This window comes from Trachurus trachurus, assembly GCF_905171665.1.
Source record: "Trachurus trachurus genome assembly, chromosome: 21".
Taxonomy (NCBI): domain Eukaryota; kingdom Metazoa; phylum Chordata; class Actinopteri; order Carangiformes; family Carangidae; genus Trachurus; species Trachurus trachurus.
Window position 1 is genome coordinate 24,390,456 of NC_139899.1, and position 144,179 is coordinate 24,534,634.

The 144,179-nt window shown below is 40.8% G+C and overlaps 5 protein-coding genes across 14 annotated transcripts; 3 read left to right on the plus strand and 2 right to left on the minus strand.

The window, feature by feature from the left end:
- The first annotated feature begins 4,392 nt into the window (after window positions 1-4,392).
- On the plus strand, window positions 4,393-66,011 carry neb (nebulin). Of its 10 annotated transcripts, XM_083996763.1 has the most exons (133): window positions 4,398-4,490; window positions 5,268-5,369; window positions 5,741-5,843; window positions 8,948-8,992; window positions 9,774-9,881; window positions 10,027-10,134; window positions 10,374-10,478; window positions 10,571-10,675; window positions 10,815-10,919; window positions 11,969-12,073; window positions 12,635-12,739; window positions 12,837-12,944; window positions 13,436-13,552; window positions 13,877-13,978; window positions 14,078-14,185; window positions 14,292-14,396; window positions 14,495-14,593; window positions 15,845-15,949; window positions 16,035-16,142; window positions 16,268-16,381; window positions 16,523-16,720; window positions 16,819-16,926; window positions 17,021-17,119; window positions 17,221-17,325; window positions 17,494-17,601; window positions 17,715-18,026; window positions 18,172-18,378; window positions 18,486-18,590; window positions 18,692-18,799; window positions 18,895-19,206; window positions 19,345-19,551; window positions 19,651-19,755; window positions 19,882-19,989; window positions 20,107-20,418; window positions 20,565-20,771; window positions 20,874-20,978; window positions 21,065-21,172; window positions 21,290-21,601; window positions 21,771-21,977; window positions 22,078-22,182; window positions 22,269-22,376; window positions 22,481-22,792; window positions 22,919-23,125; window positions 23,218-23,322; window positions 23,494-23,601; window positions 23,724-24,035; window positions 24,391-24,594; window positions 24,706-24,810; window positions 24,909-25,016; window positions 25,107-25,418; window positions 25,521-25,724; window positions 25,836-25,940; window positions 26,373-26,480; window positions 26,573-26,884; window positions 26,980-27,183; window positions 27,295-27,399; window positions 27,498-27,605; window positions 27,696-28,007; window positions 28,102-28,305; window positions 28,396-28,500; window positions 28,732-28,839; window positions 28,933-29,244; window positions 29,348-29,551; window positions 29,665-29,769; window positions 29,867-29,974; window positions 30,062-30,373; window positions 30,738-30,941; window positions 31,123-31,227; window positions 31,328-31,435; window positions 31,555-31,866; window positions 32,884-33,087; window positions 33,231-33,335; window positions 33,439-33,546; window positions 33,657-33,968; window positions 34,106-34,210; window positions 34,378-34,476; window positions 34,581-34,682; window positions 34,789-34,896; window positions 34,989-35,300; window positions 35,419-35,523; window positions 35,619-35,723; window positions 35,816-35,920; window positions 36,030-36,137; window positions 36,274-36,384; window positions 36,575-36,772; window positions 36,970-37,074; window positions 37,198-37,302; window positions 37,409-37,513; window positions 37,611-37,718; window positions 37,823-37,936; window positions 38,167-38,364; window positions 38,519-38,623; window positions 38,739-38,843; window positions 38,961-39,068; window positions 39,334-39,441; window positions 39,533-39,640; window positions 39,733-39,837; window positions 39,940-40,044; window positions 40,152-40,250; window positions 40,363-40,467; window positions 40,585-40,689; window positions 40,788-40,892; window positions 40,999-41,103; window positions 41,365-41,469; window positions 41,567-41,671; window positions 41,773-41,877; window positions 41,990-42,094; window positions 42,458-42,559; window positions 44,392-44,493; window positions 44,588-44,695; window positions 44,791-44,895; window positions 44,999-45,103; window positions 45,208-45,312; window positions 45,433-45,537; window positions 45,645-45,755; window positions 45,878-45,988; window positions 46,101-46,202; window positions 46,902-47,006; window positions 49,053-49,166; window positions 49,721-49,825; window positions 50,477-50,581; window positions 51,499-51,603; window positions 53,234-53,344; window positions 54,114-54,227; window positions 54,336-54,440; window positions 55,105-55,209; window positions 60,875-60,967; window positions 61,500-61,607; window positions 62,769-62,955; window positions 63,079-63,171; window positions 63,698-63,838; window positions 63,939-64,042; window positions 65,105-66,011. In XM_083996763.1, exons 3-133 carry the CDS (start codon window positions 5,769-5,771, stop codon window positions 65,276-65,278), a joined length of 18,321 nt encoding a protein of 6,106 aa, XP_083852889.1. In that variant the 5' UTR covers window positions 4,398-4,490; window positions 5,268-5,369; window positions 5,741-5,768; the 3' UTR covers window positions 65,279-66,011. The 10 variants fall into 10 exon arrangements, with proteins under 10 accessions (XP_083852887.1, XP_083852890.1, XP_083852892.1 ...); XM_083996761.1 differs by lacking the exon at window positions 5,268-5,369 and having other exon boundaries at window positions 4,393-4,490; XM_083996764.1 differs by lacking the exons at window positions 5,268-5,369; window positions 60,875-60,967 and having other exon boundaries at window positions 4,393-4,490.
- Window positions 66,012-68,381: 2,370 nt separating this feature from the next.
- tbc1d8 (TBC1 domain family member 8) lies at window positions 68,382-95,455 on the minus strand. The gene is made up of 20 exons (XM_083996174.1): window positions 95,105-95,455; window positions 87,137-87,247; window positions 86,840-86,958; window positions 86,177-86,405; window positions 85,779-86,019; window positions 81,769-81,976; window positions 79,599-79,790; window positions 77,708-77,857; window positions 77,204-77,354; window positions 75,917-76,131; window positions 74,744-74,861; window positions 73,771-74,056; window positions 72,810-72,954; window positions 72,354-72,452; window positions 71,695-71,763; window positions 71,295-71,565; window positions 70,546-70,611; window positions 70,338-70,424; window positions 70,115-70,224; window positions 68,382-69,023 (listed from the first exon to the last, which is right to left on the minus strand). Exons 1-20 carry the CDS (start codon window positions 95,229-95,231, stop codon window positions 68,568-68,570), a joined length of 3,450 nt encoding a protein of 1,149 aa, XP_083852300.1. The 5' UTR covers window positions 95,232-95,455; the 3' UTR covers window positions 68,382-68,567.
- Window positions 95,456-99,881: 4,426 nt separating this feature from the next.
- pdcl3 (phosducin-like 3) lies at window positions 99,882-104,121 on the plus strand. Its single transcript, XM_083997463.1, has 6 exons — window positions 99,882-100,132; window positions 100,730-100,847; window positions 101,366-101,456; window positions 101,603-101,746; window positions 102,436-102,644; window positions 103,399-104,121. The coding sequence occupies exons 1-6, from the start codon at window positions 100,127-100,129 to the stop codon at window positions 103,545-103,547; spliced, it is 717 nt and encodes a 238-aa protein (XP_083853589.1). The 5' UTR covers window positions 99,882-100,126; the 3' UTR covers window positions 103,548-104,121.
- On the minus strand, window positions 103,732-109,163 carry nms (neuromedin S; the record flags this gene model as incomplete). Its single annotated transcript, XM_083996008.1, has 7 exons — window positions 108,930-109,163; window positions 107,307-107,353; window positions 106,837-106,893; window positions 105,856-105,882; window positions 105,711-105,764; window positions 105,062-105,133; window positions 103,732-103,875 (listed from the first exon to the last, which is right to left on the minus strand). Exons 1-7 carry the CDS (start codon window positions 109,000-109,002, stop codon window positions 103,732-103,734), a joined length of 474 nt encoding a protein of 157 aa, XP_083852134.1. The 5' UTR covers window positions 109,003-109,163.
- A 21,011-nt stretch (window positions 109,164-130,174) lies between these two features.
- On the plus strand, window positions 130,175-143,753 carry lonrf2 (LON peptidase N-terminal domain and ring finger 2). The gene is made up of 12 exons (XM_083997374.1): window positions 130,175-132,001; window positions 136,388-136,506; window positions 137,012-137,134; window positions 137,278-137,433; window positions 137,747-137,972; window positions 138,385-138,484; window positions 138,625-138,739; window positions 139,038-139,159; window positions 139,270-139,456; window positions 139,573-139,707; window positions 140,040-140,189; window positions 141,130-143,753. The coding sequence occupies exons 1-12, from the start codon at window positions 131,257-131,259 to the stop codon at window positions 141,286-141,288; spliced, it is 2,337 nt and encodes a 778-aa protein (XP_083853500.1). The 5' UTR covers window positions 130,175-131,256; the 3' UTR covers window positions 141,289-143,753.
- The last annotated feature ends 426 nt before the right edge of the window (window positions 143,754-144,179 follow it).

Consider the following 144,179-nt stretch of genomic DNA (forward strand, 5'->3'; position numbering starts at 1 on the left):
GTTGTTGCAAAGTCAGTAACATGCCCTGCTGCCACTACCTTTTTAGTTTTATCATGTCATCAACTCTAAAACCACAATTGAACTTGGGCATATATCTACATGCTGCTGTTTTTTGATTATTCTTTTCTTGCTTTCTTCTTTTTTTTTAACAATTTGATTTGTTTAAGAGCTCATCCATGAACAGCTTTAAATTTGCATATGTTTAATTTTATCGTGGAAACTACTATTTGTCAAATTGGCAGTATTTCTAAAGAGCTTGATATCATTTTTGATGCCTTTTATCACAGAGGAGAAGTCAGATACATGGTGCATTAAAGCATAAATCAGTATGTTTTAAATTCACCAACTCTGCAGCTGTTTTTCCACTCTCTCGGTGACGCCTTGAAGGTACAGTACGTCTTCAAATTTAGCCAAAATATTGACAGGGACACTGGGACAAACACATTATATTTTGGGTGTCAAAGATCAAGGTCACTGTTCACACAGCGATTATGACCAAATCTCAAACACATTCTGGATGAACGAGGGTGTAACCTGGAACCGGTTTGAGTTTCAGAGGCAGAGAGCCATCACAATTACTCTGTGTTTAATTCTTGAATTGACTTATTGTTTTAAAGAGTTCATTCACCTGGTGAAACTCATCGACAAGAGGTGGAGACATAAACAGCAGCGTTTGATATTTTATTCAAATCTGACATCACCGTCACCGTCATCCCAACTGAACAGACTCCACCTGCTAATGACATCACAAGAGCTGCCTGAAAGTTTCCAGTAAGTAAGTAGACATTGTGCCAGTTTTATGGTGATTACTGTTCCACCCAGGTGTGTCCATCGTGTCATTATATTCAAGCCCACACAAAAGTAAACTACGTCTAATGATGTTACCTACTGTAGTGAAACGTCATCACACTGGAGATGATGTGATTTCCTCAGTCGTGTGTAATTGTTTTCTATTTTCAGTTAGATTAAAGAGTTCTAGCAGGTAAGTCAAACGTATATCATGAAGTATTTAACACTACACCACAGAGCAGACAGGGGACTTAGGTGTCTGCAGTTTATTTTTAAGTTACTGTGTCAATGATGTTGTCACACACTATAATCACCTCAAAGATGTGATTGGGAAGCTGAGCCTTTTGTTTGTTTACTGTTTGTACAGGTCTAATTCATGCAATGGAGTATTATATGCAATAGTACAAACAATTTAACATATCAGAACAATTTAACATATCCGTTCAAATCCTGAAATTAGGTCCTAAATCATTGTGTTGTGTTGATTCGACCTCTTGTTTACCAGCTGTCTCTATCTGAGACATTACTTGTCATAGAGCTTGAAAGGTCAAAGCAGTTGTGGGTCCTACTGGAAATCTACCTATCCTGTTATTCCAAAGGCATGCAGTGACGGATGAATTGGTTTCAATTTAGGTCTCTGACCTCACCAGAATTGATTGTTTTGGTGTTGGTGGGCTAAAATTGACAGTTGGCAGTGTTGATGTTGTGGTTGTCTTTCCTGCAGCTGTTGTGCCCTGGTCTCACTCGTCATCTGTCATTTTTTCCAGTGACTAAGCATCAGGTCGCCCCCCCCACCTCCCTGCATGTCCTTGGCATTGCAAAGTTGTTCTTTTGACTGCTAGGATCATTAAAAGTCTGTGGTGCTACCCCTCAGTGTGATCCTGAAATGCAATTCAGAAAATGTTTCCATAGCCTGAAAAAGCTGTTTCACCTCTTTTGTTTAACATAAGCTCAGCAAACTTTTATTTAATCTGCAGGACTGGTGCACCCAGTGGTGTCTAACTATGTAAATATCTCCAAGGTTTCGAGATATCCTCCACTACAACAGAGGGAAAAAATATCAGCTGCACTGAAGGAAACTTATGTAAAGTCTCAGTCTCTTTGTATTTTTCAGGTTAATTAATGGGATAATTCAACATTTTGGAAAATTGGCCCATTGCCATAATCCCTATAGTTTTAGGAGTAGGTTTGTTACCTTTAATTGTCAGTGCAAGCTATTTTTAGAACGGCGGAGCAGAGCCACGAGCTGCTCAGAGCTACGCTACGGAGGCTCATGGGATTTCTTGGTTTCCCTCATCAAACTCATCAAATACACAATCCAACAACTCCAAAACTTTCTTGTGGACAAGTTGTGACCTGCACATTCACCACGCTATGAGATAATAACAGAATGTTACGAGACAAGAGTTGTGACGAACCTACTCCTAAAACTATAGGGATTATTGCAATGGGCCAATTTGCCAAAATGTTGAACTATCCCTTTAACAAATAACCTGAAGTTGATGTCTTTAAAGGTGTACAGAAAAGAAAATTGAAGTTGAGCCCACTTTGGGTCATAAAATTAATGTGATAACTCATCTTTCAGACGTTGTAGGCCAAACTTTGTGCAAAATTCTATTTTTGAGTAAATCCGGGATGAAAGTGTGTATTTTTTTTCCCGCATTGGATAATGCAGGCGCACGGATTATACGTCAGCCTGCACACGATTCACCAGCCACTGATATTGGATCCGTCATCCGTCATTCAAACGTCTGAGACACACACACACACACGGAGCTCGGTCTCGCCCCAAGCTTTGAATATCCCGCCCTCTCGATAACGACCAATCAAATTCGTTTTCCTTACTCGGGTAAACTCGTGTTGCAGCTCGTGACAACTCGGCGCGACAAACAGGACAAACGGCCATTTCTGTACACCTTTAAACAGGGATAGTTGCAATGAAAATAGTTGATTTGAGGTCTAGATAATCCATCCTAAATTGAACATTGTTGGAAGAACTGTTTAACTTTTTATTTTCAATGCTGCTGCCAAAAACAAGACATCATTACCTCAACTAGTGACTCCATAAATCTCCAACAGGGAAAACTCAAAACTTGTAAACATGTTATTATGATATAAGCCTATAATGTAAGCCTTAATGTCAGTGAACGATAAAGGCCAACATCAAGGACTAAGACTGGGTCTTTTATGCTTCTGTCCTAGGAGAGTGTGACATTGCATTTTTAGTAAGTTGCTTTCATGAAGGGAAGAAAATACAATGTTTTTTTATTCAATCATACTTTGCAATTTAGGCCAAATCACCATTTAATACGTGACCCCTTCTTCAGTTTTGCAGATGAATTGTGAACAGAAAAGCAGGGATGTTGCTAATGAGGACCAAGCAGCAAGTCATCACAGCAGAGGGGCCATTACCACTTTCCAGAGGGAGAGAGAGACAGCGAGAGACATTCAGCTGCTGCTGTCCATCTTGGTCCCTGGGTAGCACCCTGCTTCTGGCACAAAGAGTGAGAGTAAAGATATGACATACCAGAGAGAGACACACACAATTTAAAGGGAGGAAATGTACATATGTCCTCTCTCTGTCACTGTGCATTCAGGTTTAGATGTGTGATGCCCTCGCCTTCATAATGTTTAGTCACATGAGCTGAATTCTGCATGTTATCTGGAAATAAGTGAGTGATGTATTTTTAAATCCCTATATTTTTTATGCACTCAGGTCATGTGAAACCTGAGTAGCGGTCTGGTGTACCACTTTGACTATTTGCTGGCTTTTTGTACCCAGGTTGCAGCCACTTGTCCTATGAGAGGTTAAATTAAATTCCTCCTGTCTATTTTATAACATGAGGTGAGTATATATAGGGCTGCGTCTGGAGCTGACCTGCCGGTGGAGGCCATATTGTTAAATTTAATTGACCGACTTCACAAACGTGTGCACATACAGTAGTGTACATTACCGCTTCTGCCCTCAGTGGTAAATATATCTAATATCCTCCATCTTTATTCCAAACAAATGCCAAGCACTCCACCCACCCACCGACCCAGAGTGACTCTTCATTTACAGGCTTTATAGCACTGGTGATTTATCAGACTTCATTTCTTCACACTGGAAACATTTAGTTTTGTGTTTGTGGTTCATATTGACTTGGCCGTGTGCATGCATCTCCCAGGTCTACGGTTTGATGTTGACCTGATTCTATGACAGGACTTGGCCAGCCCGGGGTCAGCTAACAGATGACCTCAACAGATCTGACACCCGCAGCGCTGCCAGAAGCTTCTCCTCCCAACCACAAACTCATACTCTTGACCCTGGTCACACCTATTTATGAACCCTTTACTGGGAGAGTAGCATTTGTTAACATCGCAGCCAGCGTATACCCATCAACACGGGGTGGTTCTGTTGGGGTTTACTTTTGTTTTCCCTAAGACACCCCCCCCACCACCACCACCATCACGCGTGCCCCACTGCCTTCCTCATAACTGTACCGCTGATGCATTCGCCCCAACAGGTGCTCTTTTCTGAAAGGATCACTTAGGTATATTTAGATTTTGAAACCTGAGAGCGCCGCCCTGTGATTGGCTGTGGCGACCACATGATAACCTGGGTAGAAACCGCAGCTGTGTGCTGTTGCCCAGCGTTTCTCTGGAGGGAAGCTGGGGAGGCTTTGGCGGCTTGGGAGACTCTTTAACTTTTAAAATTACTGGTAAGCAAAGAAACGGAGAAAGAAAGAAAAAAAAGCACAACTATCCATATTTTCTACTCCCTCCCTGCATGGCTTTACTTCTGCTTGGACATCCCATCGTTGCCATGCCAATTCTTTGCTGCCATCTGGATCCAGGAAGACTAAAGCTAATTGAGGAATAAGGACTGTGGAGGCTTTGCTGCACCTTGACGGGAGTAACCAAACCAAATTCAGAGCTGCAAGACTCAAGCAAGATCAGACCGGGCCTACCTTTGGATGTTTCTGAAATTACAGCTACTGCTACAGTCTGGCCCGTCTGTCTTCTTTGCTCGGCACCTACCTGGCTATTTTGTCCTTCTACCTCAACCGCTCTACCTTTTTCTCTACTTTCCTTGACAGAGAAAATTAACATTTTAATTCAAAGAGAGGGCAATCAAGTGCTAAAAAAGGGTAGTTAGTATGCCATCCTATATTTAACCTGCACCCTCAGAAGGCATTGCATCTCCGTCTGCTAAACAGAGTCAACCAATCAGGCTGTGGCATTAGCTTACATGTCAAATAGCTGAAGCACAGTTGGGCAGCTGTCGCCAACCTTCAGCCAGGAGGCACAGTTCTTTGAGCTGTGTTGTGGCAAGTGAAGGAGGAGGGGTCGCTGTCTCACATTCAAAGGCAGAGAGGCCTGTTATAATGCACTCAGTGTCTCACCTTCCTAATCTGCCCTTCTCCCTGTGTGATTATTGATTTACACTTGTGGCACAGTCTGTGAGGTGTTTCACACATTTTTATCACTTTGTTTAGGACTGGGGGCAAATCACAAAGTCGGACTAGCAGTTTGAGACCCTAGTGGATGGCAAGTGAGGCCTTCTTACTGTCAGGAAATACTGCAGGAATCTTTCGCTGGTATGGCATGCACATTGATTTGAACATCAGTTTGTTGCTTTTGTATTCTTTTATAGCATGTGTGTGCTTGTTTATTATAATTTCTCCTTTTGAATGAGGTAAACGGGTTCAGCGGGGGGTTGGCTCTAAGCATCCTAAAATATCTCCAGTGCAGTCGTCCTTTGGCGTCTCTCCGCAGCATATGCTGTTTGAATGAAACTGTCATTTGGTGCCACTAACCTAACGCAGACAGACATTGAGGATAAATTTGCTCCGCTGTCGGATTGTACGCTTCCCCTTTAGATTTAATTTTCATTTTATGAGGCCAAAATGTTGTTGATTCAGAGTTTAAAGTGAACACATCAAAATGTCATCTGTGTGTTTTTCTGTAGGTTTTAGTTGCTCTAAAACCGTCCCAAAATGACGACAGTTGTGGAGGAGTATGTGGAATATGAGGAGGAGGAGGAGGAAGAGGTGGAGGAGACTGTGCAAGAGGTAAGTAGACATGTTCTCGCTGTGTTTTGGTACATTAGTCGTAAAACACACAACTGCTTTTTTTGTACTCTCATTACTATATATTGATATATATATTTATGATTTCAATTGAGTCAGAAGATTGAAGTAATCCACTGGGTCTGCAGGTCCAGTGGCAGGCCCTATGAATAGTTAAGTCAGTGATGATCCAGTCAGCAGTTCATGGAACCAGTCGCCCCTGTCTGCTGGTGGATCCTGTTTCAGGCAGATACCTCCTAAAGGGTTTTAAGTCCTGGATTTCCCTTAACAGCCAACTATAAATCAAAACTATTTCAAATTGAGGGGAGAATATTTTTTACCAGAGTCCTTTACAAAAAAAAAGAAAAGAAAAGAAAAGTGTAGGTAGTTTTACCTGAGCTTTATATACTTTATAGAGGACCACAACATTATAAATGGACTCCAGTGATGTAATCATTACACAACAGATTACTGCAGATTCATTTACAGCATTAGTGTAGCTGTAATTCTGCAGCAGGTCTTTTACTATCTCCTACATATCTAACCCGTTATTGAATACGGTGTTGTAATGCTTCTCAAATCATGACGTTACCCACCCTGTGAAGCAAAGGTAGTGCAGGATAGGATTACATACAATTTGGGCCTGTGCCAGTTTCTAGAAATGACCATTTTGTCTTTTTCTGCAAGTGCCCTGTTAAAAAATTCTTCTTCACATTTCACTTAAAACATATAATTTTGGATTCATCATCAATCCCCAGTAATATTTGTCTCCAGGTTATGTGGTGACATCTCATACCTGCTTGTATTTTAGGATGTTTTTGTGTGTTACATGTGTTGTGTTGTGTTGTGTTGTTGAAGGTCTCCCTGTCAGTGTCCAATGGAAGAGTGAAAGCAGAAGGCTAACCGCTTAATCCCATATTTCCTTGTGAAATAGGATTAAAGCTTGCCTTGTATTTGTTCCTACTTAATATTCGTTGATATCTCATAGGGGAGTCTGAATGATATTACAAATCTATCAGCTGTTATCATTTAACTCCCATATAACATATCAGCTTTATCAAATGGATTTACCATCTTTACATGCAAAGATGTAAATCGTTTGGGAGGCGGGACAAACAGATAGCTGCCAACTCAATACACTCTGATTTCACGAGCACTTTCATCTACACTGTGGAGAAATATGACATTGTTCTGAGTAAAAAAAGTAAGATGGCTTCTTATTTAGTCTACAGAATGGGGAGAAACATAGAGCTGCAGGTCAGATATGAAAACATGGATATGCCGAAGGACACATAATGACACACAAGACTTCTAGAAAGACCTAACACATAATGAGTAATAGTTTTATCTAACAGTGATCTACATCATGACATGAGTCATTATATACATTAGTATTTTCCTCATATCGTCTTAAAAATGACTTAACTCCTGCGGTCAATAAGGGGAGGAGTGTAGAGTTCTCTGTCTGGCATTCAGACAAATTTAGAAGTGGACATCTATGGCACATTGGCAGAGAGATGAAGTACAGGGAGAAGTAAAGAGAGAGAAAGTCAGAGAGAGAGAGGAGCAAGTGAGACGAGTCGCTGCTGTAAATTACACTCTGAGTGTGTGCTAACGTCACAGTTAGAAATTTGCTTAGGAGAGGAGATTGCATGGAAAAACCGCCTGGCGGGTGTAAGATACAGGTTGTTTTTGAATTGCTTTGTAGCGACATATAACAGGCTATAGAGTATCTCATCCACACACCTATGGTTCTCTCCTGTCTGATAGATCCAGATATCGAAGCCTCTTACAAATGTTGATACAAAAAATGATTGAGATGTTCTTTCTCTCAGCTCTGGTTGTTGCTAGATTCAAGGAATCATTAATTTAGCTTTCAAAGCCCCCCTAGCTCTTAATATTCAACCTTGTGTGACTGTAAATATTTCACTTCCCAAGCAGAGGGAAGTGCAGCTCAGGCAGGTTGCAAGTTAGACGTGCTATTCATGGAACAGTATGCAATGTGTGGGAATACTGTCACTTACTGTAGCTTGAGGTACTTGGCTTGAAAATAACCTTAGTACCCATAAATGGACGGTTTATCCCATATCCACAAGTGGTACTTATTTCAAGTGGAATATAAATATGCATAAACATTTGGTTTTAAATGTCCAGATATTTCTCAGCCAGCTTCAGCGCAATCGAAATGAATGGGATTTCATTTGTAGTGCTCAAAAGCGTTCAAGAATATCATTGGAAGTAGTAAACAAGGATGAAGAACTACTACTACCATGGTTTATCCATTGATAAGCAATCAAGATTTTATCAGACTAGTTCCTAAGAAAAAAAATCGATTGTAGAGTATTTAAATTAACAACATTTATTAGCTCTTTTCACCTCCACTGTGATATAGTTAAGGCAGAAAACCCAAACTATCAGCATTGGCCAGGTGTTGGAAATATATTTTAGTAATTTGGGTGAAGAGGCCCTTTAAAAACCAAGAGAGCTGTTGTTGGCATTGACAAGATAAAGCTGTGTAAACAGTTTGTGTATTGCCGTGTGCTGTAGCAACTGATAACGGGGACAATGACAAATCAGAATAGAATTATTGTCATGTGAGCGCCGGGTGTTTATAGACTTGGTGAGGGGATCAAAGATTTAGAGCGCGGTCAGGCTCACATAACACAGGAGATATTAATGCTCCTCTTTTCCTCTGCAGAACACAGGCTTAATTAAACCGCTGTCACAATTACTTAACAGAAAACTCATCTCTGAGGGTTTGATCTTTCTGTTAGTGACACTATTTGAGCAGAGAGTGAATCAGTTTATTACAGGTTAGAAGAAAAGTCCCTGATGGCGATGATCTCTGCTTTTATTGCAGTCGCTGCTGTTTGAGGGCGTTTGACATGACGCCGATTAATGTGATGCAAGCGTAGAGCGATTTCCCACTTATATGTTGTTATACCAGAAGTGTCAGCCACAGTAATTAAAAAAAAACAAAAAAACACCAGAGCTGTGGAAAAATCACCCTCAATCCAACAGAAGTTACTGTGCTGTTTCTCCCATCACTTTGTCCTGGCAGTTTTGAAACCACAGAGTTTGTCCTATATTTGTAATATGTTGAGCAGATAAGAACGGCGACTGTCACTGAGCACACGACTCAGTCCTTTCAGGTAAAGCACCTCCTCCCAAGAGACAACAGCTCAAACTGTGCGGGATATACCCTCCCTTGTGTTGACAATGGTGCATCCCCCTCCTTGTCTGCATGCCTGTATGGATAATCTACTGTCTGGTCATTTCATTGGAGGACATACAGTAGTGTCTTTTATCTCTAAGGCTTCAAAAATATAAATTATGCTACAAATTGTATATTCTTTTAAATCTGCATGACCATTTTCAGCATTTACAATTTCAAAAGCCAGTCTTGTCTCTGAACTATTTACTTAATTGTGGCTTCACTGCCCAGCAGATGAAATACTGCGCCCCTCAGCTTGACATTGCATGCAGCACAATGCACTCATATATACATTGTATATACTGTACATTCAGCTTTTTTCGTTTTGCTTTGTCTCTTTGTCTTGACCCTTCATCTGACAGTATCTCGGTACATAATAAAGACATTATTCTAACTCAGCTTCCATGTAGAATACATTCACTCCATATCCCTTTAAATGCTGACTTGAATCACACAAGTTATTGAAGGTGAGTGAAAAGTGTTAGAGGTTTACTACTCACACAGGCCTGAGATCAGTTTGGTGTCAAGTTTTCTTATCACCTGGATAAGATTAGATCTTTATTTAATCAAAACATTTGCATCACAGTTACAACACACCTCAAGTAATCAGTGTCTTTGGCGACTGCCTTGTTGCACATGGATGTAGTTTCACTTCTTCAAGCAGTATGTTTAGTGTAAAGTGAAGTGGGTGATTAATTGTACCATGCCCCCCCCTCCAGTCTGGATTGCCCACCAGGAAAGTCAGGAAGAAGGTCAAGGTGGATACTTCTAAGTTCATGACTCCGTACCTGGCTCACAGCCAGAAGATGCTGGACCAGTTCAGTCATGTAAGTAACACCATTTGGTTGCAGAAATAAAGGTTTTTTGTTTGTTTTTTAAATCATGGAAATCCCTTTTTACTGGAATATACTCATCATATATAATATTTTAAGTGTTGGTGTAGATTTGTTCATTTCAATATTTGCTCTGCAGAACAAGTATCGTCATGCTTATGACATGTCCAGAGGCCAGCCTCCTGCCATCACCACTGAGAGCCCTGAGATGATCCGCATCAGGAAGGCTCAGGAGCAGCTCAGTGAGGTACGAGGCCTGTGGTGAAACCGTATCTAGAAATTAAGGATGAATGTTTGAAGCTTAATAGTAATTCATTTGTAATATTACTGAATAAAACAGACCTATAGGCAGAATAATGCTAACTGTGATGGTACGAGTGTGGAGCGGAGGTGCTGAACTAATTCATTTTTGGGCAAAATAAAGGTAAAGAAGAAAAATAAAAAGATAACATATTAAGTAATCACATGTATCATCATCATCATCAGGTTAAATACCGCATGGAGGGAAACAAGGCCAGGACTGGAAGTATGTACGATGGTGAGGCCAGAGAGATCGCCCACGTCAAGCATGTGTCTGAACTGATCAGCAAGGTGAGTTATCTCAACTCGTATCGATTTACAAAAGGCTATAAAATGTGAACGTGTGACTGTTTAACACCAGTGTTGTTGGTATTCCCCTCCAGGTCCTGTACAGACAGAAGTGGGATGAGACTAAGGACAGGTACCTGCTGCCTCCTGATGCTCCTGAGCTGGTTCTGGCTGTGAAGAACGCTGCTAACTACAGCAAAGTAAGCATGGAGGCGTTCAAGCAGAGAAAGAGTTTAATGTCTGAAAACAGTGATTTTTGCTGATGTTAAAATAACATCTATCTCATGTACAATAAAAATATTATGAGTAACAGTCAACTCAACTTTACACCGTGTCCAGAAACTCTACACGGAGGCGTGGGACGAAGAGAAGACCATGTGCTACCCCTACAGCGACAGCCCCGAGCTGCGCAGGGTGGCCAAGGCTCAGGAGGTCCTCAGTGACGTAAGTGGAGTACATCTTTTTTTTTTTTTTAAATGTATGATTCAAATTTTATTGAGTTTTGAATTTTTTACAACACCAAACTGAAAACCAGCAGAAAATAAGGCAAAATTAAGATACACAATCTTATTTTGACAATAAAACATAAAGTAAAAACAATAAAATAAGTACATTAGCAGTCCACGACAGGTAAAATTAGTCCATGGTCAATATGTTAAGCAACAACACTACTGCATGTCTATTCATTGTCCCATGTGAAATCCACTGTCCACAGGTACAGTAGTCTTCCAGTAAACAGATCCCTGTATTGCACCCAGTCCACCTCCACCTTTATTTCCATACCAACCCTCCAAGAACAGCCCATAATGATCAGTGTATTCAGAGTTCACCATCATTTTTAAGAAAAAAAAAACCCTCAGTGTAAATCTACATTTGTCACATCATATCACTGATCACAGATCAATATTGCATCAATGAGCAGGATTGCAATATTGGAAGTAAAAAACACTGGTTATACCTGAACACAGACGTTCTCATCTGGTTATCTACATACAGTATACTGACATAAAATAAGATATACACATATTTACAAAATAAAATGTATAGGATCTGACCCCGATTGCTACTGTTTCTTTAAGTGTACTAATAAACAACACTGTTGATTATCATGTAGTTAATTCTGTAGAAATGAGTTTAGCTGTGTCTTTGTGCTCTTATTTCACCTGAGCTCTTCATGCCTTACACTGACTTTGCAGTTTGCCATTCAGCATCAATCAATTTCTTTCATTTTTCAGGGTCTATTTGTTTGTGCTGAGTCAAATGTATCATATGAAGCCTTTTCCATTCACAGTGCAGGCTATTAAAATGACCATTTGTGCCCCCACCCCCCCTTTCCTTTTTGACCACAACTGTTTTGAACCTTTTTCTGCTGATAAAGGGGAAGTCACCAGTCGATGTTGATACAATCTGTGCACTGAGGTCAGCTATTGATGTTGAGGAATTAACCACCTCAGTAAATTTCACCTCCTCCTCCTGCCCGTCTGCCTCCACAGATTATCTACAAGAAGGGACACCATGAGCGCAAGGCCAAGTACACCTCCTTGGCCGATCCTCCTGAGATGGAGCTGGCTAGGAAAGTGGACAAGCAGCGCAGCGATGTAAGCAACACCGCTTTAAACCGGCTCTTTATGTCAACAAATTACTTAGACAATTGAACAAAGCAGTGCTTCCTGAAAACTATATTCAGTGTAAGATGTAAAATGAAAGTGTAAGGCAAGTGTTTATACATTTTCAGAGCCCTATTCTCTATTAAAATTAACAGGGATTAGCAGGAATCCACTGTTTCACATTAACGCCTCATCACTGTGCTAATTAGGAACATGATTATCAGTTGAAATGACATTTTAGAGGCACAAATCTGCCCTCTTCACAGTGTGCTAACATGGAAACAGTGACCTCAGACACCAACCGGCACTAAGTCACTGTTTGGGGCAACTGGCCACCTGCTCTCTGATATTACTGACCATGCTAAGCTGGGAGGGAGAGGCTAACAATAGGTCTGAATTACAGGGATTCCAGTCATTCCCAAAGTGGTTTTATCAAACATGTGAAGAGATATAGTGTGTTGTTATTATCCGTATATCCTCCATACATTACTCTACAGCAAAATCCTCTTCGAAATCAGTCGTCTAATGTTGATTATTGTTCGTTCTCCACAGCTTAAGTACAAGGAAGATTACAATAAGAATGTGAGGGGTCAGTGGTGTGAGACGCCCTACTTCGACGTGGCCACGGCCAGGGTGGCGATGGACAACCTCAGCAATGTAAGAGCTGGAAAAACAGGAAACAGGACTTTTCAAAATAGTATTATTTTGGTGTAATTTTACTGTTTCTTAACTGTGAGTCTCGTCTTCTTCACAGAGAAAATACACGCAACATCATGAGGATACGAAAGACCAAATTTATTTCATGCAAACCACCACGCCGGTTTACGACGCAAACAAAAAGGCTCGCATTGCTGCTAGTGAGGTGAGTTCACACACGCACACACACACACACACACACACACACACACACACACACACACACACACACACACACATACACACACACACATACACATTAAGGTATCAGGAGTATTTTTATGTGTACTATCTCATGTGGAAGACACGACAGAGAGTTGACCCCAGTCCCAGAGCGGAGTGTGAGTCAACGCAGTGAATCCACTCTGACGCGTTCTGTTTCGTGCCCACACATGCACTGCGTGATTGAGAGGTCTACGTCTGCTTCACAGTCACTGCACGAATTCAGTGGCGTCGTTTCACCTGTTTCCAATCACAACATATCAAACTGTGCGAAGAATCAGTCCACCCACACTTTCACACACACACACACACACACACACACAATACAAACCTACATAATTCTGGGAAAACGTTATCAGTGTATCAACCGTGTGGTTACACTTTGTTCTCTCTTCTTACTGACACCGGTCTCCACATGTTTGTTTGTTTCTTTAGGTCCAATACAAGAAGGAATATGAGAAGTCGAAGGCGCAGTGTGACTACAACACGCTTCCTGCCACCGAGAATCCTCTCCTCAGGCAACTCCGATACGCTGGCACCATCCTCAGTGATGTAGGTGTCTGGAAAGGAGAAAGGAGTTATTATTTGTTTCTGTTCTGTTTTTTTTAATTTAAATAATAGATGATATTTTAGGGAAACAAATGTATATACAGTATAACAATGTGTCATCAATGGTTTGCATGTCTGATAGATAGATAGTTCCTCCATGAATGTGACTGTAAGTCCTCACATAAAGCCCCTCAATATTAATTGTTGTATGAGTGGGATAGCTGATGCCAAAAAGGATTTAATGTGTTGATTAGTTTAGCTGTTGATGCATTGTTGAGTGTTTTCTTATTTGAGTTATTGACTATTTGTTTCTTATGTCCTTTGCAGAAAGTATATAAGGCCAACTATGAGAAATCCAGGGGTTCCAGCATCAACTACTGTGACACGCCCAAGTTTCAGATGGATTCAGTACTTAAACAGTTCTCTGATGTAAGACTACTCTATGAGATGCAAGGTTTCCTTTTTTACACACATCAATTATACAGTTTTTTTTTTAATTTAACACATTTTGATTTCCCCTTTTTTTAGGCACGTTACAAAGAAAAGTATGACAATGAGGTGAAGGGCCACTACGTTGGCAGCTATGAAGATGTTTATATGCTTCACTGCCAGAAAGTCGAGGAAATGAAGAGCGAGGTAAATCTCCACATGTTCATTTCCATTTCTGAAAAGTATAATCCCCTCAGCAAGAACTGATTAAATCCTTTGTTGAACCTACTGTATCGTCACAATTATCTTGCAGCAAGCATACAAAGCCGACTATGAAGACATCAAAACGAGATGCTTCTACCCCCAAACAATCACGCCTGAATATGAAGTTTCGAAGAAACTTCAACAATGTAACGACGTGAGTAGCCTTTTTGCAATAGTAATAATAATGTATAATCATATGTCTAACCTAAATATGAGCAATGCTGTAATCATTTTTACTGTTATGGTTTACAGAAAGTTTACCGGCAACCTCCAGACAAAGTGAAGTTTACACAAGTGGTGGATTCGCCAGTTCAGGTTCAAGCCGCCATCAACGCCAAACAGCTAAGTGACGTAAGTATCACTCATGGACCAAAAGCAAGGACAAACACTAAAGGCAAATGCATATCCGTTATCGGAGTAAACTTATGGAATAGCCTTGATAATTAATTAAAAACATGTACAACTAGTACCCAATATAAAAGGATCTTTAAAATCAATGTATTGAATAAATATATAACATTAGGATAAAGTAAGCTAATTATTATTACTGAAACAATGGTTCTGCTTGTTTTGTTTTGTTTTGACATTACTTACCGTCTTCGGTTTGTAATCTTCTCACAATTTTGTTTCGTTTGTGCAATCTTTCCTTCCTGTAAATATGTAAATAGGGTAGGCATTAGAGGGATAGTTTAACATTTTGGCAAATTGGCCCATTGCCATAATCCCTATAGTTTTAGGAGTAGGCTCGTTATTGTTTTGGAGTTGTTGGATTGTGTATTTGATGAGTTTGATGAGGGAAACCAAGAAATCCCATTATCCTCTGTAGCGTAGCTCTGAGCAGCTCACGGCTCTGCTCAGCTGTTCTAAAAATAGCTTGCACCAACAATTAAAGGTAACAAACCTACTCCTAAAACTATAGGGATTATGGCAATGGGCCAATTTGCCAAAATGTTGAACTATCCCTTTAATAAGCTTTGCTCAGCCTACGCCTTTTCGCCCATATTGAACATGGAAAACTGATTTATGTGTGTATATGTTTTATGTTTTGTTGAATGGACGAATAAATTACTACTACTATAACTACTAAAAGAAAAAAATAAGTTGGGTATATCTCAGAAACTTGCATTGGATTAATGATAATATGATTAATATTCTATCATTTGAATTCCTATAGATAAGTCTTTGGTTCATATACATTAGTAAGTGAACATAATCCATATTGTCCATTTATTGACTGGAATCGCTTCAATCATCAGCTAATGGTCCGGATCAAATTTCTCCTGGATATGCAGATCACCTTAAAATGTGCCCAATCATCCACGTAGCCCAGCTGTCTTTCTGTGGGCACCATGGAAACTGGAGAACCATCTCTCTGTAGTATAAATAGCAACAAGCATTCATTTGGCCCAGAATAAACCCTGTGATCAGAGAAGGGGCTGGGGGAGGCAGGGAAGGGGACAGTGAAGTCTCAGTTAGAGCCCAGCTGGTACATCACTGCCCTCCAGTGACAGAAAATCAAAAAGCAATCTTAACAACTTACTTGAAATATGCAATAATGTTTAGATAAAACTCAATCTTATATCACTTTGCTCCTTTTTGCAGTTGAACTACAAGGCCAAGTACGAGGAAATAAAGTTCAAGAATACTCTGCCCCCAGACTATCCCTTCTTCATCCAGTCCAGAGTTAACGCTTTCAACCTCAGTGATGTAAGTAATACTCCACTCTTTAATTACATGAATTGAATTTGCATATATTATCAATTTCCTGAATGGCACAATTTTCTCCTCACAGAACTGTTACAAGTACGATTGGGAGAAAGATAAAGACAAGAAGTTTGAGGTCAAGGGCGACGCCATCTCGATCCTTGCTGCCCGTGCCCACACAAACATCGCCAGTGATGTAAGTATGCTACGATACTACTAGCCATTGTTGGATTCAGTATTACTTGTGTGTTTCAGTTACTTGTCGTGCTCAGTATTTTTTCATTAATCTGATTATTTTAACCTTTTTTTTTCTCGGTGCAGGTCAAATATAAAAAGGAGTATGAAAAGAACAAGGGACAAATGGTCGGAGCCCTCAGCATCAACGACGACCCCAAGATCATGCACTCTGTTCATGTGGCCAAAATCCAGAGTAGTGTAAGTCATTAACTTCCCTCTGAAGAACATAACTCTTTTTTTGTTTGTTTCATATGAAAAAATATAAATACATCTAATAATAAAGCCAGTAGTACAGGCAGATGAATCACCCTTCACTTTATTTATCTATTATCTCCACAGCGTGAATATAAGAAGGACTATGAAAAGATTAAGACCAAGTACCACACCCCACTGGATATGTTGTCAGTCACCACCGCCAAGAAGTCCCAGGCGATCGCCAGCATGGCTGGTTATAGGAACATCAGCAACAAATTCTTCCTGCCCTACGACAGCGTGCTGCTGGACCTGGCCAAGAAAGCCAACATCATCCAGAGTGATGTAAGTACAGACACAGACTTAACAACAAGTCTTATGGATGACAGTTTTGTTCTAACACCCTGTATTTATTATTCCTGGTTTGTTTTTCTGCGACACAGAACGAGTACAAGTCGGACTACAACAACTTAACCAAAGGTACACCATGGGTCCCCTATGGCTCCATTGAAGTGGAAAAGGCAAAGAAAGCAGGAGAGATCCTTAGTGAGGTGTGTGCGTCAGTCTCGTGACATTTTCAAAGTGAATCTTTGATGGCTGGAAGACTGTGTCACATGATGATGTTGATTTACCTGTTTCTTATAGAGAAAATATAGACAACACCCAGACACAGTTCCCTTCACATCGATCGACGACCATCCCGTCATGCTGCAGGCCAAAGTCAACCAGCTTCAGAGGAGTGATGTGAGTCCTCAGTGTTAGCGTTAAATTTGCTTTATTATAAGACAGTTTGTATTGTTACAGTGCAAGTGACCTCTGCCCTTACTGTCTTCTTTTCATTGCAGCTGTTCTACAAGAGAGGTCTCGAGGAGGTTCTTCAGAAGTACTCTCTGCCTCATGATGCCCCCGAGTTCCTCCAGGCCAGGTGCAATTCTTACAACGTCAGCGAGGTGATGCATCCTAATTCTAATAAGAGTTCACATTAAGTCATAAAATATAAATATTTTAATGGCACACTTTTTAATTTCACTCCTGAATCTGAGTTTGGCTCCCATGCCAAACTTACTGTATTCATATCCTTTCTTGTTGATAATAATATTTGTGATCTGTCATTCCAGAAAAACTACAAGCTCGCCTGGCAGGAGTTGATTGCTAAAGGTTATGACTTGCAGCCCGATGCCATCTCTGTGAAAGCTGCCAAGCAAGGCAGACATATTGCTAGTGATGTAAGTTTTCTGACATGATTTAAACCTGCCCTATATCAATACAACTTGTTGCATCATAAACTACTAATTGATTTGAACCAATAATTAGAAACGCCACATGCCCTGTGTTCTAGGTCCAGTACAAAAAGGCTTACGAGAAGGACAAGGGCCACCATGTTGGCTTCCGCAGCCTCCAGGACGACCCACTGCTGGTTCACTACATGCAGGTGGCTAAGCTGCAGAGTGACAAGAACTACAAGAAGGACTACCACATGGCCAAGCTGAAGTATCACACCCCAGTGGACATGATGAGTCTGGCTCATGCTAAGCACGCCTCTGCTGTCCAGACCTACGCTGGTTACAAGAAGATCCCTCACAACTACTTCCTTCTGCCTGACAACTTGCACCTGCAGCTGTGTCGCAACATGAACACCAACGCAAGTGACGTGAGTGACAGAGGAAGTTTTATCAGAGATTAAGCTTTATAAGAGAGATGTCTTTAATTTACTTGCAGCACTAACTACAATTCCAGTGATGTAAAATTCATTTTTCTTTAAGGAACCCTAACCCCTTTACTCTTTTACTTCACAGTTTAACTATAAACAAGATTATGAGAACTCGGTTAAGGGAAGTGGGTGGATTCCCATTGGTTCCCTGGACGTGGAAAGAGCCAAGACAGCAGCTGCAGCTCTGGATGAGTCAAAGTACCGCCAGCACCCTGACACCATCAAATTCACTAGTGTTACTGACTCCATGAACATGGAGCTGGCCAAGGCCAATGCCAAGATCATGAATATGGTGAGTAGGAAACACAGTAATATGGATATTGTGAATTTCATTGTTTTAGTCAAGTTGCTTCCTTCTCAGAATAGACATAAACTAGAGTCTTCCATGTGATTTTGCAGAAAGAGTACAAGGCCAGTGGAGAGAAGTTCGTGCACACTTACCATCTCCCTCCTGATGTCCCTGAACTGATGCAAGCCAGATACAATGCTGTCAACATCAGCCAGGTGAATTGGAGATTTCTCTAATATTTTACAGTCTTTCAACCTATATAGACATTAATTTTATTCTATATCTGTGACATAACACTGATGATTTCTTTATTTAGAATTACTACACCTACGCTCATCGTCAAGATATTCTCAAAGGACATCATGTGAAGGAAGATGCTATTTCCATTGTTGCAGCCAAGTCTTCCAGAGACATTGCCAGTAATGTAAGTTGTGCATTAGCTATTAATAATACTATTCAAATGTTACTGTATTTAGTACTGTTATTCATAATACAACCTGTTTTTTTTAACCTATACAGTACAGGTACAAGCTGGCTTACGAGAAGGCCAAGGGCCGCCATGTTGGCTTCCGCAGCCTCCAGGACGACCCCCTGCTGGTTCACTACATGCAGGTGGCTAAGCTGCAGAGTGACAAGAACTACAAGAAGGACTACCACAAGTCCAAGCTGAAGTATCACACCCCAGTGGACATGATGAGCATGACCCACGCCAAGCACGCCTCTGCTGTCCAGACCTACGCTGGATACAGAAAGATCCCTCACAACTACTTCCTCCTGCCTGACAACTTGCACCTGCAGCTGTGTCGCAACATGATGGAGATTCAGAGTGATGTATGTTTTGCCTTTTTTCACCTATGTTTGTTTTAACGTCAATATACTCGCCGCTCATATAACTGAATGGACTACATGCACAATAGCAAAGCAATATGCACTGTGATGACTGTAAACTGTTTCTTTCTATCCCCACAGAACCACTACAAATCTGATTATGACGCTTGCGTCAAAGGTTCAGGGTGGGTGCCCATTGGTTCTATTGATGTTGAGTTGGCCAAAACTGCTAAAGCTGCACTGGATGAGACAAACTACCGCCAACATCCCAGCACCCTCAAATTCACAAGCAAGAGTGACTCCATGAACATGGCTTTGGCTCTGGCCAACTCCAAGACGCTGGACCACGTATGAGTCTTCTAATTATAACATGTTGATGTGTTAATGGATGTCAGATTCTCTCACAAGGATGTTTACAAAATCCACTGTTGTTTTTCTCTCCTCTAGGCTGCATACAAAGCATCTGGTGAGAAGTTCGTGCACACCTACAATCTGCCCGCTGACTGCCCAGAGTTCCTCCAGGCTAAGTTCAATGCTCAGACCCTTAGCGAGGTTCGTTCATCGCTCACCAGATTAAATCAAAATCAACATTAGACAATGTTTAGTCAGCAAAATTGCAAACAAAAATAAATCCACTGTCCACATCTGTGTCTGTAACAATCAACTGTTTATCCACAGAGTCACTACAAACAAAAGTGGCTGGAAGATATCGCCAAGGGATACGACATGAAGCCTGATGCTATTTCTGTCCTGCATGCCAAGCACGGCAGACATATTGCCAGCGATGTAAGTAAATCAGAAATCTATTAAACATGCTGATTAATGCTTTTTTTCCACGCAACTTAAACAGTTATTGTTTTATTATCTTGACATATAACAAATTCATTTTTCTTTTTCTTTCAGGTCCAGTACAAAAAGGCTTACGAGAAGGACAAGGGCCACCATGTTGGCTTCCGCAGCATCCAGGACGACCCCCTGCTGGTCCACTACATGCAGGTGGCTAAGCTGCAGAGTGACAAGAACTACAAGAAGGACTACCACAAGGCCAAGCTGAAGTATCACACCCCAGTGGACATGATGAGCGTCGTCCAGGCTAAGCACGCCTCTACTGTCCAGACCTACACTGGTTATAGAAAGATCCCTCACAACTACTTCCTCCTGCCTGACAACTTGCACCTGCAGCAGTGTCGCAACATGAACACCATCGCAAGTGACGTGAGTGACAGAGGTTTTGTCATTAGAGAATCGTGTCTTTTGTAACCACACTGAATATTCATCGTGTGCATCATTTACACCTTTGCACAGAAGGTAAAGGTTAAAAAAAACATCACTCACCATCTTACGTTGTCTCATTGTTTCAGTGTGATTACAAGTCAGAGTACAACAACTGTGTCAGAGGACTGGGATGGGTTCCTATGGGCTCAATCGGAGTGGAGACCGCTAAACTTGGTGGTGACATTCTGAGTGAACACAAGTACCGCACTCATCCATCCAACTTCAAGTACAGCAAGCTGATGGACTCCATGGACCTGACCCTGGCTACTGCCAACAACAAGATCATGAACAAGGTGCAACATTTTTAAACAAAAAGTAGTGATCACAAAATTTGAATGATACATTAATCTTATAGACGCCATAATGAATTCCTTTTTGATGTGTTTTATCTACAGCAAGCCTACACTTCAGCCTGGGACAAGGACAAGCTGACAGTCCACATCATGCCAGATGCTCCTGAGATTCTGCTGGCCAAGGCTAACGCCATCAACATGAGCAATGTGAGGCATTTAATTATATTACAAAACTTAATTTTTCAATTGTGTAACTTCATTTAATTTAAATGAATCTGTTTGCTTTTCCACAGAAACTTTACAAAGCCGGTTTGGTGGAGATGGCCAACAAGGGCCACCACCTCAAAGGTGACGCCATCCCCATTTTGGCTGCCAAGTCTGGTACCACTATTGCCAGTGATGTAAGTTGTAAAACATCCTCCTATATTGAATGAATATTGAACATATAGCTGCTACAGTTCATATTATCAACCAGTCCAGTCTATGGGAGTGACAATGTATGTCTTTGTATGCCACAGTACAAGTACAAGCTGGCTTTCGAGAAGGCCAAGGGCCACCATGTTGGCTTCCGCAGCCTCCAGGACGACCCCCTGCTGGTCCACTACATGCAGGTGGCTAAGCTGCAGAGTGACAAGAACTACAAGAAGGACTACCACAAGGCCAAGCTGAAGTACCACACCCCAGTGGACATGATGAGCGTCGTCCAGGCTAAGCACGCCTCTACTGTCCAGACCTACGCTGGTTATAGAAAGATCCCTCACAACTACTTCCTCCTGCCTGACAACTTGCACCTGCAGCAGTGTCGCAACATGAACACCATCGCAAGTGACGTGAGTGACAGTGGAAGTTTTATTAAAGGAATTGTGTCTATTGGGCCAGAACTATCACTGAGATGTAGAATATGCATCATATGCTGCATTTATATTTTCAGTTTAAGGGGGAAAAAAAGTTAACTCATCTTACCTTTAGAACTAATATGTTTTTTTTTCATTGTTTCAGTGTAATTACAAGTCTGATTGGAACAACTATGTCAAAGGACTGGGATGGATTCCTATGGGCTCAATCGGAGTGGAGACCGCTAAACTTGGTGGTGACATTCTGAGTGAACACAAGTACCGCACTCATCCATCCAACTTCAAGTACAGCAAGCTGATGGACTCCATGGACCTGACCCTGGCTACTGCCAACAACAAGATCATGAACAAGGTGCAACATTTTTAAACAAAAAGTGGTCACACAATTTGAATAATAAATTTATCTCATAGACGTCATATTTAATTAATTTTTTGATGTGTTTTATCTACAGCAAGCCTACACTTCAGCCTGGGACAAGGACAAGCTGACAGTCCACATCATGCCAGATGCTCCTGAAATTGTGCTGGCCAAGGCTAACGCCATCAACATGAGCAATGTGAGGCATTTAATTATATTACAAAACTTAATTTTTCAATTGTGTAACTTCATTTAATTTATATGAATCTGTTTGCTTTTCCACAGAAACTTTACAAAGCCGGTTTGGTGGAGATGGCCAACAAGGGCCACCACGTCAAAGCTGACGCCATCTCCATTTTGGCTGCCAAGTCTGGTACCACTATTGCCAGTGATGTAAGTTACTGTATTGACTGAATATTGACCATATAGCTGCTGTAAGTAATATTTTAAAACAGTGCAGTTCCCGTGAGTAAGAATGTATGCCTTTGCTCCCACAGTACAAGTACAAGCTGGCTTACCAGAAGGCCAAGGGCCACCATGTTGGCTTCCGCAGCATCCAGGACGACCCCCTGCTGGTCCACTACATGCAGGTGGCTAAGCTGCAGAGTGACAAGAACTACAAGAAGGACTACCACAAGGCCAAGCTGAAGTACCACACCCCAGTGGACATGATGAGCGTCGTCCAGGCTAAGCACGCCTCTGCTGTCCAGACCTACGCTGGTTACAAGCAGGTCACCTCCCGCTACACCGTGCTGCCTGACGCCATGAACCTGGAACTGGCTCGTCACATGCAGATCATTGCCAGTGATGTATGTAGAACCAAACCAAAATCAAAAAGTTACTTACATTAATGTTGTTATTACTTCATGTACAGTTAAGTGTGCTACATTGTGAAGGAACAATGTCATTGTTAATATCCCCCCTTTCCCCCTCAGAACCAGTACAAGAGTGATTATAACAACTACGTGAGGGGAACAGGATGGGTACCTATCGGGTCTGTTGATGTGGAGCTAGCAAAGACAGCCGGCCAGGCCTTAAGCGAGCCACGATACCGTCAACATCCCAGCAAATTCAACTTCACCAAGGACATGCACTCCATGGATCTGACTCTGGCCACTGCCAACAACCACATAATGGATAAGGTACTTTGTCAGACTGAACATGAAATGAACAGAAATGGTTTTTTTTTTTTAATTATTTATGTTTGTAAACCAAGTGCATTTTGTTCTTCTAGCAAGCCTACTTTAAAGCCTGGGAGAACGACAAGACTTCGATCCACATCATGCCCGATGCAATGGAAATTGTTTTGGCGAGAGACAACAAGAGTAGATACAGTGAGGTACGGTGTAAATCCTTCATTTTCTTCATAATTTGGTTATTTATTATTACTTTTACTTAGTAATCTTGCAGGATGAATTTTGGGATTGATGAGACAGATGCTATAAACAGAAAAGTTACTGTGTTCATATATTTGTTTTAAAGTGGACATGCTTTTCCTTTTCCTATTCAGAAACGGTACAGACTGGACAATGAGCTGGCCAAGAAGAAGGGCCACCATGTTCGTGCTGATGCCATTGCAATCCAGGCTGCCAAGGCCTGCACTGCTATTGCCAGTGATGTAAGTGTCTGTGTGATATTTCTATACTGTACGAACATCTGTACATGTAATTTCACAACTTTTCCCCCTCGCCAAAATTTTTGGTCGATTAAAATTAAATCTCTCGCACTTGTTTCTTCCAGTACAAGTACAAGACAGGATACCGCAAGCAGGTCGGCCACCACATCGGTGCCCGCTGCATCCAGGACGACCCTCTGCTCATGCTGGCCCTGAACTCAGCCAAGATCGCCAGTGATGCTCTGTACAAGAAGGACTTCAACAAGTCCAAGACCAAGTTCCACCTGCCTGTGGACATGATCTCCTTTGAACTGGCCAAGAAGAACCAGATCCAGGTCAACCACGCCAACTACATCACCCGTCTGCACAACTGGACCTGTCTGCCCGACTCCAACGATGTCGTCCTGGCCAGACATGCCTACAACCTGCAGAGTGATGTGAGTATAGATCCTTGTTATTATTACTATTATTATTATTATTATTAGTTTATTTAGGGGACATTGTGCAATGACATTAATCATTTACAGAAAATGAAAAGATGGTTGCACCAGATTTAGCTCACAGCTAATTTCCATCTGCAGTCCCAACATGTAACATATAACAAACAGACAAGAAACGCAGACCACAAACTACTATACAAGAGTGATACACAAATAGACAGTAGACAGCACATAGACAATACAAAAAACAACAGTTTCCACATCTAAAAAGACCAGATCATGTTTCTAAATGTTTTAGTATTACACTTATTGGTAAATGCTCACTGTAATAAACCTTCTTTGTTTTGTCCAGGCTGTGTACAAGGAGGAATTGAAGGTGTTGCAGGGAATTGGATGGGTGCCTATAGGTTCACTGGATGTTGAGAAGGCGAAGAAAGCCGGTGAGATCCTGAGTGAGGCAAAGTATCGTCAGCACCCAAGCAACTTCAAATTTACCAACACCTGTGAAGACATGCCCCTGGTGCTGGCTAAGGCCAATAACCAGATTATGAACAAGGTATGAGCAGGACATTTGTCCCACATCACTATTGATTCAATCATGAATATACACCAATGGCACCTCGGTCTGAGTGTTTAATGTTTGTATGGAAACGTGTTTCCTTTACAGCAAGCTTACACTCAAGCCTGGGACAAGGACAAGACTACAATCCACGTGATGCCTGATGCTATGGATGTTGTTCTAGCCAAGGCAAACAGTGGCAACTACAGCGAGGTACGTGAAAAATTGAAATGTTGCAGTGGTTCGGTTCAGCAACTCTTGTGGAACGCTTACACACTTAACGTCTATGGGATGTTTGTGTTTGTTTACAGAAAAAGTACAAACAGGCTTATGTAGATGACAAGAAGAAGGGCTACGACCTGCGCAACGATGCCATTTCCATCCTCGCAGCCAGGGCCACCAGGGACATTGCCAGTGATGTAAGCATCGGTGATATTTTGTGATGAAATTGAAAAGTTAAGCAATGACAGTTAATTCATTAAATTTTCTCACATATTTTTCTCTTCCAGCACAAGTACAAGACAGGATACCGCAAGCAGGTCGGCCACCACATCGGTGCCCGCTGCATCCAGGACGACCCTCTGCTCATGCTGGCCCTGAACTCAGCCAGGATCGCCAGTGATGCTCTGTACAAGAAGGACTTCAACAAGTCCAAGACCAAGTTCCACCTGCCTGTGGACATGATCTCCTTTGAACTGGCCAAGAAGAACCAGATCCAGGTCAACCACGCCAACTACATCACCCGTCTGCACAACTGGACCTGTCTGCCCGACTCCAACGATGTCGTCCTGGCCAGACATGCCTACAACCTGCAGAGTGATGTATGAATTTTTAAATTTCATATTCTAGAAATGTATCATGTTTACAAATACAAGTATTTAGAACATCTTTAAACCACACAAAACCTGCTTTGTTTTGTCCAGGCTGTGTACAAGGAGGAATTGAAGGTGTTGCAGGGAATTGGATGGGTGCCTATAGGTTCACTGGATGTTGAGAAGGCGAAGAAAGCCGGTGAGATCCTGAGTGAGGCAAAGTATCGTCAGCACCCAAGCAACTTCAAATTTACCAACACCTGTGAAGACATGCCCCTGGTGCTGGCTAAGGCCAATAACCAGATTATGAACAAGGTATGAGCAGGACATTTGTCCCACATCACTATTGATTCAATCATGAATATACACCAATGGCACCTCGGTCTGAGTGTTTAATGTTTGTATGGAAACGTGTTTCCTTTACAGCAAGCTTACACTCAAGCCTGGGACAAGGACAAGACTACAATCCACGTGATGCCTGATGCTATGGATGTTGTTCTAGCCAAGGCAAACAGTGGCAACTACAGCGAGGTACGTGAACAATTCAAAAGGTATAGTGGTTCAGCAACTCTTGTTTATGGATTACTTTCAATTCAGGCTGTGAGATAAAATATGATTGAAATCTTTTTTTTTTCCTTAATTCATTGCTACTGATGAATATATATCAAGGTATGTGAAATCACATATTAGATAATTAATTAGATGCTCAGTGAAGTTGACTGTGTTGCACCATCTGGCACCACAACAGAATGAGCTCAGATCATGTAGAAAAACTATATTTTCAATTAAAAGTCACTTTAAATCATTCACTTTTAATTGCATAATTTCTAGGTTATCAAATCATCATTAAAATGTCCCATTTAAAATTAAAAAAAAGCTCTGATTCTTAATCATCATCTCGTCCCACTCACAATAGAAAGTGAATATGTGTAACATTTCATGGATGTTTGTGTTTGTTTACAGAAAAAGTACAAACAGGCTCATGAAGATGACAAGAAGAAGGGCTACGACCTGCGCAACGATGCCATTTCTATCCTCGCAGCCAGGGCCACCAGGGACATTGCCAGTGATGTAAGTTGTTGGATATCACTCATGACAAACAGTCATGTATTTACTAATATACACAAAACCACTGAATATTTTACTCCTCTTTTTTCTTCCAGTACAAGTACAAGACAGGATACCGCAAGCAGGTCGGCCACCACATCGGTGCCCGCTGCATCCAGGACGACCCTCTGCTCATGCTGGCCCTGAACTCAGCCAGGATCGCCAGTGATGCTCTGTACAAGAAGGACTTCAACAAGTCCAAGACCAAGTTCCACCTGCCTGTGGACATGATTGCCTTTGAACTGGCCAAGAAGAACCAGATCCAGGTCAACCACGCCAACTACATCACCCGTCTGCACAACTGGACCTGTCTGCCCGACTCCAACGACGTCGTCCTGGCCAGACATGCCTACAACCTGCAGAGTGATGTGAGTATAGATCCTTGTTATCATGTTTCTAAATGTTTTAGTTTTACACTTCTTGGTAAATGCTCACTGTAATAAACCTTCTTTGTTTTGTCCAGGCTGTGTACAAGGAGGAATTGAAGGTGTTGCAGGGAATTGGATGGGTGCCTATAGGTTCACTGGATGTTGAGAAGGCGAAGAAAGCCGGTGAGATCCTGAGTGAGGCAAAGTATCGTCAGCACCCAAGCAACTTCAAATTTACCAACACCTGTGAAGACATGCCCCTGGTGCTGGCTAAGGCCAATAACCAGATTATGAACAAGGTATGAGCAGGATATTTGTCTGTCATCACTATTGACTCAATCATGAATATACACCAATGGCACCTCGGTCTGAGTGTTTAATGTTTGTATGGAAACGTGTTTCCTTTACAGCAAGCTTACACTCAAGCCTGGGACAAGGACAAGACTACAATCCACGTGATGCCTGATGCTATGGATGTTGTTCTAGCCAAGGCAAACAGTGGCAACTACAGCGAGGTACGTGAAAAATTGAAATGTTGCAGTGGTTCGGTTCAGCAACTCTTGTGGAACGCTTACACACTTAACGTCTATGGGATGTTTGTGTTTGTTTACAGAAAAAGTACAAACAGGCTTATGTAGATGACAAGAAGAAGGGCTACGACCTGCGCAAAGATGCCATTTCCATCCTCGCAGCCAGGGCCACCAGGGACATTGCCAGTGATGTAAGCATCGGTGATATTTTGTAATGAAATCGAAAAGTTAAGCAATGACAGTTAATTCATTACATTTTCTCACATATTTTTCTCTTCCAGTACAAGTACAAGACAGGATACCGCAAGCAGGTCGGCCACCACATCGGTGCCCGCTGCGTACAGGACGACCCTCTGCTCATGCTGGCCCTGAACTCAGCCAAGATCGCCAGTGATGCTCTGTACAAGAAGGACTTCAACAAGTCCAAGACCAAGTTCCACCTGCCTGTGGACATGATCTCCTTTGAACTGGCCAAGAAGAACCAGATCCAGGTCAACCACGCCAACTACATCACCCGTCTGCACAACTGGACCTGTCTGCCCGACTCCTCTGATGTCCGCCAGGCCAGACATGCTTACGACTTGCAGAGTGATGTGAGTGCAACCATCCCCGTATACTTTTTTTTTTTATCATATCAAAAAATGGTGTCATGGGTTAAATTAAATTCTGTGCTACTACACCTCGCAGGCCGTCTACAAAGCTGACCTGAAGTGGCTCCAGGGCACGGGCTGGGTCCCCATCGGCTCAATTGACGTGGAAAAAGCAAAGAAGTGTGGCGAAATCTTGAGCGAAAAGAAGTACCGCCAGCCCCCCAGCACTGTTCCCTTCACCTCCCCCATAGACGCCATGAACATCGCACTTGCAAAGCAAAACGCCTTGACCATGAACAAGGTAGAGTTTTATCATTATCTTGATGTGCACTGGAGATCTCTTTAGTCAACAGTCTAATTAAAACCAGGGTTGTTTGTTGTTTCTTTGCAGAGTCTCTACACTGAGGCATGGGAGAAGGACAAGACCAAGGTGCATATCATGCCTGACATTCCTGAGATCATCCTCTCGCAGCAAAATGCTATCAACATGAGCAGGGTGAGTTACGTATTGTTACGTATTGCACAAGGCAGAAATGTGAATATTGAGTGTTTTTGTTTCTTTACCCTGGATATGTATTTGTCAAGACTGGTTCTTGTCTCTGTGAAATTCTTTTAATTGTTAAACCCTCTTTTATGCAGCTGAGTTCATTTCTATATTATATACATTTTATATCTCTCCTCCTAAACATATTGTATATGTAATCACCATTGTATCTCCTCTTTGCAGAAAAAATACAGACAAGGTTATGAGGACACCATCAATAAAGGCTACCATCTCCCTGGAGATGCAATCTCTGTAAAGGCTGCAAAGGGAGGCAGGGAAATCATCAGTGATGTGAGTCACTTATACTGAATATATGCACAGTGTCTCTTTATATATTTTTAGTGGTACAGTAACATGCAACTTTTTTCTGCTGATTTCTTCCAGTACAAGTACAAGACAGGATACCGTAAGCAGGTCGGCCACCACATCGGTGCCCGCTGCGTACAGGACGACCCTCTGATCATGCTGGCCCTGAACTCAGCCAAGATCGCCAGTGACGCTCTGTACAAGAAGGACTTCAACAAGTCCAAGACCAAGTTCCACCTGCCTGTGGACATGCTGAATATTGAGCTGGCCAAGAAATGCCAGATCCAGGTCAACGACTTCAACTACAGAACTCACCTGCACAACTGGACCTGCCTGCCCGACTCCAACGATGTGGTCCAGGCCAGGAAAGCCTATGATCTCCAGAGTGATGTACTAAGCACTTTTGGTTTATCTTCTCCATATATCAACCCGCCATGTCGACTGTGCTCGTGTGTTTTGATGTCGCACTGATGATGTGCTTTCTTCCCACCAGGCCGTGTACAAAGCTGACCTGGATGAGGTTAAAGGTGTGGGATGGATCCCTATTGGCTCACTGGATGTGTTGAAGGCCAAGCACGCCTCAAAAATCCTCAGCGATCGTCTCTACAAGCAGAAAATAGACACAATGAAATATACAACTGATATGGAATCCATGCCCATGGTCTTGGCCAAAGCTAATGCTAATATCATGAACAGGGTAAAATAAATAAGTATATCTATCAAATCCCTCTTGTGCAAATTTTGCACACCCACAATTGGCCTGTCTTTATGTGATGGTCTCAATTTGTCTCCTGTTGTTTCCCATTACAGAAAGACTACACTGCTGCGTGGGAGACTGACAAGACTAAGACTCACGTCACCTCAGACCTGCCTGAACTGCTGCTCTCCAAAGCTAATGCATATAACATGAGCAGGGTATGTTTCATCTGTCTTTACTTGCTCTAGTTTTCTATATTCCAGTCAGTGAATATCACAGTTTTTTTTAACACATCTGTTTTCATTTCTTACTCAGAAACTGTACAGGGAAGGTGTTGAGGAGATCTTCAGAAAGGGCTATGACATCAAGGCTGATGCTGTCTCTATTAAAGCTGCCAAACATGGAAGAGAAATCATCAGTGACGTATGTGACATATAAGTGAATTCTTTCCTCTTGTATTTTGTGGTGGTTGTGTTTATCCCCGTATAACTATCACTTTGCTTTGTGCAGTACAAGTACAAGACAGGATACCGTAAGCAGGTCGGCCATCACATCGGTGCCCGCTGCGTACAGGACGACCCTCTGATCATGCTGGCGCTGAACTCAGCCAGGATCGCCAGCGATGCTCTGTACAAGAAGGACTTCAACAAGTCCAAGACCAAGTTCCACCTGCCTGTGGACATGCTGAATATTGAGCTGGCCAAGAAATGCCAGATCCAGGTCAACGACTTCAACTACAGAACTCACCTGCACAACTGGACCTGCCTGCCCGACTCCAACGACGTCGTCCAGGCCAGGAAAGCATACGACCTGCAGAGCGATGTGAGTGATGACAGTGTTTGTAGTAATCTGTCTGCTAAAAGCTGCATTTACATATGAAGAGTTCATTTGCAAAAGCAGATAACTCCGTTTTAAAAAAAAATATTTGAAAGTTTTAGTTATTATTTACACCTCAAACCAAAGTTGAGTGGCTTGGACCAAGGAGATGAGATGTACAAAAACAGATGTAACTCAACAAAATAAAGCTTTATTGAAAACAACACTATGTTAAGAATAATTCAAAAGCATCAGCTAATTTTTTTCAAAATGGCACTTATCTGCTTTTGCAAATGAACTCTTCATATGTACATGTATATATATACTGTATACATTTTTTTGAACTTATCATGTTTGCTCCTACTTGTAGGCTGTGTACAAGGCTGATATGGAGTGGATCAAGGGCACGGGTTGGGTGCCAATTGGGTCGGTCGATGTGGAGAAGGCCAAGAAAGCAGGAGAGATCCTGAGCGAACACAAATACCGTCAGCATCCCAGCAACTTCAAGTTCACTGCCCAAACATGTGACATGCCTTATGCCCTTGCTCAGGCCAATAACCACATCATGGATAAGGTAAAGATAATTCATCTTATTGAATTGAATTTCAGTCAAAGTTACTATTTTTATCCTGAATATTTTGAAACATTACAAAATATTTAAGATTTTTAAGAGTTTTTTCTGTTTAACAAAAGTAATGTTTTATGACTCAAATGAAGTCACATCTCACTAAACCCTGGTTATGTGTATTTTACAGAAAGCATATCTCGCTGCCTGGGAGAAAGATAAGACCAACATCCATATCAATCCTGACACTCCAGAGATCCTCCTGGCCCACCAGAATAAACTCAACACCAGTCTGGTAATACAAAGCCTTTCCACATAGTTATTTAGCACATTAGTGATTGTTAACTGTGTTCATCACGCCAGACAAACTGACTGTGTCACTCCTGTTTCAACAGAAACATTATCGTGAAGGCTTCATGGACACCATCAACAAAGGCTACTACCTTCCCAAAGACGCCATTTCTGTGATAGCAGCCAAACATGGAAGACATATCATCAGTGATGTAAGTCCACACCCCTAGTTGTTATTTCACAAGCTGCTTTTTTTCTATTTTATTTTTCATCCTACAGCAATACTTTGTATCAAGAAAGTGACAAAATTATTTCTGTCTCAAAATTTCAGTACAAATACAAGGCCGGTTACCGCAAGCAGTGTGGCCACCACATCGGTGCCCTCAGCGTCCAGGACGACCCACTGCTCGTGCTGGCCGCTAACGCAGCCAGGATCTCCAGTGACAACATCTACAAGAAGGACTTCAACAAGTCCAAGACCAAGTTCCACCTTCCCGTAGACATGCTGACACTTGAGCTGGCCAAGAAATGCCAGATCCAGGTCAACGACTTCAACTACAGAACTCACCTGCACAACTGGACCTGTCTGCCCGACTCCACCGACGTCGTCCAGGCCAGGAAAGCATACGACCTGCAGAGCGATGTGAGTACCTGTAAAGTTTAGGATGTATGTGGAGAGAAGGATTGATATGAGTTTTTTTTTTTTTGCTTTTTATACAAAAAGGTATTGTTAATCTACTGGAAATTACATTAGGTTTCTTGCCAAGAGTTTTTAGATAGATAGATAGATAGATAGATAGATAGATAGATAGATAGATAGATAGATAGATAGATAGATAGATAGATAGATAGATAGATAGATAGATAGATAGATAGATAGATAGATAGATAGATAGATAGATAGATAGATAGATAGATAGATAGATAGATAGATAGATAGATAGATAGATAGATAGATTGAGTCCAGGATTGGTCAACAGCATTAAGACAGAATTTTGTGTGTCATTCAGTCGACAGATGAATTTATACATCAATTTCCGCAACAGAGCATGAAAAGTATTTACACGCACTTGACAGAATAACTCACTCGCACTGCACCACCCCTTTTTTAAAGTGGGTTTATATTAGTAATGGTTCAACAATGTTTTCAAGCTGTCAGTTTTAAACTTATTTGAGCAGACTCAAGCTTTTCAATTCCTTCATACTATTCTTCACCAATTCAAGTAATTGCCACCCATTTCATACACCCTCTGTCTTCCATCTTCTCCTTTTACTCTTCAGATATTGTTTCATCTACATTAGTAATGGTTCAAAAATGTTTTCAAGCTGTCAGTTTTAAATATATTTGAGTAGACTTCAGCTTTTCAATTTCTTCATACTAATCTTCAACAATTCATGTTATTTCCAACCATTTCATACAGCCTCCTTCTTACTTTTACTCAGTTATTTTACCTACTTCAGATATTGTTTCATCTTGTCAAGATTTCTTCAGCAGTTTCTTAACTTAATTCAGCGTATTTCCTTCAGGAAATGCATTCTCTAGTCTAATATTCATCTCCAAAATTTTAGACAGATTTGTACTGTATGTAATCCCTCACAAATGCTGAACCCAACGAGGACGATAACATCAACCACCATTTTTTGATGCATCTTTCTTTAGGCCGTGTACAAAGCTGACATGGAGTGGCTGAGGGGATGCGGCTGGTCACCTCAGGACTGTGTGGACGTCCTCAAAGTCAGACACGCCCAGAAAATTATCAATGAAAGGCTCTACCGCCAGCCTCCAAGCACTGTCAAGTTCACCAGCGTGGCTGATCTGCCAGAAATTGTCTTGTCCAAGCAAAACGCTGACAACATCAGTGATGTGAGTATTAATGACATTTATTAACCTGGCATGCTAAATGCTTTCTTGGGTGAATTTGAAACAAAATACTTTGTACGTGTTTGAATGAATGTGTCAACAATACACAAGTTAATCTTTTTTTTTTTTTTTTTTCTTCCCGGCAGAGGAAATACAGGGAAGTCTGGGATAAAGATAAGGTCTCTATTCACATTCCACATGACGCCCCCAACTTCGAACTGTCCAAGGCCAACGCTGTCAACATCAGCAACGTATGTTTGTAATAAAGATTTACATAAACTTCTTGTTTATTCTTCTGTCAATATGTGATGTAAATGTGCTCACAGTTTTTTGATGATACTCTGTTCTCTCCAGAAACTGTACACAAAGGCGTGGGATGACCAGAAGGCCAAAGGCTACCACATCAAGGAGGATGCCATCTCTGTGCTGAAGGCTCGAGCTTCCAGAGATATCGTCAGTGATGTAAGGAAAGAAAAAAAAAACAGTGGATAAAGTTTTACTACAGTTTGGAAAGTGGACCAACCCATTTATATACAGGGTTTTTATTTAACCATTAAATTCCTCTCTTTTAGTACAAATACCATGATGGATACCGTAAGCAGGTCGGCCACCACATCGGTGCCCGCTGCGTACAAGACGACCCTCTGATCATGCTGGCTATGAACTCAGCCAAGATCGCCAGTGACAATCTGTACAAGAAGGACTTCAACAAGTCCAAGACCAAGTTCCACCTGCCTGTGGACATGCTGAATATTGAGCTGGCCAAGAAATGCCAGACCCAGGTCAACGACTTCAACTACAGAACTCACCTGCACCAGTGGACTTGTCTGCCCGACTCCAACGACGTGGTCCAGGCCAGAAAGGCCTATGATCTCCAGAGTGACGTAGGTTTACGGTCGTGCATGTGAATCGTCTTAATTTACACACAATATTGTACATGAGAGTTTCTCACATTGGGATTGTTGTCTGTCTGTATAAATCACCTGGAAAAAACATGAACAAATCTGCTTTGTTTCCTCAGGCGGTGTACAAAGCTGACATGGAGTGGCTTCGTGGATGTGGTTGGATGCCACATGAGTGTGTGGATGTCATGAAGGTGAAGCACGCTCAGAAGGTCCTGGCTGAGGTAAGTCTGCCCACTTATTACTTTCATTTTGACTATGTCAGTAGATGTAAACTCACAGATATATGTACATACACTTGTAGAATTGAACCAGAAATGTATATGCACACACATATCTCCAGTAATGTTGATTAAATATTTTGTGTGTTTTGCTTCCTGCTATCATACAGAGAGGGTACCGCCTCAAGTTGGATGAACAGAAATTCACAGTTCCAGCTGACAGAGTCGACATGCTCTGTGCCAAGCATGCTGCTGATGTCCTGAATGAGGTGAGGAGGAATCTCTCTGCTCCTCAGATCCTGACTGGATATGTTCAAAGTCAAACCAACTTTTTCTTCACTAAACTTTACTAAACATTTCTCACTCTTTTTAGGCTAAGTATCGTGAGGCCTGGCACCAGGAGAAGACCAAATACTCACTGGCAGATACCCCAGGTCTTGTCACAGCCAGAGAGGTGGCTAAGAACGTCCACCCGGTAAGATGGCTCCTCATGTGATGTATTGTCTGCATATTTCAATTCAGCATTGTCCTGTTCCTTATTATTATTATAAACATATAATTTATATTTCCATCTCTTGTAGAAACTGTACACCAAAGCATGGGATGCAGTCAAAGCTACAGGATACTTCATGCCAGGAGATGCTGTGCCAATCAAGCAGTGCATCCACACAAGTAAAGTGCAAAGTCATGTGAGTAGCTAATACGAGCATTTAATAAAATATTTTATACTTAAACAAGGAGGACAATGAAATGAAGACAATGATTTATGTCTGCTCTGCAGCACAAGTACCTCGAAGGATACCGCAAGCAGGTGGGTCACCACATCGGTGCCCTCAGCGTCCAGGACGACCCTCTGCTCATGCTGGCCCTGAACTCAGCCAAGATCGCTAGTGATGCTCTGTACAAGAAGGACTTCAACAAGTCCAAGACCAAGTTCCACCTGCCTGTGGACATGATTGCCTTTGAACTGGCCAAGAAATGCCAGATCCAGGTCAATGACGACCGCTACAGAACTCGCCTGCACCAGTGGACTTGTATGCCTGACTCCAACGATGTCATCCAGGCCCGCAAAGCATACGATCTCCAGAGTGACGTGAGTGCTCTTGAGAATTACACCAAGCCAGGATTTGTTTTATCATATTCACAGAATTAATTGACAGGGGGTTCTCCTCCTTTAACCCACTACAATGCTTCTTTGTTTGCGTCTGCAGAACATGTACAAGGCCGACCTGGAATGGATTCGAGGCTGCGGCTGGGTTGCAGCCGAATCCGTGGACCACGTCAAAGTCAGAAAGGCTCAGAAGATTATCAACGAGGTACTTTAACAATGTTATTGTCTGTCTTTTTACTGTCTTATTTAGCCATTTTTGCTGTTAGCTCATTGTGTCGACGCTCTAATTTTACTTTACAGAGGCTCTACAAGAAGGATGCCCAAGACGCCTTCGGGAAATTCACCCTGATTGTGGACCGCCCTGAGATCCTCTTGGCAAAGCAAAATGCTGCCAACCTCAGTGATGTATGTAAAAAAAACACGAATTGCTCAATTTCTAGATGCACATGTGAAAAATAAATACAAACAATTATCAAATCTTTTTCTTCCTACCATAGCTGAAGTACAAAGAAACATTCAATGCAGAGAAGGGTCACTACATCGGTTCAGAGGACACTCCTCAAATGGCCCACAGCAGAGAGGTGTCGAAGAACGTCAGCGAGGTAATTTTATAATGAAGCATATTCAATATTTTCATCAATCTGTAGACTGTGTATCACATATTTTCTCTGCCTTTCTTTTTTAACACATGTCTATTTTCTATTATTTCAGAAACTCTACAAACTGGACTGGGACGAAACTAAGGCTACAGGCTACCAGCTCGACCATGAATACATCCCACTCATCGTGGGCAAGAAGGGCAGGGACATCGCTAGTGATGTAAATCTCTCTTACTTTTTTTCTTTTTTGAAATAGTAGTTAGTGTTGATGATGAAGCAAAAGCAGAGGGAAATGATGTTGTCTTTGCAAATAAAATTCAACTCAGACTTTTTGCCTTTATTATGCTTCCTTCTAGGCCAAGTACAAGGACGCCCATGAGAAGGCCAAAGGTCACCACATGGCTGGTACCCTGGTTGATTTCCCTGACGTCATGCGCTGTGGAGATCAGGAGAAGAACAAGGGACTGGTAAGACACTGTGAACACCATGCATGTTAGCAACATGCACAAGATACGTAGGACGCAAGATGTATGGTTTATAAATCTTCTTTATGTAGCACTATTTGCTTTTATTGCAGAGAGAATCCAATTTACATCATTCACATAAGATTTATTTTTGGTGAATATGTCTTCAATGGGAATTTCCATATCTTTACAGAGGCTCTACACCAAGGACTACCACCAGACCAAGACCAAGACCCACCTCCCACCTGACGTCATCGCTAACCAGGTGGCTAAGCGTTGTCAGGATATGCTGAGCGACGTCCTCTACCGCACCTACCTGCACCAGTGGACCTGCCACCCTGACCAGGAGGATGCCATCCGTGCCCGCAAGACCAATGAGATTCTCAGCGATGTAGGTTTTCACAAATTCTGCACACTTGTATTTGATTGATCTCCCTGTGGCATTTTATGTTTTGCAAAACGACTGTAATAGCATTCATTTTGAAGATTTTCTAATCAACGGTAGTGGTGGTTTTGCTAGAATAATCTGTATGCAAGCAAAATACTATAATATAATAAGATGTTTTCTCTGATTTTCACATTTAATAGGTGTACTACAAGGAGGACCTGAACTGGATGAGGGGTATTGGCTGCTATGCCTGGGACACACCAGAGATTATTCGTGCCAAGAAGTCCTACGAGCTGCAGAGCGAGGTGAGTGGCAACATGAAAGATCAAAGGAAATATTTAAAGCATTATTCACAATTTGTGGTTTAATATCCTCTTAACTTGTGGAGCTGTGATAGTTTATCCATATAATGTCTTATTTCCTTACAGCTTAAATACAGAGACGAGGCCAAGAAAGAATTCAACAATTACTCCATTGTGACGGACACCCCAGTTTATGTGACTGCTGTTCTGGGCCACACCTGGGCCAGTGAGGTGAGTAAACTGGGAAAAAAAATACAAATATAGTATATACATAAAATGCAAATATTTTGTTTAAGCTTTCAAATGAGTGCATTAATAAAACAATTGTCATCAACAGCTCAACTACAGGGAGGCTTATCATAAGGAGAAGCACCTGTACACCACTGTTCTGGATACCTACGACTATGCCAGATGCCACAACTTCAAATACTTCTTCAGCAACGTATGTGAAGATAAAACAAACGTGTTCACATTCAGTGACGAGATTTAAGATACCAGCTCTGTACACATGTTGATAATGCTCTGGTTTCTGTCAACAGAAAAACTACACTTCTGCCTGGGATAAGATCAAAGCCAAGGGCTACCAGATCCCTCATGACTCAAACGCTCTGCAACACGCTAAGCAGCAGAAGGTCGTCCTCAGCAACGTGAGTTAAAAACTGAGAGTTCCCTTCATTTCTGGATTTTCTCCACGTATACGAGTTGGACTGTCGACCATTAAGAGACAATTTGAATGATCTTCTTCCTGTAGGTGAAATACAAGGAGGATTATGAGAAGTTCAAATCCCTCTACAGTCTGCCCAAGTCTCTGGAGGATGATCCTCAAACCGCTCGCTGCGTCAAGGCTGGAAAGTTGGTCCTGGACGTAAGTTCAATTTGCGCTGTCATTTTATCTGTATTATAATAAACTAGGAGCTAAAACGTAACATCCAGCTGTGTGGATTTTTACGTATTTTCATTTTTTTGTTAGTTATCCATCTTTTTACAGTGCAGTTATAAAATACAAAACTAGAAAATAGGCTGACTTTATGTCCTACTTTACATGGATGGTATGGCATATCAACTAAAAGAAAATTATTGTATCTGTCTTTACAGCGCCTGTACAGAGGGGACTATGAGAAGAACAAGGCCAAGAACCATATCCCACCAGACATGCTGGAGATCATGTCCAACCGCAACACCCAGTCCATGGTCAGCGGAATCCACTACCGCAAGTATCTGCACCAGTGGATCTGCCTGCCTGACATGCAGGTGTACGTCCAGGCTCGCAAAGTCAACGAGCAACTCAGTGACGTGAGTAACTTCCCTCTGTCTTTTTTATTATTATTATTATTATTATTATTATTATTTTTACGTAACATCTTATGTAAAAAAAAAACCCAGATGCAACAGAAAACTATCTGCTAAAAGTTACTTAAGTTTATGTTTCATTGTGTGCTCTCCACAGATCTTCTACAAGGATGATCTCAACTGGCTGAGGGGAATCGGCTGCTATGCCTGGGACACACCCGAGATCCTGCGTGTCAAGCACGCCGGTGACCTTCAGAGCGAGGTTAGTTAGTTGTTACGTTTTTTTATACTTCTTGCATCTTTGGTAAACAGTCTTTGTGATCTTAACTTCCTGTTTGGTAAAAGTTTAATGCTAATTTATGCCACTTTTACTCCAGAACAAGTACAGAGCCAAGGGTATCGAGTCCTTCAAGGAATACTCAGTGGTGACGGACACTCCAGTGTATGAGACGGCCAAGCAGAACGCCCAGAACCTGAGCGATGTGAGTGACTTAAACATTTCATATCAAAGCTAACAATCTATGACAATCCAATTATAATATATATATATATATATTCATGAAACTAACATTTCATATTTTTCTCCTCTCTTTTTCCAGCTGAATTACCGCTACGATTACAACGTCAACGTGAAGGGCACGAACACTGCTCCTGCTGTTACCATCGACACAGAGAGAGCACGTATGGGTAACTACATCCAGAGTGACGTAAGTTAATTTTCCTTCACATTCAGTTGTGAATTACTTTCTCATACAGACAGCCTGTATATTGTATTGTTAAATTTCACAATGCACACTATTCTTTATGCTGTAGTGAGCAGTAACATCTGATTTTGGACACGTTTGTGTATATAATTCTTGCAGCTATTAAGAAGTTTTTAATGTTTATCCTCTGCTTTTTCAGTATGATTGTTTCTGCATATTGTTTATACACATACACTTTGTTTAAGCTGTGTCTATTTGCTTCTTTTAGAACTATTACAAAGAGGCCAACAAGAGCCTCATGCCGACTGGTTACTCCCTGCCGCACGACACTCCTCTCATCAAGCAGGTTAAGGCCAACAGCATCGTCGCCAGCAACGTAAGTGTTTCACCGTCCTGAATCAGTGCAGCCCTGTTGGCTATGCAGCTTGATTTTAATGAATCACACACTTTTGGTTTTATTTGTGTAGGTGAAGTACAAGGAGGCCTATGAGATGACGAAGGCCAAGGCATACACTCTTCATCCAGAGGGCGTCAACTTTGTCACCAGTAGAAAAGCCAACAAGATGATCAATGAGGTAAGATGACATGCTGATAAGAGTCATTGATGAGATTTACTTTACTCTCATTTGATGAAACAAGCTCATATGTCGTACTCTCTCTTCCTTAGCGTCTGTATCGTCAGCTGTACCACAAGCAAAAGGACAAGATCCACACAACCTACGACACCCCCGATATCAGACAAGTCAAGATGAACCAGGAGCACCTCAGCGACGTACGGAGCCGCCCCTCACGATGTTAAAGGAGCTTGATGGAGTTGAATCGTACATTGTGCATTTACATTTATGCCACATTCTTGTTTCCTCTCTCACCCTAGTTGTGCTACAAAGAGAAATTCTACAACAGCAGAGGCCAGCTGATCTCTCTGCCTATTACACCCGAGCTGCTGCACTGCTACCACGTCAACGAAATCACCAGCGAGGTACGGCGCAAAAAGAGAGAGACACATGCTTTCACAAAGTTAACTTCAAGACCTTTGAAAAATAAAAAAAAATAAAATGTAAAAATAAAATCATTTTGTGTTTTTAGCTGAAATACAAAGAGGATCTGATGTGGCTGAGGGGCGTTGGCTGCTTCTTGTATGACACCCCAGAGATGGTCCATGTCCGCAACATCACCAAACAAAGGGTAGGTATTTCCTTTATATTTTCATTTCCAGTGCATATTCAGCTTTGGTCCAGGACAATCATAATAATTTCTATTGTCTGTTTTTTTATTTTATTTCTCCTCTTGTTAAAAGGCGACATATCCAGTGGAAGCCAAGAAGAACCTGGCCAACTACTCTGTGGTCCTGGACACCCCCGAGTACAAGCGTGTGACTGAGCTCAAGACCCACATGAGCAACGTGAGACGTTTTCCCACCCTAACACATTTAATCACGTTTTTGTAAAAAATATATATTGTTTGTTTTCTGTTAGAAAATAATGACTGATGATAACTTTTTCTTCTCCTCTCCATTCAGCTGATCTACAAAGCCCACAGCAAGGAGGAGATGTCCAAGGTCACCAGCACTCTGGACTCTTTGGACATCAAGAGAGTCAAATGGGCCCAGCAGCTGACTAACAAGGCAAGTTCACATTAAATTAACAACTACATTATAGTATTTAAATAGATTTCTGTTCTTAATCGGATAATCTAATAATGTTTTTGTCTGTTTCTCTACAGTACATGTACACTGATCTGGCTGCTAAGGAGAGAGCTCATTTCACTCCAGAAATTGATACTCCAAACATGGGCCATGCTAGAATAATGAAAGTGGTCTACAGCGATGTAAGTCTTTATCTAACTCATATCTCCTTTATTTATTTTTGTTTATAGAGTTTATATTCTATGTAGCATTTGAACCATGCGTCACATCAATGATTTCTTCCCTCAGAAAAAGTACAAGGATCAGTATGAGAAGATGAAGCACAGATACACCGCCATCGCTGACACACCTATCCTGGTCCGTTCCAAGAAAGCCTACCTGCAGTCTAGTGATGTGAGTATGCTCTTTCAATCACCTTTTAATACTAACTATGATATTATCACCAGTGCAACAAACCCAAGAAGGACATGTTTCATTTTTGATTAATTTTAGTTTAGACTATAAACCAATGATCATTCCACAACATAATAATCTGTACAAATGAGTGCAAAATGTGGATTTTTCACCTCCAGATTACAATGATTGATTAAGAATTGATGCTACAGTATAAACACCACTAAACATTGACATGAAATGTATTCTTGATATTTTCAGCTGCGCTACAAAGAGACCTTTGAGCTCTCCAAGGGCCACTACCACACGGTCAAGGACGCTCTGGACATCGTCTGCCACCGCAGAGTCACTGACGATATCAGCGAGGTCAGCAAGTAGAAATCAGATGGTTGATTATTTATTATAAATGCATGCAAAGTTTAAGATCATTTTGGTTTGAACCCTTTCTCTCTCTCTAAATTAGGTTAAATACAGGGAGAAGTACATCAACTCTCTGGGTACATGGAAGTCCATCCCCGACCGCCCTGAGTTCTTCTTCAGCAAGATTGCCAATGACCAAATCAGCAACGTGAGCACTGTTGATTTGTAATCCAAAATTATGCACACACACACACACGCAAATGTTTGTATGCATTTATTTAATTCGAATCCTTTTATGTCTCTTTATAGATCAAGTACAAGGAGGACCTGGATTGGCTGAAGGGCATCGGCTGCTACGTATGGGACACACCTGAGCTGGTGCAGGCTGAGAAGAACAAAACTCTGTACAGTGAGGTGAAGGGTCGATTTAGTTCACAATTTTAACATCTGTACAAATTACGATAAACAGCTTGTAAACGGTGTTTCTGTAAGTTCCCTAATAGCGGTTTCTATTTCCTGATAACAGAGACTGTACAAAGCGTCCTTCGAGAAGAACAGAGGCAACTTCAAGTACACCTGTGACACTCCGTTCTTCGAGGCCGTCAAGAACGCCTCCGTCCTCATTAACAATGTGAGTCTTTTCATTCTTCAACGACGAGCAGGAGATTAAATATTTATTTTTTTATAACAATCTTTACAGTTACTTTGTAAAAATCTTCATTGTTGATCACATTTCTCTGTCTCTGTGCATCTCTGTCGGACTCTCAGCTTAAAGGTAAAAGAGCGTGAATTCATAGCACTATTTGATAATTGCCTATAATGTTTATAACCTGCTCTTGTCATGTGTATAAGTATAATATCAGGTGTTTAAAATGTCAATATCAACATGTTTTAACCCTCCTTTGTTCCCCGGAGACGACTCGTCATCACACGACATTGTTGTACTGTATATTGTGGGTATTTGTCCTTAACCGCCTTCTGACGTTCTGAGCAGAGGGCCTACAGAGCTAACTATGAGAAGAGCAGGAGTAAGTTCACCATTACTACAGATGATCCTAGATACCAGCTGGCCAGGGCGAACAGGAAGATGAGCCAGGTAAACGCCCACGGTCGTGTCGCAAAGCCGGCCTGCAACCTCCGATCCGCTCCTCCAGACCTCTGACACTGGTGCATGAGGTCGTCGACAGCCCCGCCGTGGGGTCGTCCTCGCATGGCTATGACAGCTCGTCCAAACACGATCAGTTTCTCTATCTCTATCTCTCTCTTTCTCTTCCTCTCTGTCTGTCTCAGTCACTACTCGTTCTCTCTCTTTCTCTTCTTCCCATCGCAGGTTATTGCAAACAACAACAGTGCCGCTCAAATAGCAGCTGGAAGGTTATTTTGAGTGAGCAGGAGTCTCCTCCATCTGTGCCGTCAGAGAGACAGCTCCATTATAGATGACTTGGATGAATTAAAATCTTGAATATGTTCAAACCAGTGAACAAATGAAACTGATTCCTGTCACTCAGAGGGCACAGATGAGGACAAACAGCTCCTTTGTCACACTCGGATCTCCGGAGAGCTTCTCCAGTCTTCCCAGTGTCACTTCTGTCTCTCACCTGTCCTCAACTGTTGCATGTTGTGTGTATGTGTATGTATATGTGTGGACAGGTAAAATATAAAGCCAGAGCAAAGGATCTACTAAGGGGGGGCTGCAATGAGCTACTCCGCCCTGACATCCTCACAGCCCTTTACCAGTCCAGTGTGGGCAGTAAGGTAAACAGCCACAGAGCGGTGAACCATGGTAACGCTGATCTCTGTCCACAAACAGGCAGAAAACAAAACACTGTGTAGTTTTTTTTTTTTTTTTAAACTCACAGTCTTTTATTTGTTCCTGCTCACTGTTTCTGGACAGGGCCTTCCCTCCATTCGTCTCATCCTAACTTCAAACGTGGTTTTAACTTCCACATGTTTCATCCTTTTCTTTCATCCTCTAATCCCTCCATTACCTAATTACTCCCCTTCATGCCCCATTGATTATCTACTCTAATTTTTGAACCTTGGTTGCCCAACATTTGGCAGACATAGTGTATCTAGAGTCAGAAATACAGCAAAATACAGAATTACAGCCTCTGCAGAGCGAGATAAGATATTTTATAATATATATATCCATTAGACTCCAGTTATACAGGTTGAAATGTATTAATACTAAGTGTAGATTTTAGATTTTAATTTCCTTCCTATGATTTTCTTTCTGTAAATAAGTGGCTCCAATTCATCCCCATGATGTTTTGTTTATGGTATTATTAATCTGCCGCTGCCTCTCTTGAGGTAACAGCGTCTTTATTGAAGCCACAGCCTCAGATTCAGATTCAGACTCAGTGAGTAATAAGCACACGATGGACTGCTGGTCACCATGAACTACGTGGGCACTGCGGACTTTCATGACTGAACTGTGGTAACAAACGTGTCCTTGTCCTCATTTTCATCTGGAAAATGGTTCCTTGTGTGTGTGTGTGTGTGTGTGTGCATGTTTCATGAAGCATGTTTTAACAAACATACACATTGCACCCTTTCACTCATATAGATATACATATAGATTATGTAGTATTCACACTGTGATTAATGGCTTTTGTAGAATAGTAAATGGAAAACAAAATAATTATTTTTGGACCTTAGCTTATGTAACAACAGAAAGTAAATGTTTAATATGTTCATCTTAATTGACTCTAAGCAGAACAGTTGTGTTCTGGCTTTTCAGCATCTTCTATCACAAATTCATTCATTCCTTTCTCTAGGATAGATTTTATCTTTAGCCTCATAAGTTAGAAAGAAAACTAGCTATCAAAAGACACATTAGAAAAAACAAAATGATCACAACAGCAGATTGATCAGGAGTGATACTGACTGTTGGTCTGTTTCCACGTCGTCGTCGTCATCCTCCATCAGTGGAAGTACAGGGAGCAGTATGAACGTGCCAAGGACAAGTTCACCTCCATTCTGGAGACTCCAGAGTACGAGGCCCACAAACGCAGCAAGAAGATCAGTGATGTAAGTTTTTTTTATGTTTTGTTCATGTCAGCAGATTGGTTTGCAGGTTTGTTTTGAATTTGCCCTGACGATGTGGTGTTGATTACTCCCTTAGATCATCTACAGGATGGAGTACAACAAGACCAAGGCTAAGGGATACACCTTGCCTTATGACACGCCATACCAGCAGCACATGAAGAAGGTCAAGGATATCACCAGCACTGTAAGTCCTGCTCAGACTCAGACCGGCTGCACCAAAACATGAAATACATCTGTATGTTGGATGTTTTATGATGGGGTGTCTCATGCATCTTGCAGCTGAAGTACAAAGAGGTGTACGAGAAGAGCAAGGCTCAGATCAACATCGATCCCGAGGCCCGTGACATCCGCGCTGCCAAGGAGGCCTACAAGAACATCAGCAACGTAAGTGTCCTTACATTTCTATTGCTATTACGACTATTGGTTATAGTAAAACTCATATTACCAGTATATATAATAATACATGGTTTCCTCTTTTTGTTTCTAGCTTGACTACAAGAAAAAGTACGAAGCCACTAAGAACAAGTGGATCTGGACGACAGACAGACCTGACTTCCTCAACCATGCCAAGAACGCTTTGCAGCAGAGTGATGTGAGTCACTGCTTCCTACTCGTGTATTTAGTGTAGATATTTCATTTTAACAACATGCAACAGTGTTTTTAAATTTTTTTCTCCCATCGTCTCACCTACAACAGGTTGAGTACAAATACGACAAAGAGATGATGAAGGGCTGCGTGATTCCCGTCGTTGATGACAAGTTGACCGTCCTGTGCATGAAAAACGCTGAAATGGCCAGTGATGTGAGTTGAAATTACCAAAGGGCAAAGAGAAAGTAACTCCAAATCCCAAATGATGCTGCTTCAGAGTGTGTTAATTAACTATTTGTGAATGTTTTCGTTTCATTCATCATCGCCCTCCAGGTGAAATACAAACTGAAGTACGAGCAGAACAAGGGCCACTACGTGCCCGTCATGGACACTCCTCAGATCCTCCATGCCAAGGCCGTGCGCGTCCTGGCATCAGAGGTAAAGTCTATTCAGTAGGAATGAACCCGTTGAGAAATTATTTTCAGGTTTATGTTAAACTGAAAGAGACAATATGTGCTCTATAAATTCTTTATTCTCCTCATCAGAGCAAATACAAGGAGGCCAGTAAGAAGGAGATGCAGTCTGGCTCTTTCACCACTCTCTCCCAGACCCGTGACACCGCCCACAGCAAGGAGGTCAACAAGCTCGTCAGCGGGGTAAAACTTCACACTTCGTATCTACTTCACAAAATCTGCTCAGTCATTTCATATTCCTGAAATACATTTTTTCATTATTTTTTTATGCTGTCGGCCTTAAACCTTCTGTCCTGTCTTCACAGAAACTGTACAAAGCGAAGTTCGAGAAGGAGAAGGGCAAGTCGAAGTACAACAACATGATCGTTCCACCTGATGTTCAGCACGCCATCGACGTGGCCAAGGCTCAGAGCAGCGTGAGTCACCTCACACAGTTCACAGCACATAAGAGATACTGTAGCATAAAAAAGATATTAAGGATGCAAACATCTAGTCGTACTTAACTGTTTTTCTTTTTCAATGCCTCAGATTGCGTACAAGAAGGACGCCAAGGCCAGCCTGCACTACACCACCGTGGCCGACCGTCCTGACATAAGGAAGGCCGCTCAGGCTTCCAAACTCATCAGCAATGTAACTACTTTTCACTTCTTCATACAGTACACATGGTTTACACAGGTCTGATTCTCAGTTACCATAAATATATCTGCTGTATGCACATGGATGAGTCCGTGGTTGACAAGTTCTTAGACATTTATGACAGATATGGTGAAGATTGAGCTAAATGTTTAAAAATTGATCAAATGATAAACCACTTGAGATGCATCATCTCGTTTTCAAGGGGGTCCTCGCACACAAAAATAACATTTAGCAAACTATTTAAAAAAGCAGCAAGATCAAAATATTTAAATACAAAAGTAATAGTAACTAATTAGACAATCTAACATAATGTCCTGAGAAATGTCCTTAAAAATCTATCTTATAACTATTATCAGAATTTGTCTATTTTTATTTATACATTTATTTATTTATTTTTTCTTCCTTTTTGATTTATTTTTATAGTTTTGATGTTTTACTTATTTAGCGAGGGGAAGAGGGGAAGAGGGGAAGGGAGGGAGAAAAAGTTTGCTCTGTTTCTTGCATGTAAGAATGTCTTGTTTGATTTCCTGTAACTTGCAAACAAAAACTAATAAACACATGCTTAAAAATTTGACAAAATGAAATGAAAAATAAATAAATACTGAGCTCTACTTGTAAGCTACAAAAATAAAAAATAAAAAAACACTTGTTGCATGGTCTCACTGATTCTTGTTCTTGTCTCGTCTCCATCAGATCGGCTACCGTGATAAAGCCCGTGAGGAGGCCAGCCGCGGAGGCTCTCTGGCCCACCGTCCTGACATCGCTCTGGCCACCGAGGTGTCCAAGCTGACCAGCGAGGTACACAGAACCGGATCAGCCGTGTGTCTCAGCAGCACACTGTCCCTCCGAGTCTCTACAGTCGTCGTCTCTTAGATCACGTTTTCCTGTACTTATTTCACATAACATGGACAGGTGGAAACGGCCGGCAGAGATCAGCTGCCTGAGTGTCGTTGTCAGATTCAGCTTCAACAATCTAATATGTTGCTGTTTTTAGATGCTTAGCAGCAGTCGTGTAGGGCTAACGGTACAACTAGCAGCTCCTCCATAGTGCTTCCTGCATTATAATCCCTGTCTTAATCTGCCACCGTGGCTCCATGAAAGTACATTTACATGTTTTAACTGCTCATATCACTGTACGTACATGTGCCATCCTCATCCTTACACCTCTCCTCCCTCACTGCTCCACTCCTTCCTTTACCTTTCAACGCTTCACTCTCCTCCTTACTCCTCGTCTCTCTCCTCCTCTCCACTCTTCTTCCATGATTTCCAAGCTTGTGTGTTCTCATCCCTCCATCTCACTGCGCTTTGTAGGTGGAGGCCAAGCCCTCCCTCCACGGAGCTGCTTCCTATGATACCCCCATGATGCGCCACATTAAGAAAATGAGTGCCGTGACTAGTGATGTAAGGAGGTTCACGCCCTGAGACTGAAGGGCTGCTACTGTCTGTCTGTCTGTCTCCTCTGTTCCCGTCGACTGACAGATTAGTTGAATTCTGATTTTACTACAGGATTGACTGAGCCTGTGATGCAAACCATAAGGACGTTTGATGAAACGATTTGACTCAGCTTGTCATATTTTTGACTGTGCACCCTCTGCTTTCTGTTTCCCTAACAAGCTTGTGTTCATTGCTAAGCATAGACAAGCACTGTATCGCTGCAGTAGTAGCATTTGTGCTAACCCTGCATCCTAACACTCAGACATTTTCCTACTTTTCTCCCATTTCACCTGTCTGATCTGAACACTGGCAGACAGTGTTAGATTTCTGAGATGTTGGTACAAGTGTATGAATGTGTTAAAGGTGCAGGTGAATCTATTGTTACCACTTAGATTAGCATGTTCTTGTCTCAGAAAGTGTTAAAGGATAAAACTCTGTCTCACTTTCTCTTTAAAGATGGTTGATCTGCAGATTGACTGAAACACAACCACAATCATACTGCTGTACCTGTCTTCCATATATAGTTTACTATATATGAAGTCCATGTTGTCTTTTATGTGGATCATAAAATGCTGTATTAGACTCTGTTCAGACTTAGCACCAAAATGCATCGTGGGTTGTCAGATCAGTTAAAACATAATTAATATGTGTAAAAAAAAACACATTTAGATTAGCTCAGACACTTGTCAGTATTAAATATCATCATGTTAGTCTTATCATAATTGATAGACGAAGGTAGTCAACTTTAATCACTGTTGATGCATGATGAGATTCACTAAGATGCATTTTAATGTCAAGTGTGAACTAAAGTCCACTTTAGCTGAATCCATGCACAAACTGGTTCTGTCCAAATGCACAACATGAGGTCTGACCAGCATCTGAGGGTGTCTCCACAGCTGACGCCTTTGGTTTTGACTGAGAAGAACCAGCACACGTTTGCTTTATTAAATCTGCAGCCTGAACCAAAGCAGCTGAAAAAGGGAAAAAAGTGCAAATGTTTGAGTGAACTTCCTCTGAAGCCTGGAACCAATTTGCAGATGTGAACATGCCCTTTGAGACTAGATTGATGCATGGTAAAATTCATTTTATTGCGAAGATGCACAGTTTGTTATTTTTATTGTATAACAAGGGATACAAACTAATGTTGATAAAAACACAGCACACAGTTTGTACAAAGCTTTTACATAATAATATATAATATATAATAATAATATGAATAATAATAACTGTCTACCTGTACAGAGTTACTCATCCCTTTTTATACACTATAAAAACAGCATTATGTTGTTGTTTCAATGTTTCCCACTGTGATGGAGTCATGTAAACCTTCCACTGGTTTTGCCCCCACCTCCCTCCTCCAGAGGTTACCACCTGCACTAACTCCTACATGTGTCTCCTCCCCCCTGTTAGTTGAAGTACAAGGAGAAGTTTGACAAGGAGATGAAGGGAAAGAGGCCAAAGTATGACCTGAAGGAGAGTAAGATTTACAAGACGATGAAGGAAGCCAATGACCTGGCTAGTGAGGTAGGTGCATCGTTTCATATAACATGATTATGTCAAGTGCCTTTATTAATGGCTTAGTTTTTGCATTGTTTTTTGTTCATTTGTCTGTTCTATGTACTTTTTAAGTTATTTATGTATAAAACAAGTCTAAAAAAAAAATAGAATAATCCACAACCACAACAATAATGTAAGTAAGTTTTATTTGTATAGCACTTTGCACAGATAAAATCACAAAGTGCAAAGTGGCTAAATAAAGCAAAAATAAATAATGCATAAATACAACACATTAAAAATATAATAGCATACCAAAGAAATAAAATAACATATCCGAGGCAACCAATCATCTAAAAGCTGTAGTGAGAATATACAATATTTTCATATCATACCATCTTATTAATAATCTCAGTAAAGTTTGTCCTTCCTTTTGGTTTGGTTTTACTTTTTGACCATGTTTATTTGTTTGCAATTGTGGATTTGTATCAATTATTCTTTGTGAAATAATAAAAAATAAAAAAATAAATAATCTCAGTAAAAAACATAATCTGCTGGTAAATTTGTAATCGCACCGTCTGCAGGTGAAGTACAAGGGCGACCTGAAGAAGATCCACAAGCCTGTGACTGACATGGCCGAGTCTCTGTCCATGCAGCACAGCCTGAGCACCAGCAAACTGTCCAGTCAAGTAAGACCCCCATCAGCCCACCATCAGTAACCCCTCTCACTCACTCTCTCACTCTCTCACTCTCTCACCCATGGAGGCTGCTGGGAGTCAGTTTCAGTTTCAGTGTTTCCTCTGCGGTTTCACTGAAATCTGTCTGACCTCAGAGTTTCCCTCACCTCTACTGTACTCGACCTCCATACCGCAGTAACAACACACACTCTGATTTATTCACTAAAAGCTCCATCATCAAAAACAAACAGCCATTATTTCCCCATCTGGTAGTGACCCTTACCCACCCCTCTCTCACCCTTGACCCTCCCATGCTATCACCTTCTACTGTATAACCTCTACTTTCCCACTTTTTCCACTTTTTTCCTCCTGTAGTTCCCACAACACCTCTCCTAGACACTAACACAAACATGTGTGCTGCTTCCCACTGAGTTTTACATCATTTTTCACACACTTTTTAACGTCCATTTTTAATTTTCCCCCTCTCATCGTTTTCTGACGATGTCTTTTTTTTGCTGAGAGCTTTTAAAAGTCACTGTTTTTTGTTTCTCTCATTAAATATATTATGAAACTGATGGGAGTAAACTCCAGACAGACGGTCTGTTTCTCTGGTTTGCTGTACTGAGCTCTCTTATTTGACTGGGAATCCCCCCCCCCCTGTAGTACTGCTACAAGAAGAAATTTGAGGAGAGTAAGGGTCACTACCATATGATTGCTGACACACCAGAGCAGCTCCATCACAAGGAGGCCTCTGAGCTTCAGAGCAACGTAAGTGGTTCAGACGCCGGGTGGGGTTCACAAACACTGCACCCTCCCCCAAAACACTGCTGTGGGGCTGAATTGTTATCTGCTAAACAAATGTGTTTCTCATATCTTTATTTCTCACACATTGGGATGTTTTTTTTTCATTGTTTTGTTGATCATTTAAATTGATGGCAATGTAACACTACAGTAGGTGGTTAATTAGCTTTAATAACTGTGGTAAAGTGCATCAAATGTTAACATTTATGTTAAATATTTTACACACTCGCCTCCAAATGCAATTTACAGACAGAATATTTGTGTAGAAATGTCATTTCACTTCATATTTTACTTTATTATACTGTATTATACTACCTTTTCTAGTTGATGGTTTAGTATTTTAGGTTTTTCATGTATTTTTCTGACACTCCAGGCAGCCACAGGTTTTCATTGTTGCCCATATAATATAACATTTAATTACCGTATTTTCCGCACTATAAGGCGCACTTAAAAGCCTTTAATTTTCTCAAAAAACATCAGTGCGCCTTATAATACGGAGCGCCTTATATATGGATCAATTGGTTAATTGGTTGATTCATACTCAGCTCCATCTAGCGGATGCATAACGTAACCCCAGTTTGACTGCAGTATCTTCTATTCTATGCGCCTTATAATCCGGTGCGCCCTATATATGAAAACAGTTCTAAAATAGGCCATTCATTGAAGGTGCGTCTTATAATCCGGTGCGCCTTATAGTGCGGAAAATACGGTATTAAACCACTGAAAAATGGCTGAGCTGTGTAATCCATCACAGTGAACTTCAATTTGCACGTTAGATATATTTTTAATTTGGTTACGTAGCAGACTGAAATTAGTTTAAAAAAAAAAATCCATTATAATAATGTACCTGCAGTTGACATTACATTTCTGTGGGGCTGCTCCAGGTGAAATACAAGGAGAAGTACGAGAGGGAGAAGGGCAAGCCCATGCTGGACTTTGAGACTCCCACATATGTGACTGCGAAGGAGGCCCAGCACATGCAGAGCCAGGTAAACACCAGATGCCACACACACACCCACACACACACACACACACACTGACCAAAAGACCCTCTCTCCTCAGTGCCTGTTTATGTATTAACCTGTATTGTATTGTACTGCCTCTTGGTTATATATTGATACGCTTCAGCTTGTTGGATGTCAAGCTATTGTTTATATTAGACCTACAGAATGTTTTTGGAGTTTGTAAAAAAAAAAACATTTTACAGTGCCTTTAGTGCCAGTTTATTGTGTTTCGGTGCTTATTACAGAATCTAATGACATGTTTTTATGGGGTTTTTTTTTACAATTTACATCATGGTAAATTGTCATTTCCCTTCACTACTTTCTACTTCCAATTAAGAAACTGGAAGCAGGCAGTGTAAAATGTGTTAAAATTAAACTCACACAATGCCTTGTTTATTGTTCCCTAATGCTTTTTATGATATAAGTGCAGATATTTTCCTCTGCCTCTCATTGGTCTCAGCCTGGATTATAGATGTTTTCACTGTGTTAATTTACAATCATTTGATACATCCAGTGTTAAACTCCAGACTCCAAACACGAGAGATGTTTTTTTATAACATGTACACACAAACACTCACATTAGATACTGCAGCTACAGAAACTGTGTGTCAGTTATGAACAGTGGTTCGCGTGAACCGGGATTGAGGTAACTGCATTATGAACCAGCACTGCTTGCATGTGGTTATCTGAGCTTCTGTCTGTCCCCTTGTCTTGTCTTTGCGGCCAATAGAAAGACTATAAAAAGGACTATGAGGAACACATGAGGGGCAAGAACCTCTCAGGCTTGGAGGTCACCCCTGCCATGTTACATGTCAGACACGCCACCAAAATAGCCAGTGAGGTAACGAAAAAGGATCATTTATCCCTGACAGTTTCACCCTCTTTACCTCTTTACCCATGCTTTGTAATCGTACTAAGACCACATCACAACCATGGTCCCTCTTTCTTCACACTACCTCTTTTTAAAAAATAAATACATTTAACAGTTTCCTTCCTTTATACAGGTTCATCCATGTAGTTTAGTTTTAATTATTTTGCATGATTCACAATACACATTATACTATTAATCATGCAACTTTCATCCATCCTCCTTGTCTCTCTATCCACTGTGTGACTTGTAGTATGTAGGTAGTTAGTATTGTTTCTACCTGTACGTACTGACACGTTGGGTTCCTAATTTCACTTTAAACCCTTCTTAATCTAGGAACAGCTTTATTTTGAAAGGTCTGCATGTTTGCATGTGGCGATTGAGTGATGCAGTTGTTGATGTTTTTAAGGTGAAATTCTGAATTTGTATTGTTTTTTTGTTTTTTATGCTCTGTCTGATAAAATGTCATTCAACTTGTCTTTTATCAGGATTTACTGCCAAAGTCACCAACGTCTCCTCCTCTCTGAATGAAAGCAACCATCTTAACTTTTTTAGAATAGGAATAGAAATAGACCTTAATTCTTTAGTTTAGTTTAGTTTTTGTTTTTCGGGGCGGAGACTTGGTGACTTTGAGCTCAAAAGGCGAGCCGCAGAGCTTGCCTACTGTACCGTCTTACATGTCCGCCTTGGCCTGGCCTGCCTGTGTGCCCTTGTCTGCAGTCTCTCTGTTCTTCTTCCGTCCTGTAGAAAGAATACAGAAGGGATCTAGAAGAGGGAGTGAAGGGTAAAGGGCTTACTGTACTGGAGGAAACTCCGGAGCTTTTGAGAGCAAAGAATGCCACTCAAATCCTGTGTGAGGTACGACTGACTTGAGAGGTGATGGCGTGAGGCGGCATCACGCTCTCGTCTGAGTGACTTCCCACAATCCCGCTCGTGGTGCGGTGCCTCACCTGCTGAATCCCATCCCCTCTTTAACTAAGCTTCATCATCGCACTAAAAAAAAAGGGCGACTGCTGGGTGTGACTCCTGCTCTTGTCCCTGCTTCATGACAACACTAATTCTCCCATGATTTTCTCCTCTACTTTTTTTGCGTCTAATATTATTTCAAAAGCCACAAATACACTCAGAGCATGTCTTACTTTACTTTATTTTTTTAATTGAATACTGGATTTTAATTAATTTAGTGTTTTCTGACTTTTTCTTGCTTGTGTAGACTCTACTGACTGAAGTTTTACAGAAACATTTTAGCACATTATTTTTCTAAAGATAAGTGTTTTGGGTCTCTTTTTTTTCATTTCATTTTTTGATAAATGAACTGAAATGATTAAAAAAGTAAGAGAAAACAGGCTTGATAATAACTAATTATGCCTTAACAGACTATCCTTGACTACTGCTGTTTTTATTTTTCAGTTTTGAATGGAGCCTCACACACACTCCTGCTCTCTCCAATTACCACTTTTGTTCCTAATTTCCTCTAACTTTCTTTGTTCACCATTCCCCCAGGCCACGTGGTGTTTCTACCCCCCCTTTCCGTATGAATGAGTGGAAGTCTTTACATTAAAAAAATCCTGTCTGCTTTTATATTTTTACTTTTATATTAACAGTTTATGACCTGTAACTTTTACAGAGAGAGTACAAGAAGTCACTGGAGCAGGAGATTAAGGGCAAGGGAATGTTGGCTTTGGCTACGGACACCCCCGACTTCATGAGGGCCAGGAACGCTACTGACATCCTCAGTCAGGTCTGGATCATAACAACTCATTATGTTGTTTTTGCATAAACACCACACAATCCCACAGAGGTTACGATCATGATTTGTGTGCACACTGACATTTTCTTTGCTCTACAGACTAAGTACAAGCAGACCGCTGAGATGGACAGGGCCAGCTACACCACCGTCATCGACACCCCGGACATCATCCACGCTCAGCAGATGAAGAACATTGTTAGCCAGGTAATGACGAGATTTCAACTCAACTGGGGCGGAAATAGCAAATTCTTTATTAGGAGTAACCCCTTGAGATATGCTATCTCGTTTTAGAGGGGACCCTACATATATAACAATGTACAAAACAGTCAAAAATAGACAAGACCATAGACAAAAAAGCAAAACAAAGCTGCTATTCGTCTCTTAAATTCTTTATAATGATTTTATTCCTTTTATCATGTACATCTGATTGGTCAACATGTGCAACCTATCTATTTATTCACTCTATGTGTACTGTGTTTTTGTGCTGCGCCAGTATGCAAGCTGCTGAAACCAATTGCCCCTGGTGGGATTAATAAAGTTGTCAAGTCAAGTCACAATTTATTTATAAAGCACATTTAAAACAACCTCAGTTGACCAAAGTGCTGTACAATTGCAAAAGCACAACACAGTTAATCACAAACACTACACAACACAAAACACAAACACAAAGTTGTCTGAGTCTGAAAACAGAAACAGTAAATAGACAAATCAATCAGACAAAACAAAGTTATACAAAGTCATAATTTCCATGCTAGTGTCAATGGATCAGCAGCAAACAAGCAGAACTATGGACAAAGAAAGAAAGAAAGAAATGTCTCTGTCTCATCTTCTGTCTGTTTTAACAGCTGATTGTATTTGTGTCCAACAGAAAAAGTACAGGGAGGAGGCCGAGAAGACCATGTCTCACTACGTGCCGGTCCTGGACACTCCGGAGATGCAGAGAGTCCGTGAGAATCAGAAGAACTTCAGCACCGTAAGTGATGAACGTTAACGAATGACAACAAAGCGACTTTGACCTTTGTCGTAGTCAGAAGTCAGAGGTTTTTGTTTCGGTGTCTGGTGGCTCTGTGTACTGTACGTCTCCGTGTCTGCTGTAAAGTATTATCTTCAATACTTTCAACTTCTGCACTGTCAGTATTTTGTCTTTAAGTGTTTGAGTAAGAATAGCTTTCATGCTAATCCGTAGCTAAGATAAACTTGAGTTAATAGGAAGAAGACATTTCTCTTCTGTGTCATTGTGAAACATTTTAACTGCACTTTTTGTTTTTCTCTCTGTAGCATCAATACCAGATTGACCATAAAAACATAAAGGGCAAAGTGTCTACTGTAAAGGACACTCCTGAAATGCTCCGTGTTAAAGAGAATACAAAGAATTTCAGCTCGGTATCTACTCCACAATATTTTTATGTTAACATTTTTGTTAACATTTTCTAATAACACCTTTTTTTCTTTCTTTCTTTTTACATTTTTACTAGATTTTTTTTTTATTTATTTAGACTTTATTTCCCCCATCTTTAACAAACCCTGACATGCAGCCCTTATTTCTTTGGAACAAACAGATTTTATTTAACTGTGTCAAACATGCTGCATTTTAATTCAAGCAACACTAACCCCTGACAGTTTGTTCTATAGCTGTTAGTGCAGAGCTTGTGTGTTGGAAAATAGTTTGCTCACTGTATCATGTTGTTGTGTACATTGTCCAGAGATCTGTGTTTTTTATGTTTGTCTCATTTAATGTGTTTTTATTGGCAAAAAAAAAATGCTCACCTGGTCCCACACAGGTAAACAGGTGTAGTTTGTAATCCTGCAGCTAGTCGACATCATCCAAAAGTTAGACTCAGTTTAACCATTGGTTGCTGCTTTCGTCCCTGGTCCATGTAAAGATTCAGTACAAAGAGGATTTGGGAAGAGGAACCGATTTACCCGAGACCCCTGAGATGGAGCGAGTTAAACGCAACCAGCAGAACATAAGCACGGTACTCCACAGAGTGACCCTGCCCCCCCCCTCATCTCCTCCCTCCATACTCCCCTCCATAGAAAACAGAAAATAATATAACCAGAGCTGCCTTCACATGTAATCTCCCCCCATCCAAAGGCCTCATGCTTTTGTTAACTTGTATAAACATGTATCTTAATTTCTTTAAAGGGATAGTGTAGTTCAACATTTTGGCAAATCGGCCCATTGCCATAATCTCTCATAGCAGTAGGTTCGTTACCTTTAATTGTCGGTGCAAGCTATTTTTAGAATGATGGAGCAGAGCCACGAGCTGCTCAGAGCTACGCTATGGAGGCTCATGGGATTTCTTGGTTTCCCTCGTCAAACTCATCAAATACACAATCCAACAACTCCAAAACGCTCTGGTGGACAAGTTGTGACCTGCACATTCACCACGCTATGAGATAACAACAGAATGCTATGAGACAAAGTTGTTTTAGAGGCAAATGCAGAGACTGCTTGCTGAAAAACTGCCCCTGACGGGAACGTGCATCAGCGGTTTTGCATGAATTAGCCATTAGCCTCCGTAGTGTAGCTCTGACAAGCTCGCGGCTCTGTTCCGCCGTTCTAAAAATAGCTTGCACCGACAATTAAAGGTAACAAACCTACTCCTAAAACTATAGAGACTATGGCAATGGGCCAATTTGCCAAAATGTTGAACTATCCCTTTAAGATCATAGCCTCGTTTTCACGTCACACTAAATGTCCAAAAGTATGTGGACATCACTGACCACCCCGACGTGATTAACTCAATGAATTATTGTCAATTTTTTAAAACAAACCATGTGTATTTCACACCTTTAAGTGTGATTGCTGTTCTTATGAATGAGTGGACATACGTACGTGTGTGTGCTGTACATACCGTGTCCTCTCTGTGTGTACTCTCTGTCTGACTCTGTGCCTGTGTTAACTTATATACGATGGGCAGAAACAGTACAAGGACTCTGTGGGTCAAGGCACAGCCATACCTGACCTCCCTGAGATGAAGCGGGTCCGAGAAACCCAGAAGAATATCAGCTCGGTAGAGGAACAAACAGACCTGCAGTGACCCCCCCTCCCCCCTTTTATAATCATTCCTCAAAATGACCTCTACCATTTTATTTTTCCACTCTAGAAAACTTCACCTTCTCTGTCTTTTTTTATTACCAGTTTTCTCTCCTCCATCTTAACTGAGCTTCATAAATCATTCCTTGATGACTTTGTATTTGGGAGATTGATTCATCCGTAGGGTTTTCCTCCTTCATGATAATTCATTTCATCTAAACCCAGAAGTGATAAAAAATATATATATATTTCTCCTCATCCATTTTGAAAACAGATGTTGTCCTGTATATTTCACATCTGTGCTTATTCCCAACATATTGAACTACCACTGAAATAGATGAAAATCAGTTTGAGTGATAACTTTTTATTGTCAGTTGTTGTAAACCATGTTTTGTTGTGAATGAGTGGACGTGTCTGTGCTGTGTTGTGTTGTCCTCTCTGTCTGACTCTGTGTCTGTCTTAACTTATATACGATGGGCAGATACAGTACAAGGACTCTATGGGTCAAGGCACAGCCATATCTGACCTCCCTGAGATGAAGCGGGTCCGAGAAACCCAGAAGAATATCAGCTCGGTAGAGGAACAAACAAACCTGCAGTGATCCCTTCTTCCCCCCTTTTATAATCATTCCTTTAAAATTACCTCTGACCTCTACCATTAGTTTTTGATTTTAAATCTAGAAAACTTCACCTTTTGTGGTTTTTATTACCAGTTTCTCTCCTCCATCTTAACTGAGCTTCATAAATCATTCCTTGATGACTTGATATTGAGAGTTTGGGTCATCTGTAGGATTTTCCTCCTTCATTATAATTCATTTCATCTAAACTCAGAAGAAGTAATAAACTAAATTAGGTGTCATTCATTTTGAAAACAGATGCTGTGTGTTTCCACATCTGTACTGATTCCCACTGAAATAGATGAAAATCAGTTTGTGTGATAACTTTTTTATTGTCAGCAGTTTTATTTTCAAAACATGTTTTGTTGTGAATGGATCAACGTATCTGTGCTGTGCTGTGTTGTGTTGTCCTCTCTGTGTGTCCCTGTCTGACTCTGTGTCTGTGTTAACTTATACGATGGGCAGGTACAGTACAAGGACTCTGTGGGTCAAGGCACAGCCATACCCGACCTCCCTGAGATGAAGCGGGTCCGAGAAACCCAGAAGAATATCAGCTTGGTAGAGGAACAAACAGACCTGCAGTGATCCTCATTTTATCCCCTTTAAAATCCATTCCTCTGTACGACCTCTGACCCCTCCCACTTATCTTAAAGTCCACCAAACTTCCTACCTCTCATGTTTTTATTACAGATTATTTTGTCCCTCCCTCATCCTAACTGAGTTTCATAAATCATTCCTTGATGACTTGATGTTGGGAGTTTGAGGATTTTTCTCCGTCATGATAATAAATTTCATCTAAACCCAGAAGTAATAAACTAAATGACGCCATCCATTTTTGAAAATGCAGAACTTCTCTTATTCCCAATGTATCCAGCTACATTATCTTTAAAATATATCAAAATGTATGTGAATAATATGTTTTTTATTGTCCCTTGTTGCAAGGCTTTTGCTGTTGTTATTATGAATGGACGGATGTCTATGTTTGTACATACCGTGTCCTCTCTGTGTGTCCTCTCTGTCTGACTCTGTGCCTGTGTTAACTTATACGATGGGCAGGTACAGTACAAGGACTCTGTGGGTCAAGGCACAGCCATACCTGACCTCCCTGAGATGAAGCGGGTCCGAGAAACCCAGAAGAATATCAGCTCGGTAGAGGAACAAACAGACCTGCAGTGACCCCCTCCCCCCGCCTCATAAACATAATCATTCCTTTAAAATGACCTCTGACCTCTCCCACCTGTCTAAAAGTCCATCAACTTTTACCTCTCATGTTTTGAAGCAGTTTTTTCCTCCTCCATCTTAACTCAGCTCCATAAATCACTCTTTTTTTCTGGTTGATGATGATTTTGACTTCACATTTCCACAAAAAACACAAATTTCCCCCATTTTTTTCTCCAGTATTAGTCTGCATTTCCCCCACTTTCTCACTCCTCTCACTCCCAAACTAATCTGTCTTTGAATGTGTTACCAACGTATTTGACATATTTTTTTATCCTATCTCATTCAAAGCTTCAATACAAAGAAGGAGTGGGACAAGGCACGTCAGTATCAGAGACCCCAGAGATGGAGAGAGTTAAACGCAATCAGCAAAATATCAGCACGGTATCCACAGACAGAGTGACCCTGCTGCTGTAGCCTCCTGTCCTGTACATTCATTCATCCATTCATTCATCTCTTCATCTCTCTCAAACATACCGTACCATGAATAACACTTCATCACCAGTCACTTTTTTCTGTAGATGTGTAGAAGTGTTAGTGTAACACCGACGAGTGCTGTGGGGTCAGCTAAACTCCACCATGTCTCTAACATAACCTGCTTATTCATTTCTCAGGGAAAAAAAATCCATGTTTTACGTCTGATGTGTTGTGTATTTTATTTATTTATTTATTTTAATTTAATTTTTTTGTGCTGTGCTGTGTCTCGTCGTGTCCTACAATTGTCACCAATTTACCTACTCTTTGATTTTTTTTTCCTCCCCTCCTCCCTCCACTTTATCTGCATGAAACCCAAACTTTCTGTTGGGTTAGATAAAGTACAAGGACTCTTTAGGTCGAGCCACAGCTATACCGGACCTGCCCGAGGTGCAGCGGGTCAAACAAACCCAGAAGCACATCAGCTCGGTAGTGGAACGAAACCAAAAAAAAAAACCCACGTGTGCTCCCTAACTGTTGTTGAGAGTGGACAGTAGTAGTGCCCCCATCAATAATTAATGCCCCTCCATTAGCCTGTTTGCAACCTCCCCCTCCCTCCTGCCATCATCTCACGCTCCCATCACCTCCTGCTCATCCATCTCCATCTCCATCTCCATCCGAGCCACAGACTGCTGTTCCTTGAGCTCCAGCCCTGCCATCATCTCCACTTTGAGCCTTAATTTCCATCCATCCATCCATCCATACATTTCTTTTTTTCCCCCCTCCCGTTTTTCTTTTTATTCCTTCAAATCATCTTTAATCCTCAACCATCCACCACCCCTCGAGTCGAGTGAAACCCCTCTTCCTTTGGCCTGTGAATACAGTATTTTCTAACCCCACCCCCCCTTGCAGCCCAGCTTTCTTCACATAAAGCTCCTGCGTTGCTGCTGCTAAGTTAATTTTTTTTTACACTTCACAGCAAATGAAAAGCTAAAATCTCCCGCTGAAGCATTAAAGAAGTGTGTTTTACTGTATCTCAGCGTTTGTGTCTCTACAACAGAGAAAATCCTGGCGGTTTCGACAGGAGCTACCAGGATGAATCACTCTATAGGACCAATTTCTCAGACTCTTCTGTTAATATACTCCAAAAACAAAACAAAAAAAACAATATGGAAGCTGAAAACTGAAAACACCCTCTCTGAAATCAATGAATCTTGAAAATGTCTCTGTTTCATCTCTCTAAGGGAGAGGATTGAATCCAAGTCTATGAAAGCAGTCCTATAGGTGTGTGGTCTGTGTTTGGTTCGGTGTCTGACTGGCCCGTTGGGGCGCTGTGCTTCTGTCCTGTAGGTGTTGTATAAAGACAGTTCAGCCAAGGGAACTCCTGTGGTGTTTACTCCAGAGATGGAGCGTGTGAAAAGGAACCAAGAAAACATTAGCTCGGTACCACTGCAAGAACATGTTCTGCCTTAGAAATGTTCTCCTTGAACCCCACGTTAACCCCTCGTCTAACTGACTTGTCCCCCTGGCTCTAGTTAATCATATTAATTCTCCCCCACTAGGCTCTCTCTTCTCTTTTTACATGTGCTTAATAGCACCAGTTGCGGTGTGTCTGTGCACATCATCACCGCTAACCTCTCCTGTGTTGTTGTTGAAACTACTCCACTCCATCTTGTCCCTCCCTGTCGTCCTCCCACTGAAGACTGGGACGCATTCTTGTTTCTTTTAATACGTCAACCTCTTAATAATAAAAACTCTCCCTGCTAATTCATCCGTCTCAATTCCCAGTAATGTCCCCCCCAGCAGCTGTATATGTGTGTGTCTCCTCTTACCATTCACTCTCTCTTTCTGCCACACCCTTTGTGCTGTGGATGCTAATGGCTACTGTCTGATGGATTCAGGTGTGAAACGTTTCAGGCGCTGACTCTGTGTCTTCTTCTGCTCCTCCACTGTCGTGTCCTCGCTGTCCAACCAGGTGCTGTACTCTGACAGCTTCCGCAAGCAGGTGCAGGGCAAGGCCGCCTTCGTCCTGGACACGCCTGAGATGAGGCGCGTAAAGGAGACCCAGCGCATCATTTCTGGGGTACGATTTTGTGTTTGATCAAATTGGTTAATATTCATCTTAAGTTTTTTCCTCAACTTTATGTAGTTTACTTCCCCAACAGTTTTCTACTTAAAGGGTAAGACTGGTGGGTAACACTTTGTAATAAGGACACACTATTAAGCATTAGTTAAGCATTAATAAATACTGAATTCTTCATTTATAACGCATGAATACTCATTATTTAGTTTATAAATACAGTTAGTACTTATCAATGAGGAGTAAAACATTTTTAACTGTGTTTATAAACTACATACTAATGAGTATTCATGTGTTATAAATGATGAATTCAGTATTTAATGTGTGTACTTATTATAAAGTGTTACAGACTGGTGTTGTTTTATAGTTTTCTGCTTTTAAATCACATCATGAAGTGTTTTTTATGAAAGTTTTTAATTCAGTTTTAATTTGAGTTTTAAAAAGTGCATGTTTACTGTCTCTACTTTTTCTTTTCTTTTTTTTACCATTTCAAATCTTTTTGAAGTAGTAGAAAGATGCTGTATAAATGGAGATTATTATCATCATTATCAACTTTTACTAGTTCATGAAGTCTCCAACCGGCCAGTAGATTTCAGCCCTAAACCATTTCTTCTTCAGAAGACAAAATAAAATGTGAATTAAAAAAAAACAGTAAGACAGTAAGACAGTGAGTGAATAGTGCACTTGTTAGGGGACTATTTCCAGCAAAGACACACACACACACACACACACACACACACACAGACAGAGCATGTAATAGTGTCCTGTTAGTATCTACAGCAGCAGGACTGAGTCACTGGGACTCATTATCTGTTTCAACAATGGAGCTCAGAGAGAGGAGCTGTATGAGACTTTGTCGACTTGTTATTTGGCTCAATTCATTTTAGGTCTGGCTGAATGAATGAGAACTGTTGACAAGAGGAGAAATACACAATGTCACCAGTGTGCTGCATCCTAAAAATATATACAACTATGTGACTTGTGTATTTTTTGGTCTTAAATGCCTGTCAGCTGTAATAATTTGGTAAATTAATTTAATAACTGAGAGGACAGCATCGATCTGGATTGTGAAGTGAATTTAAAAAAGGGATGACAGTCTTTTTTTAAATTACAAATATACACAAATATATGCATGTATTTATGACTGTGATCCATGACCTTCAGGTGAGATACCATGAGGACTTTGAGAAGAGCAAGGGCAGCTTCACTCCCACCACCTCCGACCCTGTGACGGAGCGCGTGAAGAAGAACACCCAGGACTTCAGCGACATCAACTACCGTGGCATCCAGAGGCGCGTGGTGGAGATGGAGAGGAGACGCGCCATCGAGCACGACCAGGAGACCATCACCGGTACAGCTGCAAACTTAAACACAACCATTCAATCAGTCGTCAGTGGGAAACTAAAGCTGCACAACTGTCAGGAGGCTGAGCTCAGTTATTTGACTGTTTTACTTCTTGTATCTGTGCCTTCAGATCTGCGTGTGTGGCGCACAAACCCCGGCTCTGTGTTTGACTACGACCCCGCTGAGGACAACATCCAGTCCAGGAGTCTGCACATGATGTCAGGTGAGATGAGAAACAAATCCAACAAATCATTGAATCCAACTGAAAACTGAAATCGAGGTGGAGACTGTGCTCAGTATGTTTTACAGCAACTTGCTTGTGACACTTCGATTACATGTGTCCAAGCATTTGACTGTCACTGTATCAATAAATATGAATACATTAATAATAATATGACCTAGATTTATAATAATAATAATAATAATAATAATTCTTTATTTATATAGCACTTTTTGCAGCACGTAGTCACAAAGTGCTTCACAAAACATAAAAAAACACAGCATACAGATAGAGAACGGAGAAAGAGACAGAATTAGGCATTAATTAGGTATCATACAGTTCAAAAGCCTGTCGAAACAGGTGAGTTTTTTGAAAACTTGTGCGCCTTGAAAACTTCGACCAATGCAGAGAGTTAAATTTAACAGATCTATTCCAGTCACAACTAGAATGATCTTAGTGTCACTTCAGATAGTTTGACTGTATATTACATGTCGTCATTTCTGTCGTAACTCTGACGTTGTTCTCACAGTGCAAGCTCAGCGCCGCAGCAAGGAGCACTCCCGCTCCACCAGCGCTCTGAGCGGCATGGCCGATGAGAAGTCTGATCAGTCCCAGGACGCCGATCACCACATGTCCCTCTACAGCAACGGCTTCATGACCTCCTCTATTGGTAATGACTCAGAGTCACGACTGCAGCAAACTACAGAAAACACAGTGTTCAGATCAAATATGTGGTTTATACGTAGCATCTCTCTCTTTTCCACCTGCAGGCTACCAGCATGCTAAGACTGTGGAGCTGCAGCAGAGGTCATCCTCAGTGGCCACCCAGCAGACCACCGTGTCCTCCATCCCCTCTCACCCCTCTACCACTGGAGTTAGTAGCACATCACATCACATCACACACACACACACACACACACACACACACACACACACACACACCAGTAGGGAAAGATCAGAGGAACGTAACAAGTGGCGTCCTGTGGTTCAACCTCTCATCCTGCTGAAGGGTTGAACAAGTGAACAAGGATCCAGCCGGTGATGCATCACTGCAGCCAGAGAGGACAGTGACATAGTGACACAGTGCTGTTCAGCCTGATGCCAAGTCGTTCTAAAGGGATAGTTCAACATTTTGGCAAATTGGCCCATTGCCATAATCCCTATAGTCATAGCAGTAGGTCCGTTACCTTTAATTGTCAGTGCAAGCTATTTTTAGAACGGTGGAGCAGAGCCGTGAGCTGCTCAGAGCTATGCTATGGAGGCGTTGTGACCTGCACATTCACCACGCTATGAGGTAATAACAGAAAGTTACGAGACAGAGTTGTATTCGAGGCAAATGCAGAGACTGCTTGCTGAAAAACTGCTACCGACGGGAACGCGCATCAGCGGTTTTGCATGAATTTACCTCTAAAACAACTCCGTCTGGTAACGTTCTGTTATTATCTCATAGCGTGGTGAATGTGCAGGTCACAACTTGTCCACAAGAGCGTTTTGGAGTTGTTGGATTGTGTATTTGATGAGTTTGATGAGGGAAACCAAGAAATCCCATTAGCTTCTGTAGCGTAGCTCTGAGCAGCTCACGGCTCTGCTCCGATGTTCTAAAACCGACAATTAAAGGTAACGGACCTACTGCTAAATAGGGATTGTGGCAATGGGCCAATTTGCCAAAATGTTGAACTATCCCTTTAAAGTTAAATCTACATAAGTGCATTTGTTTGGACGGTTTCCAGCAGTGCATTAGTAGAGCACTGGTGGAACAGTGTGCTCATAGTAATGAGTGCAGAAGCGGGGCAGATCATTAATGGAGCGTAGGAATAACAAATATGTTGGATACAGCCCAAAATATTTGTTGGCAGGGTCAATTAATTTCTGCTTTTATAACAGATTAGTCCTTAAAACACACCGACTCTGACTGATCTGTCTTTGCTCTCTGCAGAAAACCGTGCGTGCCATGTATGACTACGGCGCGGCCGACAACGACGAGGTGTCCTTCAAGGATGGCGACGTCATCGTCAACGTGCAGGCCATCGACGAGGGCTGGATGTACGGCACCGTGCAGCGTACCGGCAAGACCGGCATGCTGCCAGCCAACTACGTTGAAGCAATTTAAAGACAAAGCCCGCCCAACGTCCCTCCGGAGTGGGCGAGACGCATCCACAGGGCAAACCGTTTGGTCCTACTTTGATCACAACTATGGCTTCGTGCAATTGTGTAGCTTTTTGGTTTCTTGTAGCTCCGTAACTGTATTTGATTTTGTGTTGTAATGCTCGTTGGTAAGTCTGTTATCATTCATATGCTGCTGCCCCCGTTTCCTGTGGATGTGATATAAGCATCGTGACACGACAACTATAAATATTTCTGATTATACATACTATGCCTACTATTTTACTATTTTAGATTGTTTAACTGTTCCGAGACGCCGTCTTGGAAGAAGCAAGAGTCACTGACCTACATCCTGGCCCATTATGTTGTAAATTACACTAATATTTAATATATATAAAACATTGTTTGTCCAAGTTGTACCGAGAAAGTATGTTCACATAAAGACAAAGGGCTCAAGTAGTTCCTGTTGTGCCTTTAATGGAAGTTCTATGGAGAAAGAGAGAGAAAGTTAACGATATAACAATGAAACTTACAAGGAGTCAGTTAACAACTACCTCCTCCACGATTAAACCACTCCTGAAGAGTTGAATGAGACAAGCCTCAGTCTTCCCTCCTATACACTGAAGGCTGGCCACTAGTAGAATGTGTGTGTTTTGTTTTCTTCCGATTATTTAGGTTCTGGTGTAAGGCAAGTCTTCTACCTTTAATCAGTAGCCAATAAAGCACACCAAGCTCCTGCAGCACCCTGCCTCCTTCTCTTCATTCTCACACACTTTTGAAAATAATACAATTTGTGTCTGCAAAGCTGCAGATGTCACAGTAAATTTCTGGAAATATTTCTGTGATTTTGTGCCCACCTTTCTGCGTTTTCAGCCTTCAAGCATCGTATTAACATGGTTGAATCACCACCCTGCAGACTACTAACAGACAAGGAAATAAAAGACTAGGAAGGTCATTTTGCTTTGCCACAGCCTAAAAAAATAAGACGAAAAAATGGGCACAAAAATGGTGACCGGTGTGAGAAGGATAAAGCTGTGCAGGTTGTAAGTCGACTTTCTTGAAAACTAAATTGTGAAATCTGCACATTTAATGAAAATCCAAGTGTTACCTCTGAGGTTGAATAATGGGAACGGCAAAATAACAACCTGTCACAAACAGAAAAAAACAGCTGAACAATGAACAGAAAACAAAATAACAATAATTTAGTCCAACTTTATGTTTATGAAAACAAAAAAAAGAGGCGTGTTGTGTTTATGCAATATGTTTTTATTTGAAAGACAATTTCACCAGTGTTGTCTTATGTTCTGCAACAGTTTCAGAGCACGGTAGATTTTTGTTCCAGTATTTTGAAAAAAGGTTTAAAAAACATCTTTAACTGGGGTGTGTGTGTGCGTGTGTGAAAACATTTAATATTAAATGAACAGAAGTTATAAAATCAGGTAAAAAAAAAAGAAAAGAAAATAACAGTCAGCACATGCTAGATTTGTCCTTAATGCTGCACCATTGTTGGTAATGATTAGTAGTTGAGGCAGCCTTTATAAAGGGTTTATGAGTCCTATCATGTACTAATACTTTATAGATACATGTGGTTAACCTTTATCTTCCTATAGTAGCACAGTTCCTCTTCTTTAAACTCTTTAGTTCATCGTGTTACCTGCTCTAAAGGAGCATTTGACCTCTGACCCTCTGAAAAAACGAGAATCTGGATCAAAATCCATTTGATTTGTTTTTCTATTGTTGTAAAATAATTTGTAGTAGCTGATTACTTACTTACTATGGTTGTTAACCTTATAGTTAGTGAGATAGCACTTAATGACTTGCCGTCTTATTAGAAGGTGAAATGCTCTGCATGATTTCACCATTAATGATGAAGTTAAAGTGTTTTGCAACCTGCCACTCAAAAGTTGCTTTTAAATTAATGGCTTATAACCGACCTATAAAGCATTAGTAACCGGCTTTTTAAGTTATAAACATTTTATAAAGGGTGCCTAATAAGTGGAAGTGGTGGCAGATTATTTATTCACAACACAGTCTAACTGCAGGCATCGTCACGGTGACATAAGAAGGCAATAATTGTAATTTCTCAAGTGCCCATAGCACAGAACGACCAGCTTTTAAAACTGTCTTTGAGGCTCAAAATGTTTCCTTGTTTCCGCTTCTGTCAGTTTCAGGCAAACGTGGATGTTTTGTCACAGGCTCGTGTGTTGCAAGTTAAGTCACGCTATTGATATAATAATGATGATAAGTGTCACAGATAACTTTAAGGCTCTTTAGCTTCTGAATGTGAAGCCGGTCAGTGTCCCAACTCAGCGGCCTCCTCAGGCGTCGGCCCCTGTGTAGCCGCTGAAGACCATGAACGTCTACAGTGTATTTACTTCGGTGCGTCATCAGCTGCGCTCGCCATTAACATTGCGACATAAAGCGCAGCTCCTGTCGCATAGCAACCTTGATTGACAAAACTTTAAAGGGATAGTTCAACATTTTGGCAAATCCGCCTATTGCCATAATCCCTATAGTCATAGGAGTTGGTTCATTACCCTTAATTGTCGGTGCATGTTGTTTTGAGATCCACGGGGCAGAGCCCACCACACTATGAAATAATCATATATATGTATGTATAATTATTTAACATTACGACACATGAAGCAAATATTTGGCTACGCATTTGCCTCGAAAACACGTTACATGATTATCTCATAGCGTGGTGAATGTGCAGGTCACAACTCCTCCACCAGGGTGTTTTGGAGTTGTTGGATTGTGTATTTGATGAGTTTGATGAAGGACAGGGAACCTGTACCATTCACCTCCATTGTGTTCACTGAGCAGCTCCCGTCTCTGCCCCGCCAATCTCAAAACAACATACACCGATAATTAAAGGTAATGACCCAACTCCTATGACTATAGGGATTATGATGATAGGAGAATTTGCCAAAATATTGAACTATCCTTTTAAGTTTTAAGGCCTGTGGTTTAACAGTTGTACCGTTAACTCTTAAACTGACTTAAAACACAATACATTTATCTTCTCTTATTATCAGTATTATTTCCTTTTCTTTTCTTTTTTTAACAGGATGCAATGAATCTTGGGACGGGTTGGGCTAAAGATCCGGCGTTGCCCAGGAAACGAAGAACACTTCCACATCGGACAGTCTGGTCGCACAGCTGTGACGCAGTCAGTCAGTCGAGCCCCTGAGTTGGGACACGGCTTCAGTCAAATGATACTGATACTTGTGGTTTTTTTTCTTCGTGAAGATATTTGGCTTGTGTCGCGGTTCTGACTGAGTCCGCCGCTCCGATCACCTGCTCCTGTGCTGCAGCGTGAGCAGCCCGGCCCGCTGGTGGTACTGCTTCTCCTTGGCCGCTGCGATCTGCGTCGACAGATCCACCGGCTTCTCGAAGAAGTTCACCAGCGACTGCTCGGTCAGCAGCGACGCCAGGATCTGAGCGTAGCTGATCGTCCAGTCCTTCTCCTCCGCTGCAGCCGAGCCGTCATCACCTCCTCCTCCTCCTCCTCCTCCTCCGGTGGTGACGCTCGCCCCGGCACCGTCAGCGGTCGCCACCTGTACGGGCTGCGCTCCTTTGGTCTCCTCTTCAGCGCTGACCTCTGACCCCGAGCTGTGCCCACGGTGGCCCGCCTCGCCGATCTGCAGCACGAGGCTGGTCACCGTGGCGATGGCCTGGAAGAGCTCGTTCTCCTCCGGGTCCCCGTGGAACATGCTGTAGAGCGACTTACAGAACTGGATGAACTCCCACTGTGGAGGAGGAGGTGAAAGGGTTAATGTATCATCATCATCCAACTGATTAGTGATGAAACTGATTGGTGCAATGACAAATATGTTGATCGATAATTTTGACTTGTCAATCCTTAATCAAATGTCATAAAAGAAAGAAAAAATGTCAACAATTAGTTGTTTAAAAAGTGAATATTTTCAGTTTTCTCATTTTAAATTGAATTTGCGTAAGGAAAGATAAAACAATTTATTCAAGAAGGCCAGCTTGGGGTATTGAAATTTGTGATTTTTCAGGACCTTATAGATTAAATTAATTTTACTCAAAAAATAATCCGTTGATTAATTGATAATAAAATGAGTTTGAGTAAGGAGAGTTTTGCAGTTGTTACTAAGCCGTGTGTGTGAGACAGACTGTCTATCAATAGATCAACAGGCTGCAACTGTAATGGTTGAAATATTCACATTCTTTATATATTGGCTTTGAACGGATAGTTCAACATTTTGGCAAATTGGCCCATTGCCATAAACCCTATAGTTTTAGGTTCATTACCTTTAATTGTCGGTGCAAGCTATTTTTAGAACGGCAGAGCAGAGCCGCGAGCTGCTCAGAGCTACGCTACGGAGGCTACCCTATGAGATAATAATGGAACGAAATAGCGATCTCATAGTGTGGTGAATGTGAAGGTCACAACTTGTCCACCAGAGCGTTTTGGAGTTGCTGGATTGTGTATTTGATGAGTTTGATGAGGGAAACCAAGAAATCTCATGAGCCTCCGTAGCGTAGCTCTGAGCAGCTCGCGGCTCTGCTCCGCCGTTCTAAAAATAGCTTGCACCGACAATTAAAGGTAATGAACCTACTGCTGGGCAATGGGCAAATTTGCCAAAATGTTGAACTATCCCTTTAAATAAGTTTTAGATTCTATTTGAGTTGATCGAAACAAATATATCAATGTAAATGCACAGAAAACATGCACGTTCAACATGTTCTCCTTCTCATAATGTGGCAACAAAAAACAAAAAAAGATGTGAATTAAAGGAAGCAGCTCTGACAGATGAGACTTGATGATCACCAGTGACTCTAGTACAACATCTGCTCCACATGTTTACTGCACCTGGTTCATGAGTGGCAGAGGCTTCTCCACATCCTTCTCCTTCTCTCTGGCCAGATCCTGCAGCATCTGCTTCAGCTGCTCCTGGTAATCTTTCACCTCACCTTCCACACCTGGAACAAGAGTCACAGTCGAGAGTCAAGACATATTGACACATAATTTGTGTTTTCTCTGTGGTTTGAACTGATAAAAAAAGAAAATCAATATCAGTGATGTCTGGACCAACCTGAGGGCAGAGTGACACAGAGAGGTCTGGTGGTGGACAGCAGGGGGCTTTTAATCCCAGCAGGGTCATCCTCACTCTCTGTCAGAGCTGCACACACAAACACACACACACACACACACATAGATTTAAAGTGAGTTGGTGAATTAGAGCTCAGACTTTAAACGGTTTTCACTGGGTCAGAGAAATAAAATAAAAATAAATGTCCGACCTGGTGGGATGTGAAGGCGATACAGCAGCCGAATCTTCTCATTTAGGTCTTCACAGTATAAAGTGTCTGAAAATGAGTAGACAGAGTTACTTTTCAGTTCTTCTTTGCCTATTTCATTCAGTTTTTTTATTTATTGGTGAAGTTAGGTGATAGACAAGGTGACATAAGGGACAAATACGTTACAACACATGGACTAAACATACAAACAGTCGACATAAGTACAGACAACGACAGGAAACGACGTGTTACGATGTTATGATGTTACATGTAGGTAGTATAAGTGTGTGTGTGTGTGTAGATGAGAGGCAGGTGGAGTGGTATTACCGGTATAATATATAATATGGTATAGAGGAGACAATAAAAAATAAGTAAATGCAGTATAAAATGTAAAGAAGAAAGAAAAGAATAGATAATAATACAGTAGTTTGCATTAATCTGCAATAAGGTATCATATATTCACATAGTATTGTGCAATATAATTTAAGCTAATGTAATGTGACAAGATGATGCAAGATAAGATAATATAGTACAGGGGAATACAAAACATTATAATATAATGTGCAATATGATTTAACTTAACATAGTGTGACAAGGTAGTGTCAGCTGTAGTAATATAATAAAGGGCAATACAAGACATTATAATATAATCTATAATAACATAGTATAAGATCATATGGAGTATATTTCATTCTTGTTAAATCAGCGTCTTTATACTTGGTTGTATCTCTGTTTTCCCCTCCTCCACCTACCCAGCCAGCCGGCGAACTCCCTGAAGGTGACCAGGTTGTCGCGGTCCTGGTCCAGCAGGGTGAAGGTGCGGTTGGCCACGGTGTCCATGTGCTGGTTGGAGCCGCCGGGCCACGGCACCAGGAGCCCGTACAGGCTCTTGAACTGGGGCCGGTCCAGGCGGTACAGTCTCTCCAGGTAGGAGCGGCTGGAGTCGCCATAACTCCACGCCGCCGCCTCCGCCGCCGCTGCAGAGCTGCTGTCGCCCCAGTACAGACTGATGAAGTGCTCCGTCTGCAGGAGGACAAAAGACAAGGGATCTCAGAGACATAGTTTGATTTTTTTAAAGGCATTTAATATCTCCTGTTAGTGTGTTTCATAGTTTAGGATATACTGTAAGTTGGGTGTTGAGGACCAATTTACCTTGAAGAGGTCGTAAACGTCCGCCAAGATCTCTGGAGCGATGGACACTTCAGGAGTCACCAGTCTCATCTGCACGGACACAAAAAGAGAGGAAAGATGGCTGTCGGTTGGTTGCACAGCCCATAATATACACCTCAATGTTCCTCTGAGCAGTTTTAAAGGGATAGTTCAACATTTTTGGCAAATTAGCCCATTGCCATAATCCCTAATAGTCATAGCAGTAGGTTTGTTACCTTTATATGTCAGTGCAAGCTATTTTTAGAACGGCAGAGCAGAGCCGTGAGTTGTTTTCGAGGTAAATTCATGCAAACTGCTGATGCGCGTTCCTGTCGGGGGCAGTTTTTCAGCAAGCAGCCTCTAAAACAACTCTGTCTCGTAAGGTTCCGTTATTATCTCATAGCGTGGTGAATGTGCAGGTTGTTGGATTGTGTATTTGATGAGTTTGATGAGGGAAACCAAGAAATCCCATTAGCCTCCGTAGTGTAGCTCTGAGCAGCTCACGGCTCTGCTCTGCCGTTCTAAAAACAGCTTGCACCGACAATTAAAGGTAACAAACCTACTGCTATGACTATAGGGATTATGGCAATGGGCCAATTTGCTAAAATGTTGAACTATCCTATCCTATCCTTTAAAGATACCCATCTTCCCCGTTTACTCACAGCGTTTTCTTTGGTGGTGTCTTCATGAGCCTGCAGCACTCGGATTCTGTGTCGACAGCGAAGCCTCTCGATCTGACGCACCGTCAGGTCTCCGAATTTCTGACGGGACAAAAGACAAACAACAGAAAAGAATGAGAAATTTTCATCCTCCATGAATTGTTAAGAGTGTGTAGGCGGGAACCAGAATCTGTAAAAACCTACTTAATCCCCCACAGGAAATTGTCATGTAACAGTGCTCCATTTCATATATACAAATAGAATAGAATAGAAATAATAATATAACCCAATAATTTACAATATATACATAGTCTATATTTGCATGCCATTTTCTGGACATCTGACTCATTGAATGATATTATTGAATTTAAGAGATCAGATTAAAAAAAAAAGAAGCTATGAAACAGTGAATTAAAGACCAACAACGTCTTCAAATGCCCTGATATCTGTGTGTCTCACCTCGTACGACTCGTTGATGAGGTTGGTGATGTTGGTGTGTCTCACAGAGGGAACTTCAGTGTCGCTGCTGCTGCTGCTCTCCTCTGCAGGAGGAGGGGAGGACGGAGGACAGGACGACTCTTTATTCCCAACCTGGTCCAGAAAACTGCAGAAACAGACACTTCACTTCAGACACAACGTTTACAGAACATAAACACACTTCATTCATAGATCTGAAAATTTGATTTGTCTTGAGGTCCTACAACAACAACACACAGACATTTTGCCCCTAAAATTTGAGACGGTGCAAGTAAATGTTTTATCTACTTGAACATGTGCAACTAGTAAATTTGCTGGGGTTTTGTTCTGTTTTGTTTTTAAGCACTCAAAGAATCTGGACTCTGTCATCACAGGTGGCAGGCCAAACAGTATGATGATCATGAATGAAAAGAAATGTGAATATTTGCTTTGCAATTTGATTGATTGATCGATTTGTGCCCCTAAATTTTCTGTCTGTGCACCTAAATCTTTAATTTAGGGGCCACTGTCCATAAAAGGAGTAACCCTTTGGAACAACCATCACTATAAATAAAAAAAATGTAGCTCAATCAATACATTTTCAAAAATGTATAAACAAGACATTATAATCACCTATCGGGAGTAAAATTTGCAGAATCTAGAATTTGAGCTTGTCTGTTCTACTTGGTCTTTTCTTTTGTTTTGCATGAAGTCATAATATTAAACCTGTCCGTTCTTGTTTTGTTTTGGCTTTGTTTTATTTTTTGTTTTTTTTGTTTTCTTGGTTCTTAATCTTCAATCATGTATAAGAAAACCTTTATGTACAAATGGTAGGCACGATAAGCTTTAGCTTCAGCCTGCACCTTTTGGTCCATGTTTCACTGACCAATCAATGTATATTGTCGGTTGTTTTTAATCGACCAAATATATAAACTCAAACTGTGCTCCCAGTTTGCAGTCGTACCCGGTGAGGATCATGATGGCCTGTCCGTCGTCGACGCTGGCAGAGAGCTGAGCAGCGTTGGCCTCCAGCACGGCCAGACCCAGCTGGAAGATGGCTTTGATGCCGTGGAAGAAGAAGCAGTCGACCACGCAGACGGCGCTGTGGAAGGGCAGCACGCTGAGGAAGAGGGTGAGGAACCAAGACAGGGAGACGGACGACAGGGAGGAGAGGTCGGGGACGTGCTCGGCCAGCTCGGGCAAACGCTCCCGGATCAACTCCTCAAACACCGACTGGTCCACCTGAGCTCCTGCAGGAGGAGAAGAAACCTCTGACATGTTAAATATCCAACGGGAGTCATGTGTGGATGTAGTCTAAATACAATACAGTCTAAAATTAACTCTATTATTATTATTAAAATGAGATTATCTGATTAAAAAAACAGCAATTTTAAACTTGCTGTTTTTCTTTCCTTTGACCACTAGATGGCAGCAAGAGACACACAGTGAGAGGATGTAGTGTTACTTAATCTTAAACCTTACTCATCAATTACCATTATGTGATTTTATCCTTTTAGTTTGATAAACACACATTCAAACAGTTGGTAACAGGCTAAATTTGTGTGTAGTGTGCTATTGTTCATTAAAAAAAGAAAAAACCTCCACCTGTGTTTATTAAATATCAAATCTATGTTCCATGCGCATGAAAAACACAGTCGTTGCTGAATCGAAGGTGAACATGGCCACAAACATCTGGACATTAACAGGAAGAGGAAATTGTTTCTAATGCGCCTCGCACATGTCATAAATATACAGCTTCACAAACACAGGAAATGGGCTCTTATTTTAGAAGCCAACAATAAACCGCTCAGACAAAACAACCACAGAATATAGAACAAACTGTTTGTGGTTACATGTGCTTTTAAAAGATGGGACAGCTGCTGAAACGGTGAGTGAATAAAGCTTTAATTAAAACCCTCTGACCCCTGACTTCTCACCTATGACTCTGCGGTTGAAGTAGTCGGGCAGCATCCTCTCACAAACAGCCACCAGCAGCCAGAACGCTTCTTCCTCTTTGGCATAAAGCAGCAGCACCGACGCCAGGATGTTCATGGACTGGACAGAGAGACAGAGAAGATTTGACATATGCGCTCAGTTTAAATTGGATTGGTAAATTTAATTGGAAAAGATAATAATTCTCTTTCCTTATTTTGAGAGATAATATATGAATTTTAAAATTAGTGCATTAATAGTGTATTTTAAATTTGTAGTTCAAAAAATCCTAGATTTTACTTAGGCGCTTTCACACCTGACCATTTGTTCCGAAACGGAGCGTTTTACGTCATAGATCGGTTAGTTTGGTCAGATGTGAACACAGCAATCAGTTGTATCGGTTCAGTTGCTGAATCGGAACAACTGCAGGTGTGAAAGCGCCCTTATTTTTATTGCAAACATGTTCCATCACATTACACATTTGTCTCAGTTTGAGTCAATATTTTTTTCCATGACAGCAGCTTTACATCCTCAGGCGGCAGTTAGTCATTACCATGAGCATCGAAATATCTCAGTAATATTAATACTGCTACTACTACTTATAACCTGATCAAGGTTAGTGCTGCTCAGAGACCACAACCTCCACTTTCAGAGATACCACTTCTTCTTTTTCTGCTGCTGCTGCTGCTTCTTGTGTTTCCACTTGTGTTATTTGTGTTACCTATAATATGAACATTTTAACAAATGAGTCCGATATGTAGCCTTTATCGTTTGGGGCTGGTTTCTATTGCTAAAGATGACATCAGCTTCTTGATTATTTGATAGCTGCTAGACTGACATATACTATAAATGCAGGAAATAACCTTTTTCTTTCTTTCCACCTCTTTGCCCTTGCGTGTCCGATTAATGCTGCTTCATTAAAGTGAATATTGCAGATGTTTATTCTGTATTATCAGTAAAATCTCTGCTCTGATGTCACCACTCTCTTCGGATCATGTCCATGTTCTCACCTGACAGGTCGTTTGCTTTGTTGTTCCTGGTTTCTGTTTGTTTATTTACTATTCGTTTTTGTCATTTGTCATTTTCTTACTTCATATAAAAAACAGGAAACTACTGCCGATTGTTAATTTCACTACATGATTGGTTTCCCAATAAACATATTTGAAAGAGGTTCTCACCTGACAGTATCCAATCTTGGGGTTGCGGTGTGCGTAGGCGGTGAGGACGCGTCTGAGCGCGGCGATGCCGGTGGGGTTTTGGAAAGCGGGGTGGTCCGGCAGGGAGCGGTGAAGGTCCCGCTCGATCTCCTCTGTGGCCAGGTTGCTGTGGCCCATCGACTTCTGCACCAGGCCGGCGTAGTAGCCCTGATGGCACTCCAGCTCCGAGGTGGCATCTGCACACAGCCAGGAGGAGATACTGTTAAAGGGATAGCTCAACATTTTGGCAAATTGGCCCATTGCCATAATCCCTATAGTCATAGCAGTAGGTTCATTACCTTTAATTGTCGGTGCAAGCTATTTTTAGAACGGCGGAGCAGAGCCGCGAGCTGCTCAGAGCTACACTACGGAGGCTGATGGGATTTCTTGGTTTCCCTCATCAAACTCATCAAATACACAATCCAACAACTCCAGAACGCTCTCGTTGACAAGTTGTGACCTGCACATTCACCACGTTATGAGATAATAACGGAACGTTATGAGACAGAGTTGTTTTAGAGGTAAATTCATGCAAAACCGCTGATGCGCGTTCCCGTCTAGGGCAGTTTTCTGGCAAGCAGTCTCTGCATTTACCTCGAAAACAACTCTGTCTCGTAACGTTGCATTGTTATCTCATAGCGTGGTGAATGTGCAGGTCACAACTTATCCACCAGAGCGTTTTGGAGTTGTTGGATTGTGTATTTGATGAGTTTGATGAGGGAAACCAAGAAATCCCATGAGCCTCCGTAGCGTAGCTCTGAGCAGCTTGCGGCTCTGCTCCGCCAACAATTAAAGGTAACGAACCTACTCCTAACACTATAGGGATTATGGCAATGGGCCAATTGGCCAAAATGTTGAACTATCCCTTTAAATCAGCTGCATAGATAACTCTCCCCAGGCACCAAATAAACAGATTATCCAGAATGATGAAAATGCAGATATTGTGTAAAACATCAATAATTTCTTCCTTTGTCTTGGTAACTGTATCCTTTTTTTTTTTTAATCCCAGGTTCTGTTTCAGTTCCTCCTAACGTCAGTTCATCACTTTCAGTTTCTGAGTGACGGCAGGGAAGTGAGACCGAGCAGAGGAAGTGACAGAAAACCAAAATAAAAGCTGTCAGAGTTTGGCTCTGACATAAAAAAAAAAAAAGGTGCTATAGATGTAAGAAGAGGAAGTGATGCCCCAGCTGTGTTCACACACCCCCACAGGGTCTCATACACATGGCTGCCCCCCCCCTCTCCCCTCCCTCTCCCCTCTCTCTCCTTTACCAGAAAGCGTCATCCACAGCTCCCCTCGCAGCGACTCTGGTATCCCCATGGCAACAAGTCTCTGGATCTTCTCTGTGCGAAACATGTGGACGCCGCGGCCGAACTCTGAGAAGTGATCCTCCCACAGCCGCTCCTTGGCCTGCTCCAAGCTCTGACGCCAACACACACACACATTCACACGTTGAGGCCTGTGAACTGCTTGTGTGACAGTGGAAAGGTGAGTTTCCCTGACAATGAAATTCTTACTCTGCTGTCCACATCACAAAACAAAACTCCAGCAATTATAAAAACTAGGTATAAAAATAAACAATTAAAAGCAACAATAGTACAACAACAACAATGACAGCAACAGTATTAATAAGAGAGAGAGAGAGAAGAGAAGAGAAAAGGAGGTATGATGCGTGTGTGCAATATGTATAATAAATAGTAAATAAATAAATAGTGTGCAAATTGTGTGTTTAACAGAAGCTGGACTCCTCCTCTCCCTCTTTCTCTCTCTCTCACCTTGTTGCCGTTCGTCCCCGGCTGGTTGTGGTGGAAGGCCGTCATCAGAGCCTCGCTGTTGACCGTGTTACGCAGAACCTGTTCCTCTATCTCCTCCTCGTCAGAAAACCCAGTGTCGTAGTAGAAGGTGTAGTAGGGAGTTGGGGAGCTCTGAGGAAACAAAAACACAAAACATGACAATAAGTGTCATGCATGTAACAAATTGAAGCAAAAAACTAGTGTCTATGAAGTATGTATGTATATTATATCCGACGCACACAGGAGATTGTATCCATGTACATTTATGCAATTGTGTCTATTAGCTCTTTGTCAGTTTCAATTGTTTTGTTTTTCTCACTACAGTTTTTTTTTTTTGAAAACTCAATAAAAAACAAGGTAACACTTCATAATAAGTAAGTACACACTATTAAGCATTAGTTAAGCATTAAATACTGAATCCATCAGTTATAACACATGAATACTCATTACTATGTAGTTTATAAACATAGTTAAAAATGTTTTACTCATCATTGATAAGCGCCAACTGTGTTAACAAACTACATACTAACGAGTATTCATTCAAAGTGTTACCAAAAACAATTTGAAATAAACAAGTGTGATGCAGAAATCTCTCTACATGTTAAAACTGAGAAGTTGGACTGTCTTCATCAGCTAATGAAACTAAAAACAGCACTTCCACTGAGACTACAGAGGATTCACCTGCTCCACATCTGCTCATTTAAAGTTTTCTGAGAGACTTTAAATCCTGAGTTTTCTTCAATGTCTTTTTTCTCCTAACACCACCGAGACTGACACATCTGATAATAGACGTTAGATCAGACGTGATAACGAGGAAACACCTGAATCTGTGGCAGGAAAAGAAAAAGCCACAGAACTGGAGGCGATAAACACCCACTGCGACTCATTCATGTTTTAGCTCCTTGAATTGTCACATTCACACTGTGAACATCAAAGTTTCACCACAACACGAGGCTGAACATCATCTCACCAAACAGTGGAAGAGGAGAATTTTTTTTAAATTCATAAAATGTCTTTAACTCTCAGCCGGTAGCAGCTTCCCTCTCGTACTGACTGCTCAGCTTTACACTTAACATCCTGCTGTTATATCATCTTCTTTTCTCTGCTCTCTGCTCAATAACTTTCTTTCCATGAGCCGCCCGTCACTCTGATGAACCAAAGACAATAACCCACTGACACCAGGTCTTTAGGGCAATTAACTCATTTAAACTGTATCGCATAACTTCTTTCGACCCATAGAGAAATTCAGCGCAATTACAAAAATCTTTAATTGTTGTTGTTGCGCTTCAAATTGTTGTTGCGGTTTATTTAAAACCAAAACTTCAAATCAAATGATGATTTGTTTGATGTGTTTACAATAAATGCATTGTCTATTGGTTTACTTTGTTACTTTTAATTGTAGGCCTAGTTGACAATCAGTGAGTACTTTATCAATTTGAAGTGTAAATCAACCCAGGCTGCACTTTTAGCTGAATTTGGTACCATTTCATGATTAAAAACCATAGATGGGTAAAAACATGCCAGATAATTTGTAATGAGTAGTAGTCAGCATTATTGGCAGTAATAGAGGGCCCCAAAATAAATATTTTGCTTAGGGCCTCGTGGAGGCTTAGGCCGGCCCTGCTTGTATTCAATCATCATCCTCAGTCACTGTCAATATAAATCCTACACACTGTGATGAATGTCAATATAAAAGCTGCAGACAGTAAATAACCTGTTCAGTTTCTAAAATACTGTATATAAGTACTGAAACAATGATCAAAAACCCTTTGACTTGCACATATATGACTAATAGAATAGATTCTAGTTCAGTTTTTTACTTTCTTTCTCCCTCAGAAACTTTTTTTCATGAATCAGTGAGATGAAAACGCACCACGCTCCTCTCCCTCTTGCTGCGGAACATGGACTGTTTCCACTGCAGGTTTTTGAGTCTGGAGTTGAGGCTCTCCACCAGCTCGTCTCTGTCCTGCAGCTCGATCAGCTGGAAAGCCTTTTTAGTCCGGATGCTCACGATGACGGGGTTGGGGAGCGGGCTGGTGCTCTCTGCTTTCTCTATGGATAACACCTGAGGAGGAAACACACACTTATCTACATGATATGGATAAGAAAGTAGGTCGAGTCCCACTGTTTGTGCTTAAGGCAAGGAGGTGGTAAAAAAATAATCTGGCAGGAAAGTGTAAAGAATGTGTTAAGGAAAATACTTTTTTTTCATTATACAGACTTTGTGTTTAAATATGACCTAATCAATATCACAGACTTGATCTTCAATAATAAAGTAATGCTTGACATACTTGAAATTTACCTTTTTTTCATTTGATGCACATTGCCTCGCTCAAATATGATCAAAAAACAATATTTTGTATAATTGAATATCTATCATATAGAATTGTCAATATGGTGCTGTCTACAAATATTGACTCGAATCTAGAAGTGAAAGAAGCACATGTAGATTCATGTATAGATCCTCTGCTGCTGTACCATCAATTAAAACTAAAGCCAACGCAGACTTTAAACAACAGACTAAATGAGGAAATCGACTGTGACATCACTACACAGCTCACAGAGCCGAGGCTCCACAGGAAATGTGCAGGATTACAAGAGACAATAGAGGCTGAAGAGGCCGCGGAGGAGCAGGAGGGGGAATTATTACTTATTCACAGCTACAGATTAGGTGGGAGGAAGTGATTATACTTTTTTTTCCAAAGACAATGCTTGAACAGAAAACAAGAGGAAATGGAGGATTAAACCGCAGCAGCTAGAAAGTATGAATGACTCTGTACATTGTTCACCAGCACACTGAGCAGCTGGCTGCATAATCTCTGCTTTTCACTGGGAGCGCTAAACTAAAATAGCTCCACAATAACAGTAGAATAAAAGGTACAATTTTACATGTTTTAGTGAATACAGTGTACTATTGTTATTGTGACAGTCAAATACGTCAGAAAATGACAAATAAATGTGTAAAATATAGAATTTTAAATCCTGACAGGTTAATTTAGTTCACTATTCAAAAGTGGAAACTGTCTCATGGCTGCAACAAACAACAGCCGCCGTCTGCACTGTAATGTGTGAATGTGTGAACTTTATCAACCACAAGAAACCAGCCCGATGTGTTACTGTTTAACCTGCAGCTTGCAGAATAAACACACATACTGTTAAACACCCTCATCTAAAGTACAGACGTACGGAGCCGGATTTGTAACTGTAAACTCAGTGGTTTGATTGCAGCAGATGAGGAGAAGTTTGTTCAAGTCACAAACAGATGGAGAACTGAAGTTTTCGACTGATTAGCTCACTGTTCACCTGTTGCTCTGTTGAGCGTCAAGTCGTTGTATTAACATGGGTTAATGATGAAAAGTACCAATTAGCATTAAGGGTGTGTTACTAATAATATTATATATTATAATAATAATATTATTTATATAAATATATGCAACTGTCATTCAGAAATTCTTCCTTTAATCTCTTCAAAAAATATCAGAAAATGAAAGTACAGACTGTTTCAATAAAAGTAGTAGTAAAATGCTGCAGTACGACTGAACACGACACCTGCTGAGGTTTGTAAAAACCTTCTTAAACCGTTTTATTGTGTATTCACCTGCTGCTCAGGTGATTTCCACTCATTGCACAATAAACCAGTGCTCCTGGACTATTGTTGCTTCACTTCCTGCAGGATTTTATAGTAATTTACTGGCATCATGAAAAGTTAAACTTGACCTGGTTTAATGTGGATCACGTGAAATGTTACAACCGGACTTTCCTGTGTTGGAAATTTATAAGAGGGAAAAGTGGAGTAAGTAAATTTACTGCACCTTCAACTTTTCTATATGAAGAACTAAGGACTTTATATTATATATATTAGTGGAGCATTTCATTTAGCAACAAAGTGCAGGTTTGGCTCACTAGCTGTCATTTCCCCCTGAGCTGAAACTGCACACAGGTAACGATGTTCACATTGTTTTATGGACCATTTAGTGGAAACGTGCAGAGCTTTAAGTTTTCCCGTCCCTTTTTTGACGTTTGCAATGACGCAGGTGCTGTACCTCTGAGAGGGGGATGAGGAGGGTGCAGCTGCCTTCCTCTCGGCTGGAGAAACACAGGTAGCTGTCGGTGGTGTAGAGAGTCCCCGCCGTGTGGCAGCGGGCGTGAGGCGTCCACACCGAGCACGACGCCACCTCGTGGAGTCTCTCGCCGCGAGGGAGACGAAACAGAGCCAGGACGTACTCCCTCAACGCCTGCTCCTCTAGGATCCTGGGGGAGAGAGGAAGGGGAGGAGACTTTAGATACAGTCAGACAGAAAGAGGAAAGAAGAAAATGTCTACTCTCTGGTTCCCTTTCACTCAGATCTACACACAGGAAAAATACAAACACATCTGGATACATCAAAGGACTGACAAATGATTGTATTGTTAGAAAAAGAGCAGAAGTGTTGAAGTGTTCATAAGAAGTAAGATAAGTGATCCATTTCCATCTCAGTGAAGTTTAACATCTCCTCTCTCTTCTTTCTGGAGCTCATACAATCAGAATAAATTAGGTTCCGAGCCTCTCTCCTGATTGGCCGACTGTTTTCTGAGTGATTTTAATAAAAACACAGCTGATTTCAGGTAAACAAACCTCAAGAGAAATCAAATCCTAACAGGTAGAATGATTGATCCAGGTTGGGCTGAGAGTGGTGGCTGCTTTGTTGTGACATCACAAAGTTACAGAAGTCGTGATGGCTCGTTTTCAGGCTCAGTTTGTGAAAACAGGCTGTGTGCATTTCTCTGCTTTAATACTTTCACGATATTAATACAATACAGAGCCTAGAGCTGATGTATAACCAAAACAGACAGGAGAATCTCCATTTTTATACAATATGGGACCTTTAAAGCAACAATACCAAACGCTTCTAGCTGCGGCAGGAAACAGCGATGGCACCAAAGTGTTACTTCAGTCTGTTCTGCTTTGCTTGTCACCTCAGATATGTTGCATGTGAAACAAAACTCACTTTGAAAGGTGCAGCAACTTCACAACAACTATTGGCAAAGAGAAAATAAAACATGTTCATAGTAATTTACCACAGAACGAAGCTGAGAAGTAACAGATACATATAGTATAGTGCTGCTTGGCTCTGGCTCAAGATTTGCTCCAGACCTCCTCCCTGGACCAGCTCAGACCGGTTCACTGGACAAAACTCATGTGACTTTTGTCAGGAGGGGACAGTTGGTTTGGTTTTAGATTGGAAATAAAAATTGAAGTCTGTTTCTATGATGCAAACCTGCATTTATCAGGTGTCAAATATCCTGTGATTTCTTTATGTATGTTTTAGTCAACACGTTTCTGACTTTTCAGATCCTCCATCTGACGTGTGGACAACACAGAGCTGCGAGTGACGAGCAGCGAGGACGTTCTTCTGGTGCAAAACAACAAATCTATTTTTGGGGTTCATGCTCCTGTCCCACAGAGAAAAAGGATGAGGTAATTCTCTTTGAAGGAGGAGTGAGGTCTTCAGTGTTATTGTCGTCTGAAAGCTTTAAAGTGCAAACACACAGGCACATTGTGCACATACGGATGGACACGGGGGCGGATTTGGAGCGAGCGTGGTGGGTGCGGTGTTTGTCTCTAGGCAGCGAACTGTTCCTCATTGACAAGACGCCAAGTCTGGTTTGAACCCTGAGGACATGAGTTCAGTTTGAAACAGAGCTATTTTTGTTTTTCTCTTCTCTGTGACCCAGATCTCACAAATGACCCAAATCAGTTTCCCCTCGGAAAACCAACACCAACAAGATCCCATATATAGATATATATTGTATATATACAAATATATAAATATATACTGTGTGTATATGCTACAGTGATGATAATGATGGTTAACCTTACTACACTTTTCTTTTTTTTTTAAACTCTGATCCTCCTTTTTGAATACGTTAAACAGGTTTTCAAGTGTTCAACAACTTCTAAGCTTTGTGCTTTTTAATGGTCTGTTATCATTATCATTAGTAGTAGTCGTAGTAGTAGTAGTAACAGTCTTAAATAATAATAATAGTCCTATATATAAATTTTTGGCACTTTTAAAATACGTATTTTGTTCATTACATATTCAAAATAAACATAAACACTATGAAGCATTAGTAAAGCATTATCAAACATTTAATCCATCCTTTATAATGCAGTTTTCCTACATTGATACTGATTAGTATGTAATATATAACCACAGTTTTAAATGTTTAACTCTGCATTAACAAACTCCTACATGGGCACGAAGCTGGAAAGTGAAGAGATGTGGAGTTTAGTCATAGTCAACGTAGTATTTCTTCATCTCATTATATTTCTGTCTTTGTTTTATTTGTTTGTTTGTTTGTTACTTGTGTCATTTAAGTTTCAACAGTCCGGTTGCAGTCGACTTCCTAGTTAAGTTTCCTCCACACAGTCTGGACTCTCCGTGGTTTCTGAAACGCTCCTTCTGTTAGTTTTTCTTCCTTCTTTCAATTTTCATCACTTGACTGATGCTCAGCTCCGTCTACTATAAATACCTGAACATATTTACAATTTACAGAAGAAAGACAAAAATAAAGAAAGTAGTCTTCAAGTCGTCTTCTCATCCGCAGGTTTAGTTTTGACTGAACTTCCTGTTTTGGTTTTGGGGTTTCTGCAAAGACAGAAATAATCTACCCTGCGTTTCACAGTGGCATGTGAGGAGGGAAGCTGTGTGTAAAAGAGCCAAACAGTACAATACAGTCTGAGCAGCCAAGGGAAGTCGGTTCGCTCCAAGACGGACGTTTTTACACAATACAAGTAAAAACATCTGAATGAAAATAAATAAAAAAAGACCAACACACAGCACATTGGGATCAAACGTGTGTGAGCAGGTCTTATCTGAGTCGGACGACGAGGACGATAGAAAAAAAACGTCTCGAAACCTCAAAACAAAAATCAAAATGTTTGAAAAACATTCTGATACAAGAGTCACGATTCGTCTTTTTTCATCTTCATATTAGAAAGAGAGATGCTCTAGGATTATAAGTTGATGCTACACGCCATAGTGTCTGATAGTTTTAGGTTAGGATGATTGAAAAAAAACCTTGAACACCCACACATGAATGCATGCAAACACACACAGATTAATGTGAGCTCTATCAGACCACTTCTGTAACTTTCCGAAACCAACACCCACTTCACGCTGTGAACGACCAGCTGTGCCGAGATAAGACAGCTCAACTTTTTTTTTCACTCTCTCACCCAGAAAAAAAAATCACTGTGGCGTTTAAGAACTCACCTGCAGGTATGGGAAGTCTTTGTGGACTACATACGGGGTGTAACGCCATAGAGGGGTGCAAGGCATGATGGGAAGGATAGGTATGTTGCATGTACTGTAACTGTATTTTATCAATGTTATATTTTATTTTTATCTTTTCAGTTTTTTTTCATCCGTCCTATCTATCTGTTTCTCCTTTTTACTTTCTTAAACAGAATATTAATTTGTTTATGCCATATCTGTGACATTTGAAATGTTTGTAAAGATATGTTAATAGGGATGTCACAATTACTTGTTTTCACAATTAATCAAGGTATTAAACGCCACAATTAATTGATCGTAAAGATTCATAAATACCGTCACTTTCCGAAAAAGATTATGTTGGAACCATAATCGGCAGATGTGCACCAAAGTAAAGGTAAATGCACAGATACTGGTCCATTTATCTAAAGTAATGCTGCATAGGAATTTAAATGTTTGCGTGTCATTTGTATTGTAAAAAAATGATTACAATAAACTTAAAGATTTGGTATAGATGACAATTAATGACTTAAATATTTCAAACACTTCCCCCGGCGGATTAATAACTGGTCCTATATTAAGAGATTAGATGTAATTATATTTTGACTATATTTAATTTTACACAGTGTTTTGCATTGTATTGATTAATTAATCGTAATCGATTAATCGTACCAAGAAAATCTGTAATCGTGACATCACTGTTAAAACAAATAAAAATTTGAATGACAAAAAAAAGAACTCATCTGAAACTTGAATTTAAATGAATTAAAAAACAAAGTCAAACTTATTGCTACTGACCTCTTGGTGATGCGCGCCGGCTGCTGCAGGACTCGGTCCAGCTCCAGGCCTTCGCTGTCCAGCAGCCGCCTGAGGGCGATGTCAGCCAGCTGACCTATGACCCCGAACGCCTCGGCCAGGTTCAGGAACATGGAGAACTCCCTCTGCCGCTGCCGCGTGTTGACCCGGATCGCCTCCGTCATCAGGCCGGTGGAGACCCGCTCCAACCGCGTCACCTCCGCCCAGGGAATGACGAATTTCACTGAGGAGGGAAGAGCAGCAGAAAACGTATGAGTAACACTAAGAGGAGCGAGGATCACGTATTAAATACAGTATGTGGCGTTTGTCGTGATAGTTGTGGATCGTGAGGAGCGACTCGGTTGGTTTGAAAATCAGAGCCCTCACTTTGGTGTACAGACCTTCCTTCCCCAGCAGGAAGGAGTAGAAGGCCATGTGGTTGATGCTGAGGTAGAGGAGGCCCTGCCGAGGCACCCGGCCCTTCCAGCAGCAGCACGAGTAGTACGTCACCAGCTTCTCCGACGACGGGAGGCCGAAGCGCAGCTCGAACTTCACCAGCGCCTCCCTGAACTTCTCCGGGTCGTCCTCCTGCGCCGCCTGTCGGCCCCGGGACTCCTCCGCAATGAGGCCCTGCAGAGGAGGGAGGTCGCACGCATTACTTCAGATTTTAGCTTTTCTTTTTTCTTTTAAACTTTATTTTTAGGAAGTCATTAGTTTTATATTACATATGGAGAAAAAAAAGAAGGAAAAGAAAAGAACATCAAAAAAGGCAAGGATGGAAAGGTCCTTTTTGTTCTATTTGCTCATAGTCTTTCCTTCATATCCAAGCCTTCTCATTTAGGTGTACAATAAGCATTGAGAGTGTACATCAAGTAGGACCTTAAGGGACACTGTACTCAAACAAAAACAAAACACAATCAATCATATTAGTAATTGAGGGCCACTTATTCCAGATTTTAGCTTTTCATCGTCATATAATCTCCACATGTTTCACTCTGATCCAACAAACACTAAATCATCTTCTCTAAACTCTCTCTCTTTGTAAACATATCTCATCATCACACCTTGACTTTTCCTCTGACAAAGCTGGCGACATCCTCCTTGTTCTCAAACACAGACAGAGAGTGAAGCAGGTTGTGGACCAGCCAATCCCAGTGCTTGTTCACCTCCTCTATGGCAGCCCCTGAAGGACATAGAGATAAAAACAAAAAACAGAGAGGGGGATTTACCAGCTAGTGAATTAATCAGCTGAGGGAAACACAGAAAACTTCCCTGGAAAATCCCAAAGCAGATGACAATAAACAAAAAGAGATGACAGAAGGAGGACACAACACTTTCAGAGACGTGATGGTTCAACTCACCGCTGGCGATGACCCAGCTGATCTGGGAGCCGGGGACCTGGAGGAGGATGCGGAAGGGGGTGACCCGGGCGTTCGAGTCCAGCACCGTGTCCAGGGCTCCCACCAGGAGACCTGCAGGCCGGGAAGAAAACAGGAATCATACCGGGGATCAGATTTTGTGAACAACACAGAGATTATTACTACATGTATCCAAAGTCACACTAATGTAAGTCCACTAATTTTGTGGTACTGTCTATACTCTGCAGCACAAAGAAAATAGGCAACAATGCAATAAGAGCAGTATCTACATACAGCAACACACTAAAATCCTCCACAATGCATGAAGAGTGAACTGTATGTACAGTATGTATCGTGTGTAGCCACTGAGTTAGCATAACTAACGGTACATTATATATATATATATATATATATTAGGGCCGGGACTTTAACGCGTTAATTACGATTAATTAATTACACAAAAATTAACGCGTTAAAAAAAATTTACGCATTTTAATCGCACTTATTAAAAAATGATTTTTTTTTTTTTTAATTTTTTTCTCTTTTTTTTTTTCTCACGTGTGTCTACGTGCGGTGCGCCCGCACGCGAGAGAGGCGGCAGTTTGAGAGGCTGACTGGCAGAGATGAGAGCTGGTGAAACGCTAGCATGGTTATTTAAAACACCATCTCTGATCTCTGCCTGCACATAGATACACAGACACGGGCGCGCGCTAAATGCGCTATATACTGTAGCGCTAATTGCTCCGCTGCAGCGCTATATCTATGACCTGTCACTGTCACAGGTGCATCTCATCTCATTATGATAGGACTTCACCCTCAGAGCTGTCTGTCTTCAGACTGTCCTGACCTGTCCCTGAACATCACACAGGGACAACATGGAGCTGCCTGTGTGATTGGTTACTGAGTTTTATTAATGTTTACATCAGGCTGAGTTCAACAAATCAGTTTATGCTACTGTGATTTAAGTAGCCTAGTTAAATACTACAGTAATCATCATAGTGTATTGGCAGGAAAGACCATTTAATCTGTATGTATCAAATATCGATTAATGAATTAATCGATAATTTGCATCCCTAGTCTGTTGGTCTTAGTTAAGTACCACCTTGAATGCTTAAGCTTATGTATTCAGTCATTCAATGGTATACTAAAATCCATGTGAAAAAAAAAATGCTTCTCACTGTTCTCAGGTCAAATATTTATATGCGATTAAAATGTGATTAATTGTGATTAATTAATTACAAAGCCTCTAATTAATTTGATTAATTTTTTTGATCGAGTCCCAGCCCTAATATATATATATATCATATATTCAAAAAGTTGACATAATCAGCAGAAAATAATTTATTGGCAAAAAACAAGCCCTTCAAATATTAAAAATATAAAATTTCTCATTATTTTATCAGATCAAATCAAATCAAAGTGCTTTGACAGAAAATAATGTGACATTGAAAATGATAATAATTGATATGTCCACATGTGCATCCGTGTAAACAGAGCAGAGGTACTGTAGACACATAATGTGGAACTCAGTATAAGTTTTATTATATTACACTATACTATGTTTATGATCCATAAACTAATTCAAATATAAACATATTCAATCAACACAACCACAGTGATATAACTATATAACGATGTGAGTGTTGTTTTTCAGCCTCTCTTTCTGTCCCTCACAAAGGACGGAGAGGTGAAGAGTTCACGTGATACTTCACAGATGGACGACACAAGTACAGCAGCAGCTCGACAGCAGCTCAGCGAGGACGAGAGGACGAGAGGACGAGAGGACAGGACATCTCATGTTTTAGCAGAGCTGTTGAAATGTACAGCATGTAGGACACTTTTTAAAGCAACAGCATCAACATAATTTTTGATGTGCCTGATGATTTAGACTTTAAGTTGGAAACATGCTGTTTATCATGAGGCTTCATCTGTTTCTGCTACATTAATATTAATCACATTTCTTTAAAATTCTGAGTTGACAGAATATATTACACCAATTTATATTATATTTTATGTCTTTATATGCAAATGCTGTCAAAGCTCAAATATTCAACAAAATTACAGATTTTTTCAGTTTTTTTAAAATCAGATTAAACCAGATATCTGTGTGGTTTGGATTGTTGGTTGACCAGAACAAGACACCAAAGATTTTCTTTGTGTTTTACAGATTAATTGATTATTCAATAAGATAATATGACATCCCGTACACTAAATGCTAAATAGAGCTAATATGACAGCCGTGTCAACGTGTCACAGCGATGGAAGCATTTCTGATAACATACATATTTACTCAAAGGCTTAAAGCAGAAGTGAGTGATATATTTGTGTTAATATAAGTCTTAAATAGTTATATCTTCCGACAGCAATCACTTACATAGAGTGTTTGGACTGAAACACGGGTCTCTCAGTCACTCTGCTCTGCTCTGAGCCGAAGAGAAAACATTTATCGTATCCTACAGTTTTTATCCAATGAGGAGAGAGAACGGCATGCAGGGCTGTGTGTGCAGCCAAGGAACGCCGTGAATGTGGTGACGTAGCGACGAGGACTGTTATGGTGCGTTCAAGGAAACTCGTATTTTTCCGACCGTGAAGTGGTACCAGTTCGATCTGGTACGAGTTCACGGGTCGGAAGTTACGAGTGGCCGTTATAGTGACTTTCACCGGTAAAACAGGTCGGAAAAACACGAGTGGGTTGCCTGAAACGCTACAAAGTCGTAAGTTGTGACTTGAAGCTGTAATTTACGATTTCAAAAGCCTGCCTGGAACGCAGCATTAGCGAAAACGACCGGATCACTCACTTCTGCTTTAAACACACAATACAGAGGGAGAGCTGCAGGGGAGGAAACATGTCACTGGTTCTTATCACAGTTTAGACGAGTGGAGGACCTCAGGGTGTTGTCATCACTCAGGTAATAAACTCCTGTCTCTTCAATTAATGCATTTTTTCAATGTAGCAAATGGGAACGGAGCAGGAAGACACAGATCTGTGCTCTCTCTCTCTGACAGACTGAAGCATCACGTGACTCCATCACTTGGCGAGCCATGACTAATGTCCGTCACGCCTCTCCAATCACAGCTCTGTTATAGTGGCCCTTTAAATTCTGCATTTCCTGCTCTGACACAAGCTGACAATATACTGCATTTTTTTAAAAAACATGCTTCAGATTACAGAAATAGAATTGTCTCAGAAAGGCAACGAAAAAACAAAAAACCCTGAAGCATCCTGACAATGACGCATCTATAGTTTAAACATGACCCACTGTTTGAGCATCAGTGTTGGTTTAGCGCTCATGTTTGGTTCTGAGTGAAGAGACACAAAGAATGCATGTGGTCTGAGTGTGGTGGCATGTGACTGGGTGTGGAGGCTTTTTGGCTGCTTGTCTTTTTGTTTTCTTCTTGGACATCATGTTTAAGCTCTAAAAACTTTAACTTTACATAAAGACTGAGCTCAGCGTGTATGAAGCTGCTCTGGGTAAAAATAAATTATAAACTTCTTTAACTTTTCTGACTCAGTCTCAACTCCCAAATTATTTAAAGGGATAGTTCACTCAAAATTGAAATTTCACTCATTATCTACTCACCCTCATGTCGACTAAGGGTTGGGAGAACTTTCAGAGTCCTCCGTGGCTTCTCTGAGTTACAGGGGGGCTCGGCGCAGCACTGCATGTCCATATGGCGGTAGCAAACGGGGCTCTTTTCGGAACAATTTCTCATGTTGGGGCTTCAATACAAGAGGGACATTACAGACGAGCACTATGGAGGTATTTGGATGTTTTTTGGTGTATCTTTTTGGACGAAGGAAAGTGAGCTTCGTTCGCAACCGTCATATGGACATGCAGTGCTGCACGGAGCCCCGCTGTAACTCAGAGAAGGCACGGAGGACTCTGAAACTTCTCCCAGCCCTTAGTCGGCATGAGGGTGAGTAGATAATGAGTGAAATTTCAATTTTGAGTGAACTATCCCTTTAAGATAAAAGGAAAACACTCACACAATCTATATAATATGAAAAATATATATATAATATACAGTGAAATGCTCACATATGTTTTTAATATTTTCATTAAGCACAGCTGCAGTCCATCAATAATATCAGATGAATTCAATCAGATGAGTTAGTTAGCCTATAACTTTTTGGACATAAACTTTTTTTTCTTTTTTTTTACCATTTTCATTCATTTAAAATGTGTATAGCTCTATAATAACATGAAAAAATAAGAGTCTGAAGCGTTTCTGACCCAAAACATTACACTCTCTTGTTTTGGTGATAATAATAAATTATTGCTCTGGAGCTGCTGTTGGTGTGTGGACTTTCCTTTTTTCTATAACAACATCCCCCACTACATGACAGTTATTATGTTAACATAACTGCTGCAGGGAAAATGTCTTACACCAGCTTGGCTCTTACCCTGTACACTGAAGCATGAAGATATAATGAATGATTGGTAGTTTTTAATCATGATATACATAACGATGACAAACCTCCTCTGGACGTCTGCCAGCGGCTGATTCACCACTAGCTTGTGCGTGACCTTTTGAGGAAGGCACAAGTTACTGTAGTGTGTTTAGTGTATTTTACAACAGTCAGGTCTACACACACTCACAGACTTTAGACAGAGCTCCAACTAATTCACTCATGAGTCATAGTTCAGGACCAAACTTTGAGATTTATTTCCAAGACGTTCAGTCCAGACAAACAGAGCTGGCTTTGAAGAAACTGGCTGGTTTGATGCTGTTCACCCCGTTTCAGAGGAAGCTTTATCAGGCCGATCAGCTGAGTGCACCACAGCTAATCACCCGCCTGCATGTCAAAAGTTATGACTGGACAAATGGGGGCAGCCGGTTGTTTGTTTGTCTTGTGGTTACAGGTGGTTCAGACAAAAAGCCACACAAAAACTAAAAAAAGAGACACATGAGATCTCAGAGCAGAGCAGAGGACGAGGGAGCGGTCTCGCTGAGCTCATCATGGTTGTCTGACTAAAAAACCTGCAGTGAAGCAGCAGAACCACAGCTACCGACCCCGAGAGGATTTCATCAGAGCGGGATTTTTTTGGCCAAATGCTGTTGAAACAGCTTTAAAAAGTGTTTTTTGTTTATTTTATATCACGAAAATGTCAAATATTAGTCACAAGCCTCCTTGCAGGTGGAGAAGTGTAAATATAATCTCTCCTCCCACCCCAAAGCAGACGCCTCTGGCTCTCAGCCAAACGTAAACCACATCTTAAGAGTCAGAGTCGACCTGCCTGAAGCCGAGCACCCGGCAGCCTGGCAACACAAAACCATCCGTCTGTCACCACAAAGCCCAGGAGGGGTTCACACACTGCTGAACTTTCCAGAAGTGAAGGAAGAGAAGAGGAGAAGAGGAGTCGATATGAATCATCGCCTTTCTCTCCACAGCACAGCACAACACAGCTCTGCTCTGCTTCGACTGTATCGTCTGCTTTCATCTAACTGAATTAGCTCTCTGCCCCTTTCTCTCGTCCTGCTTTCAGAGCAGAGCGTTAAATCAAGAGGAACAGGTTGAATACACAAACATTAAAGGCTGCTGGCTGGAAGTGTGTGTTTCAGCTCTATAGAGAGAAAATATTTGGTTAGAAATACATTTTTAAAAAAGAAGCAAAGACTGGTATGAAGGGAGTGATCTGCTGCAGATGTTTAGTTGCAGGGTGTGATAGCAGCTTCTGCTTTTATCTTAAACAGCTGGAAACTTAAGAGAGATCTCCGTTGTAAAACAGACGACTCAGCTCCTCCCGTGCAGCAGGAATGCCAAAGTAAAGGTCATTTAATTAGTTAATTTTAAACGCCGGGACAACAGGACTTGACCCTTGACCCGCTCTCACTATGGAAACCGAGGGAACAAACAGACACACACAGGGTAAAAAAGCTCAACCAGGAAGTCCCTGCTCTATTTCTCGTCTCTCTGCTGCTTTATTATTATTATTATGAGAGGAGCTGGTTTCATCACAGGGAAGAGACCGTGTGTGAGTCGAGCTGGTTTTAATGATATGAAACGTCTGTCACCCGTCACATAAATCTAGTGGAGAGCCCCGGCTCTGCGTGTGACAGCAAATCCTGTTGTCCTGATACAAAACACAGAGAGGAAGCGAGACAGAGGAAGCAGCAAACAGGCCACAGCGGCGGGAAGCTGTCGGACCGACCACAGCTGCAGCAACCAGCATATTCACACACACACACACACATCTCTATTATTATAATAATGATAATAATAAATGATAATAGAAGGAGGGATTGAACTTGTTCTGCAGGTTTTGAACGGTTTGAATCATGACGAGAGGATTTTCACCTCCACACCATCACCATCCCAACTGATCCCAAAACCTGTAGTTGTCCCACAGGAAATTACAGCTCCCTCCCACACACACACACACACATACACACACACACATTTATTGTCTATAGAGAGGAGACTGAACTGACAAGTTTAGGGATTTTTTACTGCACTACTGCAACTACAACGACAACAACTAAAAAACAACTAAATATCCTTATTAATTTACATTTTTTCATTTTAATAGAGTTATTAAACTATTATATATCATACAAGTATAACTAGCCTACATAATATGGAGGTGATAATTTCAGAAGAACAGATTTACTTTGTTAGCACTTTATCTTGACAAGCCTCAAACAGGAACAAATCACTTGTCAGGATTAATGTTCGATCCACTAATCTGTTAATTACCTTGACATTTAAGCTCCATTATGAAACTTGTGCTGTTTTCCTAAACAAAGTGATGTTATTATATTGTTTCCTGACAGGTTGAGGGGCTGAGAAAACATCGTGTAGCCTATATAAGCCTGACTTATAGATAAACCTCAATGTTTATTCTGTTCCGCTTCATAAATCAATGAATTAGAGCCACACAAATCTCATGCTAATACAAGTCTGGTTTAGTTAACATTTACAACAGGGTGTGGCTTTATATGAATGAATCTGTCACAACAAGTCCAAATGTACAGAAGACACAGGTTTATGTAGGAAGACGACCGACTTAACAGGACTTTGAAACCGTTAATTTACTGACATGTCGACACCTGACAGTAGAAAAAGTGGAAAATAAAGTAAATTAAATAAACATAAAGTCTCAGTAGCTTTGTTCTTTTAGTCTTGGCTCTTCTGACTGTTTACAGTGAGAGTGGTTTGACTTTTGACCCGTCCCTGCCCTACATGCACACATCGTCTCACACAGGTGCGGTGCCTCTCTCGGTTCAGAGACCCGTGTTGTTCGACACTGTAAGAGGAAGTGAGAGTGTTTGTTGTGAAGCAGAGGGGTGTTTATAGATATTATCGATTATAGAAACTAGTGTTGTGCGTCTGATGGGGTGGTAAGTCTTGAGCTGAGCTGAACTGAGCCTTGTGGTTTGGAGCTGGAGCCTGATAAAGGCCAAGTTTAACCTGCCACATAGTTATAATGATGGTCACAGTTGGCATAGTGATGCACAGGACCATGTATCTGGAGCAGGGCCTTCTTGTTGATTATAAAAATCCTGGATGTCCTTAAAGTCTGTTTAACTCTTTATTTATTTATTTTTGCACATTAAAGTTTTATATTTAGGCCTATTTTTATGTGATTAATACAGTTGCACATCTAAACAAGCACTCCTGGTTTGTTGATAATGTCCATTATCCAACTTACCAGTTTGCATTATGAATAAAGTCAGATATTTCCTAGTAAAACCAAGTTATTCTGTTAATCTGGTGAACTCTTAAATTCCTGTTAGGACCCCCACCCAGCCACCCACCCACCTCGGACACACCCCCCTTGTTTACCTGCTGGCTGTGTGAGGCCTCGTCCTGTTGTCCATTTTTTCACCTGTTCCCTTTACAGTTCTTTTCCTCATAGGCCTCTACTGTCATTGTTTACCTGTATTAAAGTGTATGTGTGCTCGTGTATGTGTGTGTGGCCTCTCCTGTGTCTTGTTTGTGTTGTTTGTGTGGTGGTGGTTGTTTACCTGTGATCCTGCCGGTCGACTCCCCGTGTCCTCTCCTCCTCTGCAGGAGGAAGAAGTCGTTGCTCCTCTCGGTCAGCCACAGCTTCAGAGCGTTTTTCAGCAGAACTTCCTCCGGGTTCAGCCACATTTCGTCCGGCAAAGGGAGGGACCGGGAGGGATCGAGCCCAGTCCGCTCCGCTCCGCCGTCTCCGTGTCCTCAACTGCGTGTGTGTGTGTGTAAAGTTGTGTGTGTGTGCCGGTCCTGCGGCTCGATATCGGTCCTTTACAGCGGCGGGGTTTCGGGCTGGTCCATGACGGTCCTGCGCTCCCCCGGACAGCTGCAGGTCTGCTCTGCTCGGACTTCCTCGCCTCACGTCTCTGCTGCGCTGCTGCTCCCTCACGCCCGATTTGCAGCAGCTGTATCTGTACACACCAGACCCAGATCGTCTGTGTGTGGCGATGACTCACTCTGTAGCGGAATCCGGTGGCACCAAAGAAAGACAGGCTCCCAAACTGAAGTGATTTATTTCACATAATAACAATAAGTATAGGCTTATTTGAATGATTTTAGGCTCTTCAAATGTAAAGAGAATAATCACAATATGAAACAACCCCCATTCGTTTTCACCAATGTTGAAAAAACAAAACAAAGCAAAAAACATACAGGCCAATAGAGAATTATACCTAAAGCCCCAAATTGACCATAGGCTATATATTTACTGGCGTACCAACACCCAGAGGAAATCTATTGATGAGTTTTAATCCCTTGAACTTGCAATTAGATTACGTCAAAGTTTAAAAGTCCAAGTCCAAGATAATTGCAATAAGATGGAAACCACCGCACACGCTTAACATCTTTAATTGGTATTTGACTTTTCTTGATATTATCTATTTTGAAATATCTACAGCCCGAATCAATAATGCAAAGCAACAAAATATCTTATCTTGGCAGCAGATCAAATCAAGACCAGACTTGCTCTTATTCATCTTGCCTGAACTTTTGTTTATTTACGTTTGTTTATTTAGTTATTGTGTAAGTGTATGTTGTAATGCTTATTTGACATAGGCCTAACTGTTGTTGCCACAACTGCAAAAGAAAAAGAAAATATAAAATATAAATTAGGGCCGGGACTTTAACGCATTAATTACGATTAATTAACTACACAAAAATTAACGCATTTTAATCGCACTTATTTTTTTTTATCACGTGTGTCTACGTGCGGTGCGCCCGCACGCGAGAGAGGCGGCAGTTTGAGAGGCTGACTGGCAGAGATGAGAGCTGGTGAAACGCTAGCATTGTTATTTAAAACACCATCTCTGATCTCTGCCTGCACATAGATACACAGACACGGGCGCACGCTAAATGCGCTAGCCTATATAGCGCTAATTGCTCCGCTGCAGCGCTATATCTATGACCTGTCACTGTCACAGGTGCAGCTCATCTCATTATGATAGGACTTCACCCTCAGAGCTCTGTCTTCAGACTGTCCTGACCTGTCCCTGAACATCACACAGGGACAACATGGAGCTGCCTGTGTGATTGGTTACTGAGTTTTATTAATGTTTACATCAGGCTGAGTTCAACAAATCAGTTTATGCTACTGTGATTTAAGTAGCCTAGTTAAATACTCCAGTAATCATCATAGTGTATTGGAAGGAAAGACCATTTAATCTGTATGTATCAAATATCGATTAATGAATTAATCGATAATTTGCATCCCTAGTCTGTTGGTCTTGGTTAAGTACCACCTTGAATGCTTAAGCTTATGTATTCAGTCATTCAATGGTATACTAAAATCCATGTGGAAAAATGCTTCTCACTGTTCTCAGGTCAAATATTTATATGCGATTAAAATGCGATTAATTGCGATTAATTAATTACAAAGCCTCTGATTAATTCGATTAATTTTTTTAATCGAGTCCCAGCCCTAATATAAATAAAAACATTTGATCACAAAAAAAAGTCCAAGTCCAGCGTGTCAAATAAATAAATAAGAGACAATTGATGGGTTGGGAACCCTGCAATACCTTGGCTGAGTTTTCTTGTGTATTTAAGTAAATCCTTTGTTTGATTTATTTATTTTTAAATCTTTTTCCCCCTTTTCTTGAAGGGAATAACAGGTAGCAACAATTAGCCATATTCAATAAATTGCAAAACACAAGGCTTAGGTTTAAGATGTAAAGCTATAAGTGTATAAGTCAATTTATGTAGGCCTATAGATATATTACTATTAGGAGAACAACCACAGCATCAGGTCATTGTAGCTCATGAAAAACAGGGTCGAAGTGAGAGCTCTTCTCTTTTTTTCTTCCTTGTCTTCCGCATTTCACCAACTTTCCCTTCCGCCAGTTCCGGCTGAGATCCACTGGCCCTGCTGTGATTGGCTGCTGGGCTGACACACTGTTCAGGTGTTCAGTGCGATTATTATCACACAAAGGCTTTTTGTTGTTCAGTCTATTCACTAAAAAAGACAAAGACGGAGCCTGCAGGATCAAAAATATAACCTGTCCGTTCCCGCTGGTTTTGATCTCATTGATGATGAGAACTGAATGGATGAAACATATAATTATTTGAGTTTTAAATGTAAAGACTTTAGTTGGTGCAACACCCATGGTGGTTTAGGTTAGATAAGAGCTGTTGAACCCAGATGAAGGAAACATAGCAGCTGATTATCACTTCTAATGGTCAGTGTTAAAATAGACCGGGGTGGGGTTTCTAGGCACTAATAAAAATAGAAAATTAATAACTTTCCAGATGCAGCTTAGAGGTTTACACATTTCCAAATCAGCCTGAAAACAGTATTCAGGTGTGAGGTTAACCACTGAAACAGGTTTTTGTTGTTGTTGTCGTTCCTCATTTTCATACTGGCCCTGGGAAGATCTGTTTCCAGATTAGTTTCAGTGTATCTTATGTTTGTGTTCAGTCAGGAAAGACTGTGGAGCAACTCAGAGAGGAGGGTGGGGGGGTTGTACCAGAAAGACTTAACTGCTGAAGTCCTCTACTTGATTTATTTAACTCAGACTGATGAAGTCTTATCTCGACTGCAGATAAACTGTGAAATGTGTTTTTACACAGAGTGGCTGTGGATTATCTCCAGTCATTTATCAGTGAAAGTGCATTACAGCCACTTTCACTTACAGAAATGTTTGACGATTACGATCAGAACTGGGTTTTTTTAGAGCTCATGAGAAAGAGAGACGGGCAACAATAGAAATGACAATTAAAGATGAATGTTTTCTCGTGTTTACGGGGAATGTATTTCTAGATCTTTCAAAATAAAACAATCACTCACACTGTTGCAAAAAGTTATTCAAAGCCTTCTCTGTGTCATGAGCTAATCATTTGCTTGGCTGGATCAACCCATCAGCAGACCCCAGGCCAAAAATCAGACCCACACACACACACACACACACACACACACACACACACACACACACACTGTCCATTGTGTATAATCTCTAAGCTCCTGTTAAGCTCAATACACATCATCCTGCACAATGTTTGACCAGGGAACTCACCACCAGTGCTCCAGCTGAAATAACACTATTTGGCCCGCAGCGATCTTTGTGATCATTTATTTGTGTGAATATCAAACATGTTGGTCCGTGTAAACTAAAAATAATGACGTGTGGCAAAGAGGCCCTCAACACGGCACCATTAGGTAACACCCCTGGGCCTAAACTTAGATGACATGTGTAACTTAAGTGCTGCAAATTCCCTGGGAAATCTGCCTTTAATTAAACAACCGCATTCAATTGAAATGCAGTGACCCCACCCATTGATCCTCAGTGGGATCTGCAACATATCAAATATCAATTTGATTCCTCAAGAATGTGTAAAGTGAAGTGTGTGTGTGGCATTTTTAACTTACTTAGACCCATCAAAACCACGTTAACAGTGACTGAATTTGAACCCTTGCAGATCATCAATGCTCCATCTTGTGGTTAGTAGTAATAATAGCATTGCAGAGCTGCCACCAACAGTTATCTCAAGTGTTCAGCAGACAAAGTGCCAAAAAAAAGTAGTGAAATGTGCTCATTATTAAGGTATCAGTTGACTTTATTATCTAAATAGCTGTTGGTTAATTTTCTGTGAACCATCAGCTCAATTCAGCTGGTTGTGTGTCTAAAGTAAAACTGACATGTTTGGTGGGTGGACCCATAGACATACATACATGTATATATGTCAATGGGTGGACCAGGATTGGAACACGTGTTTTCAGCCTGCAGCCCCCCCAGGAGGTGACTCTGGTCACGGAAACTTTACTGGATAATCTGTTGCACAGCCTGTCTTAATGTATACAACAATGACCTGCTGTGTGGTTGTATAGTCTATGTTGTATACAGTCCATCTGTCTAGTTAGTAGGCTACACTGGGCTGTTTTGATCATGATCAATGATTTTTCCGTGCAGGAAAATACATTAGGATAATTATAATGTTCAGTAAATGTAGAACAAATTGTTTTACTCACTAGTTGACTCACTAGACGATGATGTCATTCATCAGCCCACACCCTCACTGATGTAAAATTATAAAATAAAACAATAAAACAAACCAAAATAATAGTGTTTTTTTTTTTTTTTCTTGTGTTACTTCTTATAGATAAGAGGAATGTCGTGTTGTGTAGCCTATGTGTGTACGACTGTTCGTGTGTGCGTGTGTGTGTGTGTGTAACACCAAGCACCTGTTTGGTTTGAGCCACAAATGGAATGCTTCGCTCCGACTCCTTATTTGGTCATATTGAGCCTTAAGAGGAAGTTGGTGTCACTTGTATTATTGTCCGACACGCAAAGCCGATGTTCCCCGTCTTATTAAACGTCAATTACACGCCGTAGCATCACAAAAAAGAGACAAATATATATTAATTCAATTCTTCTAGATTAAAGTGATTAAAATATACCACTGGACGCATTGTGTGTGTTTTTTCGAGAAAGCCGTCGGTTCGTGTTTCCTGCCGGACTCGGTCGACGCGCGGTCCTTCTGTTTCCGTGTGTGTGAGGAGAGCGGTGTGATTTCAGAGAGGAGACTCTTATCTGTTCAAGATGCAGGTTGGTACAGCTTTATCAGACTTTTAAACACCGTGGTTTAACGTCGGAAACGTAGATACTTTAACACAAGCTCGTTGTCGACCAAGTTTATCGAGATAATTTCAGAGCAGAGCCGTGAAACTTATCTCAGTAGAGGAGCTGGGCGTTTCTGTTAGCTAGCCGAGACACAGATCCACACTGAAAGACCGTGAAAATGACATTAACTCGAACTAAATCTGAACTATTTTGTTATTTATCGATTAGAAATGTTGCTAACAATGGCTTCAAAGCTTTAATAGAGATACAGCGACAGTAGAAATGTTTATATACTTTTATTTCGAGATAATATACAGTCGACGAAATGTTTAAATTCTGACAGTTGTCCAATAATAGCAATAACACAATTTTCTAACCATCCAGTTAAAGGAAATAACTGGATAAGTTATAGTTATCTTATAATTTAAGTTCCCCTTAGCTTCTAAATCGGAAGTTGTGACTCATCGTCGCAGTGTCCAATGGAGAGAAGAGCAGAAAATCCTTCCATTATAAAAAAAAATATCTGTATTTTGCTTTAAAAAGAAGAAGAAGCTCTGTTACAGTGTTTTGTTTTCTACCCAGGACCCAAATGAAGACACAGAGTGGAATGACATCCTGAGGAAGAAAGGTATTCTTCCTCCTAAAGAGACACCTAAAGAAGATGAGGAGGAAGAGCAGCTGGCTCTCCAGCAGTCTGTCGGTAAGTTGGTATAAGTGTCAGTATTTTAATTTAATCGTACTGTATTTAATAGTAGAGATGTGTGTTTCCGATATACAGAATTTGTTTTCACAGTTAAAACTTACACTGTAGTTTGTCTGTGTTTTGTTGCAGCTTAATTAACCATGAAAAAATGAAGCATAGAGACATAGTGGTTATTACTGTTTTGGTTATTTCCATTATTATGATATTACAGTTGTTAACACCTTTATTGAGGGTATTGTTGTTATTATTTTCACTACGTTAACAGTATATACACATGGTCCTGGTCTTTCTCTCGTTCTTCTCTCTCTCCACCCATATTTTTCCCTGTTAAAAATTAGTTTACTCACTGTGGGTTTCTCTGTATGATATTGACCTCACTCTTTTATGTTATGAGTTGGTGTTACATATAAAATTGAATTGGAATAAACAGGCTAATTTCGTTGTTATCAGTGTTTTGATTATTTACTGAACGTGTAAATCTCAGCTGCTGCTTCTTCTGTCATTTCTCTGAACAGTTAAAACATATGAGGACATGACACTGGAAGAACTGGAGGAGAATGAAGATGAGTTTGGTGAGGAAGATGAGGCCGCCATTGAGATGTACAGGTGAGTGGTGTAGCGACTCGCGAGTCTGATATATGTGATAGATCATAAATCATAGATCATATTTGTTTTTTAATTTGTTTATATTAGTTTCTAAACCCTAAGCATTTAATATCAAACTGATGTGATGTGATTGTTTGTGTTTGCAGACAGAAGCGTCTCGCGGAGTGGAAGACGACTCAGATGAAGAACGTGTTCCACGAGCTGGTAGAAATCTCAGGCCAAGACTACGTCAAGGAGGTCAACCAGGCTGGAGAGGGCATCTGGGTGGTGCTGCACCTCTACAAACAGGGGTAGGTCACCCAGAGAACTGAAATTACCCAGTTACATTAGGAGTTATATGATATGTTGAGTATTTTTGGATGCAATTTTCTTTTATGCTGCGGGGAGATTAACTATTTTTAAGTTGACGTATCTTAATGTGTAAAAAGATGACATGTATCTTGTCTGAGTTGAGTTTCTTTAATGCCTTAAAATCATATTTTGGATATAAGGGGATTAGCAGCAGCAGATAATGATGTATGTATTGGCTGTCTACGTGTTATAGCTGTTAGACTCAAGCTAGTCTATCTCCAGACAAGATTGTTTTTCTTTATGTAAAAAAAAAAGCTGTTTTAGGACAACTTCAATGAGTGTACATACATTGATTGGTGCTAAATGATGAGTCAGTTTATGGATTAAATAAATGACAGAAAATCTGCAACAATGTTAATTCAGTTTTATCAATGATCAAACAAAAATGTCAAGCATTTTCTTGTTCCATCTTCTTAAATGTGAATATGTTGCTTTTCTTTTTCTTTTCTTTTCTTTTTTTTTATTACAAATTGAATATCTATGTTTTGGTGGTCTAATAATCAGTTTGTAGAAAATCACCTCAGCCTACTTAGAGTTTGTGACAGGAACATTTCACTTCTCCTCAGACTCCCTCAGGGCAAACAAGCACTGCAGCACTAATAAGTTCTCCGTCCATCTTGTTTCCCAGCATCCCTCTGTGCACCCTCATCAACCAGCACCTGAGCATCTTGGCCAGGAAGTTCCCCCAGACCAAGTTCCTCAGATCCATCTCCACCACCTGCATCCCCAACTACCCCGACCGCAACCTGCCCACCATCTTCGTCTACTTTGAGGGGGAGATGAAGGCTCAGTTCATCGGGCCTCTGGTCTTCGGAGGCATGAACCTCAAAGTTGAAGGTAAGGATGGGAGGGATGTTGTTCACTTAAAGGGATAATTCAACGTTTTGGCAAATTGGCCCATTGCCATAATCCCTATAGTTTTAGGAGTAGGTTTGTTACCTTTAATTGTCAGTGCAAGCTATTTTTACAGTAGAACGGTGGAGCAAAGCCGCTAGCTGCTCAGAGCTATGCTACGGAGGCTAATGGGATTTCTTGGTTTCCCTCATCAAACTCATCAAATACACAATCCAACAACTCAAAACGCTCTGATGGACAAGTTGTGACCTGCACATTCACCACGCTATGAGAACGTTACGAGACAGAGTTGTTTTCGAGGTAAATTCGCGCAAACCACTGATACGTGTTACCGTCGGGGGCAGTTTTTCAGCAAGCAGCCTCTGTATTTACCTCTAAAACAACTCCGTCTTGTAACGTTCTGTTATTATCTCATAGTGTGGTGAATGTGCAGGTCACAACTTGTCCACCAGAGCGTTTTGGAGTTGTTGGATTGTGTATTTGAGGAGTTTGATGAGGGAAACCAAGAAATCCCATGAGCCTCCGAAGCGTAGCTCTGCTCCGCCGTTCTAAAAATAGCTTGCACCGACAATTAAAGGTAACGAACCTACTCCTAAAACTATAGGGATAATGGCAATGGGCCAATTTGCCAAAATGTTAAACTATCCTTTTAACTTAAAAACAGATAATCACACGCTTTATATTATCATCCTACTTCATGAATGAGGGTTACTAACTTGCCTCGTCTCTCCTGCAGAGCTGGAGTGGAGGTTATCAGAGAGCGGGGCGGTGAAGACAGACCTAGAGGAAAACCCCAAGAAACAAATTGAAGACAAGCTGATGTCATCGATCAGATCTTCGCTCCCAACACGAAAGGACAGTGACTCTTCAGACGAGGACTATTAGTAGACAGTAAAAAAAAAAAAAAAAAAAAAATGTTAAAATCACTGTTACTCCAAACCAGACAGTGACCATGTGACTGGCTGCATGTGGGGAAGAAACACTCAGAGGACCCTGAAACATCTGGAGATGCTCTATCAGCAAGTACATTTCATATTTAAACCATGTAGGTGGCGCTGTTACGCAGGGCTCAGTCCAGCTCAGGGGAACTCTGACAGGACGCATGGCCGGAGGGAATCGAACCCATGACCTTGTTGTTGAACCCTCGCTTCATGTACATCTCCTCGGGGAGACGTGGTGACGTGGTGGGGGAAAACAGCACAACAGTCGCCCCCTTTGTGTAATTTGAACACCTGAATCTTTAGAAAAGCATCAAAGACAAATTTTAATTTTTTTTATTATGTTTCATGGTAATATTTGTCACAAAACGTACATGTACCGTACCTGTTAAATTAAATGTGAGTTCACCTCTTTGCCACAACAATCGTTGCCCAGTTTTTCCCTAAGTGCTCTCTTTTTTTTCTTTCTTTTTTCTTTTCTTTGGACTCTGTGTCGCTGAGTATAAAACCCTCCCTTCACAGCTTGTTTCGTCTGTATTTCACGACAGCTCTTGTGTAACAGTGCAACATGCTCGGGAACATTTTTACACTGACTTACACCAATTGACATTTGGAAGCAGGAAGACACATGGCAGCCATGACAGTGCAGTTCTATATATATATATATTTCCATCTGTACAATAATTTATTTTCTGTTTACAAAAACTCTGCTGGAGATGCGTCGCTCCATCAGTTGATGTTCGGTGGGAGGCGTGACGTCCAGAGGAGACGCTGCCCTGCTGCTCGTCCGCTCTTCTTCACATTCTTCTTTTATAACATCGGCTGTGGCAGCCCTCAGATCTTCTGTTTCATTACCCCGACGGAGAGAGGAGAGAGAGAGTCAGTGATGAATGAAACCTGAACAGTGACGTCAGTAACACTGTCGTCACTGTGTCTCCACTCCTTTTTTTTTTCTACCTGAGTTGAGAAGTTCCTAAAAGGATAAACTCTTTATAGAGCAGAGGAGAAATGGTGGAAGGTGAACGATTAATGTAAAAGGGGGCCATGAAATACCAAATTTAGATCAGACTTCTCAGTAATTTTTGCTCCTGAAATAATTCAGGAAGTTGTGAAATGTGAGTACAGGTTAGATTAGATAGATTAGATATGAAGAATTTCATCACTTTCATATCAGTGAAATACAGGAACACAGGAAACAAGTGTCAACACGTACTTCAAAAACTACATAAAGCTCCAAGTTGTAGCTTCTACACTTTCATATTTGTTACACACAGTGATATACAATGTGATTAGAGGTGCTGGGCTCCGTCATATGTTCTCTAACCGCTCGGCCCACAGGTCGCATTAAGTGTTTCCCTCTAAATGTTGACCTAGTGTTTTGATTTAGACGATGGATCATCTTGTAAAAACACACACACAGCAGCATTACAGTTTAGGTGAATGAAACTTAAGTTTTCTCACCAGAAGTAACACCTTCTTCCTCCTCTGGGAAAGTTTGGGCGAAAGTCGCATCAGAGGGTGAACGGAGTGAGACTGGAGGAGAAAAAGAGGTTTCATATTATTGATTTGACTTGCTGGAAGTGGAGTGTCATTAATGTTTGAGACTATTTACATATAAAGGCACCATTTGAACATAATGACATACAATGACAAGGGTTTGCATTGTTAGAGGTCATGTTGCAGTTAGTGTAAGTACAAAACGTCACACACTGGGATTACCTGCAGTCAGGTACGTTTAATTCTAATATTACTAGATACTTAAAGCTGAAAAAGTCTGGTAAATGAACTGATTTATTGCAGAATTTTATGAAGCTTTGCCTTGAATTCTTATCTTATGCACCTCTGCTCTAATTTAAATCGTATTTTTTTCTTCTATAGTTTCTTATGGACAAAGTTGTTTGTAGAAAAATAATGTACTTGTCAAAGTGGCATGCTATAAACGAGTGGCCCGAGTGTCACCGACCACCTGCTCTAGTTCATTATCTTTACTCTGTGAGAACCAGCAGGATTCAATTTAACACCAGGAAACTGTGACTCAGTTAAGCAAATTCAATATTTTACACATTTAGACCCGATGACTCAAAATTGATTAATTTGTTCCTGCGCTCACCTCTTGCTGCACGGCCCCGACGGAGTTTCGTGCTTTGGAGTAATGGAACAGAAACTGGGAACATAAAGGAGACGTTTGAGAGTCAGTGAGCTGCTGCCACTGAGAAGTTATTGGACATTAAAAATAAATAAAGAGGAAAACATACTCTTTTGAACACATTCTGGACCTGTTCCTGTGGAGACACATGCACAACACATTAATAACACTGTTCACTCAACAACACAATCCTTCTCCTCTTACTGCAGAGTTTCTATTACAATATATCTAACCTCTGGGACCATTTTTTATTTTGTGTGGGTTTTAAAAACAAATGTCTCTTCTGTGTCAGTGTCATTTGCTCCTGTCACTGACAACAAACACAAACAGACTTTTGGGATGTGTTGTTAGATTTCTCTATTGGCAGCTGGGTGCAATAAACTGAGTGTTTGTTTTGATGCCTGCACATCGATGACAGTTTGCACTGCTGATATGTTTGTTATTTTCCACTGTGATGAGGTTCATGATATCGGTGGCTAAGATAAAGCATGCTGTGCACAGGCCTCTGTCTGCCTGCCTGCTGTTGTTTCTCATATATGAACATGAAAACAACCAGTGTTTTCTGGTAGTACATAAAAGGCTGCAGCGTTATATTATAAAACCTATAGCCCCTAGCCTCATTACAGAACCACGTACTGTAATATAATCATAGAAATATAGTTAATGAAATGCTTTGACAAACAAATTGAAAGTATTGAAGGTCAAAAGAAGAGCAAAAGGTAAGGGGGAGTGAAACTAATGTGCACCAATATAAAGAGGATTAAGTATTAAAGGGAGCAGACATACTATAGAAACACACACATGCTAACTCAATAAAAGCAATAAAAAGGGCGACACAGAGACAATAAAAAGTTATGACATCACATAAAAGGACGTCTATAAAAACAGGTGTATCTGTTGAGAAAGTGTGTACAGTCTAAATCCTGCTCTAAGGTTGTTTTCAGTAAGTGTGATATTAGTCCAGTACAAACAGAGCTGCCATCATCATCAACATCATCTTTGAGCACAGAAATGTGAGAATATTAATATGATTTCACTTTAAATGAATCTTAAAGTGTTTTTTATGTGTGTGTGTTTGCTCTTCACCCACGTCGTTCTGGTCTCCCCACAAAACGTCACTCAGGTCGTCACTGTTGAGGCCGCGCACCTGCAGACACAACAACACAATCCCCCTCTTCAGTTAACATTAGATAACCAACAATAGCAACACCAGGTCGCCAACTTACACTGAACATCTGCACAAGACTGGACCTATGGATTCATTCTTTGGTCTATTAATATTTTATCTGAAATGCTGTAAACAGACCAAAGGTGTGACAAGATGATCACAGCCACAGCCACAAGACGCTGGTTAACCACTGTTGATTCATGATTTGTGACGTGACAACTCTAAAACCACCACACTGCATCATTCTGACCACTTGATAATTTACAATCTGACAATAATTCATCATAAGGGCTCCAACATAATTTGTAGAGATGCAACCAGAGGAGTAAAACTTAACAAAAACATGCATTAAGTTGTCAGAGAATGGTAAAAATGAGCAGATGATTCCCCACCTGTCTTAACGCCACACCGTCCTCCCACTGATCATAAGGTCTGGCATCTGGACAGAGAGCACATGTGTTAGTCATAATAACATAATAACAGGACATTAAAATAATGAATTCTCACTTGTGCAATCGTTCTGTGGGACTTTTAAGTGTATTTGTGTCCCACAGTAGTGACGCAATTCAATCTTTATACAACAAGCACAATATTTTCAGCAGTATTGAATCTACAAACCTGCCTCAGCTTCACAATCACAGATAAGAAAATACATTTTAATGAAAATGTAGCCAGTTTCTAAATAAAAAAAAACCCTAATCTGCAGTGTCTGGACTGAACATAGTGCTGCACAGTGATTGGTTGGTTCATTGTAGAGGAGTCTCCCTAAGGTTCATCACATCATCAGTGTGAGGTAAACAGCAGCTGGAGACTTGTTTGGAGTGACCTCCAGTGGCTGAGAGCGACTGTGACGTCCACTTGTTAAATACATGATGAAGTCACTGTCACTGTGAGGGGGCGTTTAGATTCACCTTTAACTGGAAGACGGCTGTTTTCAGCTTAGTTTTGAGTGGTGAGAGTAACTAAATACATATACTCTAATACTGAACTTTGATTTTGAGATCATTGAACTCTATTCAAGTATTTTAATTTAATACTATTTAAACCTATGTACAGTCCAGTTCATTTCAGGGGGGAATTTTGTACTTTCTACTGCATTTGAAAACTACAGTTATTTTGCAGATTCATAAAATGTCTTAGAAATGATGCAAACTCATATCTAAAACCAACATTGTATTTTAAATTATTAGAAATTATAATAATCTGTATAATAATGTGTATTTTTCCTTTTGTTTCTTGAAGATGGAAAGAAGAAAGTTGCTCACAATATTACTGCAGTTTTAAGAAGCCAAAGTTAAAAAAAAAAAAAAAAAAAAAAAAAATCTGTATCTGTGTAAATTTGAATGGATCATTTACTTTAAATAATCAAGCTATTGATTTTTTAAAAATCCTATCCACCAGGACAATCACTCAAGTGGATGGTTGAACCATCTGCTATTATTGGAAAGTCATGAATAACAAATAATTCATTTGTAATCATACTTGAAACTATTCTGTAGTGTGATTTATTAGCTTGTCATCTTCCTTTTCAATGATTTGTCCAGTCAACAGCTGTTGATCAATTGATTATCAGCTATAAACATTTGATCATCATGATGTCTGTCTGATGGTGAATTAAAGAGCCAAATAAACAGCAAAGCAACCAGTGATTACCACTTATCTATGAAGCAATATTATGTAATAACAAATCAATCAGGACACCCGCTACACATTATAAACCATGCAAATGTACAGTATGTTTTTATGTTTTACTATAATGTTGAAAGAAGTAGTTTATGGTACTGTATTTACCACTTTAAATTTTCCTGCCATCTCTATTCTATTGTTCTATAATGACTTGTAACTTTGCATCCTCTGTACATCCATGATTAAACTGTATTATATATTACATGTATTTAAGACACAAAATCAAAGCCATAATCAACAGTAAATGTTCATTTGTAAGGGTAATTATCATTAATAACTAATTAACTCCTTGCTTTAATCATCAGTTTAAATAAAAAGTGTTCACCCACCTGTTGTGCTCCAGGATCCAAGAAACCAGAGTGAACACAAGATAAAAAGTTGCTGCACAGTTGTCAGAGTCATCTCTCTCTCTTTCTCTCTTTCTTTTTTCTCTGTGTCCTCACTCCTCTTCCTCTGGACTTTTAGGAAAACCTCTGCCTTGTCTCTGCTCGGTTTGGCTCGGTTCGGTTCCGTTCGGCTCTTCTCGGCTCAGCTCGGCTCGGCTCGGCTCGTGGATGTGTCTCCCTCAGCAGCTGTGTGGTCTGACCGCTGTGCCCTCTGCACCGCCGCAGTTTAAAAAGCACTCAACTTTTGCGGTCTGACTGGCATCCACTCAGCGGCAGAGGTGACCAATCACACCGACCCACTCATCAGCACAACCCGCTTGCGCAAATCCAACGCACCCCCACCCCCACCTACTCTCTCTCACTCCCCCCACGCACACACATACACACACATACATGTTTCTGGGAATACCACAGGACTGGGAATACTGGGCTGTTGTTTTTTTAAACACAGTGACGTCAGGTGTTTATCATGAGTAATAGCTGTGTGTGCAGCATGAAGGGGAAGTGGATGACAGCCCTGATGAAGAGTTACAATAAAAGTTGTAGAAATACTTCACTTATAGGAACAGATTAAAGCACTAATTCTCATGTGCAAGAAAAAACAAAACATTTTCTGCTCATGGTCAAAGTTAGGAAATATCAGACCACATGTAGCTGTTTGAATTGAGAAAGTAATTTGTTGTATGAGTTAAGAGGGAAGACAAAGTCAATTTTATGCTTTTTCTTTTTTTTAATCATATGATGATTGACCTATGGTGGCCCTAGAGCTCAATGCAAAGAAACAAAAGCCCTGGGATTTTCACACACAACAGTTTCCAAAGTTATTCCTCAGAACTGTAGGATATTAGCAATTTAAAATTGTAAATTTTTATATAAATTTTGATTTAATTTAAGTTGTAGAATTGTTTTTATTTGTTTTAGTGTTTTTTTCCAACTATAAGATTATAGCAGATTTGGTTGACTGTGAAGTGTAAAATGTTAAGTTGTATAATATTAAGGTTTGTAGGTGCAATGCCCACAGACGTTAATCAAACTGCTATTTGAAAAATCAACATTATAGATTCGTATTATAGATTATAGATTCATATTTAGAGTCACTTTTGTATCTTCAAGCTGCTGAAATCTCAATCTCCTCTTGACTCCTCTCCTCCCCACCTCCCGCAAAACTAAATTAGTTCTGACTGTATTCGTCTCTGCCAAACATTGTCATCTCATTTTTAATTCATTAACAAATGTGTCTTTGCTTTACATTTTGTCCTTGTGCATTAGTTTTATTTAGTCATCGCCTCATTTTCATTGATGAAATTAATAGCTACTGGTCGGAAAGAGGTGAAACATTCATGGGTGTCTGCTCTGCATCATTAAGTTTGTTACTGTAATTTATTAATCTGCACCAACAACCGTAGAACTAAATCAATGGACTTAGTCACATTTGTATTGAGCTTAGTAATTTCACATCATAATGATGTCACTGTGTTTAAATGAAAGGTAAAGAAAAACATCACTCACTGGAGGACAAATAACGTGTCCTGACTGTGAGTCAGTTGATCCGAAGCCTCTGACGACTGACTGTTGTTTTATTTAACCAGTCAGGTAACAGACTTGTGGTCAGGTCGACACTGTATGTTGTTGTGTTCAGGGATTAACTGCTCTGATCGGGTAAAACTAGAGACAGAGCTGCATGTAGCTCCAAGGATTGACATTTAGCGCACAATTGATCTTACACCAAACCTGACCTTTCCACGAAGAGCAAAGGTGACGTGGCACAGATGAGCCTAATGTTAGACTGCTCGCATTGATCATGACAATAACAGACTTACACTGTAAATCTCGGTGCATTACTATGTGTCATATAGAAGTGTGTCTCTCCCTGTAAAGGTCATTTTTTAATGGAGTATGTAACTTTCACAGATGTATTTTCCTCTGTAGCTCTCAGCTACAGTTAAGTATGACCTCAGCTGTTGTCTGTTATCATAACAAACCAACTATCGTCCATCATACATGGTCCCATTGTCGCTAAACAGTGGAATAACTGCATCGATCAGAATTTTTTTCATTACCAATGATGCCGTTTATTTATTCAGATGTGAAAGCAGTCACTTGGAGCGACAAATGATCAACTCTGCAACTCTGCTTTGTATTTTGGCCTTTTTTTTTTGGTTCCACAACACATCATCAGTCATATCTGTACACCATGATAACCTCCTGGTATAGTAAGGCTGCTGTTAAAAACCTAAAAAAAAACAGTTTCTCAGAAGGTGGAGACCAAAAATGGAGCTAAAAGAAGAGTAAATATTGGACTTCAATTTCAAGACACAAACAAAAATGTGAATTCATGTCTTCTGGATATGTTAGAGATAAAATAACTCAAGTCTGTTTACACACTGACATATACATAGACAATAATGCAAATAATTTTTTTCGGCAATTCTTGTGTAATTATTGTGTTATGTCTTGTGTAATAACAAAATGTTGCATCGGCCAAATCCAAGCCCACACTGTCTCCAGCGCTTTCAGGGAGACTGGGTGGCTGCAATAAAGTTATTTTCTTCAGATCTTGTCAATCAAACAGTAACGTACTTGCCCCAAATGAGATTCAAACCTCAAGCCTCCCAATCCAAAGTCAATGGCATTAGCGACTCAACTGCTGCATGTGTTGATTAGGGATCCTACCTCTCCACACACACTCACACAGACAGGTTGACAGCTCCTACATGTCAGTGTTCAGAGAGAGAGAGATGCTCATGTGTCTGTTGGATTAGCTTTGTCTGTACGGTGTGTGACTTCAATGCCAAGGTTGTGGGTTCGATTCCCATCTTGACATGCAGAGATCACATCCTGTCAGTGCCCTACATGGCACTCTCAGGAAATATTCTACTTTGTTATGCAGTCTTGCATTTGGAGGATGAAAGAACCAGTGGTAATTGAAACCTGCAATCTGTGTTTATTTTTTCAATTATATTCATTTTAGACGACCTCTTTGTCCCACATTTGTTTTTTGGGGGGGATCTGGTCACCCATCAAGTAACACATTCAAATTAACCATATTTGTAAACCCATAAGAGCTATTCAGCAGACTGATTGAGCTGGCTCCGCTGTCATGTGTTTAAAAAGGAAGAAAGAAAAGCTATAAACTCTGTTGACTGTTGACTCTTGAATCTTCACAGTGTGCAGTGTATTTGAAGATCTAGTAATCACAGTCCATCTTGTGTGATTGGCCTCCACGAAAAAAAACAAAGGAAATAGGAATAATTGAGCCATAGAGAAGCAGCTGAAGAGCTTCTTATTCACTTTCTTATTTTGAAAGACGGACATCCTCCGTTCCCCCGGCACTTACACAACCACCACAGAGTTAAGGATCAAAGTGCTCGATGTGGGAGATGAGGCATAGTGACTGGAAACCTTGAAGCATCTGTTGTTCTTTGAAACGCTTAATAGAGCGGCTTGATTTTCAGTTACATACGGGTGTATTTATTATTTAAAACCTTTGTTTATTTCATATTCTCAGACACAGTTTTCTCTGCACTGGTGTATTCTCATGTCCTAAGCAAGGGGACATGTTATTTCAGCTGCCATCTTTGTTTGGATCAGTATTTTTTTTTTATAGTGCATTGGATAGAACATTTGAATCCATCCAGGTGGTTAAAGGAGAATTAGATGTTGTTTAACCATGACAGTGTGGTGGCTCTAGATATCTGTCTTTGGTCCAGACCTATTTTTTACAGTCTATGGTCCAGACAGAGGTATCTCAATAATTAATGGTTGCATTGTTATGATTTTTGATTGTTTCAACATCTGGATTCATTGTTCTCCATCTTGTGTCACAATTTTAACATATATTGGTTGGTTGTATGATGGTTGTGATAAAAATGGAAAATACTGCAAAATACCAATTTAATAAGATTGTTATTGTAAGCAACATGTCTTGGTCACAGTGAAGATCGATTCTTCAGATAAATTAACAAACAGTCATGATAATGATACATGAGAAAGTCCGACTTATCCAGTGTTGGGTCTTGCACTGATTGAGATTCCATGTGTGAGCTGCCTAATGAGAAGCATCGCTCTCACTTTCTCTTTAACAACATTTTTCTCTATTAATTAATCCACCACTCCTTAATTAAACCTGTCCAATTGGCTTAACACGATTCAGTGGGTGGTTGGTATACATTAATGGTTGAAGAAACGCTGATGAAACCGCTGCCTCTTCGTTTGCATAATGTGACTACCACTTTTCTTGATTTGGTGGCAGGCGGGATCAACAGAGGACGCTGAAGCTCCTCATGATGGTCATTTAGTGAGCAGCGAAGGAGTCAGGAGTCTGTGTGTAGGTGTGTGTATGTCAATAGCAAAGTGTTTAAGTCCTGAAGGCGCTCATGGATTTTGCCTTTCACTGCAGGTCGTCTTGTTCAGTTCTGAACTAAACTTTTTCTATGTTGTTGTTGTTATTTTACAGTTTAACTGCCTGCTTTTTCTCTGAATAGACATTTTAAAGGCTATAGACATTAGCTGTGATCTTTGTCTTTCCAGTTATGTTTACATCATGGTCAATTAGCCGTATACTAGCAGCACAGACTGATCTATAGCATCGGTCAGTTCAGTTATTGTAGCTGTTTAGATCAGATAACATTTATTATGTTGATGGGATGAATATGATCTAGTAGGAGTTTTCTATTTCCTGCACAGATTCAGGCTCAGACAAACATGTTTTCCCATCACTGCAACACCAGACCTATTTAAATAACTGAAAAAGATCAGAGATGCCAGGGGTGACTCAGAGGCGGGAGAGCCTTTTTTCTAACTCCCACTAGAGAAGCATGAAGTGACCATCGAGGATGAACTGTTTTCCGGGAAGTTCAAATGCCATGTTCAGGGAGATATTTAAAGCTTTCTGTTATAAATAAAATATAGAAGGTCTGGAAATGATGAAACTAGAAAGTGAAACACTCTGCTCCTCCCATCTCTTCCTCCTACTGGAGCTTATCTGATTCTGGGAATAAAATACACCCACGCTGCTGCCAGGTCTTTTATAGCACCTCTGTGAATTTAGATATGTTTTAGTAAGACAAAATATTAGAGACGTATAATATAGACATTTTAAGACATTTTTTTTTGTGTGTGTGAATGTTTGGATCACGATAACATGTTAATTCTAGACTAAAATAACAAATGTTGTTATTGGTAAATCCTATTGAAAAGTACAATTGATAAGATCTTCTGCGGCTGACATACTTGCAAAACAAGCAACATCTGACCAAGCAGTCAAGAGTGTGCTCTTTATTTTTGTAATTTAGTCTTAAAACTTGGAAAATTTAAAGTTTTAACTCGTAAATGTACACTTTTTAACCTATAATGACCCTAATATGCTGTTGTATTTTGGAGTTCCCTCAGATGAACAATGCTATGTACTTGAGCTTTAAACAAGAGCTTGTTTGCATTAGTATTTTTCTCAAAAACATTTGCAAAGGCAAATATAATGTAAATATTAAATATCATGCATTGTTAATGTGCCTCATTCTTCCTAGTCGTCTTTGTGACCCACTGCAGCAACAAAATGTGGATACATATGGAAAAACATGGCACCAAAACTCACAGTCATTATGAACTTACATCTGCAAACAAGTTGCTAATTTTCTGATCTTTTCTCACCTTAGACTGTGAAACAGACAGATTACATATCGGGGTAAAGATGTGTGGTAACTTACTCAATCAGTTTGTGTATGTGATGAAGTTGAGATTGAGAAAAGTCAAGTCTGTAGCTTTCTTCTCATGTTCTGGAAAAAAACACACACATCAGATCTGAGTGACCTTCATCTGTTATATCGGCTATACCATCCATGTACCATCCATCCTGTCACATACTGCAGCATACGTAACAGTGACATTAGTGTCTCGGGACAATACGGTACGTGTGCGTGATATGTTCCTCAACAAAAATTGGCCATTAGCTTCACAAACACCCCTGATGTATCTCCCTGTGGTCCTATCCAACGGTTGACATGTGCTGCGTCTGTACCGCTGCTACCTGTGGGATGCACTCACCAGCAATAGAGGATTATGGGAAAGCGTCCTGCAGTCTTGAGGTTTTCAGTGCAGCGTTTTGGACTGATTGGTTTGTCATAGCAGCTGCTTCATCACTGCGAATGTTGTGTGTGTGTTTTTTTCAGATGGTCTGATGTTGGATAGTCCCTGATTGCTGCCTGTTTGATTTGCCGCAGCGTCATCTTAAAGTGTGGAAGTGTTGTTGTTTGATTGCATATGATTGTGCATATATAAACACAATGTTCTCCTTTGTGTCACCGACTGAAATGAGCCGAATACAGATGAATCTCCTGCATATGGCAGAAAGCTTGAGGTTTCACTGCGTCAAACATAAGGCTGGAGAAATATTCATTTCATCGTTCTGTCAACAAATCCCATGAAATGACTAAAAACCACTAGTTTGTGGGTGTTTTCCATGTGTCAATGTCTATGGGACGTGTTACGCCTCCTCCCAGTTGGACATGCCATGAAAAACCTCAGACAGACGTCACACCACCCAATCTTGTTTATGCATCTGATAGACACTCAACGGCCACTTTGAAAACACATGTGCAATCTAATTCAAGTTCAGCTTTCAATTCAGCCCATCACCTATCAAGTAATGATCACCGTTCTGGTAATGTCAATAAAAACTGAAGCTTCATAGATGCAGAGTGGCTGTTGTGTATGTTATTCTTCTGTGACACTCACATCTATTGTGTTCCTTCATGAACACACACATATTGTAGTTCATTTTTACCCCCCAAATCTACTAACACACCATGTTAGTAGATTTTAAATCGCCGCCTCTCCCTTTGTCTACTGATTTTGAGAGTATTAGAAAACTTTGGCAATTTTTAGGCTGAAAAATGAAGCCAACACAGAAGCATCAAAAACTGCAGTTCCTTGAATAGCCACTAGAGTCAGTTTCCAATAGTCAGTCAATCCCCATAGACTGTTTGGGTCTCTATAGCTATATTTCCTTCTTATGTACTGGGGTGAATCTTTAAAATTTTGTTAAGGGTTAAAGTTCTGCGTATGCTTTCCACAAGAAAAATGAAATGTGTGCATAAAGACAGCCAGAAGTTAAAATAAACCAGGGGCAGCCCAGCTTCAAAATTGTTCTACAGCGATTTACAGATGACATCACGTAGGCCACATTCATCTTTATTTACAGTTTATTACATGAATCCATCAATACAGACACACATCAATCCCCAAGTTGTAGAAAATGTTGTAGATATACAATAATATTTGCTGTAAACTTGAGAGCTCAGGTGTATTTGAAATAATAATTGAAACATATCTGTGAGTTATTCTTCAAAAATGTATGTTTGTTTACTTTAGCTTGAATTAGCATGGGGCTTACAGTGCAGACAGTAGGAAAAAAATCAGCATTATCATACTACATTGACATCCTTTATGTGTTTAAAGTCCTGTATAAAAATGAATGTTAATGGGATAGAGAGAAGACACTGCAACCAAACATTTGTATCTGGGAGAAAGTAGTAAAAGCAAAGAGCAAAAGGATTCCTGACTCTTTTATTTTTTCCAGGTGTTTATCAAACTCTGGCATTAATGAGCAAGTCGACATCACTTTGTTGTTGAGCCACATCAATGCTCTTCCCCTTATTAACCCCATAACTCAGCTTGGCTGCCAGAGGTCCTCACCTTTAAAGTGACCCACTGTGTCGCACCGCACATGGTCGATGAAACTCGAGTGCTGTTCGATGATTTGTGATCAAATTACAGAGCTTTAGCTGGAGAAAGCGCAGCTGCTCGTATCAATTTTGCAGTTACCAGCTTCTAACGACAAAGCGTTACAAAACTGAAAAGAGTGTCAGAGAGCAATGTCCCATTCTTAATAAATACCACAAAGTTAACTACAGCTAAGTCCTAAGAATAAAAAAAAACAGAACACAAGTCAAGTCAAAGCACTGTAAACACCAAGCTCTATAAATGCTAATGTTTGCATGCATTCGCACATCGGATACAGTACATGAGCGACTGGCTATAGGCTATCAAATAAGAAGAGGCAAAGTAAATCAGATGCTGATGCAAAGTGTAAAGAAGCACGAAATGGAAAAACTTAAAGTATCTAAACTTGTTTGGAATCAAATTCTTTTTTGTCTCTGTAACTGCAGAAAGAGTCACATATCTTTGTAGAGCAAGAGTGTATGCTGACATTTTTATTTCTAGGGGCTATTTGTGACTTGTAGTTGATGATTGCTTGACTAGAACTTCAGGCATTGTTTTGTTTTTGTAATGCAAGAGGCAATCATACAGAGCCTATTCGAGGGCCGAAGCTAACCGAAGAAAGGAAGTGATAGCAGTGGACACATGTTTTGCTTTCCACAGCTGGAGGCAGCTCATGGAAGTTGGATGTTGAACTTGTGCAACATTTCTTCCAGACTGGTAAGTAAACAGCTGTTTAATGCTGAGGCTGGATAATGTAGCAATACCAATATTAAGATCATTTTAAACTTTACACAGCTGCTCTTATGTTTTTTTTATTTGTTTGTTTCCATTGATATCAGCATTCATATATAAAACCAACAGACACTAATTCTCCTCTTTCACTAATAAACTGTGACTGTTTATGTGATTGATCACATTACATGACCTGCAGCTGTTTGCTGTTGGATCTTCATCTTCATCATCATCTCTGCGGGGTCTCTACCAGCGCAGCAGCTTGTGCAGCATCCAAGTCCAATATGTGGTGGGAGACAGATGCTTTCCATTAACACACAGTGACCAATGCAGCTCAGTCAGTGTGAGTCAGAGGAGAGCAACACCCTCCGTCTGAGGGAGGGAGGGAAGAAGGGAGGGAGGAGGTGTAAAAGAGAGAGGAGAGACGATCGTGCAGCAGCTGGATGAGTCGGATCATTTCCCATGTGTCTGTGTAATGTCATTGTATTGTGGGCTGGAGCACAGAAAGTGGATGAAAGTGTAATTGAGTTGTTGGGGTTTTTTTGTTATTAAATTAAGAATGTTTAAAAAAAAGAAGAAGAAAAAAAAGATTTATTTTGATAGTCTATTGTTTGTTCACTCTTCAATGTCTAGACAACATCTGTATTCTCCAAGCCACATGTTTTAAAGCAACCCAGTCCAATGAGGGGGACAAAAATCCAGATGTATCTTCTTTATTTTCCACATTTTCCCCAAATCTATTGATATTGATAAATATATGGTTTCTTTTTTTTTAAGTATATTTTTTGGCTTTTTCGCCTTTTATTTGATAGCACAGTAGAGATAGACAGGAAAGGGGGAGGCAGAGAGAGGGGGAATGACATGCAGGAAAGGTCCAACCGACGCGGGACTCGAATCGGGGACACCTGCATTGAGGACTGTAGCCTCTACATGGGGCGGCCGCTCTAACCACTGCGCCACGCACCACCCCAAATATATGGTTTCTTTCTATAGTTATTGATTTGTTTGTTTGTTTTTATTTTTGATTGGATTCGTAATTTAAACAAATATGGACTGCATACAGTGGAAAATGAAAGTGTAATGACAATTACAATTGGATGGATGGATGGATGGATGGATGGATGGATGGATGGATGGATGGATGGATGGATGGATGGATGGATGGATGGATGGATGGATGGACAATTATTGCATTGTATCCTACACCTTCAAGTATAGTTTCTATTCCTGAGTGTCCTCTTTCCAGTATCTAAGAATTACAGTCACACATCACTGAATAATAAAAAATCATTTTAAATTTGACTTTATGCTGTTGCCTTGTTACTAGAAGATCTGTGTCCCCCAAACCCTGCTGCCTCCCGTTATAAGTCATCATCATGTGGTGGAAATAATATGATTGTACAAAATAGACTTTTAGTTTCTGATTTAGTCTTTTTGATTATCCAAAAACAGCTGAGGAAGAATCTGATAGATAGATGGAGCATGTTTGCATTATTCCTCTATATGTTGCTGCACAACATGATCCACACGGGGAAGGTGTTTAGTTTCTGTTTGCATGAAATCCCCCGTTCAACCTGCTGCATGATTTGCACTTTCAATAAACAAATCTATAGAGCCCGCTTAGCCGAGCTGTAAAACTTAACAACACACAGATGCAATATCGGCCCGGCTTGATGAAGCACCTCACTCGCATCCTTTGAGGAAAAAACTCCTCCTGTGGAAGCCAAAGCAAAAAAAAAACTAAACAACAGAGGGTTATCTACAAAACAATACTGGAAAAGCTCCCAACAACTCAACAATAACATTTAACTGCAGCTTTGTTCAGGGTTTTAATCAAGGACATATCATTTATAGTCGTAGAGCTGGCTGTGCAGTCACACACCTGTTTGTGTAATTGGTGGTTCATCTCTCAAAGAAAGTGTTGTTTTATATAACCTGGACACATTGAAGACATGAAACATACAAAATACATCAGGCAGACTTATGTGAAAGAAGAGTACAAACTAATTTATGCACAAAACAAACAGAATATTTCCATGTGATGCAAAGATGCAAATGCAGAATGAAAAGAGGGTTTTACATCGTTCACACAGCTTCAATTAAGAGCTGGAACTCACTGTGAGAGAGTAATAGGACCTTAATAACCTACATAAGAGGAAACCAGAGGGGGTTAACAATGAGTCACATTCACCTTTTCTTCCACCAACACCTTTTAAAGTCAAACTGTCACTTATGATTAAAGGATGTAGATATAGTCTGTGCATAGTGCAGTCGTTCAAAGCTCTTGCAAGTTATTGTACAATAAGTTGTATTGTAGAGCACAGTGTGTAAACTAACAAGTTGCCTACCTTCCAAAATAATAATATTATTGCAGAACAAGGACAACACTAACTCACATATAAGACCGTGGCACTATCAGGTATTTTGGTGCATGCAGCACCAGTAGATGTCAAGTAAATGACCATTTCTCAATCTCTATCAAGGTATTATGAAAGTATTATCATAAAGTTGGCCGACAGACTGAGTCACTCAGTGCTTCATCCATTTTACTTAAAGCAGAAGTAAGCGATCCGGTCATTTTGGCTAACTTCCTGTCAGTGGATGGAGTTAGCAGTCCCCGCCCTCGTCCCTACGTCACCACATTCACGCGCATCCCTTGGCTGCACACACAGAGAGGACCGTCCCTTTAGGCCGTTCTCTCTCCTCATTGGATAAAGGTTGTAGGATACAAGGAAAGTTTTCTCCTCGGCTTACAGCAGAGCAGAGTGACTGACAGACCCGTGTTTCAGACCAAACACTCTATATAAGTGATTGCTGTCGGAAGATATAACTATTTAAGACTTATATTAACACAAACATTCCGCTTACTTCTGCTTTAAAAAAATTTAAATAGTAAATAAAAAGAAAGCAACTTGTTAGCACATTGTAAATAAAATGCTATATTAATAATGAAGTAGGTTTATGATTTAGTATGAGGGGAAAAAAGCTAATTTTCAGGCACAGGCCCTTTGACTCGTCCTGACCTTTGACCCCCATGCAGTATGAAGATCTAACGACAAAAATATCACATCTGAACTTACTAAATACAAGCTGAGGAGCTAAATACAGGGAATGTGAGTGTAAGATTGTGGCACTGGCGGCTGAGCTGCAGACAGACTGTTGCTCATGCAACAGACCTGAACTAACCAGTGGAGGCAGATTTAGGTAGGAAGGGTCTAAAAAAAGACACGACTGTGCTGAATTATGGGAGATCCAGATGTTCCAGGGGTCATGGAGCTTGACGTATACATAAGGCCTGTCCTTTACAATTCTTCTAAATTTGCTTGGCTGCCCATTTAATTGTGCATGAACAAGCTTTGACTGCGTTTTCGGCCATGTTTTTCAGCCAGTGGAAGTCCGTCCTCCTGTCAAGTTCACATCACTGCAGCGTCTCATCAGAATGATCCGGCCTGATACAGCTCACTGACAGGTAAATCAGAGGTGAATCAGAGGTGTTGTCACTGTGGCGTGGAGAGTGTGGGCTCTGACAGCTGTCGGCCGCTGGTGTTGATTGATGACGTATTAACCGTCTCTGGACTGTCCTGTTTTTTAAAGGTCAATCAGAAAACTCATTAGCATGTTCACGCTCGGCCATTAGAGTCACCTCTGCCCACAAAAAAAAAAATCATTACTGTGACGTTATTCCATCCTATAGTTGTTTTTATGAGTTGGACAATCAGCCTGAAATTCAAAATGTTCCTTTCATTTCCATCATGGCTGATCAGCTCATGCAGCTTTAACGGCTTTTATTGCCCACGCAATCACAACTGGGAGCATCGGAGTGTCTCATATAAGTTGCGTTCGTTCCTGCGTCCTCCTGTTAATGCACGCAGTCACACCGTGACTCATGACAGACACAGAACAAAGTCAATCTTTATGGCCTCATTACTAACCAAGCTTTCCCAGAACTGACCCCAGCAGCTCCCTGAGTGTGAGTCTGGTAACAATCGATTTGTCTGCCCTGTCGATCAATAAATGACCATAAAACCTTAAGGAATTTTTTTTGGCAAGACATACCCACTTATAACTAAATGATTCAGCCACTATTTAAATATTTATAATTCTATGCATCACTTTACAACGCATAAACTATGCACATAAATCTGACAAGCATATAGTAAAAGTTACCCAAAGAAGGACAGATTTTGAATTTTTTAAGTGTTAAATTTCACAAATCCATCTTTTTCTGGAAAAACACAGCAGTTCAAAGTTGGTTAAACTTTGTTTTTAACTCCTTGTGATTACATATCCTCTCATTTTGTGAGGAATTGACACAGATCCTTTAGATGTGCTTGAAAAACCATTCAGTCTTCTGATGTTATGTAAAAGGTAAAAGGTCTCAGCGCTGACACATCATGTGACATAAATCCTTAAAAAAACAAAAATACGGTCAGACCTGTCACAGTTAGTACATAATTGCCTGATTGCAATTATTTTGCATAATCTTCCACTCATCTGTATGGAAACAGCTGGATGAAACAAACAGTAGTGTCATATTTCCATCACGTTTGCCACTGTTTGAGGTTTGATTAGTCCTCTTTTAATGACATCATCACATTGCACCCTCCTCTTCTACTACTAGGGAGTGGAGCGCCCATAGACTGTATAAACTGTTTATCTTGAGGCGCTTAATTTAAAATATTCGAGGACTGCTTTTCAATAAGCATCTATTGACATCAGTATCAAGGATTTAGCTGCAAAGCCTAAGTGCAAACAGAAATGCAGTTTTAATTTATATGTTCCACTTCTTCTTCATAAGGTGTATGTGTATCATTAGGCTAATACTATAATAGTGGCATACAATGATCAGAAAAAGACTATTCAATCATTAATCGCAATTGTTTGTATGGAAATGAATTGTCACCTAAAATCTCATGATCATGATATAACCCTAGATATGGTATATTTGGAACTTTGGAAAAACAAATGTGTTATGGAAATAGAGAGAAAACGAAGTACTTGATTAATTAAATATATGAAATAAACAAATTCTCACTGTTACAAATAGAAGAAAATCGTTACTGTAAATTCGTTATATTCTTATAAGATCAAAATATTCTTCCCATCTAGATTTCATGTGATATTGGATGCAGAAAAAGGAGGAGAAACTTTTTAAAACTACTTCACACTGCCATCTTGTGGTGCACTCAGCTGTGTACAAACTGCATGATGTTCATTTTGTAATCCCTGTGAACATAGAACAAGTTTTATATCATCATGTCATCAACATACGTCACTTTGTTAGGATTAATGAGAGGGTCAGAGGGACATCAGACATCAAGTAATAAACATTTTAGAAAAGGATGATATATGATATTCTTGATAATATCAAATCTCACCGTTTATTCTGATGTAAAAAAAGAAAAGAAAATGATGAATAGGTTATCTCTGAGGTATGTCAGCGATGTGCTATTACAGTGAATACAATAACATTTCCATGCAAGGAAATGGGAACATTATCATTATTATTGCTCTGATTTATTTTAAGGATGTTGTCGAGCTGAAAAGTGAATGAGAAAATGTACGTACTCTGCCTATCTATGGACCTGCCTATTGTGGATGAGACATGTGTATGTGTATGTGTATGCGTATGTGTGTGCATTTACGCAAGGGAAGAGGGTAAATGCAAGTGGATCAGGCACCATGGTAACCAGAGCCCCCCCTCCATCCGTCCTTCCTGCTGCATGTGTGAGGACCAGCAGGTGATGCGTTCACGTGTTGCTGCTGCTCTCTTATTATGCGTTCCCTCCATCTCCACACACTGAACACTGCACACTGGAGCTGAAGGACAGGTGGTGCTGAAGGTGTGTAGGTGTGTAAGTGCGTGTGTAAGTGTGTGTGTGTGTGTGCATCTGTATGTGTGTGTGTGGTAAATGGTTAGTGACTTGGTCCCATGTGGTTTTTACTGAATGGTTTTGAAGCCACGTGCTGGTGATGAGGGACACGGTGCACTTGGCAGAGATGAATAAGGCGCGGTCGAGACTTCCAATTGTTTCTGTTATGTGGTACAAGTGGTACAAGGAGGAGAACAGAGAGTGGATAAATGCAGAGTAGAACAAGCAGACAAGACAACGTTCAGCTGAACTGATATGAATGAAGCATTTTATGATTTAAAAAGAGAGACTCAATTCAATTCAATTTATTTTTAAAATGGGACAATGCGAGTTCATGGACGAAAACAATCGTAAACACGCCGGATTGTAGCCACAGGCTAATTTACATCCGCTGTCCCATACATAGATGTTCCCTGGTACAAAAAAAATTACAATAAATAAAAACAAAAGCATGTTATAAAATAGCAGCAGTCAGTTTACAGTACAAAAGATAAATAATACAGATTCAGATAGTACAAAAGTGCAACCGTGTCATGATAAAGTGCTTATAATCATCAAAGTGCGTAGAAGGTCCTGGGAGTAATATCTAGTTGAGCTGTGTTACAATGATAGGTCTAAGGGTATAATTTAATCACTTTCACTGCTATGAATAACTAAAGGTTATATAATAATAATGTAAGTAATAATACTATTAAATATATATGCATACACATTCACATATATACACACACAGACACACACACACGCATATATATATATATACATACGTACATATATACATACATATATATATATATACATATACATCCATACACACATATACATATCGACCTATAACTAGTGATGGCATTATTCATATTGCTATTTTGTCTATGTTAGTTATTATAATAATAGTAATAATAATAATAATAATAGTACTGGTAGTAGTAGTAATGGTAGCAACACAGCAAAATTACAGTAATGGCAACATCAACACAGTCATAACAGTAATACAACAGTCAGAAATAGGTATACACTTCTAATAGTGGGTGCAGGTCTGGGTTGATAGCAACCAGTTTTTTAAATGCTTTTTGAAAGTAATATGTGTGGTGCATTCTCTGACTGTGAGCGGCAGGCTATTCCATATCCTGCAACCCATGACGGACAGAGCAGCCTGACCGAAGGTGGTACGTCTGTAGGGGATAGCGCAGTCCCCTCTAGCTACTGATCTGGTGACCTTTGTAGTTGGTTGGCTATCAGTGCGTTTTATAAAATCTTTCAAGGGTGGGGGGGCCAGGTTGTGCAGGGTTTTGTGTACCAGGCAGGCTCGTTTAAAATCAACTAAGTTGTTGAAACTCAGTAATTCGTGTCTGTTAAGAACGTTGCAAATGTGGTGTCTTGTTTGTTTTTTATCGAATACCTTTAGAGCTTTATTGTAAAGAGACTCAGCTGACTTGAGGGTGGTTACACCTGTAAGGGACCAGCTTGTAAGACAGTATTCGATACGGGAAAGGATTACAGAAAATAAAAACATTCGGGCTGCTGTATCCGTCAGGTTGTGTCTGATCTGCTTGAAGTTCTGCAGGTGAAATTTGGTGGTTTTAGATAGTATACTGACATGTTTTTTGAATGTTAGGGTCGAATCTAGGGTAACACCCAGGTATTTAAAATGCTCGACTATGTCAAGTTCCACACCATTTACAAACACGTTAGAGTTGGTTATTTTCGTTTGTCGTTTGCTGAACATCATACAAGCAGATTTCTTGGTGTTAAGCAAGAGACAAGATGCAGTAAGCCATTTCTCGATACATGATAAAGCTGATGTGAGAGAGGATGAGGCCTCTGTGATGGATTTTGCTTCCTTGAGGATCACTACATCGTCTGCATACATTAAAGTGTGGACATTCTGATCAAGGCTAGGCAGGTTGTTAATAAATAGTGAGAACAAAATTGGTCCAAGGACCGATCCCTGAGGGACCCCGATACTGCACTCGAGACTGGCTGAGTTAACCCCATTTACCACCACATGTTGTTTTCTCCCCGAGAGGTAGGAGGCAAACTCCTTTGTGACGGGGACATAAAAATGCAGATCGGACTTTAACACATAACAGGGGAGTGTTTTCTCGGTTTCCCTGAGAAGAAAACACCACACTCCACGCTCTATTTAAATCTTAATGTTATGGTTTTGTTTACATGCACTTCTTTATTGTTTTGAACTGCAACATGTTATTGTAGGCTACTGACTTGATTTCTTCCATTCCTGTTTATCTCTGAAATGTGATTTCCGTCATAGTTTCCTGTTCTTTTCACTCTCGAATATTGTTTTATTTTATATTTTCTATGCAATTTTAACTTAAATGCATCTATCTTGTTAATCTAAACAACTCTTTGCACAGTTTTACACATTATGCATATTTAATTTGGTACAGCTTTTTCTTTTTTTCCCCTCTATTTATTCTGTTTTAGTATTATATTCATAGCATATGTATACATAGTTTCATATGGATGTATACAGAGTATGTTTTTCCTACTTTTTTCATATTGCTCTTTATGCCCTTATATGTATGTCTGCGCTACTGGATACTTGAATTTCCTTTGGGATTGATAAAGTATCTTTAAGTTTAAGTTGAAGTCTAATCTGTTGCTCCTCTGTGCATGTTCTGTGTCGCAGCACAAAGCAGAATTAAGCATTGAAAACCATGGGATACAGTAAAGGAAACCATTGAGACTCCCCTCACCCCCCCATTCCCTCCCGTTCTTGGGAGTGACTGTTGAATAACTGCAGGCCATCTGAGCATCAGCCAAGGCAGCAGAGCAAGCCGTCACGTGTTGTTGCCTCGGCGAATCACATAAAGACAGCCAACAACTACAAACTTGTATAACACTCTGTGTGTGTCCGCCCTCCTTCTCGTTTTCTACTTCATACACACAGACACAATCGATAAAGGCAGCGGTCAATCATAATTTCATGCTTGCTGCACGTCTCACATCAACTGCTCGGCTCTCTGGCCGACATGATGAACACACAAACATCTTGTCTATATGAAGGTTTTCTGAAGCACATGGCTCTTATAATGAAATGAGAGTGAAACCAATTGATTGATTATAGATTAATGGTTAATACATAAAACAAACTGCTATTGAAATAATTATTTTCATGTAATACATCGTTTCATTACATTCAGGATGGTGGTTTACATCTTTGGCTCAGCTCCATTTATTATTTCTCATCCAACTACAAACTCACCAACACTTGTTTTTGAAGCACTGTAAACTGTTTTGTTCTTCAACACAGTTTATTATTGGAATAATGTAATTTAATCTTTGTTTAGAGACACTTTTCTACTAATTTTACCCTTTGAAAACACTGATGTTTGTGTCTCAGAAATGGGACAGGCGTTCCACTTTATTCCTGTTTCTGCTTCCGTGCATTGTGCAATTTTTCAAAGCTCTATAATTTATTGTAATAGCAGCTTGTTTCTAAAAAAGATTCTCCATTTAGAAACAACCGCTTCCATTAGAGCACATCATTTGGCCGGTTCTTGGCAAAGAGGAGGAGGGAGTTCATCTTTGTCATAGGCGTATACCTAAATTTATCCAACTCGGTCTCTCACCTGCTAGAAAAACAACATCATTCAATATGGCTTCTTTGGTAATGTGAGACTCACAAAAAGACGACAAACAAAACAAAATAAATCTACTGTATTGTATTTCCAAATACATGTTCAGAATCTCTCAGTAGACAAAGTCCCTCGTCTAAAATGATGTTACCATATGGAACATGATAAGATTTAAAGTCGACTGGTATCACTTCATCTGGCCTTTGACGTCAAATCAAACAACAAATCAAAACACATGGGGGTTTAAATTAGCAGCTCATGTGTTGTGTAAGCGCTGTGTGTCACTCACCACAGATGCCGGTTTAATCGAGCTCTAAATATAACGAAATGAGAGCAGCTTGTCTGTTATATTCGTGGTCAAAAATAAGTGGCACCCCATCAGTCAATCAGTGTATGGAGATGTTAACGCCGGTTGTTTCGTCCTCCTGTGAGTCACACAGCAGAGGTCTCTCCACTGCTACTGGAGGAATCCTGCATGGGGATTACGGTGCAGCAAAGGAAAATCAGGTGAGCGCTGGGATTACCTCACAGATTAAGACATAAAGTGGTGACAGCAGTGACTTCAGGTGCACGCAGTGGCATCTGATCCAGGCGTCTCAACCTGTGTCTACACAGTGAAATAAAATATATCATTGGAAACTGACTTTATTTTTTTAATTGGTGCAAAATTTTAATTACCACACATGTGTACTGCATTAAAAAAGATGGGCTCGTCTTGCCTGAAATGAAACACCTTCATAGCAGAATATGAAGGTGGACACTGTTCCTCACGTACCCTGTTAGAATAAACAGCTAAAAACTCATCTCGTAACTATGCACATTGGGTAACTCATCTCGTAACTATGCACATTGGGCAACTAGATGTAGTGAGGCAGAACTGACAGAGTGAGACAGCTGTGATCTGATCATTTCTGGAATAAAGCAGTTCTCCTAAAGCCTCACACCCTCTGATCACAAGCCAAACCTTGCACTAATCCATTAGTGTCACCGTCTTGTTGTTATAAACTGACCTATTAAACACTTCTGCAGACATTTATCTCCAAACTTTGCTTCTGAATAAACAGTTTCTGTCATAAATACAGGAATAAATACTTTAGATTTTTTACTTTTCGAGTGTTGAACACCTTTCTCTGTTGTTTCACCAAAGTCACAAGGCTGCTATTGTGTTTTGTGTTTAGTAAGTTTGGTTGACACTTAACTGGGTCAGTTACACCAGCTAAATGTGAATTTGCATGGGCTGCAGAGAGGTGGATGACGCTGGAGTGGTTTGGAAACATTAGATGAATGCAGTGTCACTTTTCAACCACTTCACAGGAATTTTTGAACTGTTATAAATTCAAACCAGAACCAAAGATGGCGTCCTCCATGAAGAACTCCCTCCCTCTCACAACCATGTCTGTGGTTTGAAATATTCTGTTCTGTTATGCTGTTTTTTATTTATATATATCATGACTAATCAGCAGTATGTATTTTCTGTGGTTGTGCAGATGGCAGCTTTGGTGTTTGACACCGAATAATTCAGTTAACTGACAAGTGGCAAATTCTATATGAAGACGAAAGCAACAAGCTGGTTATTTTTTCCTCTTTCTATTCTTAGTATAGTGCAGAGGTGTTGACGTGGCTGCAACGTCTGTCATATCCGTTTAAAATTAACTAAAAAAAAAACCTGATGTCTTAAGTTAAAATGTGTGGATGTAAACGTATTTCACACTGAGCCGTGCAGGGGGAAAGAAGGAAGATGATTCATTGTGTCACCTCATATGCTGACACAGTTTAGTGTCAGGCTTTGGACTGAGGTCTTTCCAGCCTTTTTCTATTTCCAATATCGGATCTGTGTCAAGAAATTACAAAACATCAATAATACATGTTCAAAATGTGGGTCACACAAGTGTGTTTCATAAGGTTTTATAAGGTTTTGATCTACGGTTGAGGACAATGCATGTCATCTCTGTAAGCATGAAGAAATGGACCACGTGACTTCCCAACCCAATTTAATGTTTTTCCGTGAGGTGTGTATAATATTTGCATATTAACACAGGTGTGCAACAAGTCTGTACCGGCGTTGTTGCACAGCTTGTGTCACCTTATGATACCTTATCAAGGGATTCATCTCTCCTTTCCTTTTTTTTTTTTTTTTTTTACAACACCCACAACATCCTGCAGGGCATGCTGAACAGATAGGACAACAGTGGTTTTATGGTACTTCAGGGAAATGAATCACAATGGCTTAAGGCCCTCCTTATACAACTTTTCAATTATGACAATTGTAAAGTTGTTTTTGTGGGAAGATGCTATATTCCAAGAATAAGTTCTGATATGCTTTTTTTCATTGTATATTCATGTCGCTTTGCAGTGCAGCAATTCAACTGAATACACTTATATAACTGTTGTGAAACCAGCTTTAAGATTCAGCGCACCAAATTCCAACGGACTAGTTTCCTTATATCCCTAAATTTTATGTCTTGTTTTCCGTGCTGCTAACACCACTGAAAAATTCATATCTATAAATTAGTACAGCAGCAGTTTCTAGAAAATAGTCCCTGTGTTCTGAATGTATTAATAGACAACGTAGTACTTTGTTTCCTTATTCAGAGCAGGATGTGAAGCCAAGGCAGTAACATGTAAAACTTAATTTACTCTCCTCTCTGTTGGTAGTGTGTTATATCTCAACACTAATATATCTGTTAGGGTGGTGTGTGCAGTTGCTCAGTGTCTGCCCCCGAGCCAGGTCCTGTGAAACTCCCTGGATCCTGAATTGGGTCATAGCAACAGTATCTGAATAGCACCACACACACAAAAAATTTGAGTGGTGTCTAAATAAAAAAAAAAGCGTGGGGGGGAGCAGGTTTCCTTTTCTGCTCTTTTTGGCTAAATAAAAATATGTAGCTATGAAACATCACATGCTGTCAGCACTTTTAACTACGAAATCATACCTGACACAGTGCTTATATAAAGTATTACATAAACAATGAATCAATCCCAGAGCCGCAGCCAGACACAAACTCTGAGTTTACCAGTGACAAAAAGTGACACACAGCATGAATGTCCCCCCTTATTATTTCATTCTATCTTGCTGCGATATTATAAACTAAAATCTTATATAAAAAAAAACAACAACCCAACGACTGTGTGGGCTTGTATTTAGTTGAAGTTCACAGCCACTCATTGACTGTTATAAGAGGTTATACAATATCATTGCGTTATATAAGTGAGCCACATAATCGACCAATCAGAGGCCGCCTCGTGAGTCACGTGACGGCCCTCTGCCTGCTTCGGCGAATTGCATGAAATCCCAGCGAAGCGACGACAACCTTTAGCCGTTGAAGCTAAAGATGAGCCAAGATGGAGAAGAACCGTAGTGAAATGTTTTCTGTTTTAGCCGGCGCTTCTTCAACTTTTTTTAAAATTTTTAAGACGAGGACATGATGAAGACACTCGGATACGTTACGGGAAAGCGAGTGTGTGTGTTTGGGACCTCCGTTTGGACGAAAAGAGACTTGGTTTTGCGGAGCTCGACGCCAGTTGACGCCGCTGTAACGTTAGCATTAGCTCCGGGGTGTCTTACATAAAACACATCGGCTGCTGCGGTCCAGCAGAAGACGGGGGCATTCAAGTGGGTCTGTAGCAAAAAATATCTATATACGTATCCTCTACCTTTCACTGTACTGTCAACTATTTTAAAACTTTAAAAATGTGGACTTTATTGAGCTTATATTGTTAGTTAGAGCAACAGACCGAATGGAAATTTAAGCTTCTTACTTGCTAACGTTAAGTAAGCTGGAGAGGGTTTCTACCCTGCTTTGGTTCAAACTGGACTAAAACATTTTTTCTTTTTTAAAAAGGTCATAGGAATTGTTTCTTTTTTTTAGTATTATAATTATTTCTTAAAAGCGACGTGGTTGAGGAAAGTTTGTGTTTGTAAACGAGAGGCGGTATCAGACCGCCTCCTTGTTATGAAGCGAGCGATAAGCTGACTGTGTGTGTGTTTTATAACACCGACCTTCCACCTCCACAACAAACAAACCGGTGTGGCCGGTGTTTCTCTCTGTTGGCTTCATCGACACTGGGACCATCACAGTTTTTTTTTACTCGAGGGACTTTGACATAGATGAGCAATGTTATACACACGACCTGTTTTATTGGGATTGAGGTCGTGTGACTCGGACTTGGTCCTAACCTACTTCGGACTGAAGAAGCCCAGGTTTTATTAGACTTTTAGTAGCGGTATGATGATTTCAATGCAGCAGTGGACGCTGGGTCTGCTTTTGCCAGACCGTCAGTGAACCTGAATCTTCTTTTACCGTCTTTTAAGTATCTGATTTTCCCTTTTTTTGGGAGAAGCAGAAGATGGAGACGGCAGTCAGGTCTCACCAGGGCGAGCTCTTCGTCCACCCGCTCTCCAGCCCCGGGGCTGCGGGCATCTGCCCCGAGATGCTGGAGGTGGCAGAGGAGGCCAACCGGGCTGGGGACTTCAGCCTGGCCGTGGAGATCTACAGCTCCCAGCTCTCAGACCTCCAGCACCCGGACAGGGGCTTGTGCCTGCGGAAGGCTGACACTCTGGTCCGCGCAGGACGGATATCCGAGGCGCTGGACTCGTACTGCATAGCGGCCAGCCTCGGTACGCTGCGGCCGGAGGAGCTGCCCCTGCTGGTGGAGAACATCGCCCGGACTCTGCGTGAGAAAGAGCAGGGCATCCCCGGCCATGGTATCACCATCAGCAACAGCAGCAATGGGGAAGATGGGGTAGAGACTAACGGGGAGTGTGAGGAGGATGAAGCCCTGGACTTGTTTTCATGTCGCCTCTGCAAGTGTCTGCTCCACGAGCCCACAACCGTGGAGTGTGGACACACTTTCTGCAAACGCTGCTTGGAGGATGAAACTGTCAAAGACTGTATACACTGCAAACAAAACTTGTGCAAAAAAGATGGACTGCCAAATTACAGGAGATTAAACGTCGTCCTCAGCGGCCTGTTGGATAAACTGTTTGCGACTGAGAGCAAAGCCAGGAAACTCTGGATCGAGGGAGAGGTCTTGTGGAAAAACCAGAGTCTGGCTGATGCTTTGGAGAAGTACAACGCAGCTGTGGATTTAGGTAAGAGAGCCTTCATCTATGCATCAAAAAACATATAATGCACAACTTTTTTTGTGATAAACGTGACATACTGTTGGCATAACTATAGTGTTTAGTGCAGGTGACCTACTTTCTCTAGTCCAGCTTCCCCGTGTCACCGACAGGTGGCGGCGCTCCTACCTATTCAGACTGTCGGGGTCAGGCGTTACATGACGCACGGGCAGTCATTACCTAAGTAGCACACATCTGATCTGCCCTGGACATGAATCCAACGTTTTCTATTTGAACCTTTTATAATATAATAGCTATGGGTGAGGAATGTGAACTCTCTGACCACAAATTGCTCATTAAGCTGCTTTGACCCCATTTTATCCAGAAAATAATGTGTTGATTTGCTCATTATTCACCTTATACAACTACATTCTTTAGTTATGACAGACCAAGATGGACGCCCTCCTCCCATTACCAAAGGTGTTTCATAAGATGTATTCGATGACCTTCAGGGGAAGGTTCACAGTGATGCACTGTAGTAGCTCCTCTTCATTAACAAAACAGCAAGTTATATTCACACCTTTAAGTCTGTTTTATATTCCTTTTGGGTGGTTGTCACATTATGCTGCTGTTTTTTCCCCCTGAACCCGCTGAGCCCAAATCCAGAATGTTCTGTTCTCCCCCGGCACGTTACATAAAGTGCACCGATGTGTTTCCTTAATTTTGTGCCAGGGCAAGTCTCATGTTGCACAGTTTGAATCCTCAGAGAAAGTTGAACTGACCTCTCCCCACCTCTGGCCCTCATATTAGAGTCACATTAAAAATTAATTTCCTGCTGGTCCTCGAATAGCTCGATGGGGTTGACACAAGCCTTTGGTCCCACCGGCTCATCTCAGGTGTTCAAATAAAAAATTAGTTAAAAGAAATTGATCGGAGATGTGAATGTAAAGCACAAGGATTTTCCCCCAGTCTCTTTTCACTTTTTTTTGTCATTTTTGAGCCATACAGACGGCATCTTTTCCCTGATACGTCTCTCCCCGGATCAATATTGACTCATGCCTTCTGTCTTGTGAAGGACTCCGGGTGACAGGAGAACAGAGTGCCTTCACAGCTTTGCTTGTGTCTGTCTGTGTTTTCCCAACAAAGGCAGCAGGAGGCCCCTCTGGTGTCCCTGATTCAGGATGAGTGTAACGTGCTCGTGATGTCACCAGAAACAGAGCTGTTCTCCAGCCTGTGCCTTTTTTTTTTTTTTACACAGCAGCGTTTTTCCCACTCTGATGATAATCTGTGTCCACGTGTCGCACATACATGTCGCACTTACACGATGGAAGTGATAGAAATGATGAGTTTCCGGTACGAGGAAGAAGATTAGGTGTATTTTGCATGATAAAGCAACACCTCTGGCTTCGTTTTTCTAAAAGCTTTCATATTGTAAAAGGAGATGACAGAGAATTTACAGCATAGTACCGTTAAGAAAAGAAATAAACTGTCAGAGGGAGAAAGGAGATGCACAAAACAGGATAAAACATGGTGAAAAAAGGATATGACCTCCAGTTTTTTTCAGTCTTCTTGCTGAATGATTGTGTCTTTATGGAGAGAAGCTACGTATACAGCTTGAATGACTGTATTATTAACCGAGAACAGATTCACAGCCATGAAAATGTGAATTATTATTATAATTCCTGCTCAATAGAGTTGAAGTAGTTGTTCACAGATGATCATCAGACTATTATTACCCATGTATTAATCTGAAAGCGTGATTTGTTTGAGGTGGAGCTCTTTTTAATTCAACTGTAGCTGCTAATGAGCATTTTCATTCTCACTAATCTGCTGGATGTTTCCACACAATTAATCAGTTGATTGTTTGGTTTCTCAGAAATCTGAAAATGGTAAGAAATGCCTTTCTAAGTGCTCTCAAACATTATCAAAAGAGTTCACAATTTGCAATAAGTGCACAGACTGACCGGTCTGTTACCTTTAACTGACCACTGACACACACACACACGCATTTGCTTACGTCAACCGACTCCCCAGCCAGAATAGTTTGCGAGTCTGTTTTTTAATGGGGCCAGATCGAGGTCATCAGTTCAGTAACCTCTGACTTACTAACAGACAGACAGATATAGCAGCCGGTGATTGGGGTTTGGAAATACTTACCGGTATATGTTCACCGTTTTTTATAGGGATTTAAGTTTTTTAAAAAAGCGTAATATTTGATCTGCATGGAGGGAACGCTCTCTATCATCAAAAGCATCCACATTTTTTTGCAGAGTGGATATTTGCCCTTAAAGCCAACCATCCACTTGTTGTAGGATACCGACAGTACTCCCACACTGCTCATTTTAATTTCTTTTTTAAGGGATGGATATTGGTGTTAGCCGACTCATTTGTCAGCTAGATGTATTGATCGAGATGACTCATGCTGGAGAGATTCCCTGTTGTGGTTGCATTTATTTATTTTTCAGCAACAAATAGGATGAGCCTCGAGGTAGCCCAAAACCAACTTTGTTGAAAAAGTCATTAAAAAAATAATATAGGCTATGTAGCCCACTTGTAAAATCTCCAGTCAGAAGTCGTGCTTTTTCAGGGTAGATTGTGTTCATGAGTATTCAAGAAGATCAATAACTGATATTCAGGGCCAGTAACAGGAGGGCCGCTGAGCCGGTTGGACACTCAGAGTAAATTACAGAGTTGGTCAGAGTTGGTAGTTTTCTGGAAAAGCAATCTTGGTTTCCTTCAACTCAGGATCAGAGAACTCACATTTTCACCCAACCACTTCCTGGAGTTCACAGCAACAACACTGGTGTCAGGAAACAGACAAACAGCTTCTCACGTTGAATCTGAAAGACGGCGACGCCTTTCATCAAGCTGCTGCAATTACGGACTTGAAACAAAACCACACGCAAAAATTCAACACTCGGAGGCATTTGTAATATCTTTTTTTTTAAAGGGGCACAGACATGAACATGGAGCTCGACAAACCTGCCTGTTTTTGAATTAATTAAGTTTTTATACTGTCGAGACGAGTTTCTATCGGATCTCTGATGCTCCTCGATGCATTACACAAAACTTACATTACACTTATGACGTTTTCAACAGACAGTGGCCCTGCTAATGTCTCCTTGTCTGTTAGATTTGTAGACTTTTGTAATGATGTTTGTTCTTCACTCAACAAACAGTTATTACTTCTCTGCAGTGAGCTATGACCACAAAGTTTGTTTGTTTTTTCTTTTTTTTAGTAGCCCATTCAAATCTTTCAAACTTGTTAGGCAATGGTCATAATCAAATGAGAGAGAGACAGAGTAATATAGATTTCAGTAAGCTCTATCATTTATTATCGTTTAGAGTTTAGTCGCAGCACAGCATTTTGGGTAACATTTACATATTGGTTGCTGTTCCTGCTTTTAGAGTTTGTGCTTGAGTTGCTGCCGATTCTGCATGCCTGACCTTCTCAGCTCTGAGGTGACGAGAGATTTTAAATAACTAAAACAATTCACAATCTGATCTTCCACCCATGAGTTTCCAAACAATGCGTCGTCATTTCATCAACCTGATGAACCTTAACGACACCGTTGAACCTCTGTGTGGATGAGTGTGTGTTTCGCTCTTGAAGTATATAGTCTCTATCCTTCAGCCAAAGCAAAAAAACAAAAACAAATTTGCTTCTGAAGTAGAGCAGGAGAAACTAAGCATAAAAAAACAAGAGTTATATAAGTTGTGAAATAAATTTACTTGCATAACCAACAAGAAGAGACGATAATAAACTGCATCTAATCTTCTGCAGAACTTTCCGTCTGTGAGTTTTAGCAGTCTTCCTCAGTCCTGATTATTTATTTATTTATTTCCTTGTTTTAATTGCTTCTAGATGTTCATTTTTATTTATTTTTAGTGACCCTTCAGTTTGGGTTAATTCTCTTAAGAAAACACAAAGAGTTTGGTTCCTGTGTGACGGATGACTGATTACACATTCTCTTGATAAAAATGAACAGTATCACCAAAGCAAACCTTGTTTTCATTTGCTCTAACCGCATGAAATAATCATCAGGGGAGAAAAAAGATAACAACCACACACATGCGCAGCAAAGAGAGTTAAAATGTTCTCTTAAAAAGCCCAAATGATGGTGCATAACATGCTTTTAGTAGGACATTATTTGCTTATGTGACATACAGACTGGTTTGATAACATGTCCATGTAATGACTGTTATATGACTAACACTTCATTTTAATTTCCCCCTCACCCCATTGACGTGTTATCACGACGCAAGTTACATAGCATTCTGACACGTGAAATAGGGCTCATGCCACATGTTACATTGTTGCCCTACTTCTCCAGACCTAGAAAAGCTAGTCCAACCCCTGGAGGCCTATCCAGTGACCTGATGGTGTGTGTGTTATGTGTTCCCTGTGGTGTGTAGTGCCCTCTTCAGGCCGATTGCTGTTCCAACGGGCGGAGTTGCACATGGAGATGAGGAACTTCAGTCAGGCGGTGCAGGACGCCAACAGCCTCTGTAGTATAAAGCCTCAATGGACAAAGGTGAGAAAAACAAGTTCAAAATTGATCTGCAAAATCAGAACTGAGTATATTTATATCATTTTAGACTTAATTGTCGCCTTATTGTAAATGGAAATTTGTAGGTCACCTGTAAGCAGTGACATTACCACTATAGGACTGTATCTGATCCATAAGGGGATAATGGATGAGTTTGCTATAATTAAAGCAGCTTCCGGGAGGGTGGTGTTGGTAAAAATGCAATTACTTGATTCCACAACATGTCACTTTGGATTTCAATTTAAAGTTTTCAGTTAAAAATATATATTTTTGATAGTTCACTTAAGTCCACTGTAGGTGAATAAAATTATTATTATTTATCAATCTTTGGTGGTTACACCATTTGACATTTTGAGGCCATTCAGTCTTAATTTTGTTTTAAAAAAGGTGCATGTCAACACAACACTTGCCAACCTTATTTGTCACTGACCCTTTAACATGTAGTACAAAATACCAGATTGCTTCATTCACACTTCTTGTTGATTTACAGGGTCATTATCTAAAAGCCACGGCGCTGAGTAAAGCAAGTCGCAACGATGAGGCCTTGCAGGAGTATTTCCAGTGCGTAGCGCTGAAGCCGGACTGGACCAAAGTCAAACTGGAGGCTCAGAGGGTAAGACCAGCTCATTTAGATATCTGAGATCTTCAATTTCTGAATCACGTTGGTTCGAATAAAATCTTGTAAATGATGCAAAAAAGGAGTCATTGTCGAATTGTGAAATTAAAGGAGTGTTTCCTTCTGTTTCCTCTCTGCAGGTCTTGAGCGAGCTGTTCTCCTCTGTGTTTGAGAACGAGGACCTGCCAACGCCGGTGCATCCTCTGCAGGGAGGGTTGGCCACCCGACTCATCAAACCCCCTGCCTTGCTCCGATCCCTGAGGCCGCTCACACAGAGATCTGGCTCCTCCTCACAGGTAACTACACACACACACACACACACACACACACACACACACACACACACACACACACACACAGCCAATTGATTAATGATAATGGATTGTGTCTTAGATGGATGAAGATTCAGCCGAGCGTCATGTTCTGTCAGAATACTTCCTGTTTCCACCACAGTTGGCATTTTGTATTGACATTTTGATTAGTGTGTTGCACCGGAGCAAAGTGCGGCTGTCAAAGGGGATCATCTCTTTTTATAATCACCCTGCTCTGAAAAGCTGGAGCTCTAATCGCTCTGTCTCTGTCTCTGTCTCTGTCTGTGTCTGTGTCCAGGACTCAGAGTTCAGTGTGACTAAAAACACTCCAGTGGACAACTCGTCCTCCGCGCTGTCCGCTGTCACACCTGGTAAATCGGACCCTGCTGAAGGCGAAGGCAGCACCAAGAGCCTGGCTCAAGTGCTGGCTGCACTGCCGCCGCCCCCTGGTGGCCTTAAGAGGAAACACAGCAGTGATGGACTCTCAGCACCTTTTAACCCCCCCTCCAAACTCCTCAGACCTGGTGAGTTTCATTGAAAATAAGTTATTCACTTTTGTGTATCAAACTTATTTTTATTATTCATAATGTATAGTGTCTTATTACTGAATCTTAAGGAGTTAGTTGTTTGAACCAGTTAAAGCCAGAATGAATTGGAAAATCGATTTTTTTTAAACCCAGCCCTAGAAGAGAATAATCTTCTTGAATTTTTTTATTGCTATCAAAGTTTTTATTTTGGTTCACTATTGAGTCTGACTAATTAAATATACCATGTTACAAAATCAGTTTAATGTTGAATGCAATAAATTCAGGTTAGCTATTACACCATTTTGCAAAGAACTACAACAATCAACCACAATTTGTTATCAATTGTTATTGATTTTTAAAATGTATTTATAAAAGATGACTTATATTATATGTACTAAATTTTTTGCAGATGAGGGAAGCAGTGTGCAGACAGTCTCGGTGTTCGGAGGAAGGATGATTCCTGCTGATCTGTTGGACAGCGGAGACTTGGAGTGTTCACTGTGCATGAGGTGACTGCACAGTCCAACACACACACAGATCGTGCCTGCAGATATTGGCAACATTTAGGACCAAAACTACAGACTTACATTTGAATGTTTGAGTTTCTAGCTGTTACAGCATATTGACCCTTTGGTTATTTTCCTTCCAGATTGTTCTACGAGCCCGTGGCCACTCCCTGTGGACACACCTTCTGCCTCAAATGTCTGGAGCGCTGCCTGGATCACAACCCCAACTGCCCTCTGTGCAAGGAGAATCTGTCTGAGGTACTAACAGGAATACACATAGTCCACTGTTACTCTAATGCTCTTGATCTTACATTTTTATATTATATTATTGATATAGAAAATGAATCGGGTTACTTTATTGTCCTCCCTTTAATGCAAATATCATTTTTAATTGAAAAGTGGATTTTAAATATTATGTTTTTTAAGGTATTTTCTCTTCTCTGACCTTTAATTCTGGAAATCTTGACAGAAAAAATGATAATGAGACGGTTTGTTATCTGTTGCCTGAGTTTGTAATGAGCAGGATCCTTACTGTCTCTGTGTGTTGTTGTTGCAGTATTTGGCCACAAGGGGTTACAACAAGACCCTGCTGATGGAGGAAGTGCTGCAGCGTTACCTAGGAGACGAGCTGGCAGAGAGGAAGAAAATCCATGAAGAGGAGATGAAGGAGTTGTCAAAGTCAGTTTTACACACTCACTCACACAAACACACATTGAATTGTGTTTAATGAAACTTAAAGATACACACAAAATGCCAAAGTCTCACCAATGTCACCTTTTCTTTCGCAGCTTGAACCAGGAAGTGCCCATCTTCGTGTGCACCATGGCCTTCCCCACCATCCCCTGCCCGCTGCACGTGTTTGAGCCACGCTACCGCCTCATGATCCGCCGCTCCATGGAGACTGGAACCAAGCAGTTCGGCATGTGTATCGCTGACGAGCTCAAAGGCTTCGCCGACTACGGCTGCATGCTGCAGGTGAGGCCACGTCACAGAGCCGTTTATAGGATGTCGCTCGTTTGCTCGTGACTTTATGCAGCCAAAGAAACAGAGATGCTTTCAGTCTAAATACAAGATGAACTTCTGCGTTTCAGGTGCGGGATGTGAAGTTCTTTCCCGACGGTCGCTCGGTGGTCGACACCATCGGCGTGTCGCGGTTCAAGGTGCTCAGCCACGGCCAAAGAGATGGCTACCACACCGCCAAGATAGAGTACCTGGAGGACAAGAAGGTGAGCCGAGGACACGGTTTCACACACTTTCTATCGTGCTGCTACAAAGCAAATGTCACAGAGAGCAGAACACGGGTTTTATTTGTCACCATTCAACGTGACTGAGCTGAGCAGTGGAAAGAAGAGAGCTGCTGCCACAGGGGAAAAACCTCTCTCTTTGCACACACGAACACACGCTGTTGATTTTCGTATTTTCATTCCCTTTCCAGTCAGGTGGAGATTTATGCCACTGGAAACTTTTGCAACCTCTGCCATCTTTCCCCTGTCCACTGCTTTTTTTTTTTTAATTTATGTTTTTTATTAAAACTGAAATGAAATGTCTTTCCAATCAGGTGGAGGGCGATGCGCTGGTGGAACTTCTGAAGCTGCACGACTCTGTGTACGAGCAGGCCAACAACTGGTTCACCTCACTGAAAGACAACATGAAGAGCCAGATACTCAGCCACTTCGGACACCTTCCCAGCAAAGACCCCGACCCACAGGTCAGAAAATTAATTCAGATTCACTGATTTTAAGCACCAATACACAAACAGATCAGTGTCTTAACATGACTGTATTAAGTTTTGATTATGGCATAAAAGAGACTGAAGGAAGGGAAGAGCTATATAGAAGTTCAGACTCTTTTTATTTGAGTTAAGGTTAAATTCATGCAGTGTAAAAACTGATGCTTCTCATGAACTTTTGAAAGCTAATTGTGTTCGACTATGACTCTGCTATCATAGGAAAATATGAATCTGAACATCATGTGCTTAAAAACTTAGCAGGAACTTTCTGTGTCCAGCCAGTGTCATTAAAGCAGAAGCCCGGGGTATTTTCCTAGAGCAGTGAGGCATGTTGGGAAGGTGGCAGTTTCCAGTCTCCACTCAAAAAAAACACTTCAAGCTGCCCCAGGGTTTCTCTTTGCTATTCTCTGCTCACTGTGAAAAACAGCAAAACTCAAGGTTGCTTTACGGCAGATGCAAGAACTTTAATTAAATTACTTATTTTGGGTGAGGAATTGCGAGTATTGAGAGTAGAAAACAGACACGGGAACAGTTTCTGCAGGAAAATAGTGCAACATCTGCTTACGGTAGTTAGAAAATCACAGAAGTACTGACACATCCATGTTTACAGGATCAGTCACATTCTGATAGCAAAGACTGTACAGTGAGTTCAGGGGCTCGTCTGTTTCTTGTTTGCTCCTAGAATTTGAGCCAAACTTGCAAATGTAGTGAAAAGAGGAAAATATATTTCCATATTATGTGAAAGCAGTGGTTTGGAGTAACTGAGCCTGAAGATGACCACATGAAAAGCTGCATTACGATGCTCTGAAGCCTCTGAAATCAAAAGAGACGCACTCTCTTTTCAAAGCCCTGTGAGGAACGAAAGCTTTAGTTTTAGTCATTGTCTGATTATCTTTCTTTATCTTCCTCCTCGCTGCAGGGCAGTCCCAGCGGTCCGGCCTGGTGCTGGTGGCTACTCGCTGTCCTTCCGCTGGAGAATCGAGCCCAGCTCACCATCCTGGCCATGACCTCCCTCAAGGACCGTCTCATCGCCATCCGCCGGGTCCTCATCTTCGTCACACGCAAGAGGCCGCGGTGATTTTTGTCCAGAACACTCGGAGGAGATGGACCGGAAAACCGCTCGGGCTTCTGTGCAGTTCAGCAATTGGTTCACTCATGATGTTTTTTTTATGTTCTCGGTTCTCATTCAGCCCTTTGTTGACTGATTCATCCACACATGTTTGAACTCATCCCTTCACCCCTCGACTTCTACATCATTTCATTCTCTCAGATGCTCATGAACTTCTTCCTGTGTCATGTGGTCTTTCTGAGAGTGTGTGGTGGTGTGTGGTGGGTGGGGGTGGATGCTGCTGCGAGGGGCCGGGCGGGGGTTCAGTCCATGCACCCATCCTCTCCCGGCTGAAATTGAACTACAAGACAATAAAAAACAAAAAAACAAGTGACCTCTCACCTCTTCGTTCGTCACCTCTGTTTCGATCATTTCGGGGAGATTTTTTCCTCACTCTCTGTTATGAAGCAACAAAAACAAAAACCTGTTATCACACGAGCACTGTGAGCAGGAACGGATCAGGTTCAGGATTAGCTTCAAGAGGAATTCACTTTACATGCATTTACAAAGCAGTATTTCACATAAGCTGAAACAGAAGTCGGCCCTGTCATAGAGCCGTGTTTCCTCCTCCTCCTCCTCCCCCCTTCCTCTCTCTATCTCCACATCCTCATCTATGACAGCTTGTACAGGTACGGTATCAATACTAAAACTCAGTTTCTGAAATATGAAACAAAAACAAGAACACTTGGCATGACGGTAAACACACAAACATGAATGTACTGGGTCTGGCTGTAGTATGTGGGTGTCTTTTTTTTATTTTTATTTTTTTATTTCTTTTCCCTCCCCACTACATCTATAGAATCCGTTTGGCATGGTGCACATGAGGTCACATTCCTGTATGTGCACCAGCAAACAGCTGCCTCACTTCAAAATCTTCCTGACTGAGCCAAAATTCTTGTGCAAAAACCTGGAACTTTATATCTGCCGCCTCAACCCGGCAGCAGCCGTGTACCTCATATTGTCTCATAGGAAAGTTAAAAGGCTCAGAGAGAGCGGATACTCATCAGATAGGACTGTGATTATGCCCGTGCTCACACTAAAAAAACACACCACAAACTACTGTGTGTTTGTGTGTGTTGGAATAAGTGCAACTCCAGACCAACATGCTCCACTTGTTCCTGAAAAGAAGATTCAACATGTGATTGAACAGTAAAACACAAGTCGGGCGATCACAGAAAGCTCTAGTGGCATTTAGGAAAACACAGAAACAAATGCATCCTCCCAGATTCAGTGGATCTGGAGCTTTTACAGTATGTCCTATTGTAGCATATCTCTGGGACAGATACAGACTCATAGTCATAGGTTTTTTTTGTTTCTCTCTCTCTGCTATGCCCTTAAGTGTATGTGTATGGTGAAATTTTCAGTTGGGTGATTTATATGTATATCAATGTAACTCGGAGGCCTTTTTAATGTTTTATTTAAGGAACGTTTCAACCTCTTTTTCTTTCTTTCTCTCTCTCTATATTTCTCTCTCAGTACATTTACATGCACACAGTAATGCAATGCATGGACTTGAGAGTTCCCCTGTGGAGTTTTCTCGCAAACAATTAGTTGTTGTTTCTCACCAGAACACGAGAGTGTATCCTAGAGGCCTGACAGACGTGTTGAGTAATTTTCTTTTTCTTGCAAGAAAGAGGTGGTTTTGTTTTTTACAATATTTTTGAACTCTCCCTGCCTTTACTGATGCAATACTGTACTGTGTGGACACTGTAGGTGAAACTGGGGGCATGGACGTGTTGTAACACAAAAGCTCTGCCAGTGGTCCAAAACACTCAACTGGATACTTTGAAATTGAATTTAAAAAATGATTGCAATAACTTTGTAACACAAATCAATGTGCTGATTGGATTACAGGAGTCATTGTGGACTTCTGGTTGTATGTATAAACATCTGGCTGTGGTAACATGCAGAGAGAGAGAAGATTGCTAACTGATGGAAACAATCAGAGTTTAAAAATACTCAACATGAGTTGTGCAGATGTTTTTTTTTGCCAATGAGGATTCATTCTGTTTTTTGGTGAGAACCTGTACGTGTTTACGAGAATATTCTCCAGTGTACCTTTAAAGTCTGGGAGGATGAGTGCTGAAGGAAACATCGATGGATTCGATGTAACTATTTCTGCTAGTCTTAAAATCAGTTCGAGTGTACCAGCTCGGAAGAAGGAAAAAGAGACCACCAGTCTTGGGTCACAGTATTGTTCAGCTGGTTTAGATGTTTTCTAAGTACAGCTGTGGTTGCAATTGCATTATTGGTCATGCACGTAAATGCACTGCGAGCTCTCTGTATGATTCTGTCCTTCCAAAAGTTTGTGACTCCACTGCAGTTGCGGGCTCTCTGTACGGGAGCGGTGTTCACAATGTGCTGCATTTCCCTGGTATATTTGTAAAGGGAGCTCTTTTACTTATTTTTTATTGCAAATAAAGAAAATACATTTAGTTCTGTCTCTGCATGGTGTTTTATTTTTTTTTTTTTGAGGGGAAAGAACAAAAGATGGTTTGATGTATCATCCTGTGGAGAGATAAACTAGATAAACAATCCATCCCACACAGCAGCAGCAACATCAGCATCCTTCTCTTCTCTTATAGTATCTAAATGTCATGTTCTTAATTGCATACATTGTTATGTAGGCGCTTGTTCAAGATAATGACAGGTTCCTACACAAACTTAATGATAACATAACACAGACAAGTGTTTTTTTCTGAACTGCTCCCACACAACGATGAAGAAAAGGCCACATCTTGCACCTTAGTAGTGGTATTGTGAACTGTTTTGACTACTATTAGCTGCCAGAGTCTTAAATGAACATGAAAATATGCAATTAATAGAAAATATTCTGGGTTAGGATGAAATATTATGTGTGG

Coding starts and splice junctions, on each gene's coding strand:
- neb (XM_083996761.1), top strand. CDS start 5,769: ATGACGACAGTTGTGGAGGAGTATGTGGAATATGAGGAGGAGGAGGAG. Junction 10,479..10,570: donor TGTCTGAACTGATCAGCAAG/GTGAGTTATCTC, acceptor ATTCCCCTCCAG/GTCCTGTACAGACAGAAGTG. Junction 20,772..20,873: donor ACAACAAGATCATGAACAAG/GTGCAACATTTT, acceptor TTTTATCTACAG/CAAGCCTACACTTCAGCCTG.
- pdcl3 (XM_083997463.1), top strand. Junction 100,848..101,365: donor GGCTCTCCAGCAGTCTGTCG/GTAAGTTGGTAT, acceptor TTCTCTGAACAG/TTAAAACATATGAGGACATG. Junction 101,747..102,435: donor CTGCACCTCTACAAACAGGG/GTAGGTCACCCA, acceptor CTTGTTTCCCAG/CATCCCTCTGTGCACCCTCA.
- lonrf2 (XM_083997374.1), top strand. CDS start 131,257: ATGGAGACGGCAGTCAGGTCTCACCAGGGCGAGCTCTTCGTCCACCCG. Junction 138,740..139,037: donor GCAAGGAGAATCTGTCTGAG/GTACTAACAGGA, acceptor TTGTTGTTGCAG/TATTTGGCCACAAGGGGTTA. Junction 139,457..139,572: donor ACTACGGCTGCATGCTGCAG/GTGAGGCCACGT, acceptor TCTGCGTTTCAG/GTGCGGGATGTGAAGTTCTT.
- tbc1d8 (XM_083996174.1), bottom strand. CDS start 95,231: ATGTGGCTGAACCCGGAGGAAGTTCTGCTGAAAAACGCTCTGAAGCTG. Junction 76,132..77,203: donor GCTGTGGATGACGCTTTCTG/GTAAAGGAGAGA, acceptor GGCTGTGTGCAG/ATGCCACCTCGGAGCTGGAG. Junction 69,024..70,114: donor CTCTGCCACTCATGAACCAG/GTGCAGTAAACA, acceptor CCTCCTCCACAG/TGGGAGTTCATCCAGTTCTG.